This window comes from Centruroides vittatus, unplaced genomic scaffold (assembly GCF_030686945.1).
Source record: "Centruroides vittatus isolate TY-2023 unplaced genomic scaffold, ASM3068694v2 scaffold_861, whole genome shotgun sequence".
Lineage (NCBI taxonomy): Eukaryota > Metazoa > Arthropoda > Arachnida > Scorpiones > Buthidae > Centruroides > Centruroides vittatus.
In genome coordinates, this window is record NW_027122718.1 from 934,598 (window position 1) to 1,062,067 (window position 127,470).

The 127,470-nt window shown below is 35.3% G+C and overlaps 4 protein-coding genes, 1 long non-coding RNA gene and 1 other non-coding gene across 9 annotated transcripts; 5 read left to right on the top strand and 1 right to left on the bottom strand.

Annotated features, from left to right (window-relative positions):
- Positions 1-3,108: 3,108 nt before the first annotated feature.
- Positions 3,109-4,107, bottom strand: LOC136990099 (uncharacterized). Its single transcript, XM_067288453.1, has one exon. It carries the CDS (start codon positions 4,105-4,107, stop codon positions 3,109-3,111), a length of 999 nt encoding a protein of 332 aa, XP_067144554.1.
- A 19-nt stretch (positions 4,108-4,126) lies between these two features.
- On the top strand, positions 4,127-5,179 carry LOC136990100 (uncharacterized). The gene has a single exon (XM_067288455.1). It carries the CDS (start codon positions 4,127-4,129, stop codon positions 5,177-5,179), a length of 1,053 nt encoding a protein of 350 aa, XP_067144556.1.
- A 4,560-nt stretch (positions 5,180-9,739) lies between these two features.
- Hsc70-3 (heat shock protein 70 cognate 3) lies at positions 9,740-19,443 on the top strand. 2 transcript variants are annotated; one of them, XM_067288348.1, is made up of 8 exons: positions 9,740-9,878; positions 11,801-11,941; positions 12,013-12,244; positions 16,386-16,788; positions 17,450-17,685; positions 17,791-18,028; positions 18,370-18,527; positions 18,608-19,443. In XM_067288348.1, exons 2-8 carry the CDS (start codon positions 11,808-11,810, stop codon positions 19,175-19,177), a joined length of 1,971 nt encoding a protein of 656 aa, XP_067144449.1. In that variant the 5' UTR covers positions 9,740-9,878; positions 11,801-11,807; the 3' UTR covers positions 19,178-19,443. The 2 variants fall into 2 exon arrangements, with proteins under 2 accessions (XP_067144449.1, XP_067144450.1); XM_067288349.1 differs by having other exon boundaries at positions 9,745-9,800.
- Positions 19,444-21,491: 2,048 nt separating this feature from the next.
- On the top strand, positions 21,492-40,263 carry LOC136990041 (uncharacterized). The gene is made up of 3 exons (XR_010882997.1): positions 21,492-21,536; positions 39,847-39,926; positions 40,123-40,263. It is a non-coding gene; the product is annotated as an uncharacterized lncRNA (long non-coding RNA).
- LOC136990252 (small nucleolar RNA snR60/Z15/Z230/Z193/J17) lies at positions 39,965-40,051 on the top strand. Its single transcript, XR_010883020.1, has one exon. It is a non-coding gene; the product is annotated as a small nucleolar RNA snR60/Z15/Z230/Z193/J17 (small nucleolar RNA).
- Positions 40,264-50,207: 9,944 nt separating the features above from the next.
- MED22 (Mediator complex subunit 22) lies at positions 50,208-98,855 on the top strand. Of its 3 annotated transcripts, none has more exons than XM_067288373.1 (4): positions 50,208-50,223; positions 50,396-50,413; positions 91,469-91,691; positions 98,441-98,855. In XM_067288373.1, the coding sequence occupies exons 3-4, from the start codon at positions 91,482-91,484 to the stop codon at positions 98,684-98,686; spliced, it is 456 nt and encodes a 151-aa protein (XP_067144474.1). In that variant the 5' UTR covers positions 50,208-50,223; positions 50,396-50,413; positions 91,469-91,481; the 3' UTR covers positions 98,687-98,855. The 3 variants fall into 3 exon arrangements, with proteins under 3 accessions (XP_067144474.1, XP_067144473.1, XP_067144472.1); XM_067288372.1 differs by lacking the exons at positions 50,208-50,223; positions 50,396-50,413 and adding exons at positions 70,013-70,023; positions 89,201-89,260; XM_067288371.1 differs by lacking the exons at positions 50,208-50,223; positions 50,396-50,413 and adding an exon at positions 89,153-89,260.
- Positions 98,856-127,470: the final 28,615 nt, after the last annotated feature.

Genomic DNA, 127,470 nt, shown 5'->3' on the forward strand with positions numbered 1-127,470 from the left:
ACTGTCTTTCAATATTTCACTTTGGTCGTAATAAGTCACTTCGAGTAGCGAGCGAAAACGTACGTGTACGTCAAAGCGCGGCGACACTCGTAAAGGACGACCACCGCTTCTTTGAGGAATCGTGATTCCGTAGACCTTTTCTTTGTTTCTTCTATTTTATCGGCCACCGATTCGCATAATTTCTGTTCCGGTTCGAAGCTCCGCTCGTGATTGCCGTAACGATTGTGATAAAAGAGACATCTCTTCGGCCATTTTGAGATTTCTCTAAAGCGTTCTTTGTCGTTTTTATCGCTTCGTCGTCGTAACGACTGCGTTTGTACCAGGACGAACCGTGCGGTTCCCACGGTTCGAGCCACGTTCGGTTCTACAGTTCTGATTCTTGCATACGACGTGGTTGCATACGCCGACTTTTTCTATAACCGCACCGCATTTGGGGCACTCTTTGGTGTTGCCGGAGATCCAATTGGATGCGTGCCGGTCGTCGTCGCGTTTCTTCTGCCACTTCCGAAGCGGGTCGCGAACGACTGGCTCGTGCCAGGCTTCGGTGCAAGAAATGCAAAATATGTCCGCAGGTACGCGCGACCGGCTGCGAATCGACGTACCGAGCTTTAACGGCATAGGGGCATTCGGGTCTCGGGCACCATTTCGGTAATCGGTTGCACGAAGCGATCGAAGATCGGGTACCGATATCTTACTCGAACCTGGATATCCCTGGAAAGTTTGAGGACCGCGTCGTCGTCTATTAGCGAATTGCATCGGTGAGCGGGTAGAAAGCGGTCAACTAGAATGGAACTTCCGTTTTCGAACGGGAGAGCTGTGGCTGGATTCCAACACCTCGGCGTCTTCGTACAGCTTTTGTTTATCTCCCTCGAAATAGATATTGTACAGTTTATCTTTGTCCCATCGAAGACGATTGAGAAGTATTCGAGCGATTACGGGTCGAACTCGAGTCTCCTCCATTATTCGTTCGGTATTCGGCACTTCGTACTCGAAATGCGTTTCTCGCGAATCTGGAAATCGATTCGCCATCGAACGCGTCGGCTCGGTCGTATTATGTCCGAAATTTGCTCCGAGATTCGTCGTTTATTCGGAAAACAACGAAAAGCGGTTCCGACTTTTTCCAAAAAAGACAAATTTAACTTCTTGGCCGAGTTGTTATACGACGCGAATGGCTTTAGAACAATAGAAATAAGTGTGATTCGTTTCGTTTTACCGAGCGAACAAAAGTCGTTTATTTATGGAGTTGTTAACGTTTTGAGCATTTTCGTTTCGAAATCAAAAACAATTGACGGCAGCGAACGAGAATTTTGACACGGTTAAAGCATCGGCCTACTGCTCTGGGGATCCGGGATCGAATCTGAGAAACCCCGGGAATTTTTGTGGGCGTTATTACTGCCGAGGCTTTTTTTCAAGCGCGCCGTAGGTTAGGCTAGGCCCACAATGGGTAAATCAAATAATCGCATAAATATATTACATTTATTTATTTCTTTTAACCATTAAGTAATGTTATATAGCTTGAGATTACACTCTCCAGCAAATTAATACGCCTTATATAAATTATATATGAAGTTTATTCATGTATAAGTATTTATATTATTACTTTATCATATTTTAGAAGCTTACGAATTGTAAAGGTTGATTATATAAAGTTTTACTTTATATCAATGGTCCGTGTTAAGTCATCTTTCTACTCCACTAAAGTCTCCGAGAATTTTTTAAACTGTTTTCGCCCTGTGGGCACTAAGAGGAGCTTTCATCGCGGGGTCGGCCAGGCCGAAATAGGGACGAGGCTCCACATATTGGAGACTGACCGCCCACGAAAAATTCTGGGAATTTGCTAGCCCGATTTAGTCCCGGATCCCCCGTCGTCTGCCGCAAGATTATTTACTCGAAATATAATGTAGCGAAAACATTAAATTTCAATTATTCCTGTAACAATTAAAATTACACGAATAATTTTGGCGTGAAATTACAAAATAAAGAATCACGCTTCGTTTGTTATAAGTATTCCTGTAGGGGTCCCGGATCGAATCCGGACTGGTCGAAAAACCTTAGAAATTTTTCGGGAGGCGGGCTGTCCGAATACGTCGGACATGGTCCCTGGCTACCGCTACCCCATTGTGAGCCTGGCCAAATCCATAACGGACTTGTTATAAAGGTCTTCTCGACCGATATACTTATCATCAGTTGAATATATATACTTAATAAATGTACATAAAGTATTTATTTGCTATAATTACTCGTACTTTAAAATTGTTGCGTTCAGACACTTTAATAATCAAATTATTTTAACTATTAATTTTAAATATAAAACTTTTCATTATTGTCATTAAAATTGGCTAAACATTTCTATAAGATCAGTAAAAACCTTTATTATTATTCTATATAGGCCTATTAATATTAAGACTCTCTAGAAAACTTCAACAATTTTTTTTATAAAGTCTAGGATACAGTTGCGTGCCGTCATTGGAAGCGATGGAAGCGCCGCTTCCACCTTCCAACGACCTTCCCTTGTATTTTATAAAATATAAATTTTCATATTTTAACGTACTTTGCATTAATTAAAATTAATATTTTATTATAACTGCATTATGTATCTTTTACAAATTTCTATACTACATGCAGCGCCGGAAAAGGGGCGAGCAAGCCGGGCGACTGCCCGGGGCGCCAAATTTCGAGGGGCGCCGATATAAAAATAAAATATTTTTTACATTCATTATTTTTTTAGATTTTATAAATTAAAATTAATCATTTTTCGTGAGACATCGATTTTTTAGCAAGCAATAAATTGTTTTTTCTTTAATAATACCAAATAAAGGTCACAACGCTAATTATTTTATTATTGTTAACAGATATAAATAATATTACAATTATATAAAGGAACAACACCGGAGTGAAAATAAATGAAAACCAACAACTTTAGTGCCTTTGACCGGTGTGCTTCTCTCTTCTTTCTCTGTAAAACGCAAACGTTTTCGAACCTCGTTGGTTCTTCGTCAGGCGTAACGGAATTCTGTTCGACAAAATTTTAGAAAAAATTTGCATTCTGGAACGCTGTCGCGTGTAGCCGATGTCGTCATATTAGACTTGCGCGATGTGAGTATAGCGCTACGTCAGGGATCTGTTGAGAAAGGCTTCCCAAGCCGATGATAAGATGATCTCCTTTTTAAAATTGATGCAGTGCGTGTTACTGCGGGTGTTGAGTAAGATGTATATAGCTTCAAGCCATTTGAGGTGATCTTGTCGAAACGTGGGGTGAATGATTGCGGCACGGGTGAAAAGAGGCTCTATTTCTTGATCGGATGAATAGACTGCTAGGGCGGTGTTTTGTCTATGGTGTAATATGTCCGCTTTGTGCTCTTTGATCCTCGTCTGTATGTTGCGTTTGGTGGATCCGATGTAGATGGCTTCGCTGTTATCTCTGTGGTCGGCGATGGGTATAGAGTATATTCCCGGAAGTCTGTTTTTATCTGGAGCGTCTTTTCCGTTCCTAAGCCACTCGAAAATCGTTGGGCATCTCCTGAAAGCTAAGCGGATATCCTTTTTCTTCGCTATTTGGTAGTATATGGTCTTCAGTGCCGGATTGTAGGTGATCGGTATAAATTTAGGTGGGGAACCATTGGAAGGAGGGGTGTGGGTGGAAAGAAGCCGTAGTGCCTCAAAGTTGTTTTTGCGTGCAATGTTGTGATATCCGTGTTGTTTAGCTATATTCTTGATGTGCCGCATTTCCGAGTTGAAGGCAGCTTGTGAGGAGGAATGCGTGAGTGCCCTTTTGAGTAGCGCCTTAAAGGCTGCCATCTTGTACTGCGGAGGATCACAGGAGAATGCGGGTATATATAGAGGTTCGGTAGATGGTTTGTGATAGACTTGCGTATTGATGGAAGATTCTTCTACAGTGATGTAAATGTCCAAGAAGTGTGCTTGGGTATGGTGGGCTTGATCCAGTTCTAGTGTTAATCCATATGGGTTGTCATTGAAGGTGTCCACTAAGGTTCTGATATTTGGGATGTCCTTCCATAATATAAGGATATCATCAATATACCTTTGGTAAAGGAGGATATGTGAGCGTTGAGAAGAAATGACTTCTGATTCCAGTTTTCTGACCATCAAGCTCACAGAGGTCTCCATGCAACTGGGTGTACCTATGGGTAGCCCAGTCGCAGGAGACCTCTGTGAGCTTGTGGTCAGAAAACTGGAATCAGAAGTCATTTCTTCTCAACGCTCACATATCCTCCTTTACCAAAGGTATATTGATGATATCCTTATATTATGGAAGGACATCCCAAATATCAGAACCTTAGTGGACACCTTCAATGACAACCCATATGGATTAACACTAGAACTGGATCAAGCCCACCATACCCAAGCACACTTCTTGGACATTTACATCACTGTAGAAGAATCTTCCATCAATACGCAAGTCTATCACAAACCATCTACCGAACCTCTATATATACCCGCATTCTCCTGTGATCCTCCGCAGTACAAGATGGCAGCCTTTAAGGCGCTACTCAAAAGGGCACTCACGCATTCCTCCTCACAAGCTGCCTTCAACTCGGAAATGCGGCACATCAAGAATATAGCTAAACAACACGGATATCACAACATTGCACGCAAAAACAACTTTGAGGCACTACGGCTTCTTTCCACCCACACCCCTCCTTCCAATGGTTCCCCACCTAAATTTATACCGATCACCTACAATCCGGCACTGAAGACCATATACTACCAAATAGCGAAGAAAAAGGATATCCGCTTAGCTTTCAGGAGATGCCCAACGATTTTCGAGTGGCTTAGGAACGGAAAAGACGCTCCAGATAAAAACAGACTTCCGGGAATATACTCTATACCCATCGCCGACCACAGAGATAACAGCGAAGCCATCTACATCGGATCCACCAAACGCAACATACAGACGAGGATCAAAGAGCACAAAGCGGACATATTACACCATAGACAAAACACCGCCCTAGCAGTCTATTCATCCGATCAAGAAATAGAGCCTCTTTTCACCCGTGCCGCAATCATTCACCCCACGTTTCGACAAGATCACCTCAAATGGCTTGAAGCTATATACATCTTACTCAACACCCGCAGTAACACGCACTGCATCAATTTTAAAAAGGAGATCATCTTATCATCGGCTTGGGAAGCCTTTCTCAACAGATCCCTGACGTAGCGCTATACTCACATCGCGCAAGTCTAATATGACGACATCGGCTACACGCGACAGCGTTCCAGAATGCAAATTTTTTCTAAAATTTTGTCGAACAGAATTCCGTTACGCCTGACGAAGAACCAACGAGGTTCGAAAACGTTTGCGTTTTACAGAGAAAGAAGAGAGAAGCACACCGGTCAAAGGCACTAAAGTTGTTGGTTTTCATTCAATATTACAATTATTCAAAGAAAACTATTTGTATAGTCAAAATTCATAATAACTAAAAAAAAAATTAATAGACAAAAACAAAAATTTACTAATTAAAATAATGAAACCTAAGAATTTTTATGGCTTATATCACACGACATTGATGCGGACAAATGCTTTTTAATCTCTAAAAAGTTTATTTTTGTTTATTTTGAAAAGATAATTTGTAATCGGTTTCACGTATCACAACAATCTATTCAAAAAATGGACGAGATCAAATTTATAAATTACAAATATCAACAATATTATGAATAGTCAGTGATACTGGCGCCTGTCATACGCCTTAATGGTTAAATAACTTTGTCTTTCTGTAAACTTTGCATTAACAACACTTGCCGTGCTTTAAATAAATAAATTTTTTATACAGTTCTTTATTGTGTAATTTTGATTTTTTGCCTTTTTTACTTTTTTTTAATTTGCAGCAAATTTGTATATTCTTGTATGAAAGTGCGCCAAATTTTGTTTTCCAGGGGCGCTCAAAACCCTAGAACCGGCCCTGACTACACGTGAAAAAAAAACGATAAGATTGCTATTGTATATTCGAATAATTCAGTGGCGGAAGGAATGTCGAAACCGGGTCAGTTTCCAATCAGCCAGATTATATAGGCATTGGCGCATGCGCTTTACAGAGCACCAACCTCACCCGGTTTAGCCGGTAGAAGCGACACACGCGTAAAGCGTCCAATTTTATATCCCGGACCGGTTATGGGCTGTTAGCCGCCCGCCTGCTAGATATTCGGCCGCTCTCGCCCGATTACGCGAATCACGAGTAGACTAGATCGACGGCGGGCAACCCCCGACCCGCGGGCCAGCTACGGCTCTCGAAAAGTTTCTATCGGCCCGCGAGATCTTTAATAGATTATTAAATTGTAAAAATAACTAATTAATAGTTATTTTTCCAATTCTTTGTAATTTTCGAAAACGATAAGAGAAATAAATGTAGTAATTAACTTATTTATTTCGTATTTACAGACTAAAAAAATTACGAGTTACAAGAAGGCGTCGATTAACTACTACGGCCCGCGGAAAAAACGTAAAATTTATTCTGGCCCGTGTTATAAAAAAGGTCGCCCACCCTAGACTAGATTTATAACTTAACCCGACCGATAGGAGTTTACTGGCACGTTTTTACGATAGTTCCGTATTGTTGACAGGAGTTTTTAAAAAAAATCCATTAGAATATTTGATATATTTATTCCGCGTTTATTCCGCTCTCCCATCTTATATTACTTACGGATTTCGATGTTAAACCGGTGATATTACGATTATAGTATGTCCCATCTGTAAGGGAATGCAGAAAAAAACGTGTACAATTCTTGTATAATGTTAAAAAATTAACCGTTACTTTGACAGCATCATTTACAACCAAATTTAATGAATGAGACGTACAAGGTACAAAAAAAGCTCTTGAATTTATTTTCCTTAAATTTACGATTTATTTATCCGTTGTCATAAAAATTTGTCTTTTCAATGTTTTCCCAAGACTACAGATATTCGAGTACAAAGTAACCGGTTTCGACTTATTTCTACTAAGAAGTAATTAAATAATTAAGAGATTAGGGAATGGGAACATAAAACTCTGCCGAAAGAGCCGGAATTTTACTTAAACAAAAGCTTAACCGAACCAATCACTAGCTCGGTACAGTGGGGAACCGATTTCCGTGTACACCCGGTATTAAAACGAATTAGTTAGAAAACAAATGACTATTAAGTTTAACATATTTAGATTTTTACAGCTACGGTGAGAAACGTTTAAAATTTACAACAGCCCCGTGGCGTCTTTTGAGATATACTATTGACGCGACAAAAGAGGCATTTAACATTGACCGGTATCGGCACCCTCGGGATTTGGCAACCCGCGTGCATGCACGCGCCGCACACCTACCAGAACGTCTCTGATTCCATTCATTAGCCACTGGTAGGGAGCTATTTCGCTAAGTGGATTGTTTTAAGATTTAAAAAGTAAAGAATATTTTGTTATTTTTATGTACGTTTCTTCGCAAAGTTATATTTAATTATAAGTTTCTTTAAAAGTATATTCGTACAATTGAAGAATTTTTTGTACTAGGCATGTATATTCGTCACACATTTCGTTTTACCAAGTAAGTTTTTTTTAAATAATTTTAATTTTAGCCCTTATATCGTGGCTAGTGATTAAATAATTTATTTTTAAAAAGTTTTGGCTCGAGACCGTATAACGAAAAAGAAAACGTTATTAAAAGAGAAAGACGGATGCCTAAATTAAATATAAATACGTCGTCAAAAGAATTTCGACATTTTGACGATAAAATTTATGACGAATGACGATTCTTTCGTAAAATTGAAGCAATTTGGAAATCGAAGCGGAATAGAATTTAACATTGGTAGACGATATAAAATAAATATTGAAAATTATAACGAGATAATTACGATTAATAGACATATCTAAATTAATAGATGTTATGTGTTTTTTCTCAAAGCGAGAATTGGCATTTAGAGGGCGTAGGGAATTTATCGAATCTAATAAGAAAGTTCGATATAATTACCTCTGTTATTTATTAAGTACGTCGGATAATCTATTAAAAATACATTTAAAGAAGTATACGGTTTTCACTGGCTTATCGAACGAACGAATACGAACGGGCCCCGACGCGCAATTAATTGATTGCCCCCGTAAGTCGGCTTCTGACAGAAACACGGCTTCCCTATCGTCAAATGTCACGGCACGCCACTGCTAGGATATAATAAATATCAAAAGATTTTTTTCTAGTATTTTTCCTATCGCAAGTTTCATTTTTTCTATTTTCAATAAATTATTAAAAAATATTAGAACATTTTTAACCGAGTGAAAATGCGAATGTTCCATTTTCAACATAACTCAATCATTAATATCCATTTAAGATTTTTCAACCAGGGGAAAAACGTAGACAAATATAGAAATAAAAAGACAAGGAAGATAATTAGCAGCGTGTGAGAATCTTGATAAACGTCTAAGAATTATCCTGGAAGTAAGAAAATTTCATTTCGGTTCTAAGAGGTCGTTCAACTCCGAACTTGTCCAAGTCTGCGTTCTTACTTCGGGCATAAATCATTGATTAAATCGAATGCCACATCGTCCATTAGTTTTATATTCGACGTCTTTGTTGTCTGATTTTTTGTTCTACAAATACAAAAAAAACTTATCTATATAATAATATAATCGGATATTTTAAAAAATGAAGTTCATTTTTGCAATTTTCTTTAATATGCCTGCCCTTTCCACTTTATTATTAATTAAAACTTATAATCATTTGACAATTCTCGTATTAACAGATCGAGTATGTGTGGGCTACTACACTAGAAATATTTCGAACATAGCCGAAGATACTTTTTGTATATTTCAAATCTTTCTGGTTATCGCTATTACTTAATTTTTAGAAAAATGATTTTTTTTTCTGTACGAATTATGCAACTTTAATTATCTTTATATTTGATCCGAAGACTGTATATCGGAATCAAACTTTTGCTATTTTATTCCAAGTTCCAAGGACGTCATCGATTTTGTCTGCACTAAAATAAAAGTGATTTTAAACAAGTTTATTAATAAAATTACTTAAATAATCTTGTCGAAGAACCAAACATTTATAAAATTTCAAATTTCACAAATTCGTTAGCGTTAAGAAGGTCGAGAATCTGCTCTAGTTTCGCTGGGAAATACCCCGTGTTTCCTAGCGAAAAGTACACCCCCTACCGACGTAAACTAAGCATTTTCCAAGTCTCGTATTTCGGTGCGTTCTTAATTCTGAGCATTTAAAAATAGCCATTTCGTTTAATTATAGAATTCTACAATAATAAGGTCAAGTAAATTAGATCTTTGTGTGTTGTTGCTGGGCTGGGTTGAAGGCGTGTCTCGCACCAGAAACTTGTTTGACTCGCAGTCGTAAAAGAAACAAGTTCCGAGCCATCGTTTCCGCTTTTTGAATAAATCGGAACGTAAACTAACAGCAAACGCGATGGCAAAAAATCACGAGCTGGTGTTTCTTGTAAGTCTAATTGATTATAATTTATTGTTGGAGTGAAAAAATAGATCGATTTTAGAAGAATCTATCTTACGAAAGGAGAGTGAAAAAAGGCAAAATGCACGTGTTATTAGTTGATGAAAGGAAACGCTAATATTTGATGCAACTTTAACGTCAAAGGTGATTCAAAGTCCTCATTGATTGAGAATAACACGTGGCACTCGATGGCGTCTAGAACGTTCTGATGCAACAGCCAATGGACTAAATCGTTTCGTCGGTGACGTGTCACTAACACGGCCGGCCGCACGTGATATACGTGTACCAATAGACGGAAGCCAAATATTACATGTTAACCAATAGCGAATCTCCACGACGGTCTTCTAACGTTCTTTTATAAGGTAGGCGAACTCCGTGCATTTCACTAATATATTTCGTTCGAGTGTAAGAATTGTTGTGTATAAAGGCGATTGTTCTCGGTAAGATATTTATTTTAAATAGTTTTAGCCTAAGTAGGATATTGACGCTATTCGTTTAAATTACCTTTGATTGATTAATGTATTTGTCACACGTTACCGAAATTGAGTATTTTTTTGAAAATTCGGTGTTTCGGATTGGCTGACTTTTTTTCAAATATGTCGTGTCACTTTTAATTCCAGCATTTGTGTGAATATTTTAAATTCTATTAATAAGAAATGAACTTTTAAAATGTCCGAGGATTCTTTCTACTAAATTTAAATAAATTTACAACTTGTACGGTAGAAGTTACTTTTAGGTAAATGATGTGTATACGTGTACGAGTGAAAAGTATCTAAAAGTAACTTCTACCTTTTACGTGTACATTTAAGATTTTAATTGAATTTAATGGATATGTGAAGATCGAGAGTCGTTTCTGATGACAGTGAGAATGGAAATTGCATTACAGCTTGAAGTATTGGCAATATTGCTGATTATTAATAAACTTGAGTAAATTGCACTTTTGGTATATGATATACAGTACTAAATTTTAATGAAATTATATAAAATGGAATTAAATTCTCTTTGGCGGTCTATTATTGATTACAATATGCTACGTTGCACGTTTTTAACCGAAACTTCGTCGAAACGTGCCGGAACGTTTGGCGGTTACGTATTTGTGTGTGTTTCGAATGTACGGTAAATCCTTGATTTAAACTACAAAATTTAAGGTATTTTTGTGCTTGCGAATAGAGCGTGCCCGAAGGTCGAATCGGCGAGTTGATGGCTATAAATTTCTCGACGTAGATTTATAGTAGGGTAGATGTACCAGTTTTGGACGGCGTGCCGGTTCTGGCCAGAAAACAAATTTAACTTAAAAATATAATCGCCACATATTCAAATCTGTCCGATGAAACAAACTTTTATTGTTAACTGTTAACACAGTTAACAATAAAAGTTTGTTTCATTTGTGATTATATTTTTAAGTTAAATTTGTTTTCTGGCCAGAACTGGTACACTGGCCAAAACTGGTACGTCTACCCTATTTTATTCCTGCTTTGTTATAATAACATTTTTAACACGTCTCGAATGTGTCGAGTTTGTTATTTATTCGTTTAATTTAAACAAATTCCATTTAACGGACACTTGGCAATAGCCGATCCCTCTTCCTTGATTAGACAGTTAAAGTGAGGGTCTACTGCGGGCCCGGCCGGTCCGCGGGCCGCGTGCGGCCCGTCGCGTTAAATTGTGTGGCCGGCTAAGCGACGTTATATCTATTACGACTTTTGTTTCCAGTTGTGTGTATACCAAAACAATTAAATAAATGAAAATTTGCATGTGTCGTTATGATGTGCAGGTGCGAGTACATACTCTTGGTATAACAATAAAATCTTGAATAAATATAAATCGAACTCACTTGTGCCTATTGACCGGTGTGAAATAAATAACTTCAATTCAACGAACGTTTTCTGGACGCCTTCCGTGTCCTTCTTCAGGTTAACTGCTGGATTCTATTATTTTTAAAAAATAATAGAATCCAGCAGTTAACCTGAAGAAGGACACGGAAGGCGTCCAGAAAACGTTCGTTGAATTGAAGTTATTTATTTCACACCGGTCAATAGGCACAAGTGAGTTCGATTTTATATTTTATACACCCCGGTGTGTAGGATGATGATATGTTAAATCTTGAATATTTGTTTTACCTTTTTTAAAAGCATGTTTGCCTAAATTGTGGCCCACCGTAATGTTACGTGCGATCAAAGTGGCCTGCAAAATAATTTGGGTTGGCCAGGCCTGGTCTACTGTATAAGATACCTATATAAGTGTCTAGAAATTTTAAGGACTAGATTAAATAATACTTCAAAAATATAACAAATTTTGAATTTAAAACATCACATTTAAGAAAATTGATAAAGTTTTTTAAAAGAAAAAATTTTTCTTTCAGAATTAAAATGAGAAAAGCTGCAAAATATTTAGTAGTTGCACTGTTTGTCGGTGCCCTTGCCACGGCCAAAAAGGAGGAGGACTCGAAAAAGGACGGTATCGGCACCGTTATCGGAATCGACTTGGGAACTACCTATTCCTGGTAAGTAGATTTTCTTTTTTTAGGGATTAAGTCTGCCGTAACAGTTTAATGTGGATGTATTCTCTTCTCAGTGTCGGAGTTTTCAAGAACGGCAGAGTCGAAATTATTGCAAACGATCAAGGCAACAGAATTACTCCTTCGTACGTTGCCTTTACTCCGGAAGGCGAGCGTCTCATCGGCGATGCGGCAAAAAACCAACTGACTACGAATCCGGAAAATACGGTTTTCGACGCCAAGAGGTTGATTGGACGAGAATGGTCCGATCCCTCCGTTCAGCACGATATAAAATATTTCCCTTTCAAGGTACGAATTTTGCAATAAAAATACTATTAAAAGGAATACTTAATTTTCCTTTTCTAATCGTACAATTTTGGCAATTGTGAAATGACGGATTAAAATTGCCCATTTGAGAAACTAATTCGATACTTTGTTAGTGAACTAATTTAACCTAACATGAATTCGGAGTAATTCGTATCGAAATAATGAAATACAAATAGATATATAACTTCGGTGCAGTCTTAAATATTTGAATTTCTTATTTGACAATTGCCATTTTTTATGTTTGTGATTTATTTATATTCTGCTTAAGCTTTTTTTTAAGTTAATAATTAAAATATACATCATTCAAATTTTACAATTTTTTGATTTTTGTCAAAAATAAATTAAATTATTTACATTTAATATAAGATAGTTACTTCAAACTGTGGAAAGTGTCTAGTTACTACAGTATATTGAAATGTTAACATTAATGATTTATCACTTTTTTAAACAGGTATATAAATGTTGCAATTATAAAAATTTTAATTCTATTATTCAACTAGAAGAATTTTTAAATCATTTACACTATAAAGTTATATACCTCATTTATTTATTATGTGTAATTATAATCGTTCTGACAATTCGTTTAAAATGTTCCTCCAGTTAATTATGATTTTTAAATTAATTTTGATTTCATTCCAACTTAAGAAATTTAGAAAATATCATCATCTTTTCATCTTAAATTGAAAGGGTCTAACCCAGATGTGGGCAAATGCGGCTCTTTTTGAGTTACGTGCGGCTCTTGCCGAAAGTGTTAATTTGTTTTTTCTTAATATTTTTATAATTTTGTGAAAATATGTTTATTAAAAAATTCAATGTTTGTGTTATATTATATTTATATTATATAATAAAATTGCGTGCCTTACCGTACTATCCACCACGACTGTACGGAACTGCGGCTCCCGTGCATTTTGCAAAACTTACATTTCGGCTCCCACTGAACTCTTGCTTGCCCACCCCTGGTCTAACCCCAGTTTTTTTAATTTGAGATATTATGTTGTAAAGGTGATATACTCTAGTTTTTCTTATTTTGCTGTTATACTTTGATTTCTTTCTGTCAATACTTAATCGGAATGCTAGTAATTGGAGACGGTATACTTAATATATGAAATACAGCGCTGTTAACTCGATTAAGACAAAGGGTTCACACCACTGTTGCACTTGGCCTTTCAATTTACATTAGACAGTGAAAATTCTCTTAAATATTTTATTATTAAAAACATTACAGTTCATGATGCATTCAACTTAAACTTCTAGAAATCTTAGAATGAAACACTTTCATACTGATATTTATAAATATAAAGATAATATGCATTATATCTTAATATTAAGATATAATGCATAAATACTATCTTAATATTAAGATATAATGCATAAATACTACTAAACTCCATCTCAACACCGGAAAATAATAAAACTACCTCTTAACCTTTTACCGGTGTGTAATCCCTCTTCGTCCAAACTCGTAACACAAATAGGTGTATACAAACGTTTTCGAACCACAAACGTCTGTTCTTCCTCGGGTAATACGAATTTTGTTGGAACTGCCGTTCGAATCACTTCAAATTCGTCGAAATTGTGTTCGAATTCACGTTTCCCATCTACGTAATACCGACACATGCGCATTAGTTGACCAACTCGGCTAACATAAACTATCATTCGTAAGGGCCTGCCACGCTAGTGAAAGCGTTATCTCGTCCTTATAATTAATGCACCGATTTTCCTCGAGGCTGGCTAGGTATATGGTGGCCGCCTCCAGCCGTTTGATGTGTTGTGGGTGCCGTGCGGTGCGGATAATTCTGGCTTTATCTAATTCGGGGTGATCGTCGGGATCGGGTGCGTACGTTGCCAGCGCTGTCGTGTTTCTTTGCCTCTGAATATCTGTGGGCGTGCTCTTTAAGTCTAATCTGAAGTGATCGTTTGGTGGAGCCCACACATAGGTTTCTGTCCCATCTGCTATCCATAAGCGGAACGGTGTAGACTCTGACCAGCTTCTCTTTATTGGTTTTTTTTTTTTTTTATATAATGCATAAATTTAAAAAAAAAAACTTTAATACTTCACTATTCATATGCAAATTTGAATTTCAATTTTTGCTCTGAATAAAAATTGAGTTGTTGGTTTCCTTGAATTTCATACAGACTTGACAGTAGCCATCTGTCAATACATCACTGCTACTTTTGAAAGGCAATAATGAATAATGGAAGTAAGCAAAATATTAGTCTAAAGTCAAATACATTTTGGAGATAAACAGCACTAAATATTATACATTAAAAACATAGGAAAGCAGTTTTTAAAATGAAATTACAAAACATGGTAACTGCAATTCTATAATAGCATGAGCATAACAGAACATTGCCCATGTTAAATGTTTATAATGTTTCCTATGTAGAGAGAAATTTTTCAATGAAGTTGAACTTAACTTCTTTTGTTAAATTAATTTATTATTTAAGTTTAGGATTCTTTATTTTGTTACTAAATTGTTTAAATCTACATTTTAATATTGGCAATATTCTTATGAAAATTGAGATTATGTAGAAAATAATTCAATGGTACAAAAAAAATAATGTTAGATCATCATAGAAATTTATTTCAAAATATTTATGCTTTAAATCATAATTTTGTAATTTGAATAAATATAAAGATTGATTATTTTTTAAATGAAAAAATTATAATAAATGATTTTGTATTCTGAAATTATTATGCTATTGCCGTAGCTGACTTGAAAATTAAATTTTTGTCAAGTTAGATTTATGTAATTTTAAGGTTATTGTTGTTGTTTTTTAAAATACTTTTCCACATGACTCTTTAGATTCTCCCAAGTAAAAAGCTTCAGAAACTGTTTTCTAGAACCAAACTTTAATTTTAGGTTAAAAGTTCCTTGAATCTAAAATTTTGTTCTAAAGATCATAATTTTAAATAATCATTTTGTGTTTTAAGGAAATACATACCAATTTAAATATCAGTATTCTAAGACTTTTTACAGCAGATGAGTAAATTTGCTTTTTAATTTAGTTTTTTTTAAAGGCAAAAAGAAACATTGAAATGTTAGCATATTGCTTCACTCCCACTTACTGTATGGTCACTTTGCAAATTACACCACCCAGACCTCCCGAATTATTCTTCTCTTCCAGACACCTTTAATTCTTGATTATGACCATCCAGTTACTTATAGAATTCCAAATGCTGTAAAAATTCACAGTATTTAGTTTACACGTTGTCTTATAAAAAGTCTCGGCCAAGTAGTGAAAATAACAAAGATAAATCTGGATTAGCATAATAGAAATTAACATTTTTTTAATTTTATGATACTCGGAAGTCTTGTTTCTTATCAATGGACAGTTCTAGCTTATGTCCTCTCCGAAATTAGGTTGGTTGTATAGTTTATAGTATACTGGTATCTCATATCAAGTAAATAAAGTTGCAAATTAATGTAATAATAATCAGTATTTGTTGCTTTCCAACAGAAATGCTGTTTTGTTGTTTAATTTGATACAGAAATGCTGTTTTTGGCATTTGAAATAAGAATAAAATACTTTTGCTTCTATTCTAATTTTTCCAGATAGTTTTATGACAGAATTTTATATACAGTGATTCCAGAAACAATTGGGTAATTTACTGTGGCAAGCATGATTTAAACATTTTGGCACTGAGTTACAGGAACAATTTTTCTGTATCTACATTGGATCAGAATTTGTGAAATGTGGACTAAGTTTTCTGTAACTTATCTTCAAGACATGCTTTGAATACTGAGAAATTCTATCCTTTAATTTTTAGTTACAACAATAGTTTAATTGTGTGACCTTCAAACAATCAAAAATTGTTTGTTTGGAATGTACTGTACTTCTGTCTGAAAATATCTGACACATTCAAATCACCAATTACAATATATTTTGAGGAATAATTTTACATTCTCTATCTGCTGTGTATTCCATTTACATTTTTATAAGAAAAACAATATTGCAGTATGAATAGATTTTTATACAAATGATTTTTTGATTGAAATCTAGTGTGATTTTTACTTTATAATATAAAATATAATACTTTTTTGTATGCTCTTAATTATATTTCAGTAATTTATTAAAATAACTTTTAAAAATTTTCTCTAATGTCTTTAAAAACTTTCAGGTCATCGAGAAAAGTAGCAAACCTCACATCAGAGTCGAGACTTCGCAAGGACAAAAATTGTTTGCGCCCGAAGAAATTTCGGCCATGGTTTTAACTAAAATGAAAGAGACGGCAGAAGCATATTTAGGGAAAAAAATTACCAATGCCGTCGTGACCGTACCGGCTTATTTTAACGATGCCCAACGTCAGGCAACAAAAGACGCCGGCGTAATTGCCGGACTGAACGTGATGAGAATCATTAACGAGCCGACCGCTGCCGCTATTGCTTACGGGTTGGATAAGAAAGAAGGCGAAAAGAATATTCTGGTATTTGATTTAGGAGGTGGTACGTTCGACGTTTCTTTGTTGACAATTGATAACGGAGTATTTGAAGTAATTTCAACAAATGGAGATACTCATCTGGGTAAGAATTTTTTTTATTGATTTTTTGCATGTATAAAATGTAATATGTATTCAATTATTTGTACATGTATCTGTTATCAATTTAATTTTGGTAAATCAAATTATTTCATTTATTTCTGTGCAGAATATTTTATGGAATTTTTTCCCATGCACATAAATTTATTTTTATAATCATATCTGAATTTTATTGGTAGCAATCTTATCTTATTTTAAAATTTTTAATAAACTTTGAATTTATGATTAACATAAATATTGAATGAAACTTTGTAGCAAATTATTATTAAAAATATCTGTTTCATTTATTTTCTTATAAATAAGGAAATTTACGAATTGATTTTAGAATAAAAATTAACATTTATTAAATCTTGTTAGCACATTTTATTCTATAAAAAAAAATTTTTTAAATACAGTAATTTTAATAATACAAATTTTTATTTGGGGGTATAATTTTTCTTGTAATATAAACTAAATAAATGGCACTATATTATAATTAATAAATATTTATTGGGTTTATGTATGTATATATGGAACTATATCAACTTAATTCAGTAATGCAGTATTTATAGCTTTAGCACACAAACTAAATTTCAGTAATTGCTATTAATTTCATTATAATATCAGACTATATTAAATTTTAATGTCTGTTTGCAATTTATGTGCAGGAGGTGAAGATTTTGATCAGAGAGTAATGGAACATTTTATTAAGTTGTACAAAAAGAAGACTGGAAAAGATATCAGAAATGATAATCGTGCTGTTCAGAAACTTCGTCGTGAAGTAGAAAAAGCCAAGAGAACTTTGTCGAGTGCTCATCAGGCTCGTATTGAAATCGAATCAATGTACGAGGGTGAAGATTTCAGTGAAACTCTCACGAGAGCTAAATTTGAAGAATTAAATATGGTAAGAAGTTTTTTAAAATTATTTAATAATGAAAAAATTTTTGATTTTTTAAAAAGTTTTTTGGTGTTTTTAACAGTAACCCGAAAAAATTTTTTTTTTATTTAGGACTTGTTCCGTTCAACTTTGAAACCCGTACAGAAAGTTTTAGAAGATGGTGATTTACAGAAAAAGGATATTCACGAAATTGTACTTGTCGGTGGATCTACTCGCATTCCCAAGATCCAGCAACTAGTAAAAGAATTTTTCAACGGAAAAGAACCGACCAGAGGTATAAATCCAGACGAAGCCGTCGCTTACGGTGCAGCCGTTCAAGCCGGTGTCCTTAGTGGAGAAGAAGATACAGGTTAGAATCTGTGTTTTTAAAACTCTTGTAAAACATTTGTCACACACTATCACTAAAAGTTAGAATTAAAAGAATAATACAAATATGCATTGCAAAGATGCATGTTTTCTTTTTATATTTTTAATATGCAAAATGATGAATCTTTTTTACATTGATGTCAAACTGAAATTTTTTGACAATTATTCTATTATCCTATTATCTTAATTTCAATATAAAACTCTATAAATGAAAACAAATTTAAAATTCTATTAAATAAAATGATTTCAACAGTTCTGGTTCATTTGATGTTTTATGAAAAACTCAAAGTTATAGGTAATTAATAAAATACTCTTGCTACTTAGGAGAACTAGTTTTGTTGGATGTCAACCCTTTGACTCTCGGTATTGAAACTGTTGGTGGAGTAATGACAAAACTTATTCCAAGAAATTCTGTTATTCCTACCAAAAAGTCCCAGATTTTCTCTACTGCTTCAGACAATCAGAATACTGTTACCATTCAGGTAATTTAAAAGCCAGTTAACTTTTTAGTTTTTATTTTTAGCCTTTCTTTTCTTTTCTTAAACTTTTTTTTATTGTATAGGTATATGAAGGAGAGCGTCCATTGACAAAAGATAATCATCAATTAGGAAAATTTGACTTGACTGGAATTCCTCCAGCTCCAAGAGGTGTTCCTCAAATTGAAGTTACTTTTGAAATCGACGTAAACGGTATCTTGAAAGTAACGGCAGAAGACAAAGGTACAGGAAACAAAGAGAAGATCACCATCACTAACGATCATAACAGGTTGACTCCGGAAGATATCGAAAGAATGATCAAGGATGCGGAAAAGTTTGCCGACGACGACAAGAAGGTCAAAGAACGCGTAGAAGCTAGAAACGACTTGGAATCCTACGTGTATTCTCTTAAAAACCAAATAGGCGATAAAGATAAATTGGGTGCTAAACTTTCTAACGAAGATAAAGAAAAATTGGAAGAAATCATCGAAGAAAAAATAAAATGGCTGGAAACCAATCAAGAAGCAGACACGGAAGAATTCAAAGCCCAGAAAAAAGAAGTCGAGGACGTCGCCCAGCCCATTATTTCTAAGTTATACGCGGGAGCAGGCGGCGGCGCACCTCCGGAAGAGGAAGACGTAAAAGACGAACTATAAATGTGATATTAGTAAGTTTTTCTTCGTCTAGAATTCGACCGTGTCGACTTCGGACGAATAATTCCATTCGAAGTAGTATTTTAGTTTCTGTCCATTACATTAATGGTCCTCCATTACACATCATCATACTGTCATTTTTTGCCATTTCTGTAAAGAACAGAATGGACTGAATAACTTGCTGGGAACAGTGTCACTGAATATTTATACTGTTTTGTCTTTTGACTTGTAAAATCACATTGAAATGAATAAATTGTAAATACACTTCAGTCTTGTGCTCTCTCTAAACTGATTTAAGAAAAACTTTAATAAAATATTTATTAATGTCAGTGTAAAATATTGTAATAATATAAATTTATACAGTGTAATAAAATTTAAGAGTTACTATCGGAGCATTAATTTTAAGTCCATTTCAAAAAATTTCGACTGCAGGCAATTTAGTGAAATACGAGCATTTTTAACAAAAATTAATGGCTATTTAATCTAACTCGTTTGAATTAGAGGATGTACTCGGATTTCAAAACTGTGCTAACGTTTTCGCGACCGGTCACTCCCGGAAGTTAACATTTATAACACAATACATTAATTTTAATCTATCGATATTATCTGCAGTTATAAATGAACGGGTGCATTTCTTTATTCCTCCTTCCTTAAAAATTAATATTTGGGAGTATTTCAAAATTGAGAACGGCAAACGACTTGCAAAATGAATCTTAGGTAAGAAAAAAAATACAAAACATCAGGAAACATCAAATTTAAGGGATCATATAAAATGTTTACATTCTGTCCTTTTGGCTTAAAAAGCCAAAAGGCCTAAAACTGCAAAAAATAAAAATCCTGTTGAAGTTAGAAGAAAATTTTATTAGCAATAACGACGACTGTTCCAATAGCAAAAGGGTAACTAATATAAAATACTGCATTCCTGTACAGTTATCTCCAGATAGGCAATTGATACCACCAGCTTACCTTAAAATCGCTATCCTAGAATCCTGTAAGAAGGTTCACCGTGCTTGGAATTTTCAGTGTAGCCTACCTATTTGAAAGGCACGCCTTACGTTCGAAAGCTACTTCGACACAGTCAAAGAAATTACGAACCGATGACGGAATTTGAAAAAATGCCGCACGGAGGAAAACGAGACGACTATTTCGCCGAATTGTCCGCCATTCGGACCGTTTTGAAAAGGGTTGTTCCTATAGGTGAGGCAAAGAAGAAACAGCCTGGGGTGACAGAATTTAGAGAGCCGAAACTTTCGATTTTGTGTATTACATGCGATTTTTATATCAATAGTAGAAAATTAACGAATTCGATTTTTAAAATTCTTAACCGTACATTAAAGAAACTAAATAGGATTCTAACCCCCAAAACGGTTCTATCTACTTCCGTTTACGACAGATTTGGAATCTTTTTCAATCTTTAATGCCACATGCTGGAGATGACGTGCATAACCAAAGAGTACTATCAGCCTTAAGGTATTCGTCTACTATTGTGAAGGTCTGAGTTCGAATTCTATCGACATTTATCATAGACGCGACATTATTCTTATCACTAATCTATGATGGTCGGCCATAGTGATGAACGATCCAGTACGATCGTAGACCGTTACTTTTTAATTACGATTTCACCACGCCGTAGCTAATCGGAAACTAAGTTTCATCTATGACGGGTGATCTATATCGAAACATAATTCACTGGCGTTACCAATGATTTCTTAACGGTGATTAACGAGACAGAGGTGGCGTTAAAAAAGAAACGAAGATACCGGGGGTTTCCCCAAAAGTTTTCTCCGAAAAATAATAATTGAAGTCAACGCTGTACGTGGGGCCTCTAATTCAAATTTGTCTGGAGTGCGTGAAGCTATAACGCCCCAATAAAATTCACCTATTTCCATAAACGGGCCATAGAGAGATGGTATGAGACCCGAGGATAATCGGGCCCTGGACTTATGATTAGCAAAATATAGATGACGTATCGTAGGCAAAACTTGGATTCTGATCGGCTACGTGGCAGATAAATCGTAATCACCATCACCGAAAAAAATCGCGGTGATAAAAAATAAGGGTCAGAGATCAGCGGATCGTTGGTCACCAATTTCAACGACTTAACGTCTATTGGCAACCTAGAAAATATCGAAAAAAATTAAAGAAATTTCACACTTAATTTTGTAAACAATTTATATGTACAAGTTTTATTTAGTTTATTTTATGAATAAAATTTCAAACAATAAGTTTTGGTAGCGAGAGTGTAGCTTTCGGATATATGAGGCAAACGCGCGATTGTGCCGACTTTTGAACCCTATGACAAGTCAAGACGAAACGAGTGCCAACTTTTCTTTGTCGTCTTCGGAGCTGCTCGTTTAGGAAGGTAATTTTTATTTTTTATTTAAATTGTCCGTTAACAAACTGATTTTCGTGAGTTTATAAGTGAAGGGTTATGTATTATAATATAAACTTATTAATCGAATAAGTATTTCAGAAATGCGGATGATTTTGGATTTAAAATTTCCGTTTTGAATTCGAAACCACGTGGTAGACGCTCTACACAGATTTTGGTCTAACCTTACATTCTTCGTTTTAAACTTAATTTCACGTGCCTGTTAAAGATTTTGTCTACAAAATTAAGTAGTTTTAGATTAAAATTGTTACTTTTGAAATCCTTCAGGAAGACGTATAAATATACAGGCGAGAGCTGCAACTTATCCCGAAGCTATTTCTGCTTACCTGCATTAAGAGAATTAAATTGTTAATTAATTAATACGTTAAATAACATGGAATGCAGCGAGCGTGGTTTGAAATGTAGTCGTAGACAAAGTTTAAACAGGCGTATTAGAAATATTAAAACTTCTAAATTGCATTCAAATGGTAAGTCCGTTTGTTCCAACAATTCGAAAATACTGTACTTTAAACGTTTTGTAAACTTAGGAGGGGCTCGCAGGTACCGACGGCTACTCTCTTGGGAGTAAACCTTGATTAAAAAGGTCGAGATTTGGGGCCGGCTCCCTCGTTCTCGGGAAAGAGCTAAAAAGCCCGACAAAAATGAGTCTGCCGGATATTTGGGACGACGACGGAGGTTATCCCCCTGTATTGTCGTAGAGGTGTCGGAAGATATCTGTGCTCTTTTGTGGTGTTCCGAGATTCTTTGTGTAAGATTGCGGTACCTGTGCATTTCGGCAATCTTTTCGATGTGGATTAACTCTTCTGTAAGTGCCCGTTGCGTAGATGAATGCGTGTTGGCTCTTCTGACCGACGATCTAAATGCGGCTAGTTTGTATTGAAACGGATCGCGCGAGTTAATCCGTATTTGTGTGGGGTTAGCACGTGGTTTACGATAGACCTTAGTGAGGATGTTAGGTCCCTCGATCTTGATATCCACGTCTAAGAAATGGACGCTGGTGTTGCTGTGTCGTTCGACCTAGAGGGACGGCCCGTAGGGATTATCGTTCGTTGCTTCGATAAATCGTGCCGGATTTTGGTGTTTTTTTTTCAAATAATAGTATCGTTGTCTACGTATCTTTTGTAAAGTATGATGTCTTGCTTGAAGTTCGGAAGGGTCCCGGTCTCGAGCTGTCTCGCCATTAATTCGCGTGAGTCTCCGGATACCAGACTGCCCGTAGGGGCGCCTCTCGATTGTGTGTATATTACCCCGTTGAACTGAAATGCCGAACTATAACATATTAGGTGAGCCAATTCCAACACATTCTGGTGTAGAGTTGTGTCGTTTACTCTCGTAAAGAGGAAGTCTGAGAGTACAGAAACATGGAGGTAGTTTAATGGAGGGGTATAATGATCTAAAATCTAACAGGGATGCAATCGGGGGAGGTGATTAATTTTAACTGCTCGATTAATTCCACTGGACTAGAAATGGTAAACTGATAGCCACTTAAGTGCGGTGTAATGATGATATGGATAGCTTTCTCCAATTTACGAGTTGGTGCTTTGCCTTGTCTACAACTGGGTGTAACTGTTGGCCTTGTTTATGCATTTTTGCTAATGCAAATAATTTAGGAACATCTGGTGTATCCATTACAATGTTCTTCAAGTCTAGTTTTTTGGCCAACGTTGTACTAGAGAAACACTTAACTCGTGAATGTAGCTTATCAATCAGCTCTGATTAACGTAACTGTTCGGGCGTATCCACCTGAGAGTGCGTTTAATGTTCTCTCTAAGCTTGAGAACCTCCCTAGAGTCCCTGGTGCTTTTAATTTTGAGGGTGGCTATCCACCTATAGTACTCCTTCTGTATGTCAGAGAGACCCTGTAACTAAAGTTCCAAGTCTGGTATAGATCTTATAGTCTCCTGAATAGGCAGTGTAGGGGCAAAGGCTGGGCCTAACTTTAAGTAAGTGGAATTTTTGTTATACACACCCTAGTGTGCGTGTAGAAGTTATAGATGACTATATTCAAATAGATATGAAACTTTTTGAAAGTATAATTGAATCTTTAAAAAATAATAAAGCTAGTGGCGTTGGTGAAATAACAGCAGAGCTAATTAAGTGTGGATCTGATAGGTACTCACTTTTTGAACCTTTGTATCCGGTACTTTTTTACCCTCCAGAAAGTATTGGATACAAAAGTTCAAAAAGTGAGTACTTATTTAATAGCGGTATTCAGACTTGAAGATTTGGTGATCTGATAGGTTACTTAGAATTTGCAAAAACTTAATAGAATGTTGTATAAATGAAGATATAAATATTCTCCACTTCTAATACACCGGGATGATATACTCAACGTTTTCCCCAACCTATTAACTGGAGTAATACTTTTCGATATTTGCTAATGCTTTCGATGCCCCTCCTGGGCTCTACCTCAGGCATTCGATAAACATCGTAGTGATTTGGTTGTTGACCTTCACACTTCCCCTTTCGATGGTGTTCGATTACGTAAGACTCCAAAGTGCATGCGTCCCCATGCCCAATAAAACTTTAACTGTGAACCGCTTATCCTCTTTTCTACTATATGCTCGAAATGCAAGAATAAACAAATTAATTTAATTTAAATGCTGTCGTCCATTAGGAATTGCCACGCTGTAGAAAGAGACATTTCTTCCTTAAAATTAATGCTCGTGGCTTTGCACTCCACTCTAAAAATTTCAATAGCTTCCAAAATTTTTAGGTGATTATGATGTGGGATGGTGAGAACGATATGTGCCTTGTCAAATACCGCCGTGGTGTCTGGGTTGTTGCATACATTGCAAGGGCTGTCATGTACTTATTTCGTATAATGTCCGAAATGAGAGACCTACAACAGGAGTCTTGGAGAATACCTAGCATTAATGTAGTGCACGGAGGTGGAACAGAAGTGGGTGGACAAGATGCAGGCAAGGGCTAAGCATTTTGCCAATACAAGACTAGTCAGCAGACTGGGCATGAAAGACTTAATAATGGAAGCCCCTGACGTACCGAAACTGTGCCTTTGCTAAAACCCATAAAGAAGGACCAGATATGCCCCATAGTGGACAAAGCTAGAGCTCCTACTCTCAAATTGGAAAAGTACGTGCATAATTTGCTGACGTCTCACTTGGAGGATTATCAGTACACAATATCTAACCCCGTTCAGCTTTTGGAACAACTTAAACTAACCTCCCACTGTTGTTCGCAACGGTGATGGACTTCAGGTCCCTGTACCCTTCAATAAAACTTCCCCCTTGTTTTTGTGCACTCAGAGACTATCTGTTAGATGAAGTGGAGGATAGTGCAATGCATCAAGATGTTTTGGAGTTAGTGCACTTGGCGTGCTATAATTTGGCGTTCCAGTTCGGGAGGAAGATATACGTTCAAGATTAAGGCGTGCCTATGGGAAGTCCATTATCCGGGACCTCTGCGAATTGATGGTGAGACTGCTTGAAAACAGAACCCTGCCTTGTTTCCTCCAAGATATTACCCTATATAGGAGATACATTGACGACATTATCGTATTTTGGAAAAGGGAACCAGATCTGAAGGGCTTTATAAACGCATTGAACGACAATTCGTATGGTCTTGTGGTAGAGACAGAACAACACAGCTGTAATAGGATCCACTTTTTGGATATTGACATAATGTTTAACTGAACAAGCATACGAATAGCAGTCTATAGGAAACCGACAGCAGTCGCTACATACATCCCGATAGGATCGTGCGATCCTTTTCCTTATAAAGTAGCGGCTTTTCGATCATTAGTCATGAGAGCGTACATGCATTCTTCCACAACACTGGCGTTAATGCAGGAGATTAATTATATAGAGGTGATGGCGAAGGCGTATGGGTACACCAACCTTACACATAAGGCTCATTAAAAAATACAAAGCATCGCTATCAAAATAAAGAGGATGTAGAAGGTAGGCATATTAAGGTAAAGGAAGATGACAAGCTTGTAGTCCCTGTCACGTTTAACCCCATTCTAAAAATATTATATACTGACATTGCCAAGAAACGGGAGATTAGGGTTGCGTACAGATGTCAAACCATTTTTAGCCTACTAAGGAATGGAAAAGATCTTCCGAATCCCAATAGGTTACTGGGCGTCTACAGAGTCCCTATAATAGATGGCAGGCGTAATAAAGAAATGGTTTATGTAGGTGCAACCAAAGGATCGTTAGAGGTGTGTCTGAAAGAGCATAAATCGGACGTTATACGAAATAAGTACATGACAGCCCTTGCAACGTATGCAACAGACCCAGACATCACGGCGGTATTTGACAAGGCACGTATCGTTCTCACCACCTCACATCATGATCACCTAAAAATTTGGAAGCTATTGAAATTTTTAGAGTGGAGTGCGAAGCCACGAGCATTAATTTTAAGGAAGAAATATCTCTTTTTACAGTGTGACAGTTCCTAATGGACGACAGCGTTTAAATTAAATTTATTTGTTTATTCTTGCGTTTCGAGTGTATAGTAGAAAGGAGGATAAGCGGTTTACAGTTAAAGTTTTATTAGGCATGGGGACGCATGCGCTTTGGAGTCTTATGTAATCGAACACCGTCGGAAGGGGAAGTGTGAAGGTCAACAACCAAATCACTACGATGTTTATCGAATGCCTGAGGAAGAGCCCAGGAGGGGCATCGAAAGCGTTAGCAAATATTGAAAAGTATTACTCCGGTTAATAGGTTGAGGAAAACGTTGAGTAAATGAAGATATTCCACAAGACTGGAAAGTTGGATGTCTGTCACCAATATGCAAAAAAGATGAGTGTAAGAATTAGAAGTATTACTGTTACATGCATATTCAGCAGGATATAATTATTAAAATATTACTTAGAAGAGGAATACAAAGATATGGAAAATGAGGAACAAGCAGGTTTCAGGAGTGGAAGATCCACGCTCGATCATATTTTCTGTTAGATAAATAATTGAGAACAAAGTTGCTAGAAATCAAACTCCACATTTATTATTTATTGACTTAGAAAAGGCATATGATAGTATACCAATTAAAAAATTATGGCAAGTATTGGATAACACCACAATAAACAGAAAAATAAATAATAAATTATATCATAACTTTATTGTTAAAATTACAATAGGAACAAGATTATCTGAAGGATTTCTGGTTACTAAAGGTTTATGCCAAGGTTGTTGTATTTCCCCAACATCATTTAAAATTTACATTCAAAAGGCTATGGAAATATGGAAGAGAAAATGTAGTAGTATGGGTCTAATGGTTGGAGACAACACTGTATATACATTATTATTTGCAGATGACCAATTAGTTATAGCTGACAATTATGATTTAACATGTACAGTAGAGCATTGATTATCCGACCCATACTATACTAATAATGTATTTTTTCATACTTTTCAGTTATCCGACCAACCCCAGTCCCCAATTGAGTCGGATAATCGATGCTCTACTGTATTCTCCTTTGAGCTTTTTTGTCATATAATAACTGGGGACTAAATATAAATATGGGAAAAACTAATTATATGGTAATTGGAACTGAAGACATAGATGATTTAGTTTTGGAGGAAAATGGAAGAATTAAAGAATGTGATGAATTTAAATATTTAGGAACAAAAATTACTAATGATGGTCAAATGGAAATTGAAATTAGGGGAAGGAAGATCTATGATAAGAATGCTAAATGGAATCTTATGGGAAAACAAATCTTTTAAACAACAAAAATAAACATATATAAATCATTAGTTCTAAGTGTGATAACATATGAAGCGGAAGTGTGGGTATTAAATTCAGAATATTTAAATCTAAATTAGAATCCACAGAAATGGACTTTTTGAGATTGCTTGATGTTCAAACTAGATAAAGTAAGAAATGAAGAAATTAGGAAAATAATGGATTATCAAAACTCTATAGTCAATTACATTCATAACAAACAATTAACCTGGTATGGCCATGTTTGGAGAATGAAAGAAGGTAGACTACCACAACAGATGTTGAAATGGATTCCGCAGGCAGAAGGAAGAGAAGAAGGTCATGGACTACATGGATAGAGGAAGTAACAAAAGCTATGGAGCACAAAGGACTGACAGAGGATTGTCGAGACAGAACAGAATGGAAAAGTTTGGGCACAGGAAGATGCTTAAATTAATCATGACAACATTGAATGTAACCAATGTGGATTCTGCTCTTGAGAAAATCTTGAATAGAGGATATCACAAGATCTGCAAAGAGAAATTCCATGGTGTGACATTACTGGCAATAAAGTTCTTCTGGGTATATATTTAGCTGCCGACGGAAAGGTCTTTGTCGGTTGCTTGGTAAACATTGGAACGAAAAGTAGAGAAGCTATAATGAGTGAATGAGTATGTGTGGACAGTGACAGAAACACCCTGTACACTCTTGGTAGGCAGATGTAGTTATGAGAAGACTTGCTTGTCTGCAGTAGCAATTTATGACTATTCAGGAAAGAAAAGTGCCAATGTTAAAGGTGATTTTGTAAAAATGTTTTGCCTCCTTTGCATTGTTTTAATGTTTCATGGCCATTGAGAAATAAAATTCTTGTTTTGGAGAAACCAATATTTTTTTAGTTTTTCATATGAATTTTAAAATGTTCTGTTTTGAGAATTGTTTTATTCGATTTTTAAGCTCTGGTTTTTTGAGTGCTCTACAAAAAAATTAAAAATAGCTTTGCATCTTGGCAGCAAATCCGCTAATATTTTCATTACAAAATTTTGCGGTTGATAAGTCAGTTTTTATGCGATTACACTGGAGGTGCTAGACCCCAAGGGTTGTTTTTGAAGTACCTGGGCAAGATTTTGATATATTTTAGGTGATTTTTCTTTGTCTCATATGAACTATGGTTAGTATTGCAGCAGTGAAAAAAATAGTAATTTCACCACCAAAGTAGTTTGAGTGTTTTTAGGTTACAAAACCTTGTATTTTCTGATGATTTTATTTGTTTTTTTTTTTTTTAAGATATGTGCACTATAGAAATTATAATGTTATTTTTATCTAAGGTAGAATAGGGAGATCAATTTTTTCTTTATTTTTCTCATTTTAGCAGTTTCACCACCAGAACGCTTATTGTCATTGAGGTACAAATGCATCGATTTTTGTTATTACCCACAAGACACTGCCTAGAAAATTTAGGAATTTTAAATATTTTGGTTTTTTTTATTGAATTTATAGTTATTTTTGAGGTAAGTCTACCTAGATTTTGATGGTTTTGGGTAAAGTGACCAGATATGTTAGGTTGAAATGTGGGATGCTTCTGTTGTGGGAGCTTAAAATGGTGTGGACCTCCGACATATTAATGAATTAGTTATTATTATTATATATATAAATTATTTAGTAGAAAAATATATAAATGCATAAATAAACTTAAAAATAACTCTATAGGAAAAAAAATTGTTTTTTTTCCACAACTTGATGGTGCTGTTTGTATATCTGTCATCGTATGCCTAGAACAGCCACTAGGGCCACCCCTAGATATTGTTCAAATTAATAATAAATTCAGTATATTATTATTGCAATAGGAATTTCTTATTGATATGAATTTATTATTTATACCATGGAATGACACCGTTGCTGCTAGAACGCCCACTGTGGGGCGTCCCAGGCTACTAGTAGTAAAAGAAAATGACAACTTTGTGCTCTTGACAACTTGCTAACATGTTGAAAATGTTACATGACCAAATGTGGGACACTTTTTGGGACAGTGCTCAATGCACGACTAACAACCCAAATCCGGGATAGTCCCGCACAATCCGGGATGTCTGTTCACCTTAGTTTTGGGAGTTTGTTTTTTTTTTTTTAATTTTCTGACAACGCACTGGCCAATAATGCTAGCGTGTGTTTTAAGGATATAAAACCTAGGCAGTTTGCTCTATTTTTTATCTCCTGATTGGAAGTACGCTAGGATAAAATCTGCCGATTTTGAAAGGTATCGTGTTGTTTTTTAATGTGTTATAGGGGTTAAAACCTCAGTTTTTTAGTAATTTTGCCTTTTTTTACCTCCCTGAATTGCTAGCCTTGGCATAGAAAATTTGGAGATTTTAAATATTTTGGTTTTTTTGTTGAATTTTATATTTTTTGAGGTAAGTCTACCTAGATTTTGATGGTTTTGGATGATATTTTCTTAATCTCCCGACAAGGCACTGGCCAGAAGTAACTATATTGTTGCACTACTGGTAATAACTGGCTGTTGAAACAAAACGGTTCTTATTCTATAAAATTTTGGCAAAAAAGTGACTCAAAACACTGGGTTCACTGGGGGGTGGATGAAGTCACACCTCCTTTTTTCTCGGCTAACAGGTCGGTGAGACCTGCCCGCGGTCAAGATGACGTTTTGGTTTCGTTACACGTCATGCGTTACGCGAGTGAGAATAAGGAAGTGGATGGGTCCGACGATAGAGTGACGGCGATACTCGAATAAATGACATCGATGGAAAATACAACAACAATTTATTAAAAACTAAAATCTACAGCTACAAGTATGGATGATATACAGTCCCTAAGTTTAGGGTACCCGGAGAGAGAGTTTACGCAAATTTGGGAGCTCATACCTCTTTGTCTGAGTAGATAGGTCCTTGTAAAAAGTTTAGATAGTATCCTCGGCTTGGGTTTCCTTCATCGACTGCGTCGGTTTCCCTCGGGACGGACACACACAGCGTTACGGGACTCGTTAGGAGCGGACGGGCACTCGGTAATCGGCCTGGATTCAATCAGATGGACACTGTGTAACCGGTCCCCTTTCCCTCTCTGTTCGCCCTTTTACCTTCTCGGTCACGTTACTCTCCTTCACCAACCAACACTACTCGGATTTTATTCCTCATGTTTCATTTTTGCCTCCGTGGGAAACATACAATAAAACAATTTTATTGCTAGATTTTGGTTCCGGCGGATTTGAATTTTCACAACACCAACTACACCAAAGGCAAGCAGTCAAAGATATTTTCTTTGCAGTTTGCAAGAGATCTGTTCTTATTTGACAGAATTTTCTGATTTGGGTAGTTGGTATATAAATGCACAAAAACTTCTATTATTACTTATCAAAGATATTTTCTCATGGTAAAGAGGAAATTTTATCGGTTATTGAAGAGTAAAAATTTAATGTTTGGCAAATAGTCATGGAGATAGTATCTGTGCTCGAAGTTTGGTGTCTTCGGCCTCAACCTTGCTATTAGCTCGACTTTTTCAACACAGAAATGTGTACGTCGAACATTCGGCGCCACCTTCCTTTAAGCCTAGAAGTTTGACAATGGTGTTTGGAACGTCGGTGGAATCATGCTTGACGTTCCAAATGCCATTGTCAAACATCTAGGCTTACGGGCAAGGTGGCGCCAAATGTTTGTACGTATTTTCGTGTTGAAAATGTCTGCCTCAACCTAGCTATTGACTTTTGGTAGACCCGAGTGTGTGATGATGATCACTACTATGAAACTGCTTTTTGCACAGATCGCTTTTCAAGAGTTCTTGTATTTGGCATTTTTTCATTATTGCTTCCAGTTACCACTGTTAATTTTGTTTTAAACTTCGAGGAGTTGGATGTATATTTGATGATTTTTTGAAATGTCTGAACCCAACACCTGCAAGAATTTTGCTAAAAATTATACACAGTGGTTTATTCTTGCCATTAAATGAAATCCACATTTTTAAAATTGGTTATAATAATAATAATAGAAAATTTGTAAAGTTTGGGTGTTTAGTGGTTTCCCCCCCCCCACACAGATGAGGCTAATTCATAGCACATTGATTACTTTTATTGTGATGTTATTAATATCCAAATATTTATGCTATTAATTTTATTATAATATTCAAAGTTGGTTTGTTGACTAGATGGCATTACTTTGTTCCATTTGAAATTGCCATTTTTGGAAGTGGTATATTGATGTCTAAGAAAATGCCTTAAGAGAAAGCAAACCTTTTTCAATGCTGTAGAATTTTTTTGGTTTGGTTCCATATCTGGGATGCATATGGTGGAAGCATCTATATCATTGTAGCAGTGTTATAGTTGGTTTGACAAATGATAGTGTTTGATGGAAATGTAATATTAGGTTGGGGAAAAAGAAATCCATTATTTTGTTGCTAGATGGCTGTAGTGATATATATCTCGTAAAGTATTGATCAAACAAGTTCAGACTTGTGCTCACTGGAAAAGTGACATTTTATACTAAAAAAAATTCTGTTACAGTTTTTTGATTGGTCGATTTAGTTGTGAGTTATAAGGTGTAAAAGATGGAAGTTACCAAAGAGAAAATTTGGTATGTTTTACAATTTTGCTTTGATAAAGGCGAAAATGCAATCCAGGCGGCTGAAATTGTGAATGATGTTTATGGTCCCGATACTGTCACAGCCAATTATGCACGATTTTAGTTTCGTCGATTCTATTCTGGTAATTTCGATGTTAAAGATGCACCTCGCATAGGTAGGCCCGTCATTAAAAATGTCAATAGAATCATGGAAATGATTGAAATGGGCAAGCATGTTAGCAGTTGTAGCATCACCCAGGAGCTAAAGATTGACCACAAAACAGTTTTAAACTATCTGCTTAAAGCTGGATTCAAAAAGAAGCTTGATGTTTGGGTGCCACACGAATTGACGCAAAAAACATGATGGATCGAATTTTCATCTGCAAAGCCTTGGCCAAATGGAACAAAATCGACCCATTTCTTAAATGGATGGTGACTGGGGATGAGAAATGAGTCACATATGACAATATTGTGTGAAAACGAGCGTGGTCAAAGCGCAGTGAAGCGGCTCAAAATGGTGGCCAAACCAGGAATAATGGCCAGGAAGGATTTGCTGTGCATTTGGTGGGACTGTAAAGGAATCATCTACTATGAGCTGCTTCCATATGGTCAAACATTAAATTCGGACCTCTACTGTCAGCAATTAAACCATTGGAAGCTAGCAATAGGGGAAAAAAGTGAAATCTACTCCGCACGCGGCGCTAGTATCGATGAGGTCGTAAACAGACTAAGCGATACGTTGTCGGTTGTAAAGTACCATTTGTTTTTTCTTTAAACGAAAATCTAATAAATATTTTAAGTTTCAAAAATGCCAAGTACGTGGTGCTGTGTACCACATTGTTCTAATAGTGGTGGTCACAAGTTTCCAAAAAATCCAGCATTGCGAAAGAAATGGATTCACGCCGTTAAAAGAGCAAATTGGAAACCAACTTCATCCAGTCTCGTGTGTAAAAATCACTTCACACCTGATCAGTATAAGGAGATTAATATCTTTGGTAAGCACATTATTTAAAGAATTATAATAACTGTACAATATTTTTTTCAAGCTATTAGCAATTAGGAAGCTTCAAACACCTCGCTTGAAAAATACTTGATGTTTACATCAAAAGTCTCTGTTTAGTTTTAATATCTAGGCGTGATAAGCCCTAACAGTAGAGGCTAGTTTTGAGCACTTACATAGCATTAATGCTAAGTTAACAAAGGATAAAAAATATATATAGTACCATGGATTTAATTGTTAATTCTTTATGCTGAATGAAAAATAAATAGATTTATTTTACTTTATTAGGAAACATCTCAGCAAAGAGACAACTGAAGGCTGATGCTGTACCAAATGTATTTTTTTGGTCTAAAAAAGAGGCACCTTCGGTTGCGAGCAGACGAACAAGAAGAGAAAACCGTGAACGCAAAGTTCAAGATAATCATGATGCATGTTATATAATGGATACTGGTACATTAGAAATAGGAGGAGTAGTAGTAATAGATGAGGAGGAGGAAAAGGCTACTTGTCTTATTGAAAATAATGTGGCAAGCACTATGGTCTGTGTAACTACACAGACCCATACTTTTGAAGTCCCAATGTCAGTTGAAAGATTTGAGTTTGACAACAATGCTATACATTACTATACTGGGTTAGAGAACTACAATTCTTTCAATTCTGTACTACAAAGTTTGGGACCAGCAGCATACAGCTTAAAATATTACAAGTTTTAGGTTGTAACACTTGCAGTGCCAAACCAGTTGTTCTTGACTTTAATAAAATTAAGATTGAATACAGCAAATTTTGAGTTGAGTAGGATGTTTAGTGTATCTGAAGAAACAGTACGAAACGTTTTCGTTACTTGGATCAATTTCATGTATTTACAATGGCGAGAGTTGGATATATGGAGTGAAAGATCTCTTGTTGATATATACATGCCTAGAGATTTTAAAATGAAATTTCCGAATACTAGAGTTATCATTGATTCTCTAGAATGCAAAATAAGCAAACCGAAAAATCCTGTTGCACAGCAGGCTACGTGGTCGTCATATAAAAATGACAACACATTAAAAGCAGTTGTAGGTTGCACACCAGGTGGTCTAGTAAGTTTTGTTTCAGAAGCCTATGGTGGTTCTGCAAGTGATCGACAGATTGCAGAAAGGTCTTCACTGTGTAAAATAACAGAGGCAAAAGACTGTGTAATGGCTGATAGAGGTTTTAACATTCAGGACTTGCTAATTACTAAAGATGTTGTGGTAAATACACCCACTTTTACGAGAGGAAAAGCACAGCCGAGCAGCAGTTTGTTATCTCGAGACAGAAAAATATCTAGTAAAAGAATACATATTGAACGTATTATAGGAATGGCTCGTACATTCAAGATTTTGAGGCAACACATGCATCCGACATTAATCAAACTTGGCAGTGAAATTATATTTATATGTTTTATGTTATGCAATTTTAGACCAAGCATTGTTGGCAGAGATGCTTAATTTGTTTCACTGTTAGTCTAGCTCTCTATTAATTCTGTATATAATGTTTTTTTCATTCTAGACCCTAGCCTAATTTAAGTTTTCCATTTATAGTATTTTTAAATTTTTGTCTGTTTATAAATTCTAAGATTAAGAATGTATACTAGCATACACAGTAAGGTCTTCATTATGGAACTTCAATTCAAAGTAATATAGTGGTTTTAAAATTTGTACTATAGTTGAATAAATGTTTGTAAATTTGTAAGCAAATAAAAAATTTTAATTTTTAAAACAAAATCTTTTTTTATTATTTAAAAAATTCACCATCTAGAAAAATTTTACATAAACTCAAATTGTAAAATAAAAATAACAATTAGCTCAATTATTTTATAAACTTAATGTTTATAGAACATCTTTTTTAAAAAAGCTGGCTTAAAATGCTCATGGAAAAACATAATTAGTGTTTCAGTCATGTCTGCAATAAATTTATCATCTCTTGGAATGATACAAACTTTGAAGTCACTTTTTGTGTAAACAAACAGGTGAGCAACTTGTCTATTTGTCACTGCTAATTGACCTTGGATTTGATAAAAATAATCATGATTCCGTTTTAAAGTAATTTTGTCATCAGTACATTCCAAATATGGTACATTTTGCACATTCACAGGAAGTTTAAAACTGGAGTAAGGACATTTAACTTCTAATATTTTATCATCATCCACTAGCCCATCTGGACTTGCAGCTAAGAATGGGTATTTTGGATGAAGAAACATGCCACATTCTTTCACAGGAGTATTTTCAAAAGAAGAATATGCTTCAATTGCTTCTTTTTCATACCTTAAGCCATGAGAAATTGCCTTACTTTTTATTGGCCTACTTGACAGTAACGAGTCACACAATTTTAGTCTGTCTGCTGATTTTAATTTACAAACTTTTCCAAAGTTTGAAGATGTCAAACGCAACAAATGTTCCTTCTTCCAAACTGCACTTTTTCGTTGTAATCGGGTCTCTTTTTCCAAATGTTCTATGTACTCCCTACTTGCTTCAGTTACATGTAAAGCTTTTAAAAACATTTCGGACATTGTGCTTTTGCAATAATCATGATCTGACTCTAAAGCCCTCGTGTTTGCTGGTTGCCTTAATTGCAATATCGGTATTGCACAACCACTTTGCATGTTCATTGCCAAATTAATAACAAAGTTTGTATAATCAGAGATTGAACTGCCAGATGGTCTGGGGTCAAATTTCATGTCTTCCAATCGTTTCCTTTTCATTCCTCTCTTCTTAAATAAATGAAATGGAAGCTCACTAGCCTTAACTGGGGAACCTTTATGTTGGCGGGTAGGCTGATGGAATGTTTGCAGAACCCGAGTGCATGTTTTGTGACACTTATAATTGCCTGTTCTTCCGTATTCTTCTATTGCCAATAGTGTTACACATACATGTTTGCAATATGCTTTAGGCCCTTTACCTGCTGTACATTCACATATTGCATTTTCTATATCCCCATCATCTGTAATTACTAAATCTGTATAATATGTGTTCCCCTTGGTTAATTCAGATTTTACATTACCTTTAAAATATGAAAATTTTTTTTCTTTTGTTTCTCTTATTGTTAATAAGAATTCATTAAAATACATCTGCACAGCAGACAGTGGCATTCTTTGATCTGACATCTCCATGTAGGCATCAATTGTCTCTATAGTCAAAACTGGTATTTGTAAACTTGGAGAGAGATCCTTATATTCAGATGAATCAGGAAGTTTGAGTTCAGGAGAGCTATCACAGGATATAGAAAAATTATGAGTTTCCTGATTCCTCTCATATGCCAGTAACCTGAAAATTATTGTAAACAAGTTTAATAACTAGTTAACATATGATCACCAATATTTTATTCAGTTTTTTCTGTCACATTGACAGGAAAGGCAAAAATTATTATTATATATTATATTCTTACCTTAATATATTACATATAATATAAAAATAAACAGTATAAGGTAACTGAACAGTATTGACAAGCACCTAAATATGGCATATATATAGTGTATGCCAAATTTAGTAAAAGAAAATGGGAAAAAATTCACTTGTACAAAAAGTTTATTGGTGAAGAAATTAGTCTTATTGCATTAAATTATTGAAACAAGACGACTTGTGACCAATAAAAAAGACATTTTGATTATATTTATTTTAAATACTCCAAATATTGTTTTCTCTTGGTAAAAGATTAAGATATACATCTCTTATATTGTTTTAGAACTTCATAGAACATAGTTTTGTTTGTGTTGATTGTTCTAAATTACAGTGATAACCTATTGGTACAGTTAACATTTCAGATACTGGTATAAATTGGTTATAATATATCAGGCTCGGTACATGACCATATTCCAAAGGAAAAAAAATTTATTTTAATTAAAGTTTTGACCTTATGTATTGGTTAGACAAATGTGAAAGGAATCAATGACAACTTTACTGATCTTTAAATGTTTTTATCGACGAAAAATGTGCATTTTGTGAAATCTTATTCTTAAAACTTTCATCTACTGGTAAGTTACCTTATCATGTAATAGTTATAATGACTTGAAATTATAAATGTAATAATTAACGATAAAAATATAGATGTAGATTATTTTAACTTACCTTTCTATTAAATCGGCTTTTCTACCAGCTAACTTGGCATTGTACTTTTTTAATTCTTCCTTTAATTGTACTGTTGTTAACCTTTCTAAAAAATATTTTCGTTCTTCCACTATTATAAAGTAAGCTATCCTTCGAACGGAACAGCTTGTTTACAACCGCATCGATATGCGCGACACCTATGTCACGTGATCACTTTTTTCTCCTATTGATCAGAAGCGGCCAGAATTGGCCAACAGGAGAAGTGTTGTTTTTCATCAGGACAACGCCACGTCACACACGTCTATAGGGACTTGCCAGAAACTCTGGGAGCTTAGTTGGGAAGTTTTGATGCATCCACCTTATAGTGCGGACCTGACACCAAGCAATTACCATCTTTTTTTATCATTGCAAAACTTCCTTAGTGATAAAAAATTGGCGTCAAGAGAAGATCACGAAAATCGCTTAGTTGAGTTTTTTGCCAATAGGGACCAGGGCTTCTATGAGAGAGGCATTATGAAGTTACCTTTAAAATGTCAACAAATTATAAAACAAAACGGTGAATATTTGACCTAAATCGGACAATCCGAACCACGTTAAATAAAGTCTTAAAATAAACATAAAAATAATGGATTTCTTTTTCCCCAACCTAATATATTAGCTTGGGGAAGGGATGGATAAATACATTTAACTCTTTCCATCTGTTATAGTAATACAGTAGACCCCCCCATAACACGGATTCGTATAACACTGCAAAAAATTGCGATTATGTTCGTATAACATGCTAAAAGAGACTCAACACGGTAAAACATCATTGCCAACTTGTGTTGCGACAGGATTGGTCAAATCTGGACCAATAGCGGGCATTGCACAAACTGTTGAGTTTAAACGAGCAGCGGACCTACTAAAAACACTTATTATTCAATGTAAAAATTAAAATTATAAAAATTATATTTTTATTAATGATGTCTCCAAAGTTCAGCGAGAAAAATAACTTATCGGGAAACACGTGCCCACCATTTGATGAGCCGCTCCGTGACGAAAACAAGCTTAAGCAATGTTGAGTCAAATTAGTCTAGAATCGGTTAATTTTATGAAAGAAAACCTTTCAAATGGCCGTAGCCCCTAAACTGCACACGTGCTGGGCTGTGATTGGCTCATGTATTTAAGTGACTCATACAACATGGAACGTATCTACCGTGTTATGGGGAGGTCTACTGTATATCAACAAGGTTCCGATCGACCTGACGGGGACAAAAGATCAGACTTAAACTAGTTTTCTGTCAAGCATCTAAGTTATGTAATTTTTTTGTGTATTAGAATGGCATTGTTAATGAAATACAAATCCACTAATTCTTTTTTGTTTGTGATTGACAATTGAGTAATGTCTATTTTTATGCAAGGAAATGACCATGAATAAGAATTGGTGTTTCTGCATGGGGGTAGAATCCTATATTTCAGGATTGTTCTACACTATTAGTATAGTGCCATATGACAGTTTTTATGCTTCTACTGTCCCAGCATGCTGCTGCACTAGGAAAACAAGCTTAAGCAGTGATGGCTCAAATGGTGCAGTTGGTAAATAGTCTCATGATTTTGTTTAAAACTTTTGGGATGACCATATAAAAAATTGTTTGGAAATTATCAAATGTGTAAAAAAATCAAATGTCCATGTTGTGTAATGTAAATAATTATCATCACCAAGAGTACAAAATGGATAAAAAGTCTTAAAATATATAATGCATGCCCTTGCAATAAAGAATTTCATAAAAATTTTAAAAGCCTCATTTTTATTATAACCTAGGCTCTGCATTTTGGAGACAAGTTCAGATTGTGGCCATGAAACCAGAGGCTGTATTCTGGTGCTACTTTCCCATCTTTCAGTTACAAATGATTTCAAAATGAGAAGAAACTTGCTTTCTAGAGAAGTTTTTTGCCACTCTTAATGATTTTCTTTGTGATTATACTAAGTTATTTCCTTGTTCAGGCTATCTGCCTGCACAACAGTACAGAATTTTAATCAATGAAATTTTGTACTAATCACTTATACTCTTAATTGTATTTTTTAAAAGGGAAGCTTAAAGTTCTAATAAAGAATGGTTTTACAAATATGGCATGATCAAAAAGTTTCCATTCAGAGATGCTGCTGCAGCAGCATATATGTTAATGAGCAAGTACAGAGAGAATAAAGAAAAGCAGGAATCTAGGTCTGCAATTAATGGTGATTTTATTGACTTTAGAATCCATTGTAGAATATCATGAACACAATGATGACAGTGTTAACAAATGTGTTCACAGGTTCACTGTGTGGTAATTGTTTTGGCTGCAGGAGAAAAATAACAAACATTACACAGTGGTGATTCATACATGTCCAAAACCCATATAACAATTTCCATAGCCTACTTGTCAGCTGTGTTGGATGTGGATGGTCTGCTTGACTGACTTGCATCTTGTGTTTTGTTATCACTACAGAACTTTGAGCACCATTCCACAACAATGGTTTTGGACATGCATGAATCAACTTTCATTCTGTGATGGCTTCGCTGGTCAGTGCTGGTGTCTTGGATAAGGAACTGATTTTTAAAAAATGCATAACTGAAATGTGACTGCTTATTTTAGTTGTCCATAATGAGACTTACAGACTCTTGCATAAAATATTTGAATCTTAAGTTGTGACACTTCTGATTGAAGACTGATGTATTTAGAATACAATTAGCAGATAAAATGAAATACGAGAGAGTGACAAAAGTCAATCTCTCAAATTTATGGAGGTGCAATATATGCAACAGCCAAATCTTCATTTTTTTAACTAAACATTTTCCAACAAAACCTTATAGTTAAATTATTACTATCCTATTTATATTAACTATATACTGAGATCAGCTGCTTTGAATTTAATAAGAATTTTTTTTTTCTGAATGGAAGTATCTGATTTGCTATTCATTACACAATTCCACCATTTAAGCCTTTATTTTTAAATATTTCAGAATGCAAGACCATATCTTTTAGATCTGCAATCCTAATTAGAAATAAATATGAAGCTGAGTCTGCTTTTCATATTTTTAAGGTAATTAATCTTGATAAAAATTATGTAAAATTTAAAATTTGATTTTATTAAAGTGATGATTTCATAGTTCAGCTGATTGTAAAGATTTTAAAATTTGAGTCTTTCGTCCCTATCTGAAAAATAATAAATTTTATATATACACACACTTTTTTTTTTTTTTTTTTTGGAGTTTCTTAAAATAAATGTTTTATTCTAGATAAATACAACTGTTAGCATTTATGCCCAAGCTTGAAGATTGTCAGTAATGAATTTCAAGGCCTATCATTGTTCTCCCAAGCTCCTGGTTACTGCCACATAAGTATGTGTTTCGATTTCAGTTTTTCTGGCCACCTAGCAATCTAGTTCACTTCTAATGCCTAACAGGTGTGCAGATAGCTTTTCGGCTCTGCTCTGCCTCTGTCTGTTCTATTGTGATGTCCTAGTCTATATATATAAATAAATATATATATATATATTAAGATAAATTTTATGTTGTATTATTTGCAGTTTAATCATGGGGTCAAGTGTAGGGGAAGCAAGACAGAAAAATTGTTTGTGTCAACATTATCAATAATGGGTAGGTACTGTACATTTCTTCTGTCTAGTGAAATTTTGTATTAAATGATTAAATAAAAGGGAGTATTTGCTACTAATGAGTGTATGATTTAAAAATCTTTTTATGATAATTAAACCATTCTTAAGTTTAATATTTAATAGTTTTTTTTACTTGTATTTAGTTTTGATTTACTTTCATTTCAGGTTGGTGAAGCAAAGAAGGTATTTATACAGAACCTTTTATCTTGAATGTAAGCATTTTTAAGTTTTCAATAGTGGAAATACTAAACTCTTAATTTCTAGAATGTATTTCCCCTTATGAGACATTATAAATTTTATGAACTAATTGGTCTGTAACTAATGTTGAGTTAAAGTGGACTTTGGTCGTGTATGTAATTTCTGAGCACTTTGTGAACAAGAATCTTTTAAAAAATCAGTGTTCATCAAATATAAAATTAAGTTTTCAAGGAATATGAACAGCAATAAATAATTGGTTTAACTTTAGAAACCATTAGTACCAATAATAACTTCCTGGCTATGGACCTTGCCTTGAACAGAAAAATAAGTGTTTAAGTAAATTTTGGTTATTGTATCTAAATAGAATTTCAAATTTAATTTCCCAATATTTCCTTTCAAATTTTATATGCTTTTTCAGTAAGAAACAAGACTAACAAGGAAACTGTTGGAGTGTCTTCTAATAAATTTTAATAAAATTTAGTTAATAATTACGTTAAAAGTATACAAACTCAGAGTTATTAGCAATCAAATGTCGTACTATTTTATAGTAGTTTAAAACAAATATGAAAATTTTTAGTAGTGAAATGGTTGTGGAGGAAGATACAGTAATACCTGTATTTTCGTTGACTTTGGTTTTCGTCGATTTTTTTGCAAAAAATTTGCCTCGGATTTCGTCGACGTGCCACATGATCTTGTTGCTAATTTTGCAAAAATAGAGCGACCTACGCGTTTTTCTGCTCGCAAGTCATCGTGGTGTTTCTTGCTGTATGAACATTACTCTGTGCATCTAGCCAAACAATTCCATTGCTTCCCTTCCTTTTAGTTCCATCGTGGGACCAAAGAAAGTTTCCAGAGCCAGTAGCCCTTCGAAAAAGGTCGGGAACACGATCGAGTTGAAGGAAATCATTAAAAAATAGGAGAGTGGCATTAAGCAGTGGCGTAGCTAGCATGGGTGACACCCGGTGCAGATATCGTGGTGTCACCCTTTTTAACTCTTTTATAAAACACTGTTGAATTGTAATATCTTTGCACTCGAGCAACTTGAACGCTATATTGAATATGTGATGTCGCAACGTATGAGTTTAGATTTATAGAATAAATCGTAGTAAGATTTTCAGCTGGTGCGAGCTCTCGTGGCGTCTCCTCGTGGCATAGTAGGCTACTGTACGAGAAGTCACCATCCACAATAAGTTTCATTGTGGTGAAAAAGACTAATGTAGCGAAAGGCGTAAATGTGCTAACGAAACAGACTGCAAACAGTTATTAATTTCGATCAATCAAAAACAGTTAGATGGCGATTTGGAGACCATCATATTAGTTTTTTTATACTCATTTTATATTAATTTCTTTTTTTTTTGTTTTTTTTTTGTTTTTTTTTTTAGTATTAAACACTATGAAAACCGAGGTATCACTATATTACATTTACAGAGCAGAATAAGGAATATACTTAAATAAATGTTATAAAAGATTAGGTATATATACTACTTTAACAATGAAATTTAATATAAAAGTAATGATAGAATAAATATAAAGAAAACAATCAAAACGTAATAAATAAATACATTTTAATAGATATATTTAAAAGTTGTTATATTTACAAATTATTAGACAACTATTTACATATTTACATCTACATATTTACAATTTGGCAACTATTTACATGATATTTTTCAACAAAGCAAAATAAACAAAGAACCTGTTGGCATCGTGCACATTTAACAAATCGAAGATTTTGGCAATTACTCTCAAGACAATTTAAACTGTCAGTGTTTAAAAAAGAAAAACAAACTTGTTTTACATTTAAGAATTGACACTTTTCATTTATGAGTCCAGAAGCAAACCATGCATGTTTAATCAAATTATTAAATATTGGCGCAGATAATTGATGAGAAGAATCGAATGTAATTTTATAATGCCATTTCTAGTTGTCCAAAACAATTTCATCAAAGAATCATTACAGAATGATTGTATAGCGTTTAAAACTTTTAGCTAAAGAAATTTTAATTGTCTATGAAATCCAACATCTAAAGGTTGGCATATAGACGTACACTTTGGTGGAATAATTAATATTTTGCATAAATTTTGATTTGTAGATGTTTGAAATACTGTATTATAAATATTAATATTTGTTTGTCCACTCCACGAGTCAATTATTAGTAGAGTTTTCTGTTATATTTGGAGATAATATGTCTTTTACATAGTTTGTAATAATTGCTGTAGATAATTTGCCAGATGAGCTAGCTGTAACAGTTACGTTTGGGGCATTGGACATTGATGTTTGAACTCTACATCCAAAGGTTCCACGAGCCTCTTGTAAGCAAATAAATGCATTACCTACAACTTGTTCGTTAGCGTTAATTAAATATTGAACAGTGCAGGAATGTGTAACTTTATTACTTGGAGAACGTGCAAATCCAATAGTATTTTCTCCTTTATATGAAAGTGTTCTTGGTGAAATCATTTCGTATGAAAAACCACACTGATCCGTATTGAATATGAAGTTATGTAAATAAGATGGCAATAAATTTTTTTACTGTTTGAAATTGTGCAGCTTTTACTAAAATATCCTTTTTGTTCACTATTTCTGTTTTATTTACAAGTTTTGTAATCTTTCGAGATACTAATCTATATTCGTTTTTAAATTTTGCAACCCAAGAATCACTAGCTGTAAACTTAATTGAACTATTCAGTTGAAGAAATTTCTGTAATGCTCATATTTTTAATTGATTTCCTTTAACAATTTTATAGCTGCCTCGAGCTTCGTCAAAAATTTGTTTAGAATGTTCTTTAATGATTTTTCAATTCTATGCTTTCGAGATTTAAATTGTTTTTTCCATTTATATAAATCACTAAAACGTTTTAATTCTTTAGCTCCTTTCCGCTGTAATGTGTGTAATTTCCATTTTGGGTGTTTCTTATGCAAGTTAAGAATTTCTTTTCATTTTGTTGATATTATATTCTTATCACGTTTTTCATCATCTGAATATCCTGATTTGCATTCAGTGTCTGCATTATCAATTTTTTTCTCTTGAAGCAGACGTGTTATTTTATTATCTGAAATAGGCCTATCTATAATCAAATTATTATTTTCCGTCTGACAAAACTCTTCGTCATCTCTACTTAACTATTTAAAATATCGCTAAATGCATTAAAAAGCAGTTTGGCTATCTGTTTATCAACGTCTGAAATATTAGGCCTACAAATCTTTTCTGTAGGCCAAAAATCACATAAACGTTTAAATTCTGCTATAATGTTTTGAATATTACATTTAATTTTCCCACTTTTAAAAATTCTAGTATTTATTCTTAAATGTAATAGCAGAGTCTTCCTCCGCGACCATTTCACTACTAAAAATTTGCATATTTGTGTTAATAGTACATTTGATGGCTTAATCCTGATTAACACTTTTATTAAACATTACATATTTAATATACAGTTGACACCCCAAGGGGAAGTGGAAATATGTCAAGTTATCCGACGTGATGACTAAAGCAAAGTTGGAAAAAGAAAACCACAAAACTACAATTAGGAAAATACAGTAGTATAGGCTTACAATACATTGTGTCCTTCATTTACAATTACTCTGTAGATGAAAAACTGAAAAATTCATTTAGTGTTGTTTGTTTTGAGCACGTAACTGTCTCGACTTTCTTTTTCAACAATCACGAACGCCTTTGAAACATTATCTTTGTAATTATCAATTGTTGGCAAGTAACGTCTAAGGATTCTTTATGCCTCTGGCATGAGAAAATGCAAAATTGGATTCTGGTGTGATGTCGGTGTAGATTGTATATTTTTTTTTTGTTTATCTGTTATTATTTTGTACATAAAAATACATACAATGTTAAGGCATTTTTATTAATATATTTAATAATATATAAATATATTAATAAATCGAGTCCCACTCTTGAAAAAAATGAGTTCGCACCACACGTGCGGAGCGAATTCATTTTTTCGGGAGGGGGCGACGACTTATCGGAGTGTGGGATGGCAAAAGTACGTCGACTTATCCAGTGGTGACGAGTTAAACGGCGTCGAGTAAACCGGAGTTTTTTAACATTAATGCCTACGTAAGTCGGCCGGGACCACAGAAAGCCGACTACTTAACCGACGGTGTCGACTTATGTGGACTCTACTGTAGTTTGTATACTTTTAATGTAATTAAACTAAATTTTATTAATTCTCTCATTTTCGAAAATTCCAGAATTTATTCTAAATGTAATATCACCATCTTCCTCTGTGACCTTTCACTTCTAAAAATTTGCATATTTGTGTTAAACTACTATAAAATAGTACGACATTTGATTGCTAATAACTCTGATTATGGCAAATTTGTAGTATTCACTAAAAGTGTTAGAGTTTGTATACTTTTAATGTAATTATTAACTAAATTTTATTAAAATTTATTAGAAGACACACTGACAGTTCCCTTGTAAGTGCTCAGTCCAGATGAGTCTAAATTAGTGTTCTTAATTGGAACATTTATAATGGAATTTATCAAAATTAGGATATGCAAGCAAATTGTTTCTTGAATTAGAACAGTCATAGAATAATCTGACTTGATGAGTTCTTGATAGTTTTGCATGAGCTTATTCACAATCTGCACTGATTTATTTAAACTTGAAATCTAACTTAACACAAGTGATTAGGAATTGTCAATTTTCAAATTTGAAATAAGTTGCTTGAACAATTCTGTGGAGTCCTTAAATTTTTTAATATAGGACGAGGCCACTTACCTAATTAAGATCTGGCAATTTTAAATTCATGAAGTTTGTGTAATAATTAAATATTTAGTATAATTACAGAAAACTTGCTGAATTATTTCAGATATTTTCTGGTCTTTTTTATATTTGTGTTTCCCTTATAAGCTTTGGATAAATGATGATCATTTTGCTCTCTTTGACAAAAAATGATAATTTTTTTGTATTAGCTCTATCTGATAGATTAACCTTAAGTTTAATGTAAAAGTTTTTTAATTTTTATTCATTCAAATGTTTTTTTTTTCTTTTCAGTATTATTTCCTTTTGCTAAAATTAAGTGGTAAGAATACTTAAACTTTTCTTCATAGTAATAAGAGTGTTCATAGAATTCAAATTTTATATATAAATTAGGTCTTAAGCTCAAAATTTGTAAGTTTCTGTCAGATTTAAATCTGATATCCAAATTGAAATTTTAACAAAAATTGGTATAGATCTATCTATAACTGCAAAATTTCCAAACTAGAAACTTACATGTTTACTGATCTCTTAATTTTGATGAATACTATAGCTGTACAGATAACACTTTGATACTTTTATACAGTAAACCTCTACTTATAAAATTTTATGTATTTAAAGAACTAATGTCATTTTTGCACAGAACTCTTGAATTTAAAAAATTTAATTCCTTAGTGAATTTTCCAAGGTATACAAACAAAAACAAAAAAACATTTTTTTTTTTAATTGTGTTGTGAATCGTCTAATGGTATTTTGTTCGTTATTTTAGAAGTTTTTTTGACTTCAAGTCGCTAGCTGCACAGTGGTTCCTGACCGGAATAAAGGAAGAAATTAGAAAAAAGGACTCGAACTTTTTGTTTGTATACCTTGGAAAATTCACTATTGAATTTAAAAAACTAATGTCATCTTAAAATCTATAAATTGAATTTTTCATGTTTGTTTTAATATATACAAAATATAGTGTGATAATGTCCGAAGTGCCCCCTATGCTTTGGCACCACTGGAACGAAGGATCGACGTCGTGTTTGCGATTACAATTTGTCACGACTGACACCACTGTGTCTTCGAGGTAGACGCAAACTTAGATGGCCGCTAATCTCGTTTTGCGCATGAGTGGTAGCGTTTGTAGGAGCTTGGATCTGATAAAAGGGATGACACAGATTGAGGAAATACACCAAACAGTTCTAACAATAACAATTATCCATTTATTAAGCTAATTATACAAATAAGGTTATTATCTCATATTTAGATCTCACGAAGAAGCCTTAAAGTTTAAGCTGGAGAGAGAGCTTACATCTCGATAAGTTGTATAGATACCTGGTAACAGATCCGAGACGAATCGAAGGGCTGTTGGGAGTTCCAGTTTGAAGGAGTACAATTTGATGGAGGAAGGTCACTAAGGTATCCTATCGTTGAGGCAACTCTGACTGAGGCAGAAACTTTCGTGATCATGGATTTTCGGATGAACAAACTGTCTCTGCTGGTGGATGGACAACTTCTCTTCTGGACACACAAACTCTCTCTGTTGTCATGTGTTATTCCCTTTTATTGGGGATCCTCCCTCTTTTCCTCTTTGCCCTTTTTTTGGGCAATGTTGCAGTGACTATGTCCAATAGTAATTTTTTTCGCTAAGTTCCTGGTGACACATTCAATGTATCATCCTGAAAGGGAAGTGACTCCACAGTGAGATAAATCATATCCTTCACAACTTTAAAAATCGTGGGAAAAATTATAGAAAGTTTGTAACTTTGAAAAATTAAATTTTTTACCCCAAAATTTGTTTTTCTCAAGCCCAGACTCTCACATATAGTTATGAATTTTTTTTAAAAAAGTATTTAAGCATGCTTTTATCAAGCATTAAATTTATAGTCAGATAATTACAAGATGTCATTTTTTTGAATTAACTCAAATTATAGAATGCTAAACTTGATAATAAATGAAGGTTTTGGTCACTTAGAAACTTTCCTTTTTTCTGTTTTAAAGTGGTTAAGAAACAATGCATCTAATGGTTTCTGGACATGTCCTTACAATACCATTGTTCTCCACAGATGTGAGAAAAGTTTTTCTAAGAATATTTCCAAACCTTTCTCACAAGGAAAAAAGCTGATTGAGGAGTACTGGCTTAAAAATTTGGGAATAACTGATCACAACATGCTCGTGTTTTAAACAATTAGTAGCGATTTCCTTATTAGAATGTCACAGTATTAACGGGGATGCACAACCTGCAGCTCTGTGGCCACATATGGCTTCTTTCAATGTTTATGTGGCCCGCAGAAGGTACAGGCCAAATCCCTGTTATCAACTATGTCTATGGATTACTTGTCCATTGCAATGTTGTACGACTTGTCAGCTGAATAAATCCTTAATTTCCATTGGAAGAGATCCAAAAAAGGGCAATTTCCCACCATTTGGTTGGCCAATTTTCCTTGGTGTGAGAATCAAGAGTCACTCTCCAGCACTCCACATCTTCCTCCAGCAGACACTCGCTGCTCTTTTGCTACCTCCGAAGATAAACGACTTTGAATTCAGACCTTCAATCGAGATAGTCTGTTTAAATTGATGTAAACTCTATCTTGCTTCAGATAGGGACTTAGAACTTCCTTGTGTATTTGTATTTTATTTTTGTTTTTATTTTCTTGACATCAAATATCAGCTAACGTCTTATCACAGATCTACGACACTCCTTTGCAGAAAAGTAATAATTTACTAAATAGCATGCCTAATGTTGTGAAAAATCAACAGGAAGATCATAAGAACTTCCTGTTAACAAATAAAATATTACAGAAACTCCATCCAGTGACCCTGCAGGCAGATCTTTCAGATCTGACGCCAAACACAGATGAGTGACAAGCTTTAACCCCGGATTCCCAGACTAACCTGGGGACCTATTCTGAGTAGTATCATTAAGCTAACGAATACGATAAAAACCAGTTTCTATCGGAACCACGTGATTCGCGTTTAATCAACCATGAAAATGCTATTCCGAGCCGTACGTTTAGTTTTCGGTGCCGACGGCCACGTGCGATAACTAAGCTTTTGTTATCGGTCACTCTCGAGCTGCCGTTAGGAACGTAACGAAAGTGAAAACATGGCGTCTTTTCGTGTAAGAATGATTTTACTTCACGAGCAATTGGAGAGAGGGGACAGCAGTAACACCAATTAAATTTAGTACTCTTTCTTCAACTTCAGTTAATTTTTGATTAACTGAAGGCCCACCTCCTGTTTGAAACGTTGATTTTTTTTTTTTTTATTTGTGAGGCTTTACTTTTAATGTTTGCTTTCCAGTCACTCCATGTCTATGCAAATAATATTTACATTTAATAAGATGTATTGCATTTGGCATTTAATCATAATACTAATTCTAATTTGGTTATAAGGTTTATAGAAGTAGAACTTGTGGCAAAATTAAGTTTGTCATTTTATTCTTAATGAATGAATTAAAAAATACATTAATTACATGAAGTTATATAGAAATATACAAAGAAACTTACACATACTTTGTATAATTGTAAAATGTTAGCATTATGTAATAATAGAAATCTTTATTTTGTAGATTTTATCTAAGTTTAATGTCTGCTTTAATTCATTAGTTTTAGTAAAAAAAAAAATACATTCTATATACGTAACTTAACAGTCATTTATGTATAGTGTATAGTTTACTATCTCTCACAAATTATAATTTTTAAAAACAAATATTTGCTTAACAGATGGGCTGACAAAATAGACCCAGACAAAACAAAACAAAACAAAACTATATCGCTAGCGCTAGTACACGACAATGCTAAAAGCACGTGCTTTGCTTAGAAAATGGTGGGTTGCAGTCACATGACAAAATACAGTATTAACTAAACTGTGATTGGTTAAAGCGTAATAGCTATCGATAGCATGGAACCCAGACGCATCTCGACCGACTACCCGTAGCAAAACCCACTTAACGTGGAGCACAGAATAGCGATTTGTCTAAGGTTCGTTAACTGCCTTTCGCTAAGGGGACTTATCGAATGTCCCGTGTATCGCTCTCGTTCAGTTATCGGAAGAGCTCAGAATAGGTCCCCTGGTCCTTCAGAAAAGGTTGTGTATCCCTGGTATTAACTTATAAAAATTTTATCAAGTGCTATAAATTACTTTTGAATTGTGTAAATGCTTGTCTATTACCTTTTTATGTCATGTGAATTACTAAACTTTCTATTAATAGGCTAAACTGTCAACAGATGTGTTTTTGTACCTGCTTCATGGGAAAACTGAACCTGATTTTCTGCTGCTTCATTTAATGTATGCACTTTTCCAATACTATGAAAAAATTTAATTTAGTGATGATTATTGTTTGGGAATCTCTTTGATTATTATGAAAAAATAATTTTCTGATTTAATATTAAAATAACTAATTATTACTAAGTATGATCTATTTTAATTAATGGGTTATTTTATTTTCAGGATTTATCTCATCTGTATGCTTTGTTTTATAGCACAGGTAAATATTTTTACTGCTTTTTTAGTCCTAGTTGTCTTTAAGAGTAGCATTTATAGTAGTAATAATGCTTTTAGAATGTAAGTCTAAATACACTTTTTCATTGTAGGACTAAAGTTAGATTTAAATAAATGCTTAGTTTACAAGTTGCACCATATTGAATATATTAATTCATAATGATGATATATATGTATTTGCTACTCTTGAGTATTTTGTGAAGAAAACATTTTCTGAATATTAAATATTTATTGATTGAAAGTAAAATAAAAAGATTTAAATGCACACTAACACTAATTTTATTTTCTGCAGAAAATCTTAAGCAGATTCATCAATTTAATTGAAGGTAAATATTATTGTCACCAAAATTTTGATTTTTAATTTATGATGATTAACGATAGGGACAAATGAAATTGAAATGATTTTTCTTTTTGAACTCTTTCTTTCTGAATGTTAATTTTCAAATCTGATCTTTAGACATTCATTATTCAAAATTAATTTACTTTATTTGTTTCCAGGTAACTGCTCCATCCCAGGTGAGTAGTATGGGTTAGAGACTGTGAGATACTAGGGAGGTAGGAGGAAGTCGTACCTCCCGTTCCGGTCACAGGTCGTTGACCTTTCACTTGTCAAGATGGCTAAGTTTACAATTGTGGTCCTGAGTGGAGGGGAGGTGAGATGGGGTCGACGATAAGGCGAAAGCAATATTCGAGTCAAAGAGGGCACCATTTAACAAGTAAAACAAGATTTATTAGAAATAACAAAATGGACAAGATACAAACATTGACTTTGGCTAATTCGATTATCATTAATTTTCCTAAGTTTCGTAGGGTTCGAGAGTTTACAGGGTCAGTTCGTACCTCATTTCCTTAACAATTTGGCATATAAATATCCAAGAAGTGTTCTTAGGTATCCGGGAATTGCACACTTTTATAAAATTGCGACTGAGCGTGTTGACGCTGGAACGTAAGGGCCAGATTGGTGGCGACCTGCGATGGCGTTGGTCCGGCTGATGGTAAGAGACTCCCCAGAGGGGAGAAAGAAGCGGCTTTTATAGTTTTAGGCTGGGAAAATTAGTCATGTGATTGATGGTTAATGGCAATTTGGGTCATAGGTGTTCCTGGGACCAAAAATATATGACGAATTCGGACATTAACTATAAACTTAAGTTGCAAGATGATCTGTATACAGAGTGAGAACAATGGATAGTTGACAGTTATATGGTCAGGGATGCAGATTTTCTCGGCTAGGAATTTTTTCTATCAATAATTTTTCCCTAGTATAAACAATTACAATTTTGAGTTTAATGGAATTCCAGATCTCACAATACACTTTGGGTTATAAATTTAATTTGTATAGGAATTTAATGTAAATTAATGATGCATTTTGGGTTATAAACTGTGGTGCAATTTAGATTACAATTTAAAAATCACACCCCTCTTCCATACCATGAACTAACTCGTGTGGACCCAGTAGTGTAATAATACCAATTCTAGCTCAGCAAAATGTGAATGACCCAAGAGATCAGAAAAATTCAAAAAATTGTGAAAAATCAAACAAAATTCCCAACAATCAAGCAAAAGCAACAAAAAATAAAAACCCACAAAAATAGCCCTCATTCATGTGCCCAAAACCTATAATATTTATCAATATGTAAAAATGATACACATCAAAGTAGATTTTGCTATTTTTATCAACAAACTCCATGATATGCAAAGGAGGGGTTCCACTGCACAAAAATGTGAATGACAAATTTTTATTATTTTTGCAATATTGATAAAATTCTAAAAGAAACTTAGATTTGCTGATACCAGATGGCACTACAGGAGAAAACATGTCAATGACTAGTTATCAACAAACTCAACAATATGTGGTTTTTTTTTGTATTCCACAATCTTTCAAACCTCTGTGTGCAAATTTTAAATCTCTTGACTTGTTTAATACTTCAATATTATCCTTATCCTTTTTTTTTCCAGTCAATCTGGCAGATAAAATATTAGTAATTCTCATGGACTCCGAATGTAATGAATTTCAAGTTTATCACCTAGCGAGTGGATACTGATTTAACATTACGAATTGGATATTCGTAATCAGTTTGCTTAACTTTCTTGGAGTATTTTGAAAATTTACGAATAACATTTAGTTTATTCGCAGTCTCTATTTATATAGGAGAAAATTCATATGGTATAATTTATAAACGTTGAAATACCATATCTAATTTTATCAAAAAACTTGACATCTAGTTCCTCATGAGACAGTTACAATTAGATATTTTTCTGTAGTTTTATCTCTTATATTGAATGGAATAGTTTCATTTACAACTAAATAAGTTTCTCCTTTCTGTTTTTTAAAAGAAAATGCTGATTTATCATTGATAAATATACTCATAGATATACTATATTCTGCAAAATTGTTTGCAAAATAAATCTTACTAATGAATCCATCACATTCTAACACATTTTCTATCAAGTATATCTGTATGTGAATAGGAGGATGACCTAAAGTTAAATAAAATCTATACGGTTAGCAGGTGTTTGTCTCAGTTGCCAAAAGAGTTCAACTTTCAAATTATCAACATTATTATAAGAGGGATGATTCGAAACATCAAAATGAATTATAGGATACAGTCTCCCGTAGTTCGTATAACTTGCTAAACAACCAGACTGTGTTATTGGTATTATAATAAAAATTGAAAAAATTTAGATTTGCTTATAGGTCATTGGAATACAAGTTTGCAACACTTTCTGCAACTGCAATGTACAGTGCTTTGTTGTTTCTCCATGTCACATTGGTGGTCTCAACAGATTGTAGGCTTGTAATAAGTGCAGAAACTTTGGAAGAGTCAAACTTGTAAGGTCTCTCCCTAATCATTCCCAAAAGCACCTTCAGCCCAAGTTGATGATTGATCTCACTACTTGGCATTCTTATACTAACGTTCATGTCAGTCCTATTGGTCACAGTAAAGAAACCACATTCAATCAAAAATTGCAAGTACAAATCAACGTTTTGTGGGTCCATAGTTTCAGGTACAGGGTTATTAACTAGCTCATTCAAAGTGCATATGTGCACAGGCTCCACACTCAAGCACCTTAATTGACACTGTTGGTTATTGCCAAGCAGCTAGAAGACTTTTTCATGAAGTACATCTTCAGCAAGATCATCATCTAAGCAACTCAAACCAACTTTATCCTTCCAATATGCATGTAGCTCACCACTTCGTAAGACAAAATGGAGCAGATGCTAAAGATCTTTGTGTTGTCCTGAATGGTTGAATATCCATTATACTACTGATCTATGTTTCTCAGAATGTCATCTCTTGACAAGGAAATAATTTCTCTCAAATAGCTATCAACGAGTGTTTTCATTTCATCCTCCGTAAATCTAAATACTTCAGAGAAATAGTGGGAGTCCAAGAAAAGTCGAAGCTGGGTATTATTCGCACCGAGTGATAAAAAGCTTCCTATGGCAACACAGGTGGTCACCAGTGCCTTTTTCACAAACCGGCACTCCTTAAGAAGCCTGGAAATTTCTATGATGTTTTGATCTATCTTCTGCTTCTCTCCCTTTTGAAAGATTATCTGAGAAATGGGGGCATCGAACTCATCAACAAGTAGAATAACACCTTTTCCAGATTGCTCGATTTTGAAATGCAGACTTAAATATTCTGCTAGCAATGGTAGACCATTCACCAGGTACTGTACCTCTTTCTATCTTCTACAGTTGTGTTTGCACTCTGCCAAAAGTTCCGATGCTCGACATCATAGTATTCCAGAAATGTACTGATATCATGACTGCCCATTTTCTTATTTTCCGTACTCGACCACACAGTTTTTCTTTTAATTTCTTCTATCAAATATGGATGCTGCTTAAATGTGTCTCTGATGACATCATTCAAACTTGCAATAACATCTCCCACAGATGCACTGCTAATAGTCCCAAAATCTATATAGATAACAGGGTATTGTTGACAGTGGTGGTAAAACCACTGCATAGATCGCAGGCACGGTGGAGCAATGGCACACTGTGAAAATCATCTTTGTCTTGAAAGTGCTGAAGATCTCTGACATGCAGTTTGGGTCTCAACAAGTCTTCCATCTTCCTGTTTCACATTCTTGAAGGCAATCCAAGTAATTCTTTGCAATTCAAATGACCAGATCTGGTCATTTGAATTGCAAAGAACTTCTGAAGCATTTTTAGGATTGACATTTTCCAAATTGAGCTGGGGCAGTAGCCAACAGTGGACTGGATCATGCAAAAAGCACCAGGCAACCTAGCTCTTATCAATAAAATCAAAGCAGTTCTGCATTTCTTCATAATCTGAATTACCCAAGTTGACAAGTCACTGTAAAAAAGAGAGAGAGAGAGAGAGATTATGATTACAGCGATACAGCTACTACCGTATTAGTGAAACTTTTCCCATACAAAAGAAAAGATCAGTTGTTATTAATTATAACATACCATTTCACTGCGACAAGATGAAGATGGCAAATCACTGCTGCCAGATATATTCTGAGGCTCAGGGTTCTGAAGTAAGTTATCAGAAATGTTGAGAGATGAATCTGGAGAGTTTTCTTGTGAACTTGTAGATGTATTCTGGCTATCAGATGGGTTTGGAGATGACAAACTTCGACTGGTGTTTGGAGGTAGACCATCCTGATTGATTTGTGCTAATAGTTGAGCATTTTCTTGACACTGAATTATTTCCAGTTACATTCACAATTTGCTTGGGTTGAATACAAATTGGTTCAGGAACAGGTTCCATTGAACTCTGTGAAAGAAAAGTACAATTACACACAAGTCCAATGAATGATCTTGTTAATTAATTTGCATATCATTGTTAAACCTTTGTCTTTTTGGTGGCATTCTTCCAATTAGGAAAAAATTAGGGAGATAGTATTCTTTGGCTGTGAAATAAGGGTCATTTATAATAATAGGTAAGACTGCTTGGAAGTGATTAATTTTGCAGCCTCTGTCGAAACTTTTATGCAGATACCTTAAAGAAGAGTGCATTTCACAGTTTGAAGAAAAACAAAACAAAAAAGAAAAAAAATCAAAGAATCCTTACGGTAGATCCCCTATAACACGGCGAAAAAATTGCGATCATCTTCGTGTAACACGCTAAGAGAGACTCGTATAACACTGTAAAACGACATCGTCGACTCGTATCGCGACAGGATTGGTCGAATCTGGACCAATAGCAGATATTGTTCAAACCGTTTAGTTTAAACGAGCACTGGACCTACTAAAAACATTTTTATGGCCATTGAATAATAACTTAACTTTGGAGACATCATTAATAAAAATATAATTTATTTTTCTGCAAAAAATTTGCCGATCGGGAAACGCGCCCCCACCGTTCAAGGAGCCATTCCGTGACAAAAAACAGCTTAAGCAATGGCGTCGTCAAACGGTGCTCACTCTAAGTAATCCTACAAATTTTTGTCTATAGCATAGTTTATATGGATTATTCCCAAAAAATTATGCATGATTTGGAAATGTCGAGTCAAATTAGTCTAGAATCGATTAATTTTATGGAAGAAAACCTTTCAAACGGCCGAAGCCCCTAAACTGCACACGTGCCGGGCTGCGATTGGCTCATGTATTTAAGTGACTCGTACAACACGGATTCATATAACAAGGAACGTATTACTGTGTTATAGGGGGGTCTATTGTACTGATGTATGTGTAGATGCATGCTGGGATATGGTGTTAGAGCATAAAAGTATTGGCAATGTAAAGTGCGATATCCACTGACGAGGCTAACAGGCGAAATGTATATGGATAATAAAGTAAGACATAATTAGTAATTTCAAGTTATTATTTCCTATATTGTATTTTATTATTTTGTACCTGTACCTGTATCTGTATCTTACAATATGTTAACCCATCTATACTCTTTTTCATACACACTTCTATTGTTATTTTAATTCTGTACCCTCTGTTCATTATTGAAAATGTAAATATGTTCTGGTTTCCACCTGGTTATATGTCTATGGCACCAGGTATGTACTGTACCCCAGTATTTTAGAAATAAATAAAATTAAACTGAACTGAAACTGTGTCCATCTGAGTTTAAGTCAGAATGTCGAAGTCAGATAAAAAAAAAAAAAAGAGTGATTTTAACTCAATTCTAAAAAATTGTAAATTTTAAGAATAAAATATCATTTTAACAGATTTTAAAATTTTTAAAAAGAGTTTTTAATTACTTTTATTGGTTTGTAAATTTTTCGGAATGTTTCTTTTTTTAAAAAATGGTTTGAAAAGCTTTAGAAACTGACTGAGGTGTTTTATTTTTTTATCGGGATGACATAGCAATACATCGATTACAGTTAGTAAATATTCCATAATTAAATCTAGAAAATTGTTTTAATACAATTAAATCAGACTGCCACAAGTTGTTAGGATAAAAGCTTTTAGTTTTTCTTTGCAAATTGTTATACATTTCATAAACATTTGTAAGAATTAAAAAATGGTTGTCTTCTCAATCAACTTAACAACAGATCAATTCTTTAACTAATTTACTCGCCACTGAAAGATGCCAGAGATTTAGGATTATAGTACATCGATTTTCAAAAGTTTCCATTCGAGATTTCTCTTCTTCTTACAAGGGGGAGGGCACGACCTGGAAAATTCACTTTGGGATGAGACTTGGTATATAGGTAGTACTCCTTTAGGATGTTTCATCCTCAAAACAAGAAAGCGCAATGGCCAGCCAATTTTAACAAAAAAGCCTTTAAAAATTCGAGCTCAGCTTACGTACTAACAAGTTTCGCTAGGTCGGCAGCTGCCGAGCAGCTCGGTCGACATCGTTCTTGGCTACCACCGAGTTGTTCGGGGTTCAAATCTCGGTCTAGACTAGTAATTTTTTTTAAAAATAAGTACAGGGTTCCTACGCACCTGGAAAGTCAGGGATTTTCATTGGTTTCGGAAAAAGTCAGGGAATTTGTCTCCTTATCTGCCTCGTTGATTTCGTTTGCTGAATATGGCTGAATAAGCGTAGCCATCTGCAGGCGGCAAGAAGTAATGCTGCAATCTTTAATAAGAAAATATACCAGAATCCGTTTTTAATCCGAAATGGCTCTTTTCACCGTTCCGAAGCCATATAATTTTACAGTTGTGGATTAATAACAGGATAAACTACTATTATGTAATAGTGTTTAATTTTAATAATTCAGCAATTATAAAAAGATGAATTTGTTAATTAGAATAAAAAATAACTAATTAAAAATTAGTTTACAAACTTTTAAAACTCGAAATCGTAATTTATTAGATTCACTTCAAAATAGCTAAATAGATCGGTAAAAATCCGTGATTTAATTGTTTTTCACGTTTAAAACATTACTATACAACATAAAAAATTATAAATAGCTACCCGACATTTACAGTAAAATGCTGGCATCGACTAGTAGTTTTTTATATTTGTTGTTACGACTTTCCTCGAAAAGAACCGTACTGCAAGCGTATTTTCCCCCCTCTCCCGTTAATTTCCGCAACTTCGATACATAGTTTAATAATTAGTTTAACAGAAATGATGTTGGGTAACAAATATCCACTGATTTTGGCAAATTTAGGCATCATACTTGTAATAGATATACTGTAGTTATCGTTTTGAAAATCAACTAGGTAATCCGATAGTTTAACCAATGTTAACTCGCTTATAATTAATTACAAATTTAAAAAGCTGGTAAATTTTAAAAAATCTAATTAAATTACTAAAAAAATTAAAATAAATTTGATTATCTTTTGTGCGAAACAACAACAAAACAATTTTTATAGTTATATTGCAAAAGAAAAAGATTTGTAGTTACGATTCTATGTGCCGAACTTCTATATTTTATTAACATATAATTGTAATTTCGTTTGATGTTTATTTCTGTATACTCAAACCTGTTTTTGTGCGGTATATGAAAATTTCAATCAAATTGGAACATAATTGACTTCTGTAAAATTTTTTAAAACTATTGGATGTTTTCTATGACATCAAGTTTTTTTCATTTTTTATTAAGTAAAATTTTTTTCTCTTACCTTTTTTTCGGTCCCCTCGTATTTTAATAGCATAAAAATCAGAAATATTGTGTTAAATGTAGACTGCAGGTGTGTAATTTCAGCCTTGTTAAATGAAAGAATAACACTTCCTGCAGCTATGTTTATCAAATAAAAGTATTTTTTAACGAGTACTTTTAACTTTTTATATAGTTTTTCTGTAAAACCACTTTTTGGGATGGTGTTTATTTTGCGGGAATTATTTCCCGGCAAATTTTTTTAATGTTAGATTCGTATTTAAGTGGAAATAATTAATATAAAAAATAAACTTCTTAGAGGATTTTTCCCCCATTAGGGATTGCAGAAAAAGGTCCAAGGAGTTAAAAAAGCAATTCCTAGTTATTTCGTACGATTTTGAGTTATTTTCCACGTGAGATTTTTTTTGTGTGGTCCCCATTCATCGCATAAAAAAAAATACTTTTTGTGTTGCGAAAACTATTTTTTATAGCCACTCGTGAAGTTTCCTGCGATTTTTTTTATGCGTTTTCTTTTATGTGGCCCCTATCCACCGCACAAAAACAGGTTTGAGTGTATTTATTTTATTTTATTTAAATTCTATACATTTTAAGAATCCTAATTTTCATAATAATACGACGTCATAGGAATACAAGTCTCACTAAAATAGAAAAACGTAAAAAAAATTAAATTATTAGATGAAAAAAAAGGAATGAGTAAAAATTTTTTTATAGAAACTTGAGAAATAGTCAAGACAGTGCAGCTCTCAAGATCGATCATTTGGATTGGAGTTGAATTTTTCGTTGTTTGAAAAGACAATTTTTAAGTACAGTACAGTACTATTTGTATATCAAAGAATACTGTTTGTTGATTTTATGCTATCTTGTATTTACTAGATTTGCATACAAATAATATTGATAAATGATGATAAAATAAAAAGCTCGTGTTTCATTTGTAAATTGCTTATTTTTTCATTACATTAAAGTTGTGGATTCTATCATACATTTTTCTACAGGATGTATGCATACTGTATTTTTTTAATGTGGCAGTCTTTGAAACGTACAACTAGGCAAAAAGAGGGATAGATATACTCGATGTTCGCAGTAAATAAAATGCCGTTTTATTATGTCGATATTCCACACTGTAAGAAATGTGAGGGTCGGGGAATTTGGACAAAGTTGGTCGGGGAATTTAAAACAAAAATTTGAGTAGGAACCCTGTAAGTATTTTGAATATATAAATATTATTTTGAAATTTTATTATAATAAATAATTTCATTTAAAAAAATGTTTAACACACATTACATGTCATTTTAATTATAATTAATAATAATAGTAATAAATAATTAGTTATGGAACAACAGTTTTCATTTATTATTCTACTGTATCAAATTTTTCGAAGGTTACTACTATTATTAATTCTCACCACTTAAAAATAAAAAGTATAAAACATGTCTTTTATATTCATATGTCACTTCCATTTTAAGAAAAATAAACAACTAAAATGTTCCCAATTCCAACAGTATTATATAAGTGAGATCCAATTTAACACTTCAGTGTAAAAAGTATCACATTAGACCAGTGGTTCCCAACCGGTGTTCCGTAAGCATCTCCCAAGTGTTCCGCAGATTTAGTCGCAAATCGGAAAGTGTGCAATCGTATTCGAGCCGCCGAATATCAAAAAATTAAAATCATAAAATTTTCATAAACTTAAATATATATGTACGACTCGTACTTACGGAGTGTACTACTGTTTCGAATAAGATAAAGGCAATGATAAAAACTGAATGAAATATGTAAAAAACATCAGGCACAAGTTTCCCATTACAGTTATTTAGGTATATTTTTTTCCTGTCTTAGAATTGGCATTAATAATATGAGTAGAGATTTTGAATTATAACTGCTCAATTCTAATAAAATAACTGATGACAAGCTTAAGTATTTCATATTAAGTTAAGTAAGTGTTCCGCTAAAGAAAATTGCTCACAAAAGTGTTCCGCATCCTAGAAAAGGTTTAGACTATGTGCTGGCCAAACCATCACTTCAATTTTTTCACGTGAAAACCACTTTGTAGTACTGGCTGACTTGTGAACCGATGCATTGTCCTGTTGATAGATCCAGTCTTGACCACCAATGAGAGGGCCAAATGGGATTAGATGTTCATATAACATAGCTTGGTCTCAGAATTCATTCGCCCATTAATAAATGCCAAATCTGTTTTCCCTTCATATCCGATTGCTGCCCAGATCATTACTGAACCTCAACCTTGTTGTCTACTGGATTTGACCCTGGGATTCTTTCTTGTATCATCCAATAATATGCTTGGCCATCCAGGTTAAACTTTTTCTCATCTGAGAAAACTATTTTTCTCCATTCAGTTGTCCAGGTAACATGATCTTTTGCCCATTGCAGCCTTGTTGACTGCTCTGTTAGCTTTGGTTTGGACTTTATTTTCATAAAGTTTATTGTTTTATTCTTTCTCAAGCTTTTCCACACAGTTTGGTGGGACACTGGAGTTGGTAAAACTGCAGCTATCTCACGAGTAGACAATGATTCATTTGTTGCAAGACTAGCAATGCGGTGATGTTCACGAGGCTGCAGACTTGGTTTTCGTCCTGTACGTTTAATTTTGCTATAATTATCACCCTTCTTTAGTACATTTTGTACTGCAGTTTAAGATCTTCCAAGTTTTGAAGCAATTTTACGAGTTGGCCACCCTTTTCCCTTAAAGAAATAGATTTTTCGCATTTCACTTTCAGTTAAGGTTACTCCCCTTGGCATTTTTGTCACTTTTTTAGTTTGAATTCTTAGACTCACCCAAAATGTTACACATACTAATTTACATAAATACATGCATAGTGGATTGTTCAATTCAACGGTAATAATCAGTTTTCACCCTTGAGTTTATAAATTGTTTACAACAAAAAATTATAACAATTCAAATTTTTGATTGTTTATTAAAATGATACAATACAAAGACTTCTTTATTTCATTATATATTCTTAAGACTAATTAAAATCATCTCATATAGTAACAATTGACTGTAGATGAAAAGAAATTAAAACACAGAAAATTTTCACTCGAGTTTATAATTTCTTTACGGACTGTATGTGGAGACAGTGTCAGTTTACTTTTGGATTTCAAAGAGATCATAGTGTTCTGTGATATATCACACCATAATACAAATAGTTTCTATATTTTACAGTAAAATGTCTGTGAATGAAAATACTATCAGTTTACCAACAGTTGTTCGTGATTATTAATATACTTAATTATTATAATACAAAATTATTAATAAAATGACATGTAATGTGTGTTAAATAATTTCATTTAAAAAAATGTTTATTATAATAAGTATTTTGAATATATAAATATTAAAATTTTATTTAAAAAAAATTTTAGGAAGAAAAAAAATTACTAGTCTAGACCGAGATTTGAACCCCAAACGACTTGGTGGTAGCCAAGAACGATGTCGACCGAGCTGCTCGGCAGCTGCCGACCTAGCGAAACTTAGTACGTAAGCTGAGCTCGAATTTTTAAAGGCCTTTTTGTTAAAATTGGCTGGCCATTGCACTTTCTTGTTTTGAGGATCGAACATCCTAAAGGAGTACTACCTATATACCAAGTCTCATCCCAAAGTGAATTTCCCAGGTCGTGCCCTCCCTTTGTTAATTTTTTCCACTGATGAAATAGCGACAGGTCGAAACCCCAGAAGATTTCTTCTGGGGTTTCGACCGATGCTGGTTGATAGTGTATTTTTTTGGGTAATGTTGACAAACTTTTGTTTCCAATCCACTCCTTAGTAATGTTTATTTTCCTTAAACCATCCCAAAATTTGTTAAAACCGAGGGGAAGTAATGCGTTTTTTTCTATTTCTCATTACATACGAAACTAAGTCTACTATATGACTTCTGATAATAGGTTTCCCATTTGTGCTAATTCACCTTTAGAATTCCATCAATAATGACTTTGATCCAACTTAGCAATTAAATGCAGTATATATTTTTGATATAATTGAGGTACTGATAAAATTATTTGTTTAATAAATCCGTCGTCGTTGTCATCAGCTTTTTCTTTTGGTTGAGATTCTGTTTCTTTGTTTTGGTTAGATACAACTGATACTCTAACGGATTCTTTAGAAGCACAAATGGTTCTCTGATATCTCGAAATCAATTTACTTAATTAATAACTTGACTTTACCGTCATCGGGTAAATTTGCACTCTCAAGTAATTCTTTGATATTAGAACCAATTCTTATTTCGGGCTTTTGATAACTCATCAGTAATTCGGGAGAAACTAAAGCCATCTGCTTTGCCATTAGATTCTTTTTCCTATTACTTTACCAATTAATCCTCCTGCCATAGACAATAATGGCACCAGTAGAAGAGGAAAGAATCCAGCGGATTGATTAACCAAAATTTTTTTCTTGGTATTTAAAGGAACGTGTTTTTTGCTTAATTTCCCAATGATAATTTTTTTGTTTTCCTAATTACGAACATTGGCTGGTATATTTCCCCTCCACAAATTATCACATATTTCACACAAAACGTTAATCTCATTTGGAGTAGCTTCCTTCAATATTGCTCTTCGTTGAGAAGAAGTTGTCTTCGCTAAAAAGGCCAGCATATGATAATTTTTCTTTACATTCTTCATTTTATAGGTAAGTATATCCAGAAAATACCTCGTTTGTCGAGAAAACACGAATCTCTCAGAAAATTTATCTGTTTTAGGATGAAAATCCAATAACAAATAACCAAATTCCTTCTCTGTTGCTTTTTTATATGCATCCATAAAAAAATTAAATTTTCCCGCAAAAGCCCGAGGACCTAAGCAATTCACCTGACTTTCATCACGATTATTTTTAAATAAAATCAAATAATGAGTATTTAAACTTATATCTCTCATACTCTTATTTTTTGGAAACAAATTTTGCATTATTAAAATCACACTTACATTACAATGATGAGATTCTGTTGTAAACAAAAATGCTGTTTTTGGAGACAACTCGTGCATCAGATCATCAATTATCATCAAATCCCATCCTTCGACAGATTCTGGTAACCCAAACATAAATGTGATATCCTTTTCTTGAAAAAACGGTAGATATACAGAGTAACACCACAAAATCTTCTTCGGAGGATTTTCATAAATTTTGTTGCGAATAATTTTTCTTACTAATGTGGTTTTTCTTGATTGGGAAGGACCCACAATTACACAAGTACTAGGATGTTTGAAATACATATTAATCAACCTTGTGAACCTTAGGAAATTTAGAAAATTTATAATATTTCATTCCTGGAGTTATCTCTTTAAACATTAGTAAAGTTTTCTTATTGTTTCTAAACATATTTCTCTCGTGTCTTCCGCACACCGTTCGAACGAACGAGATAATTCATTACCTACTTCGTTAATTTCTCCATCCTCGTCGACAATTATAAAACCATATTTTCCTCGTCCTTTCCAAATATCTTTGACTTTAAAATAATGAAGGATAAATGGAAAATTATCAGGAACATTGAACGAGAAATTTTTGGCTGCAGAAACACAGGCGTCTAAACTCTTATATAAATGATTAGAGGCCAAATAATTTTTAGACTCGCCGTAAGTAACTACAAAACCATACATCCCCATGATCGTAGCTTAAATATAAAACTAGTTCCCTCTTTTAAAAAAGTAATTTATATAAAAATACCGAGCAATCATATTTTCTTTTAAAAAACCTAACAACCAATCGCACGTTTTTAATTCTTAAAATAATTAACAACGATCGTATATTATCTAGAGATTCTAAACCTTTGAATGGAACAAAGAAACATAGTTCACCCCTCACGTTTTTTTAAAAAATACGGTTAAAATGCACCTAGGTAGTCCAAGATGGCGGCGTTTCCGGTTGCAACTACTGATGCTCCCGACAACGACTGTTGGAAGCAAGATGCAACCACGTAACCCATTTGGAAAGCTTAGCGCTGGCGACTGTAGAGGGTGTTTTTGAAATCTGGCAAATTTTGTATGCAAATCGGTTCGTTCATCGTAGATTTTCCTTGCAGTAAAATTATGCAAATTTTCATTTCCTTTCGCATGGTTGTGGCATATGCAAGACGTTTTTTTGGTTCTTTAGAATTTTCCTACTGCTGTTTTTACGGTACGTGCCTCTTTTTTCCCCTTTTCGTCTCGAGGTTTATTTATGACATTTTGCATTTTGTTTATTTCGTTTTTTCGAATTTTAGAAAGAAAAGAAAAAAAAAAAAAAGAGAATAATAATAATGTCGACCGAAGAGATATTTTACGAAGAATTCTGGACTAGGTGTGATTCGCTAATGTTCTTCGAATTGCTTGGAAGCAAATTTAACGATGTGAGGATGGACGAGAGAATTCCGTCCGACGTGAAATTGGCCGTAAAACTAGGTTTGCAGCATGTTGAGGCCGTTTGTACTGTTTGTTCCCGTGCATCTAAGTTGGTGTACCGTGCTGACAGGAATTCCGTGGCAACAAGATGCGCCTATTGTAAAAAGAACTCCGCTTTTGAAGGCACCTTTTAGGGGTAAGTGCAGATGCATTTCTTGGGGCAAAGTGTTTTCCTTCATATGGCACTTGCTGTGCTTGGAATGCACGCTAAAGAACGTGGCCTTTGCGTGCTCTATCAGTAGTCACACGTCTGTCGATTGGGCAAACTACTTCCGTCTAGTAATGATGATAGCCATGGAGAATGTTTCGTTGTTTAAAATAGGACGACTTGGCAGAACCGTGGAAATCGACGAGACCGTGATAGCCAGATGAAAATACGAAAAGGGTCGCAAACCAAAGGGCACGAGATGGGTAGTCGGCGAAGTGTGTCGCGAGGATAACCTCGCATGCTTTGTTTGCAAGGTCAACGACAGGAGCAAGGAGACGTTGAATTGGATAATTTCGAAATTCGTTAAATCTGGAAGCACTGTTTTTACTGACGAGTGGAGAGGTTATAATCACATAGACGACCTGGAAGGTGTAGAAATAGTTAACAAGACGGCGAATCATTCGAAAAATTTCGTGGACCCTCAAACTGGCGTAGTACATACTCAGAAGATAGAAAGGCTATGGGGAGTCTTAAAAAACAAAGCATTTGCCCAAACATTATACCGAGTGTAATGTGTTGTATTAGAAATATTAAAATGTAAATTATTAGTGAGTCCGCCAGGTGGCGATCGTTGCTGATGCATCATGGGAACGGTACCTGAGCGCTCACTTTGATTGGAACGACAAGGCAATAAACATAACATGGCGCAGTCGACAAACGTTTAGAAAAAAGAAGATTCTCCGGTACTGGATTCGACATGTCCACGTTTCAAAATCTTCCTCCTCCCAAACCGATGTTGGTAGAAGGTGACTTGGGAGCGAATTGGAAGAAATTCAAGAAAAGTTATCTACTTTATTCGACGGCGACCGAACTCACGACGAAGAACAATGAAACTCAAGCCGCCATCTTGCTCCATTGTTTGGGGGAAGAAGCTCTAGAAATTTTTGAAACATTAGAACTTAATGAAGAAGAAGTGAAACAACCGAATGTAATTTTAGAAAAACTCGAGTCGTATTTTATTCCGAAAAGCAACCAAAGTGTTGAGAGTCACAAGTTCAATACTCGTGTGCAAGGACCGAGCGAAGCCTTTGACGATTTTGTAGCAGACCTACGTAAGCTATCGATAAATTGTGAGTTTGGAAATTTACGGGATCGACTATTAAGAGATAGAATTGTGAGTGGTATTCGTGATCAGAAGGTAAAGGAACGTCTACTACGAGAAACGGAGCTATCATTAACAAAGGCAATCGACATATGCAGAGCTGCTGAACAGACAGAGAGCCACATTAAACTCTTGTCGAATCACCCGAAGAATATAGAAGTCAACGTGGTAAAACGAAAATCAAGAGAACGTCTCAGTGAATCACGTGATCAGGAAAATAGGTCTAGTGCAGAAACAAAGAACCATCGGACAGAGAACAATTGGCGTGGATATCGAAGACCGGAAAATAAGTTCCAAGGAAGACAACGGAATTGTGGGAGATGTGGTTATAGACATAATAAACCGAACTGTCCAGCAATGGGCAAACAATGTAATAAATGCAAGGAATACAATCATTTTGCGAAAGTGTGTCGAAATAACATGATAAATGTACTGGAAATGGCGCCAGAGAGTACAAACGACTACGTATTGGCGTCACTGGAAAGCAGAGGTAAGAACCTTGATCTAGACTGGTCAGAGACTTTAAGAATTTTAGACTGTGATAAAAGTGTTAGTTTTAAGATAGATACTGGTGCACACGTCAATGTAATCCCCGCATATATTTTTGAGACTCTTAATCTAAGAAGATTGCTAAAGAAAACGAATATTATGATTTCAAATTACGGCGGAAATAGATTAATGGTGTTAGGAGCGTGTGATTTAACAGTACGAACTAAGGATAAGGTTAAGGAACTTTTGAATTTTATAATAGTCAAGACAGCTGACCAAGCAGCACCTATTTTAGGACTCGAGAGTATTAAAAAACTAAATTTACTGCAGAGAAATCGAAATATTTTAGAAATAAAAACGGAAAGTGATTATTTTACTAAATACAGTAATGTATTTGAAGGCATAGGCAGGATCAAAATAAAACCCTGTGAATTTAAATTAAAGGATGACTACAAGGCTGTGGTAGTTCCTACACGCCGAGTACCATTTAACTTAATGAATCCACTAAAGAAAGAATTAATGAGAATGATAAATGATGGAATTATATGCAGCATAGATGAACCGACAGAGTTTGTAAACCCAATCGTCCTAGTTCGCAAACCTGATGGATCCCTGAGAATATGTTTAGATCCACAGAATTTGAATCACTCGATAATGAGAGAACACTTTGAAATACCGACCTTTGAAGAAATCACAAGGGATATGGCAGGTTCCAAATTTTTCTCTATCCTCGATGCAAACAAGGGATTTTGGCAGATTGAACTGGCAGATAGCTCATCAAAATTAACAACCTTTAGTACACCTTTTGGGAGATATAGGTTTCTGCGACTACCCTTTGGATTGACAAATGCTCCTGAGATCTTTCACAAAACATTTACAGAAATTTTTGCTCATATTGAAGGAGTCAAGATTTACATTGATGATCTTATCATTCATGCAAAGGACACAGAAGAACATGACAGAATCTTAGAATTGGTTCTGAAGACAGCAGAAGAGAAAGGGGTTAGGTTCAATAAGGATAAGTGCAAATTTAAACTAAAGGAAGTCAAATATGTGGGACATATCTTGTCAGAAGACGGTATTAGAATTGATCCAGATAAAGTTGAAGCAATCAAACGCATCCCAAAGCCAACTGGTTTAAAAGAACTTAATCGATTCATGGGCATGATAAATTATGTGGCAAAATTTATACCAAATTTAGCTAGTCATACTGCAAAATTAAGGACTCTACTGAAACAGGATTGTTTGTGGCAGTGGACTGATCAACATGATAAGGAATTTCTGAAGCTAAAGAATCTTTTGAGCAGCACCCCAGTCTTACAATTTTATGATAAAGATAAACCACTAGTACTGTCAGTGGATAGTTCAAAAGATGGAATGGGAGCTGTACTACTTCAGGAAGGTGCTCCGGTGGCTTATGCATCAAAGACTCTCACGGAGACCCAGAAAAATTATGCACAAATTGAAAAAGAGGCACTGGCAATAGTGTTTGGCTGTCAGCGTTTTCACCAGTATGTGTATGGTCGTGAAATTACAGTTGAGAGTGACCATAGACCACTAGAGGCAATTTTTCAAAAGCCACTAAATAAATGCCCACTACGCCTTCAGAGATTAAGGATAACCTTACAAAATTATAATTTTAGAGTAAAATACAGACCAGGATCACAACTTGTGTTGGCTGATGCTCTTTCTCGAGCTAGCTATATGGACAGGAATTTTGATGTGATGGAATCTGATGTTGAAGCTCAAGTTAACCTTATCAATTACTGTAGCATTACTCCAAAGAAATTTGAAAAGCTTCGTCATGAAACAAAAAGAGATAGAGAGTTACAGTCACTGATTAACATAATAAAGGGAGGTTGGCCAGAACAGAAAAACATGATAGATCCACTAGTCAAACCATATTGGAAGTTTCGTGAAGACCTGAGTGAAGTGAGAGGCATAGTATGTAAAGGTGAACAATTAGTTATTCCCAAGAGCATGAGAGCAGAGACAATTGATAGACTACACTATAATCACATGGGAATCAATAAAACATTATGGAGAGCAAAAGAACATGTTTTTTGGCCTTTCATGGAAAAAGAAATAATTGATGTTGTAAGGAACTGTCCAGCATGCCTAAAGTATCAAAATTCAAATCCAAAAGAAACACTTATTAACAGAGAACTTGCCACAAGACCATGGGAAATTGTCACCACTGATATCTGCCATTTATTTGGTAAAGATTATCTATTAGTAGTAGACACATTTTCACGATTCCCAGAAGTTTATTGTATGAACCAAAACACCACTCATTCCAAAATAGTTGAAACCATGAAATCAATATTTTCCAGACATGGCAAGCCAGAAGTTGTATACTCGGGTAATGATACCCAGTTTGTGAACAAACACTTCCAACAATTTCTAGAAGACTGGGAAATTACACACAAGACGAGCTCTCCACGAAACCCTCAGTCCAATGGTTTCATTGAACGGCATGTACAAACTATCAAAAAATTACTTAAAAAAGCAGTGTATGACTCAAAGGACATCTATCTGACCTTGTTGGAATACAGAAATACACCTTTAGGTCGAGGTATTCCATCCCCAGCACAACTTCTGTATGGTCGTAGGTTGCGAGGGCAAGTGCCCATGAGGAATAATCTCTTGAAACCCAGAATACTTGTAGACAAATTTAGAAAACACCATACGCAAAGACAACAAGTACAAAAACACTATTTTGATAGGAATGCTAGAGATCTAATAGCATTAAGTCCACATGACAGAGTGATGGTGCAAATTGATAAAAGAAACTGGGAGCCTGGTGAAATAATAAAAATAGACAGATATCGACCAAGGTCTTATATTGTGCGCCTAGACAAAGATGGCAAACACTTCATTCGTAATCGAAGATTTTTAAGGAAGTTTGACATTAATAGATTTAGAAACATACAGAATCACTCAAATGAAGTGTTAGATCAACCAATTGAGGAGAAACAGGCTAGTGAACAAGAGGAAAACATGGAAAGCTCCAGTGGTAGAGAGGAAATGAACTCAGAAAATGAGGAGTTGGAAGATCGGGAGGTGAACGGCAATGAGGCTAAGGACTTGACAACTCGAGCAGGTCGGGTGGTCCGTAGGCCATCGCGTTTCAAAGACTTTGTATAAAAGGGGGAGATGTAATGTGTTGTATTAGAAATATTAAAATGTAAATTATTAGTGAGTCCGCCAGGTGGCGATCGTTGCTGATGCATCATGGGAACGGTACCTGAGCGCTCACTTTGATTGGAACGACAAGGCAATAAACATAACACCGAGGATTTGTTGGATTCCCATCTGTACATGTTCATGTACAAGAAGTTGTTTAAATGGCACCAACTGAGGCCCGGAAAACGATTCCAACTGTTTGCGAAACATTTAAGTTACATATATCCGGGATAGGGTAAGATCCCTGTATGGAAGGAACCGCAGTCTGTGCCCACTGCCCCAGAACCCCAAAAGAAAAAGGAGTAAACGGAAACAAAGGGAAAAAAAAAATACAAGTGAGAATGTAAAACGGATGAACAAAAGAAAAGAATTGTCCCAAGCCGAATCAAAAACCAGTCACGTCGTCGTTGCCAAAAGAAAGAAACGAAAATGACAGCCTTCGGAAACACGAGTAAAAAAAAACAGTTATTATCGTTATTAATAATAATAATATTATTATTATTATTAATAGTTATATTTGGAAACCTTGGACAGGAGTAATTTTTACATAAAAATATATATATGTATTTCTACGTATATATGTTTTTCTTGTAATTTTTTTCCTCCTTTCGAATACTTAGTATTAGTAGTAGTAGTAGTTTTAATTTCTACATAGTCTGTAATATAGAATAAGTGCGCAATGCAAAAACATATTTTTAGTTAGGCGTCGGCGCTTTTCCGAGGTAGTCACGTGATCGCGTCTTGCTTCAAAGAGTCGCCGTTGGGAGCATCAGTAGTCGCAACCGGAAACGCCGCCATCTTGGAATACCTCGGTGCAAATTAACCAAAAATACTAATCATACGTTTTTAAATTACAGTAGAGCGTCGAAAATTGGAACGTCGGTAATTGAAATGGCCGGAAATTGGAACAATTTTCAGTCGGACTGTGTCGTGCTGAATCGAACGTTTTTGATACTAAATTTACTTCTAAAGTATAATTTTCATGTTTTTTATATTCTTCGATATATTTATTTTGTTTGTACAAAATGCAGAAATAATTTTTAACGATACGATAGCCTCGATTATTATTATAAAAATTTTCGTTAGGCTTAAAATCGACGAAAATTCAACGCGAAGCGACACGCAACGGAGAAAAATTCAACAGGAAGCGATACGCAACGGAGAAAAATTTGAACATTGGACAGGTTAATGTATTTTTTCGTACAAAGTCGGAAATTGGAACAACCCCAGTCCCCAATTGACGCCAATTTTCGACACTCTACTGTATTACAAATACTAATACTAGATCGTATATTATCTACAGATTAAATATATATCACAGTAACTAACGATATTTCCCAACTTTGTGACAAAGAATAATTCTCAGCTTTCAAATCCAGCACCTGTCTACCAACACACAAAGAAAAGCAACAGGTTTACACCAGTTAGTTCAGGGTACAAACTCTATGATAGAGGGTGCTAGTATAATTTTTTTTTTTAAATAATTAGGTTTTATCATTACTTTACATTAAATTCTATACAAATTAAATTTTATTGGTGGAGGGAGACGATTTTTAATCTCTACAATAGTTATTTCACAGTACAAACAAATTATTTTGATACTGATAAGGAACAATTTTTGACTTCACTTCAGAGTAGAGTGTAATCGTCTTTATTTTTATAACTCAGTTTGTATCATTCATTTACATTAAAATCTATATGAATTAAATTTTATACCCCAGTTTGCCTCGAATTCATACTACTGACCATCCACCACTGGCACTAAAATTGGTTTCTACTCCAAATACCCCAGCAATTTTCGTCGCCTTTTGTTTCAGTATCGGTCCCAAAACAGGAAGATTCGACAAACGAATTTGCTTAACCAACATACGAGAGAATCTTCGACATCTTTGTACGGTGACTTTCTCTGGCGTTTGAGACAACCACGACCAAAATCCAAGAAAAAGTTTCTTAATTTCCTCTTATCTCCTTCTTGAGAACTCCCACCAACGTTGTTCTTGGAAGGTTTTCTTGTTTTGGAAATTCGACTTGCAAAGTTTTCTTACATTTAAATTCAGACACAAGTTCGTATTTTCCCTTCAGCATAAGCATTGTTAGTTTTCAGACATTCATTTCTAACAGAAATATGAAATACGTGCTACAAATAATGACTACGCGAGAAAATGCAAAATCGAATTCTGCTGTGACATTGATATAAGTTGTATATTTTCATTTTGTTTATCTGTTATTACTTTATATATAAAAGTACATAAAATTTTAAAGGAATTTTTATTAATATGTGACGGTAAATGTGATTAATCTGGTGATTATATATAATAACCGGTAATTATGCATAATCACCACTAAATTTGGTAAATATGATAAAATTTTGAAAATTTATCAAATTAACCGGTTTGTTTGCATAATTCCCAACTCGTAATGGTAAATGTGATAAAAGTCCCCAACTTTATGAAAATTCGTTCAGTTTGCGCAACTGCTTGGCTTCTATCAACACTTGACAACCACGTGATTTCAGTAGTAGTACTCATTTCGTTGCATCTAGACATTTTCTCGCTACCCTCTCGTATTTTATAAAATATTGAATAATGGCTGGTATGCTTGAGCGTTTTAATTCCAAATTAGTTAATATTATGGATACTAAGAAAGCAAACAGTGGTTTTTTGACGAAAGAAAGATATGATAATTTGTTAAAAAAAGTGAATAATAGTAAAAACAAAAGTAGTGGGAAAAAACCGGAAGATTATCAAAGACTAAAAAGATACGATGTAATGAAAGTAGCCAATGTTGAAAACTTATCTTTCCCGTAAGTAAAGACAGCTCCAATGTTAGATTTTATGTGTACTTTGAAGAACTTTTTACCATAATTCATGAGGTACACTTATCAATAGGCCATGGTGGTAGAAACAGGATATTAAAAGAACTTCAAAAAAAGTACAAAAACATTACTACCGAAGAAGTCACGATTTACTTAAATTTGTGTGAAAGTTGTCAAAAAAAACCAAGGTACCTAAGAAAGGACTTGTTGTTAGGCCAATGGTCTTTCAAGAGATGAACTCAAGATGCCAGGTGGACCTAATTGACATGCAGTCGCAACCAGATAATGACTAAGTTTATATTTGTCTATCAAGACCACTTGACAAAGTTCGTACAGTTGCGTGCCCTAAAAAGCAAACGTGCAGAAGAGGTTGCATATCACCTAATTGATATTTTTACTGTATTTGGAGCCCCCAGTGTACTGCAAAGTGACAACGGTCGTGAGTTTAGTAACAAAATCGTAGAAGAAGCTTGTGCAATGTGGCCGGATCTGAAAATTGTGCACGGAAAACTCAGGCACAGCCAGACTCAAGGTTCGGTTGAACGTGCAAACCAGGATATTGAAAATATGCTAAGTTCTTGGTTGGAAAGCAATCACACCAGTAAATGGTCCGAAGGGTTACGTTTTGTGCAACTTATGAAAAATAGAGCATTTCACGAAGGCATCAAGTATTCTCCTTATGAAGCAATGTTTGGGACGCCTGCAAAATTTGGCTTGAAAACGTCTTCTTTCCCGAATGACTCTATCGAACATTATAGAACTGAAGAAGAGCTTCGGGCATTAATCGAGATAGTTAATAATGCTTCCGAAAACATCAATAGCGAAGTAGAAAATGTTTCTAATATGGACAATAACAATCTACAGTAGAGAGTCGTTAATCGGAACCCCGGTAATCGGAATCGCCGGTAGTCGGAACGATTTTCAGTCAGACTGTGTCATGTCGAATCGAACATTTTTGATACTAGATTTACTTCTAAAGAATAATTTTTGTTTTTATATTCTTCAATATATTTATTTTGTTTGTACAAAATGAAGAAATAATTTTTAACGATACGATAGCCTCGATTATTATTATAAAAATTTTCGTTTGGCTTAAAATCGACGAAAATTCAACACGAAGCGACACGCAACGGAGAAAAATTTGAACATCGGACAGGTTAATATATTTTTTCGTACATAATCGGTAATCGGAACAAATCACTAATCTGAACAACCCCAGTCCCGAATTGATTCCGATTTTCGACTCTCTACTGTATCTCAAAATGACCCTCCATCTGAAGTTAATTTTAAGACTCAGAAAGAGAATGAAGCAGTGGTTGCTCTAATCCAGACAGATATTTTATGCAGGCAAGAGCAAGTAAGAAAACATAGAATGAGTGCTGAAGAAGGTTTAGAATTACAATCAAAGAAAATGTTGAAGATTTCAAATCTTAAATTTCCTGCTGGTAAAGTTGGTGACACAGTGAAACTACGAATATCAGATGTTGACAGAGCAAGAAGTGATCCCCGAAATTTATTAGCAGTGATATTAGAAGTTCAAAATGAAGAGTTTTATCAGTTAGGAACAAAACAAGGAAGACTTTCACAGTTGTATACCAGAAATCAATTCACAATCTGTGAAGAAAAATTTATTTTGCTTGATGATGTTCCAGATCTAGCAATATCACTTCGAGAATACGTTAGAAAGACATCTCTTTCTGGAGGTCAGGGATATCAGCGATGTGCTTGTAAGGGACAATGGGAGTTTGATAAGTGCAAATGTAAAAAATCTGGCAAACTTTGTAATTCTAAATGTCATAACAGTCTAATATGCTTAAATAAGTAAACTTAAATGCTATTACTACTAATTTGTAGTAATAGCATTTAACGTTATTTGAAAAAATGTTTTTTTTTCTCTAGAATATGGGCTTAGTTTGTTTTTTATATGTAACTGCAGTTTGTTTTTTTATGTGCAACTGTTTTGTACAAGTTCATGTAAATTGTATTTTTTCATTTCACAACACCTGTCAGTCCCTTATTCAAATTTCGTTCCGGCTAAATAAATGTATGTGACTTAAAATAACCATTTATTGACTTTTTAATTGTAAAATATAAAATATTGTAATTCGTGGTCTCTTACGCCATAGTGTCCGACGAAAAAATATCTTTCTTAGTAGTAACTACACAAAAAAAACTGCACTCTATTCTACTGGCCCAATCAGTCATGATATTTATCACATTTACCATTACGAGTTGGGAATTATGCAAACAAACCGGTTAATTTGATAAATTTTCAAAAATTTATCATATTTACCAAATTTAGTGGTGATTATGCATAATTACCAGTTATTATATATAATCACCAGTTTATTACTTTTACCATAACATATATATTAATAAGTAAGTCGACTCTCCTGAAAAAAAAATGAGTTCACACCGCACTGTACGGTGTGAACTCATTTTTTTCAAGAGGAGAGTCGACTTATTGGACGTCTAAACGAGTGTGGGACGGCAAAAGTATGTCGACTTATATGGTGGTGACGAGTTAAATGGTGTCAAGTAAACCGGAGTTTTTTAACATTAATGCCTATGTAAATCGGCCGGACCACAGAAAACTGACTACAAAATTAAATTAATTAACCGACGGTGTCGACTTATGCGGACTCGACTGTATAAACAATAAAGAATCACTGCATCCCACAGTGCAGAAAGACTAGAGAAACATTATTGAAAATATCAAGGAAAAGCTAATTTTTAATCACTTCCCGGAGTTAAGACAAAATCCAAACTGACGAACTCAAAATGCATATAGTTTAATAAAGAAATCTCAGTCAATTCAATTGATTTTGTAAGTCCTTTGGAAAAAGTGTTTTGTATTAATTAAGGATTAACGTGTCTAGATTATAGGAATAAGTATTAAACTATCAGGATAAAGGATGTTTTTAAAAAATACTTCTACAATATCATTTTTTACTAAGAAGTATTGGGTTGTTCGGAAAATTCGTAGCAATTTTTAAGAGAAATAAATGAAATTGTTTTAAAGCTAAAAATATACTTTTATTCCATTATGTATGCACCATTGTTTTTAATGACGTGTTGCCATCTATGGGGCAGCTTCATGATACCCTCATTCGTAGAACTGTCCAGTTTTTCCCGCGAAAAACTGATCCACGTGGTTTTTGCAAGCTTCCAGAGTATCAAAGTTTTTATCATGAAGGGAATTTTGTAGAGAACGGAACAAATGGTAGTCCAACGGGGCAAGGTCGGGTGAGTAAGGGGGGTGGAGTAAAACATCCCAGCCTGGTTCCAATAATTTTTGGCGTGTTCGTAAAGACGTGTGAGGTCTGGCATTATCTTGGTGAAACACAATGCCTTTTTTTTCTATTGGCCAGTTCCGGACATTTTTCTTTAATTGCCATGTTCAGCTTATCCAATTGGGAACAATACTTATCAGAATCAATTGTTTGATTCTGTGGAAGCAGCTCATAGTACAGGATTCATTTCCAATCCTACCAGACAGTGAGCACGACCTTCTTTAGATGAAGACCGGCCTTTGGAGTTTTTAACAATGATTCATTTTTCTTACCCCAGGATCGTTTTCAGCTGATGTTGTTATAAATGATCCACTTTTCATCAACTGTCACTAAACGCTTCAGAAAAGGGTCATTTTCATTTCGTCTTTCAAGAGAATCACAAATGGAGATGCGATCCAATAAGTTTTTTTCCGTTAAGTCGTGAGGTATCCAAATGTCTTAATGATTCACGTATCCGAGCTTCTTTAGATGTTGAAATACAGTACTGTTTGATGACTTCACTATGTCTGCAATCTCTTGAGTTATGTAATGAGGGTTTTCATCCAATAATGCTTTGATCTGGTCCTCTTCAATAACAGGAGGTCTTCCCGAGCGAGGAGCATCTTCAAGGCCGAAATTACCCGTTTTAAATTTTGCAAACCACTTTCGAACAGTTGATTCTGATACAGCACTCCCACCATAAACATCACATATCTTTTTTGCTGTTTTTACAGCATTTTTGCCTTTACGAAAAAAGAAAAGAAACAAGTGTCGATAATGCACGTTGTTCGCATCCATTTTTGCAATAAGACAAATTAAACGCTATTTGAATAATCTTAACGGTTTTTTTGTAACGAACGCGTCTCAAGGTCATTTATCATAATATTCATTGGTTTGCACAATTCTAATAATTTTTGCGTCAGTCGGTGTCTCAACTGTTGGCTATCAAAAATCGCTATGAACTTTCCGAACAACCCAATGGATTCATTTATAATAAAGGAGAGAGAGCAAAAATTTGAAAAAAAATTTTATTTGGGTCTATGCTTAATAAAAAAACAGCATTTTAAAGTGCATTTTTATTCGAATATAAATATGTATCCGATGCACGAAATGATATTTTTTACCCCAAACTAACAACTTTAGTTTGGGGTAAAATTAGTGCAAAGTAGCCAAATCTGGCAACATGCTTCTCGTTATAAAACTGCTGCTTGTTGACACGCTTATTTCCCACAATCCTTTTCTCAATAGCCATGATTGGAAACTCCCGTTAGTCTGTCGAGAAGTCCTAAGGTGGATAGATCCTTCTCAGACCATTCAACTAAGGCAGTGGTTGACGAAATTGTTGAGACGTTCGTTAACAGTGGTCGCTGTGGTCCGCTACTACAGGAGTGCGCTATTGTTTGTTGGCATTTAGGAACGATGGTGAAAGAAAGATGGCGGCACCCGTCCTATCGATAGTATCGAAATGGAAGGTTCTATGATTTTAAAATAGGCGTTTTTAAAGACAATAGAAGGATTTCGATTGTAAAATTTAACCGGGAATGGGATCTACTATTATGGAAAATTTCCGCATGAATGCTTATAGCACATTGGATGAGATTAAAAAATATGCATCAAACAACCGAAAAGCTAAATTGCACACTGGTACACACATGCAATATGTTGTTGATCAGTTTGAAAAGGTTATTAGTTTGGCTGAAATTACTTTCAAAAACCTAGAATTGCCTGATATGCTTGAGGCTAGAATTACCTCACTCCCTACTAAAGAGGATCTAACAAAGATTATAGACTTAGAAAGCATACACGATTCGAACAAAACATTGGCTAAAAAATTTGAAAAAATGGAAAAATTGGATACTATTGTCCAAGAAATGAGTCGATTTGTACCTGCACAGACTTTCCTAGATGCTCAAGAAACAGTATTGCAGAAATTAGATAATATTGCTGAGAAAATGTCTTAAAATCCTACTCCTGGTGGCTACATTGAAACTCGGAAAACTGTACTTGAAAAGCTCAACAAAATTGAAGATACAACAAACAAATATATCGCATCTTCACGTTTGTATAGTGATATTGTCAAGACTGGAAAAACCGTTGGGGGTAAAACTACCTCTCCAAGGGAATGGTATATGGTAAGAATAAAGATTATGTTAATAGTAAGGCCATTTGTAAACTCATACAAACAAAACTGCGGCCCTCTAATTTACATATTGGAATTGATCGACTAAGGAAAATAGGACAAGGAGGACTGGCAGTTGATTTGAACAGTTGCAATGATGCTAATATCCTTGAAAAAACAATTGAAGAGTAATTACCAAAGTTGACAACTCGTCGGCCAAAAAAAAAAGATGGCCTCATTTAATTATATATTCTGTACATGCTGACATTACTAAGGAAGAATTGTTCCAACTCATATGCCAGCAAAATACCCTTATTAATCACACTTATACGGAAAAGGAATTTGAGGAGCAATTCTGAGTTAAATTTGTTCTTGGGAAAAGGAACTCTACTTATCAGAACTGGATTGCAGAGGCTTCACCAAGCATGTGAAAAACATTTCTGCAACTGGGCAAACTTAACATCGAGTGGTCACGATGCCGGACAGCTGACTTCTGCCTGATTTTACAATGTTTTAAATGTTGTAAATACAACCATTCTTCTAGGGACTGTCCACAAAATACTTACATCTGCAGCCATTGTTCTGGAGACCATCTTTACAAGGATTGTCCCAATAGAAGTAATATACTTGTATGCTGTAATTGCCAACCAGAATGATTAGAACAGTGTAATCACAATGCACATGATAGCTCCTGTTTTAAACACCAATGAATAAAGAGAAATATACTCCTATGGACCGACTATGGATCGGATTAACAATCTTCGTATACTGCAAATTAACACAGGGAGGAGTATATCTGCTACTTCACTCCTCTGCAAACATATTATCAATTATGATTTAGTACTAATACAGGAGCCATATTGTCGACGAGACTCTCCTGCTTGCCTACCTACCTTTTGTCCCATTTTGAGAGGATCTGATGAATATCCGTGGGCAATCACCTTGGTGCCCAACACAAATTTGTCAGTAATGCAACATCTTAAATTTTGCAATCAATATATAATTACTACTGAGATTTTAATTAATCAAAACAGAATCATTGTGATAAATGTATATTTTCCGGGACGAACACAGAGGATTTTGTGGGAGAATTGCAAAACATTATTACTGCTTTTGGCGGCACACTTATCATATTAGCAGGAGATTTAAACGCACATTCTCCGGCATGGAGTGGGAAATGTCTTGATTGACGTGGAGAAATATTGGAAGAGTTCTTTGCACTTCATGAATTGCTCCTCCTTAATAATCCTTTTTCTCCTCCAAAGTTTACGTCTCATAGAGGTGACTCTTGGATAGACGTTGCTGTTTGTAGTGAGGGTATTTATAATAGAATCGTTAACTGGAGAGTACTTACTAAGGATAGTCTAACAGAACATGCCATGGTTACTTTTGATGTCTTGGGCACTGAAGATGAAGAATCATCAATCTGGGTCCCTTGCTATAAATAGCGCCTTAAAACGTGCTAACTGGAATGATATGAAAGATTATCTTGAAACAAACTTAAACACCTACTCTCTAGAGAACCCTCTTGAAGCTAGAAATCAGATTGATCAGAATATTGAAATAATATGTAAGGCATGCAATCTTTACATACTGAAATTCACTCCAGCTAAACGAAGTGTTCCTTGGTGGACTGCTACTCTCAAAGATCTTCGCCGTACAATGCAAAAGCTCAGGAAGACTTATCAACACTGTAGAGACAATGACACTAGAAACATACATAGAGAGGCTTATCGTCAGAGCCAGCAGACATACAAACAGGCTATTAAAGTAGAGAAAGAAAAAGCTGGAGAGACTTTTGCACTAAGACGTCAACTAACCTTGGGGCTTTGTTACTACAATGTGCAGTAACAAATTACGGAAAACAAAAATACTGACTACCTCTAGTGGTGAATCTGAGCTTGAATCACTTCTGCAAGCATTGACGTCTCAGCTAGAGATATTTTGTCCTGCTGACAATCCTGTAAACGACACTGACTGGCACTGGCAATTACGTATGGAGACTTACACCTTGCCTGTGGGCCTTGCCGAAGATGATCCTTCTTTTACTATTGGGAAGTTGATTGTGCTTTTAAAAGTATGAAAAAGGGTAAAGCCCCTGGCTGTGATGAAATTACAAATGAGATTGCCATAAAACTTTGGGATATCATCAGGGCCGGATTTACCAATCCAGGGGCCCTGGGCCCACGGATTCGGTGGGGCCCCCCTTTAAGAGTAGGCAAATTTGATTATTTAGAAAATTTACACAAAATACTGTACTTTCAACTAGATTTCAACAAGGAAGTAGTGAATTTCATTTAAAAATAAGGTTATTGTAAACATACATATATTTTATTGTGTAAAACTAATTATTTTAATTTAATTGAAAAATACCCGTGTAAAATTTTTCTCTCGAAATTTTCCGATGTTTCATAGGTTTTTTCCCGGGTTTGGTTTTCTTTGCCTGTGGCCCTCATGATTAGGCCACACTAGGCTGTTGCAGTAATAGGAAAAAAAAAATTATGTTTAAGCATAGTTTTGTGGAGGGCCCCTATTTTGTGGGGGCCCTGGGCACCGGCCCCAAATGTCCCTATGTAAATCCCTATGTATGGCCCTGGATATCATTCCACAGCATCTCTTTGTCATCTTTAATTCTTGCCTCAACCATGCAATCTTTCCTCATGCATGGAAAATTGTTAAGGTTGTCCCTGTGCCCAAACCTGGATCTTCTGATGCTGTACAACCAATCCCTCTTTTGCCTGTTTTAGGAAAAGTTCTTGAACAGCTCATTACTGACAGGTTGACGTGGTTTGTAGAACATTACAATAGGTTGAGTGAGATGCAGTTTGGATTTCGGCGACAGAAATCTGCTGAAGACGCCATTGAAACTGTGATTAATATTATCCCGTCACTATTGGAAGAAAGTAAATACGTTCTTGGGGTCAGCCTTGATATATCCAAGGCTTTCGACAGCGCATGGTGGCCCCTTATTTTACATCAACTTAGCAATATCAATTGCCCACAGAACATCTGGAAACTAATACATGACTATTTTTGTAATCGTAAGGCTATCCTACAATACAGTTAGCATCAGGTTATTAAAGAAATTACCAGGGGTTGCCCACAGGGATCCGTCTGTGGACCCTTATTTTGGAATGTCATCTTTGACACCTTTCTAAAGGAACACTCTGGGCAAATGAAAATCCTTGCGTATGCTGACGACGTAATATTATTATTGGGTGGTCGATCACGTGCGGACCTGGAGCATAAGGGCAATACAGTATTACAGAACATCTATGATTGGGGTGTTGCCCATAAGTTATAATTTAATCCCCAAAAAACATGGCATTGTCTTTAACAAACCTAGACAAGCTAACTTCTACCTTCGTCCGCCTCATATTAAGATGAATGGTAACACCATTAAGATTGGACAAACACTAAAATATTTAGGCGTTATGCTCGACTTCCGATTATCATGGGATAGTCACGTAAGCTATATCACAAAACATACTGCGCTTATCTTCCAATCTTTTTCTCAAGTAGCAAGAAAGACTTGGGGACTTTCTTCTGGTGCATTATCCATAATATATGATGCCATTTATATTCTGATCATCACATATGCATGCGGCACATGGGGTTGGGCCACACACAAGGTTCATGTTAATCGTAAGCTGGTGTCTTCCCAGAGATGGGCACTTTTACTCCTCATTAAGGCTTATTGCACTATCCATAATCAAAGCCTTCAGGTGATAGCCAGGAAACTGCCCATTGATCTTGTGATCACTCAAAAGGCAAGATACCAACAACTAAAATGGGGTAAGGACATATAGTGTGGATCACATACTATAACTACTGATGAAGTTGAATGGAGTTTTCCATACTCTAACACGTCATTTCCTGGTTGCTCTTTAAACTGCTATCTCGACAATATACAATCTGGTGACTTAAACATTTTTACTGATGGATATAAAATAAATAATGCCGTTGGATGCAGCTTTGTTGATGATACGGAAATATATAGTCAATCAATATGCCTAAATAACCACTGTACAGTATTCCAAGCAGAACTATTTGCTATAAGCCAAGCAATACAATGGGCAAATAACCATTATCCTGGATCGACTATTCAATTATACACCGACTCTCTTTCTGCATGTACTCTATTGCAAAGCTTGAAACTGCACCCACTTGCCAAACATATACGAAATTTATTACGGACTGCAAGCTGTAATTTTGCAATTACGGCCCACCAGGGAATACATGGCAACGAGAGAGCAGACTGTTTGGCCAAACATCTGCTGGAGACACCACTTTGCCTGTTATTTACAATAAAGTAAGTCTAAGAACCTTGTGGCACATACTATGGGAAGATGCCCTCCATAACTGGCAGACAATTTGGGACACTCACAGTGAACATATCACACATAGATTTATTCCGAATATTAAAAACTTCATTAGTCTCAAGTGGTATATGCCAGACTTCTGCACCACTCAATTATTATCAAATCATGGCAAATATGCGAGTTATCTCGCCAGATTTACCAATAGAACATCCCACCTCTGTCCTTCTTGTATGGTTGAGGACGGCTCCATACACTATATTTATGATTGCATTATATTTGAACAAGAATGACTGGAGCTAAGACTACTGCTTGACAATTATGGAATTATGTGGCCATGTGAACCATCGGATTTTTGGACTAACAGTGACATCTATAATGCATTTGAACAACTTGCCAAGAGAATTAATTTCATCAATCAACAAATAATCATTAGTTAACCTTAAGGTTCTCTGTTTTATTATATTTGTATTAACGTTTTCTGTTAATGCTTAGTCTCAAGATCTTCTGATATCCTTTTGTCAGTCTTAGGCTCCTTAGTAAACAAGAATTGGTTAGATTTATTTGTCAAGAAAGCTTCCTTGCTTTTGGCATTAATTGACGACGACCTGATTTACTTTATGATAATTTCTCACTTTATTCACCACTTGCAACTCGATTGGTTATGGAAGGACTGATCTCATTACATACCAGTTCTACAGGATATTGCATCGCTGTGACACTTATCTGATATATTACTAGCTTATGGCTAATAACTCTTATCATATCACTAAATAACATTCTACGATATAATAAATATGCTATTTAATGTTCTACAATGTTCTCCTTTACAATGTTCTACAAATGCTCTCCTAATAATGAGACCTTCACACATAATTGGTGCCCATTGTACTTGATACCGACCTTGATGTAACTATCTGCATATCAGTGTGCCTCACTGTGCTTCTTCTATGTTTTAATGTACTTCACTACTGTAATGCTTCAGTACGCCCAAGTGCCTCACTGTACGACGTACATATCATCTACACGCTACGCTTCATCGTGCTTCCTATTTTCCGTGCTTCTGTGCGTTATGAAGTGTTCTCAAGTGCTCATCAGTGGTATTCACCTCACACGTGTGCTATGACTCATTAATGTGCTTCATGTTTTCCCATGTGCTTCTTTGTGATGTGCTCATCTTGTCTGAGTGGTGTGCCCCATAGTGTTGCATTTCAATGGTTTCTGTTTTATTGCCTCTGTGCGCCACAAGTGTCCTCAAGTGTTTTATCAGTGCGTGCTTCATCGACGTGTGCTTCATCAGTGTGTATGCTTTTGTGCTCATTGTTTAATGTGCCTTAACTGTTCACAAATGTCTTATCAGTGTATGCTTCAAAATGCTTCTACATTCCGCATCTGTGTGATGTCCACCTCTGCTAAATATTACGTCCCATCGTGCTTCATCTCTATTGTGCGTCAGTGTGATCAAAGTGTTCTCAAGCGTCTCGTATGTGCTGCGCTGCGTTTACCTCGTCGAAGTTAGGCACCGTATAGTGTTGTGCCTCACGTCTAGTGCAGGTGTATCTCTGCATTTCGACGTAATTCATATTAGCTTTAACATGCTCTTTAGCATCTCAACAGGCCTGTTTAGGTCTCTTCAAAACTTAAAGTGCCTCTTCACTACAGTGCCTCAGCTTACTTCCAAATGTAATTCGTGAGGTATGTGTTTAACCTTTTGTTTATTTTGTGTCATATGGTGGTGTGCCTTGATGGCTTGTGGGTGCAGACATGTTATGGCATATTTTCTTCTGGTGGAGCCCATGCTGTCCACTGGCCTTTATCAGCATGTCTTTCTCTGGTGGAATCTGCTCTGCGTGATGCCTACAGTGTTTGGGTTCAGTGTCTGGGTGGAGTAATGATGCTGGAATTGCTACAGTGACTTCTCTCTGAAGATTCTAAAGTGTTCTACACTAAGTAATGCTTCATGGACTCCTCACTATATGCACTACTTAACTTCACATGACATGGACACGTGCCTATGAACATTATAACCTTTGAACAAAGTTGCGCTATTCATGAACGAACTTGTTCTGCAACTTGATGTACATTCTTTATTTTCTTTTGTTTGTTCTGTTTGGTTATCTTTTCTTTCATATATTTACAAATAATTGTAAACATAATAATTCTACTTACTGTTAATTAATGTCATAATTTTAAAGAATGTAATTCCTGGTAATGCCTAAAGCGGGGTCGGGATATGTACTCTGTACATTAAAAATAAAATGAATGAATGTAAAATTTAACCATAAAATGGATTATCTTGCCGACAGAGCATTGAAAGTAGCCACGAAAAAAATTAGAATGACGGCTGTTACAGTGACACCTTGGTTTTCGGACGAATTATCGACGAAAACCGAGGCAATTATTTCCATATGTATCAATGTAAATCCAATTAATTCGTTCTAGACAGTCCAAAATACATACCAATAACACATTTTATAGAGAATTAATATAGCGTTAAATACTAAAAACAATAAGAAACACCTTCTACCCCGTTTTTTTTAAATTTTTTAAATTAATTATGTTTAATTACATTAAAAATAATAAAAACGAAAGAAATGTGTTAATTTTGAAGAAAAAGCTTCAAAGTACAATTTCCTTTGTCTCGCCTTATCGCGAAATCTGACACCGATGAGTCATTGTTTACACAGCTGGATGACCTTGAGAACAGCTGGTGTCGTCTTTCGCGGGACATTCTCATGAAACTCTCAGGAGGAGAAGGGTAAAAAGTAGGGTGAATACTAGATGGCCATATATTTCTAAATATTTTTTTAAAATTACGATTTTAATTGAAATTTCCGACCCCCGACTTAATTAAACGTATATATAATAAAATCTATTAATTAAAAAAATTAAAAAACTATTGGATGCTGTTTTTTACATCAGAAAATAGCTTTAAATAACTTTACCGAAGAAAAATCGGCGCACTAGAACTTTAGAAAGATGAATGAAGTTCCATAAAAAAATCCCATAAAAAACAATTAAGCGTTAATCGCGCGTCATTAAAGGTTAAAATCGCAATAAAATTTTTTCGCGCTGGTAAAAATTTTTCAGAAAATTTGGGGACAGAAAACATCCGAAAATTCAAAAAAAAAAAATTTCCCCCGAGGGCCCAACAGACCGTTTTCTTTGTAACGCTATGTAACGTGCTCGAACTGAGTTCGAGCGCGGGTACGAAAAAACTAATCTAAGGAAAGCGATGGAATTGTTTGGCTAGTCGCGCGGGGTAATGTCTTGTCTCGTAGAAGCTAGTTGGACACGAGCTTCTAGCCTATATCGCCCCGTGGTAAAGTGTAACGTAATTGTCATGTAATAGTACAGTAGCTGTATGCGTTTATGATGGTCGTATCGCGGGGAATGATGCCTTCCGGGAGATCCGTTTAAGGGTAACTGTCCCCTATTCGGGCGTTACAGACGTGGAGAAAACCCGGAAAACTCCACGTGACCAGCCCGTCCTGGCGTAGCGCGAACCCACGACCGAACGCACAGTGTTCGGGGAAGGGAACGTTGGCCAATGGTGGGCCGTCGCGGGGTAATGCTCACACAACGAGAAATAACGCCACACTGAACCGGAAAACGCGTGGATCGCCCTTCGTTTTCGCAAAATTAGCAGCGAGGTAACTTGGGCACGCCGACGAAATCCGAGAAATTTTTCACGAAAAAAATCGACGATGACCGAAGTCAACGAAAACTGAGGTATTAGGCCTACTGTATTTGGAAAAATCGAGAAGACACTTACATTGCCGCGTGCACTAATTTGCACTTTCACAACTTGTAAATTTTCATTCATAAAACCACATAATGGGCCCTTAAACGAATGTATCCGAGCACGGTGGACGCCATGTTGCTTTCCACCGTAAACTACTGCTACAAGCGGCCGTTTTTGCCGTGACGGCGCGCACTCCCACCCGAATTCAGGAACGCGTTTCGCAGGAATTTTCAAAAGAATGTCGCTCGCGCGGAGGAATAAAAGAATGCATTCTAATGCTAGCAGTTTGTAAGCCTGCATTACTATTTCTGGATACTTGTCGCCCGAATGCCGTTATCTGATAACTGCGGTCACCTCATTTCGAAGACCCACAAAATCAAAGAAAAGCTCTGAATTTCTTTCGGAGATAACGGGTATACTGAAAGTTCTGAATACAGTCAGCCCGTGCGAGCCTCTATAGAATACATTTTAAGGCACTGGTGGCATTACAAGGCACGCAATCGTTTACATACATGTCTAAGGCTTAGAATTGTTTAATTACTGCTAAACTCGGCATATAGCTATCTGAGCGCGACTTTATTTTTGTGAATGACTACTGTATATCGAAAATTGCTACGTAAATACTGCACGAGATTATTTTCTAAAGAATTAGTGATTTGAACTAAGGACGTTGGCAGAAAATTTTCCAGGGGAGTGCAAATCTTGGAGACATAATTGCATCAATAAATATTTATTTAATTCTCGCTCGTTCAAGGTTTCGTTTTGAGAGAGCGATATCGCTGTTTTACATATAACCTTTGGCCAATTGGCCGATTAATCTTTCAATATTAGCTATTTAACATCCAATAATTGGTCGAATGGATTGGCGATACTTGTTTATTTTTTGAAAAAATTCCAATGTAGAGATTTACAATTTTTGTACTCGTCTGTGTGATAGTGCCAGAATGAAAACAAATGATAAATTTAAAATATTAAAATTTATCCTAATGTATGTTAGACAGTAATTCGAGATATACAGGTGATATTCTATTTAACTTAGTAATTCGTGTGCTTTGCAAGAAATGTAATACTAATATATTTAAACATTTATTTACTTAAAAGAATCGTTTTTGTATTTAACATTTTTTAATTTTAATATTTCGTTCGGCCCGTGAAAAAGTTTTCTTTCCAATTTGGCCCGTGGGCAAAAACTGCTGGCCACGCCCGGACTAGGCTATGACGATTAGGAATTTCGACATGACGTCAGAGGCAATTTTTATACAGTAGCGAACCGAAAATCGGAATCAATTGGGGACTGGGGTTGTTCAGATTAGGGATTTGTTCCGATTACCCATTATGTACGAATAAATATATTAACCTGTCCGATGTTCAAATTTTTCTCCGTCGCGTGTCGCTTCGTGTTGAATTTTCGTCGATTTTAAGCCTAACGAAAATTTTTATAATAATTGAGGCTATCGTATCGTTAAAAATTATTTCTGCATTTTGTACAAACAAAATAAATATATTGAAGAATATAAAAACATAAAAATTATACTTTAGAAGTAAATTTAGTATCAAAAACGTTCGATTCAGCACGACACAGTTCGACTGAAAATCGTGCAGATTACCGGGGTTCCGATTTACGAGTCTCTACTGTAGTTACGTGATGATTGAAAGTATCATGTCCGTCGATGTCGCCGCTTGAGATATCATTCCCGACGCAGTTCTACAGAATCAATGAACATTTCGTCTACCCCTCAACGAACCGTAGCCGGGTATTTTGTTTTGTAAAATGGCCAAGACCTGTCCGTTTGGCAGAAATTTGATAAATAAACGAAAACGAAATCGGGAACCCGATAGCTTTGTAAATTTCAATGAAGTAATTTATATTCTTACATCTATGAAAGTCTGTCTTTGTTTCGTAATTCCAGCGTAGCCAAGACATGGCCGCGCGCCTTTTTTTAAGGCCTGCAGTTTGGTCTCTTTTCTGGCAAAATTTCAAACGCGCACGTGCGTCTCCTTGGATCCGAGAGGCGTAGAATGGACGGCCGACTTTCCAAATACGACGTAGAGACACGTCCGGTCGATGTTTGACGTCTGCTTTTACAGTTTGCTTGGATATTGCCTAGTTTTTGGCGGGCCTAAAAGTGTGAATAGCGCAATAATTATACACCGATAGAGAAGTAGGCGTGTGGCCAGAAAAAAAATTACCGAGTTCGGGTGACACTATTAGAAAAAGGTTGAAAAACGCAACGTTAAGGGTCAGCCCACCGCTGTGGGAAACCCGAAAACCGATCTGGATGGGTCGAAGATCGGTTTCAAATACAATATGTTGTGACCCTGACTTCCGGTCGCACCACGGAGGATTCGATAAAACGATTCTCTTATTGCACGTGTGCCAATGTGGGCCTAGGTATACAAAATGGCGGCGCTTCCGGTCGCCATCTTGTTTGCACATTTGCGTGTGCAAACAAGATGGCGACCGTCGACAATAACCTAAACGCGCCTATATTTAAACTTTTTTAAAAGGTAAATTTGCTACTTACTTTTTCTCCTGCTTTTGGTTACTTTTCCTACTCTTGGACCAGAAACGAAAAATAAAAAGGTCGTCATACTACCTATAAATTCAATCGATGCATGGACGAAGTGAATTACGAGATTCTATACATCAGTGGTTCGAACAAAATTTGCCTGTATTGTACATAAATTTTACTCCTCTTAAGAACTGCAGTCTTACGATTCACATCTCTCGCCTTTTTATCTACGATAGGCAGCGTCTCCACAGAGGGTGGCACCTGCGATCCACGGCCACTTAGCCATCCATGTGTCGTTCACGTTGTCTTTTGTGTCAGAAATCACTATTACATATACTTACTTAGTTATGACAAATTTAACACGTTTAACACATTTACACACTATAAATGCACATTTAAACCACGTTTAAACACATTTATCTCGCATTTACACACTTTTAAACACATTTACACACTTTAAACGCAAATTTGAACCACATATAAACCCTTTACAAAATTTTTTCCTCACTTACACAATGTTAACACACCTTTAATACACTTTTATGACATTTAACACGCATTAAACACATTAATGACACGTTTATCATGTTAATTACCATTGACAAACTTTCCTCCTCGATAACTTTACACTTCGGGTACATTGTACAAACTTTGAAAAAAAAACACAGACACTTTTAAAAAATTAACAACGTACATGTACCATAATCCGTCTACATCGTAACCAAAATTCGAAATTCACATTATTCCTCATGTTTCCCGAACGGAATTTTCTGATGGATATTTGCATACGAAGACATCATTACTATCAGCGCCATCTACATTTCTTTTTTAAAAACACTTGCCATCGAGGTTACCGGAAGCGCCGCCATTTTGTATACCTAGGCTCACATTAACTGTAAATTTATATTATAAATGATATTGCACTTTTTAAATTAAAAGGCGTCGTATATTTTTATATGTTTTATAACTTATTTCATAAATTTATAAATTTTATTATCATTAGGTACAAATGTTCACGTACGAAGATTTGGCAACACTGATTTTCATCATAAACATTGTCAAGTGAGAGATAAAGGTATGTGTTATGTAATTGTTGTTTAAAATAATTTTGTCATTTGATGGAATAATTTCAGTTTAAATATTTAGACTCGAGTACCTTCGTAAATCGTAGAAATGTAGACATTGTCTGATGCATGGCACATTTTTATATAAAGTAAGCTCATTTATATTTTTGTGCTTAACCCATTACCCGCTGCACTCTTAATGTTTGGGTACTTTACTATAATTAAGAATTACTTTTATCAGATTGTGACATAAAGATAAGTAGTTTGACGTATTAAACAGTGCAAAATTAAATTATAAAAATCAGAAAACACTTTAAAACCATTAAATTTTTTCAATAGTTACAAAATAACAGTAAATGTATCGAGTAGAGGTATGTATGTATACATTTACTGTTATTTTGTAACTATTGAAGAAATTTAATGCAAAATAAACTACACTGACATTTATAGAACACCCAAAGAAGACCCTAGAAAGTGGGTCGAAAACGTTCGTGATACGTTCTAAATTTTCTGCAAAGCTATATAAGGTTAGTGAGACGTATTTATATTAGAGCTTTGTTCTTTGGATGGAGTTAATTTAGATCTGTAAAGAACTTTATAAGTCGTGCACATCTGTTAGTTTGACACTGATTTTTTGCCAGTTTGCATTAGCACTTTTGAAATCCTGGTTAATGTTACTTATGGTAGCAAACGTGGCGGCTTGTCTCTGAAACAGTGGGGACGCACGTTCTAACCTAACCTAACCTAACCTATTCTAATAAATTACTCCTATTCTAATAATTTGGTTGGCAATAATTATGGTAATTTATTAGAATAGGTTAGGTTAGGTTAGACCGTGCGTCCCCACTCTTTCGGAGACGAGCCACCGTGTTTGCTATCGTAGGTAACATTAACCGAAATGCTTAACCAAATAATGATTGGTCGGTTACGGTTGGTTAGTTTATTTGTATTTCTGGTATTTCGTCGTTACGAGCATTCGACGACTCTCGTAATTTGTAACGACGGAACCGATTTTTAATTATTCCGGATTTAGTCCCTACCTTATAAACTTGGTTTCCAGAATCGACTATTTTTCCTGTAATATTATTGGTACGTTAAGAAACATTTTTTTTTGTAATAGCTAATGGGGGAAGTTTCTTAGCGGTGTCGTTAACCGTCTCTGTGGCGAGTTTAGGTCGAGTGATAAATTTTTGTTATTTTCTGTGGTTATTTGTGTTAGTAAAGGTATTTTTGCTAATCGGATTATCGGAACTGCAATGTCTGCCGTGAAACGTCGTGTCGAATATTTTCTGTGTCCTTTACGACTTTTCGATCGTCGTCGGCGGGTTTTCTAGCTCCTCCTCGGTTTCAACGGGTGAAAGAATACCTTCCGGAATATTGGAACTTTGTAAACTAGTTTTAGGCTGGCTACCAAATAAGGCCGATAAAGTGATTTGCCGACGACCGGACGATACGCTCTATTTTTTCGATATTGCACGAAATAGCACCTAATAGATTGTTTTGTCGAATTATTGTCGCGCATCCGAGATCTAAGTGTATTTTCGATATCTTTGTTACTGCGTTCTATACTGCATTCGTGGACGTCGAGGACTGCCGTGCGTAATTTTACGTTCTGGCCGCACGTTTGCAAATTCTTTGAGGATTTTTCTGGACAACTCCCCGTCGTTGTCACTCTAGGATATGTGGAGTTCCAAATTGAGAAAAATTTTAACAATTCTATGGCTACTTCGGACTCCCACTTTGATCGAAGTGGTTTAAGGTAGCGTCAGAGAGGTTGCGGCCGACGATTTCGTCGCCAAAACGTGAACGTCTGACGTTCGGCGGCACCTTCCCGTAAGCCTAGAAGTTCGACAGTGGCGTTTGGAATGTCGCTGGAATCGTGCTTTGACATTCCAAATGGCATTGTAAACTTCTAGGCTTACCAGAAGGCGGCGCCAAATGTTCAACGTTTGCATTTTTGCAATGAAAATGTCGGCTGCAACCTCTCTATTATCTTAATGGTTTAACAATCCTTTATACTCTTCATCTGGTGCTGACTATAAATCAATTTCTTTATTGATACTTATTGAGCAATGTAATTATTGTTTTTTTATATACATTTATGTTATGAAATGTAAGTCATATGTAATCTAGCAATGTCAAGAAGGTTTTTAATCATTAATCTTTATTTTAAAATTTAAGATAATAGAAAACATACTTTATGGGGATTAATTTATCTTGAATAGGAAGTGCAGATATATTCATTCTAGAAATGATTTATTAAGAGAGTAGCTTTTAAAATTTTTATAATATTTAATAAATAATTTATGAAATTATGTTTTAGATTCTTAAACATATATATATTTTTTTAATTACAGATTTTTCTTAATCATGTCACAACAGAAAGCACTTCCACAAAGTAAAGAGGCCCTGTTAAAATCATATAACAAAAGATTGAAAGATGATATTAAATCATTAGTTGACAACTTTGTAGAGATTGTGAAATCAGCACGAATTGGTCAAGATGAAGATAGTCAGTTATTTCGTATGACACAAACTGCTCAAGATCAATATGAAATGCATGTTCGAGCAGCAAATATTGTAAGTTTTAATATTTAATTTTATTATGTAAGATGTATTATTAACTGAAATCATACTTATCTTTACGTTTCATCCCATATAATCTAATAAACCAAATGAAGTGCTGAATTATCAGGTTATTATATGACTAAGTTAATGACTAGAAACTAATTAATTTGTTCAGAGATACAGTAATACCCCAAACTTACATGATAGGTGGAACCGAGCAATAACCGCATAAGTCGAATTCGCACAAGTCGGGGTATAATATCGCATATAAATACATACAAAGTATTTTTAATTGGGACCAGAGACTAAAGACAACAATAATGTAGAAGAAAATGTTTAATAAAATCTTAGATAATACATATATATAACAAATTATATTATTAAAATCGTAAACCGACGTTATTTTGATGTGGAAGGCTTCATAAAATCTAACAAATTCGTCTGACGGCTCAAAGATTTTTTTTCTCCCGCAAAATTTCCTCGTAGCATGCTAATAATTTTTTTATTTCTCCTTTTGTAGAAGAAATGCGCTCTTCGTTGGAGTCTATATTTTCTAAAATTTGTAACCCCTTTTCAATTGAACTGAGGTCTTCTGTCAAATTTTCACAGCTTCGAGAATTTTTTTCTTTACCTTTTATAATCGTTATGACCGTCGATTCCGGTAGATCAAACTTCTTTGCCAATTCACAAATTTTCATTTTTGTATCGAAGTCTTTAATAATGTTAACTTTACATTCCAAAGATAAAGTTTTTCTTGTTTGATGTAGAGGAATCAGTTCTACTTCGTTTGGATGACATAGTAGAGTCTCTCGAGTCTCCATAGATATAACAAACAGAAATAATAACACAAAATAAAAATTGTAGCTATGCGTCGATTCCGCACGACACGTCCGAACACGTAAGCTAAACAATAGTGTGGGGGAGTGAGTAATCAAGAGTTGCGTAGCACTCAAATAAATGACAAATAGACGAGATTTGAAAATTGCATAACTCTGGATTCGCATAAGTCGAGGTATTACTGTACATTGTTATGCTGCCATCTTGTTTTAATTTTAATTTAGAAATTTCTGGAAAACAGAATTGGACCAAAATGAGACTTGAACCAGCAACTCCACTTACTTTGTGGATGTGTTGTCAGTTAAGCCACCTTGACTGTCAACACTGTCTGATCTTTGCTTTTAGAACTATTAATTTAGATATAACCATACTGGTTACTCACAGCACTGACTGGGGACAACTTCAGTGCTCATGGCCTGTACTTCATTCACGGCACTTAGCCAACTATTGCTTTACCCCAACATTTTGTATATATTAATTGTAACCAAATAATAGCTTGATAATTTGGTGCTTTGTTTGGTTTAAATAATAAATTGGGTTTAGAGATATTGTTGAAAATCTAATACAGTAACTGAATAGCTAATTAATATAGGTATAGAATGTTTTAAAAATAGTTTAATAGTAAATGATTTAAAAAAAAAACTGAATTACTACTGTTAAAAAATAAAAGACACTAAGATTATGATTATTAATATTTTATTTAATTTTTCTTGTTTATGCATTTTGCTGTTCTTATTGTCAGCCTGGCCAAACCTATATTGGGTGTGATTAAAAGGCTTTCTTAGTTCATGTGGTATAAAGAGTCAGAAATAAAATTTAAAGAATTAGTTTGTTAAATACTTTATATAATTCATAATTTTGTGATATTACATAGAAATTTATTCATATTTTAAATCAATAATAAACTTAATAAATTACAAAAATATAAACAATAAATATATATTGGCAATAATTCAACAAGTCTCCTGTAGCAATCTGATCTAGAAACTGTTTCTCTCCAAATTTTCTAGTTTGGAGGGAGACTGAGTATATCTGTGTAGTACCTGTAAAAGAGTAAAAGTTTTTCATAAATACAGATTTATTTATTTGGAGATAATTATTTTTACATTTACGCACTGAGACGTCATTGATTACAATCCTGAAATTGAAACCAAAATCATGGTTTGCAAAAAAAAAATGCAGCAAAAACTGATTCCAAAAATTTAAGCTGCCCCATCTCTATTAATTGGTCAGGCAGACCATGAAGATGTGTGACTGAAATGTGAACACGTGAGAAAAATTTTCCAAATTGTATTCTGAAGAATCAATGCGTTCATTTTTATAGAAAGTTAAAATATCTATGGACATTACTAGATTTAGTGTACAATTAAGAATATTTTGCATATTTTCCATTCTCTCAGATCACCAATAGTGTAAATCTGAGACCACATAAGGTGCATTGCAAAAGTTTAGGTCCAGATGGAGATTCAGTTAAGCAAACACAACACAAACACATACATTTATTTGTGTAGGTAGCAGAAACATGTAAAAACAGTATATCATCATTAAACTAGCGTATTATTAGACAACTGTAAATGTATAAACACACAAAGTGAGATAATCCACGTGTTGCAAAAGTTTAGTTCCACCATGTAAAATTACACATTATCATCCCAGAAATTCCCATTTTGAAGCCCAATGTCAAAAACACAACGAGGCATGCTGTCTACAAGTCGCCGGAGCACATCTTGACTTATCCCATACAGAGATAATAGCTGTCTGTAGTTCTGCAACAGTTGAAAACTGACATTTGTTGTCGTACACCTTCCTAGCAAGGATTCCCTATGGGTTTTAAGGTCAGGAGAATTAGCAGTCCACTCCATTACATGCACACCATTGTTTAACCCCTTATATGAAGAGAGAAATTTGCATAAGATTCATTCTCAAGTTAATTGACTGTCACTCCAACCTCACTTAATATAAAACACAAAAAATACTTTGAAAACCTTTAATATGCATAATTATTATGCCTTTGTGTCCTTTTTAACTCAATTTAAAATTTATTTTGTATACTAGTACTTTCTATATATTAACAGGACTTATTATACTGGAAATTATGGATGCAGATATTTAGTCTTACAGATCAAAAATAATGTTTTTTATTTAGTTCACCCGAACACGTACACTTTAAACTTGTGTTTCGGACTCGTTCGTCCCTCCTCGGCAGGTCTTTAAACGACACTTTCTACAATTAACAATAAAAACATTTCTTGGTACAATTATAACTAAAATTAGTTAAAAACACAAACCTTTCCCGACAATACATTTAAAAATTCTTACAATTTCTGTATTTCCAATCTTCTTTACATTTCCACTTAAACTCACGATCCACAGCAACCATACAATTTTACACATTCTTCTTTTTGTTTATTCGTTTCTACTTAATTTCGATTCTAATATGTTCCCATCACATCTTTTATACCTCTTCCTCCCCCTTCTTATAATGCTTAACCATGATTGGTGGATCTCTCTACCATTGTTGTTATTCATTTTATTAGTTTGCCTAATTATATTTAAATGCTCATACAGTTGTCTTTTATAATTGTTTTTTTTTCCTTTTTCCTGATTTTTACCGTATTTAGATCGATTGCACAACCTTCTGTATTACAATGGTCAGCTACTGCTGAATTTGCATAGTTTCCTTTGATTGCTCTGATATGTTCACTTAATCCTATTTTTAATTTTCTTTTAGTTTCTCCTATATATCTTTTCTTTGGATTACAATTACAATCAAATGAATATACTATTCCTTTCTCCTCTGTTATATCATATTTTTCTTCTTTTCTGTAAAATAATTGTTTTTTAGTTGAATTTATTTTTTCCGGTATTAAGTTGATTCTATTTTTAATTACATTTTTAATTCTTTCAAATGTAAAGAAGATCGGAAATACAGAAATTGTAAGAATTTTTAAATTTATTGTCGGGAAATGATTGTGTTTTAATTAATTTTAGTTATAATTGTACCAAGAAATGTTTTTATTGTTAATTGTAGAAAGTGTCGTTTAAAGGCCTGCCGAGGAGGGACGAACAAGTCCGAAACACAAGTCTAAAGTGTACGTGTTCGGGTGAACTAAATAAAGAACATTATTTTTGATCTGTAAGACTAAATATCTGCATCCATAATTTCCAGTATAATAAGTCCTGTTAATATATAGAAAGTACTAGTATACAAAATAAATTTTAAACCTTTAATATGCAGTTAAAATTATCACAAACAATATAATGTTTTCGGTCAACTTTATTGACCTTCTTCAGGATCGAACAAGAACCGTTATTTCAAAAAATTCTATTGCCAAGCATAAAATTTAGAACGTTTTAAAAAACCAAAGCTGCGCAATCTCGGTTCGCTCTTTTATAGATGCATATCGGCCACTTTCCAAGCCGACGGGACCCTATAGAATTCTCTAAAATTAATACTTTGCTCTTTTTCACTGTATTTGCAAATATGCCAAGCCTCCGTATACTTAAGCTGTCTTCTATTTGCCACTTTTTGTATAATTTCTCCACCGTCCCAATTGATCGACACCTCCGACGGATCTGCAATTGCGTAATTCGCTAACGCCGTAACGGGTTGCCCGTATCTTATATTCCTTTTACGCTCTTCTAATCTTATCGCCAGCGATCGTTTTGTGGCCCATACATAATATAGTTCCTTTTTCCGCCTTTTGTCCTGCACCGGTATTCTGTAAACGCCCGGAACCATCATTCTGTCTACGGGTACTTCGTCATTTCTTAGCAACTGAAATATAGTAGGGTTCCTCTCATATGCTATTTTCTTATTTTTCTCTATTCCTATTTTCCTGTATATGTTGCTTGTGATAATTTTAAATGCATATTAAAGGTTTTCAAAGTATTTTTTGTGTTTTAATCTGTTATATTGTTTTGAGACAGAATTTGTTGATACATTTATTAACTTTGAAGATTAGTTATAGGTTGCTCATTCTCAAAACTTTATTCACTGTCAAAAATAAAATTGAATGCAGGTTTAACAAAATATAATAGGTTTGATGATGATAAGTTAATTTTTGATATGAAAGGTCTGGAGCACCAAAGACTAAACTTTAAATTGAGTTAAATCTTTAAGATATAGGAAACGTGTAGATTTTCAAAACCTATTAAATTGCATTTTGATACTTTATCACTAATATTTATATTATATGTAAAGTTAACTATACGATGATAATCTTTTAACATATGTTAAGAGAAATCATTTATTTTAATTGTTTAAAATATTTACAATATCTATCTAATAAATATTGCATTGATATATTATGACAAAATAATTAATCATCATTCGCTTAAGTTGTTTATAAATATTTAAAAATTGATTTTAATAATATAATTTGTCTTTTTTTTTCTCTCTTTACAGCCATTATTATTAATGTTGCAACGAACGGTATATTCGGTCTCGGGCCGAATATACCATTCGTATACCGTAGTTTGGCCGAATATTCGGCCAAACTATTCTTCTAACAAGACCGTCGCGAAGCCGAAGCAGCCTTGTTGGTATTTGCTTATCATCTCTATGCTTTAGATACCTTCACAATTTTTCGATCGGATTAATTCGGGCTGCACGGGTACCCACCGGTTGCCGCGTAGACAAAACCACAGAACACCGGTAGTCGTAGCGGGTTTGCATCTTGCCGACGGGCCGGCCACACGGAGTTTTTCGTGTTTTCGTCACGTTCGTAACACCTAAACGGGGCCAGTTTCCCATAAAAGTCCTCCGGGAAGGCATCCCCCCGGTTACGTTGCCTTAATCAAATAAACCAAATCAAACCAGATTGCACATAGGCAAGGCAAAAAGATTAATCCTTCCGAGCCGTGGTTATTTTTGCCGTATGTGGCATTGTATTGTCTTATTGAAAAGTGAATTTCCACTCACCTTTTCCACCAACAATTTCCTTCAGAACAGTTTAGCTCTGGACCGGGAAAGATTCCGTTCCAATATTTTAATTCAGTCTTTTGTGGAAATGGATTTGATATATAAATGTAGTCGACCAAGCCTCTTTGCAGGAAAGCCAATTCTCAAACAAACGGGCTTTATCACAGTAGGCCCGCCGATAGCATCCACTCGTATTGCACTCCAGAAGCAGTCCAGATAAGTGCTTCGGACCACATCCGTATTACTTTACTTTCAGCCATATCATACGCAGAATTTTTTGACCATAGCACGTTTTACTGTCTACTTGTGTATACTTCTAGTTCACGTCAATCTTTGCACTTGCCGACTGCTGTTTGTTGTTTTTTCTTTTCGTAGTAGCCGTATCCCGAACATCCAACATATCGTTACATCGTAGGTGTCGATACACTTTTGTTTAATGTTTTTTGTCAAATGACCAACTCTAGCTTGTAACACGCTTATTTTTCCAGATACGTTTTATGTCTGCAATTCCTGTCATTTAAGGCTCCTTTTTTGCCACAACTTTGATTCTGCCGAAGTATACTTTGCACTGTAGATTAACTCGGCTGCAGTTCTCGAACAATCTCCGCATAACTTTTCCCACAAGTACAGTACCTATTGAAGTTTGTACTTGTGTATTCCTATTGTTTTCTCTAGTTTTGTTAACTCTTTTGGCATAAACGCACTTATATCTTTTTGGCCGTCGACCGCCTTCACCAGTTGCTTTTATTTCCGTAATTCTGAAATTTCTCGTTACGGTAGCCTACAAAAAAATTTGCATTCTTGTCAAACAGACTATTTTGCATATTTGCTACGTAAACTCGCATATTTAATTGTCCCAAATGCCGCCTAACATCTATTTCCTCCCGAATTTTAGTAGACGCAAATTATTTTGATTTTATCTTTGTAGTTTATAAGTCGATAATTAAACTAACAAAGAAGTAAAAAGTAAATAATAAACGTTCTTATTTAAATATTTCAGGTTCGAGCGGGCGAATCTTTAATGAAACTTATTTCCGACATCAAGCAGTATCTGATTCTAAATGATTTTCCATCAGTTAACGAAGTCATCAATCAGAAAAGTAAATTTTATCAGGCGGTGCAGACGGAATGCGATAAAAAATTAATTGCGTTGAGAGACGACGTTGCGGCCGAACTGTACGAACTCGAAGAAGAATACTATTCGTCGGTTTACAAATCCATGATGCCAAGATTAGGCTCTATATGAAATTGCGATTAATAGCATTCGTCTGTACGGACGAAAACGATTATTCGCGTAAACTTTGTCGTATTTATTATTAATGAGAATACTCATTAATTATAACGGTGTACAGTAAACGTTTTCAGTTTATTCCAATTTGTATATTATTTACAGAATAGATGATCTATTTAGTCGAGTTTGTGTAATATTGCGCATTAATCTTTTGAACATTAAGGAATATTACACACAAACATTTAATACCTTTCAAATTATGTTTTCTAATTGAAAATAATTTAAAACTAATTATAAAATACCGAATTTATGAAATACGTTTAATCGCTTCGCAGTTATTATCGTAATAATATTTTATCGAAGCGATGTTAATTCCCCGATTAATAAAACTTGTTTTTATTATTACTTTATAGTAATCATTTTGACCGTTTGTTTATACGAGTATTAAAATAACTCGATTAATATACTTCCGCTTTTAGATCCTATAATTTTTATGTATTGATATTTTTTTTATTTGTTTCCGATACGTTTCCTTTGGGAAAAATCTGTTTAAGATTGGATACAATAAACAATATTATTGGAACCTCAAATTAAAATACCGGCGATACCGCTTCACGCTAGTACTATACAAACGTAAAGAACATTTAGAAAAATAATTACAGATTTTCTAGTCAAAAGTGGCTAAAATTCATTATAGCGCAGTTACGAATCTCGAGTATAGCTAATTAATGTTTACTTTATGATCTTTTGAATATGCCAAAATATTAAATTAATTTATTACATTTTTCAAAATTTTGATTCGAATTGCTTTTTGTCGTAATGTCGGTATCAAATTTGAACAAAATTTGAATAAAGTCAAAAATTGTATTGTTTTAAAATATAATAATTCGTAATAAAAAAATATTGTTTTATTATTATTATTTTTGAAATGTAATAAACCGTTTCTCGCAATAACCTGGCTGTTATCCGCGTTTAAAACTCGTTTCGAAAGCGAGTTGAGAGATAATTTGCGAGTTTTAACTCGTCGTTACGGGCAAATGTAACAATTTAAACGAGTCTAAATTTACAAATGGCGTTTTTATATAACATAAAAAATCCTTCGCACGCTGCAAATGCGTAGTGCAACTGCCATAGTGATTTTACGAAACCGCCAGATACTTACGTATTTTGGTAATCGTCTGTGCTAGTTAGAGAGATATAATTTGTATTTTTGGCGGAATTAGCTTGTCGCAAAACGTATCGCGTGAATTGGTCGTAATCGAGTTAAGGCCGCGACTCCACTAGCCGTAAAAGGGCCGTAAAAGCTTTTAATCACGTGACCATGATATTTTACGCCCGAGCAGGTGGTAAAAGCTTTTACGGTGAGGGGTTTTACGGCCCTTTTACGGCTAGTGGAGTCGCGGCCTAAGGGTTGTTTCGGAATCGTACCTCCTCGTCCGGAATTCCATTTTATCGATCGTACCGCGGTATAATATTCGCGCCGTTATTAATAAATATTAATTAAACCGTATCCAGTTTCTATAGTTTTCTCGGGAGAAGTTTCGGCCTTATTCCGAAAATGTCAAAAAAACCACGATACGTTTTGTGACTAGGACCAACACGGATGGCTTTTAGCTGTATCACGTTCGATTTTTCCCGCGTCGATCTATGTTTAATTGACGATAATGTAGTCCTACCGTACTTCTTTTAACGAAAAATGAACTTTATGACGGTCGGGCAAAATTTCGGCATCCGACGGGATGCCGAAATTCTGCTTCGTTCGTCTTAGAAAAGGCGACGAGAAGGTTATTTCGCCACAGTGTTTCGACTCGAAAATTATTTAAAAATAATCATTTTATTACGAAGTATAACTCTGCCAGTTTAATTAATGCAAAACGAATTTAGAGCTTTTACGTAACGAATGGAAATAAATGAAAATTGTAACGACCGTCTTTAGTTCGGATTTGATTATTTTCTTTAGCGTGGGAAAACGCCGAAAGATATTTAATGGGTATAAACGGAGATTCGACCGGACACGGCCGGTGATAAATCTCGTCGCGGATATCGAAAATGTAATTCGATTCCTGGTCGCAAGAACGTAGAAGTTCAAAAATGAGCAAAATCATTTGCCAAGATTCCGCGTAAAGCGCTCGTTACTTAAATTCGGAAGGAAATCGAATCGAAACTCGGAATATTTCTTCGTAAATACAACCGACCATTTATCCCAACTCTTACAAAAATCTTATCTTTTTCTATTTGCCGAAGTCGGGTATTTATTAAAATTATATTTAAAATATATAAAATTCGTAGTTGTTCATTTTTACTTTCCCGACTTTTCGTCCCGGGTGAATTTTGAAAGACTTTAAAATCACGACGGTATTCTTTATTTTTCTCATAAATGCATTTCGAACGTCCGATATTACAAAAACTCGATCATAAACTAGAATTAGTGCAAAATATTAAGCTTTATCGTACTAAATGCCGCAATAGTCGCTCGTGTTTTAAATGATTTAATCGAAGAAATTTCTAACGGTCCGCGCTGGTCGATAATCGACGAGAGTACAGATACCGCCTATCGGGAAACAAACGCTTCGTATTACGTTAAAATATTTTTTCTTTCGAGGGGAAAAAAGCAATTACAATCTTTTACGGAGAAATTCGACGCTAAAACAATTTCCGAATATTTTAAACACCGGTTACGGAAAGACGGACTCGATATTGCCAATTTAATTGGCATCGGAGTAGACGATGTCGACGCGACGAACCGAGACAAAAGACATTCCAAATTCGATTACTATTACTCGCTCGGGGAGGTTAATTCGCCTAATTGGCATCGCCTTACTAATTTCTATAAATAAATAAATACTCGCGTACGTTCTGCCTTCGTTCGCGCGTCGAAAAGACTCGCGCTACCTGGCCGAAAATATTAGAATATTTAATTAGAGAAGCGTACGACTGGTTTTCTCGCGGTGCCAAAATAATTTACGATCAGGCAATTTTATACAAATTGTTTAACAACGATACGGAAAGAAAATTCCGAAGCCGAGAGGCGCCGTCGTGACGATTCTCGATCGGCGAAAGGAACTCGGACCGATACTTCGACTAGTAATGGAGCGTACGGAATTATCAATTTCGAACACGTAATTCGATTAACGACGGAGAAAAATACGGCACATCGACTGGCATTTCGAAGAATTATTACCGAGTTTATAACGAGACGTTATAAATAAAATATTTTTATTTCGTTATCGCTGTACGGTTGTCGGGTGCGAAATAAAAAAGCGGTAAGAGCAAATTCGCGAATAGAAATAACTTATTTTTTAGTAAAATTAAATTTTTATTATAGCTAGACAGAATTACTTTTAGACAACGAAGTTACGACCCTACGAAATACCTTTCTTTAAACGGGGAAATTTTGAAATTTACTGGGGATTTTAGGGTATTTGAAGTTCGGAATGGGGAAAGACTCGGAAACTCGGCCACGCTAGATTTGGTACGTTTAGTGCAATGGTTATAGTGCTTATTTTTTACTCTCCGCGCCGCGGGCGCTAAGACGGCCTCTTTTCGGCAAGTTCGTTACGGGTTCGGTCGGATCCGCGATAGGACGACCGAGTGGCGAGGGACGGAGTCCGACGTATCCCGGTGAACCGACCTCGAAAATTCTTGGAGTTTTCGATCCCGGGTCCACCGGAGCGGCAGGCTTCCCGCCTCCTTAGCCGCCGGGCAAAGCGACCGTCGGTTACGATTCGTTAGAAAAAAATGACCGAAAGAAATGCCGTTGCGCGTAAGCCGGGTAACGTCGCGTAGTCGAGGTAGGACTATCGCCGTAAATGTAAACCGTATAAGGGTTTTATTCGAAAAGTCCCTAAAGCTCGAAATGGTAATCCGAATCGTGTCTAGCGTTCGAGGATTTCTGGAAACTCGAGAAACAATATAGAATAGATAAATACGGTAAAATATTGTCGGTAGGTATCGAATTTATTTATTTAACGAACCGACTTTAATAGAAAGCGAAATACGCGCAATATATAGTAGGCGTACAGTACGTTTTATTCTATTCTCTTATTATTGGTATACGGTATAGAATGTAAGAATTATTATAAAAGAAGAGACCGGTCGCAGCGCCGGATTAAGCTTCTAGCGGGCCCTAGACAAAATTTAAATCGAGGCCCCATTTAAATAAGTTGCTTCTAAACAAATCTTATATAATGCGACATTAGCGTAGCTAGCGCGGGTGACACCCGGTGCGGATATCGCGGTGTCACCCCCTTTTTAACTCTTTTATAAAACACTATCGAATTGTAATATCTTCGCACTCGAGCAACACGAACGCTATATCGAATACGCGATGTCGCGACGTATAAGTTTAGATTTAGAAAATAAATCGTAACCATACGTCGGTACTACCACGAGAGGCGGCCCTAGCAAGATTTCTAGATGGTGCGAGATCTCGTGGCGTACATTACTTCCGACGCACGGGTAGCTGTTGACCTTTTTTTTTAGGTAATGGCTAGTCGGGCGGAGCTTAGTAGGAATTGTTAAATACAGCCTTTTCTGTCCTATCTAATTTCTTAAATAATTTTTAACTCGTTTCGAAACAGAGAAATCTTCTACACCGAAGCCGGGCCCCTCCGAATTACGGGCCCTAGACATTCGTCTACTTTGCCTATTCGATAATCCGGCCCCGACCAGTCGCCATTTCGAGTATTTGTTTTTAAAATGAAAATCGACTTTCTCGGTTTTAGTATTTGCGTGTATCATCTAACAACGTTCTTTCGGACATTTCTTTAATTTTTGCCCTTCGACGGCCGTCGAAGACCGATAGTCGGTCGCGGGTCGGCGTACGACCGACGGGCCGGCCAGATAGAGTTCTCGGGGTTTTCTTCACCCGTCTAACACTCGAATAGAATCCGTTTCCCATAAAAATCACCCTCGGAGGAAAAATCCTTTCTCTCGGCAGATTGCCCACGTGCGCGTTGCCTAATTACGTCCGACTCTTCGATTTTCGGACAAGATAAAAATTGTGCGAAAACCGAGTCTGTACGCGCTCGATTCTCTTCCGTTCCGAGAATAGAATTAAGGCGCGTACGGTAACTTTACCGCATTCGCGTCGGAGGATGGCTATAAATGGGGAATTTTCGAAATCGCCGTACTCGTCAGAAGTTAACATTTTCTTTGTCATTTTTTTTTTAACTTGCCTTTACCCCGAAAATTAAGTGCTTTGTCGTCTTATAATAATATAATCTCGTAACAGACGATGCGGACTCTATTTTGGCTTCGCGTGTAAGTTTCGAAATTTCGATCTCTTAAATATTTGCCGTTACGAATGTGGGTTTAATAAAATGATTAAAACGACGTAATCGTGTTAGTGACAGACAATAAAACTCGCGGCATTAACGAGTTTTAATTACGACTTATTAAAACCGGAAAAAGCGCACCTTATATTAGCATAAATACGATATATTTTTTATCCGCCGTCCGCGATAGGCGCGTGATGCGCGAACGTTTATCAATTCGAGTGGACGCGTAGAAATCTGCGTGTCTACGCGACGGGTCGACACGGCCGTGCCGCGCCGGTAGACTTTGCCTTTAGTCGCTCGATGGGCTAATTTATACTAGCGACGGTTAATCTTTTAGCCATACATTTCGAAACTTTCTTCGTTATTTTCGGTTCTTTTTGGATTTTTGAGATTCGATCCTCGCACGGCCTATCGCCACCTGGCAACGCGTGTAATATTTGCGAAGATAATTTTCAATTTATACGCGTTTTTCCTTGTTTTGGCCCGACAGTCGACGTACGATTTAGATTTGTAAGATTTCAAATCGTAATAAACGTGTGAAAATTTCGGCAACGAGTTCCGACGAAAAACACTAACGAGTGAGACATTAGTGCGGAGTTAAAATCGTGTGTAATACCATCTGTCGCGAGATTTCGTTTGAAAAACGGAACGAAGCTTCGTTTTGTGGGTGTAGATGACGTATATAAGCAACGACGTCCCGCGGTACATTAGTCCACCGTCCGCGCAACGCGAAAAACTTTAAAATATTTGAAACTTTCTTTTTACGCGCGACTAGAAACGAATGTAAAAATGCTCGACTTGGATAAATATCGAATCTTTAAACAGTTAACCTAATATGAAATTTAATAAGTTTTATTAAATGTAAAAGTTTATGCGCGACGGTGAAAATTCCGCGTACGGATTTCGTTGTCCAAGCAATTATAAGTCCGCTTTGGACACGCGTCGACTGCGATGCGTCGACGTTTAGTGCATTCCAGTGACCGATATCCGTTATTTTCTAGTAGAACGTCGGTCGAAATGCCGTCTGTATAGACCTATTATAAGTTGCCTCGACCGGTTATAGTCGTTTAAACACGGTTCTTAATTAAACGCGAGAACGCTGCCTAATGTTTCGTTGTCGCTCTTGCCGTGGCAGACGTCACTGTCCGCGTTCTATGCACTTTGACCCGAGTGGAAGAACGAATCTCGAAGGGTGTCCGTAAATTGGGACGGGAAGTCGGGTCCGGTCGAAAGTCGCTTTGCCGTGGGCGGAAGAAAGGTTATGTTTTCCGGCAGCGAAACCACCTTTTCCACCCGGGCCCGTTACGCCGGACGGATTCTTCCGACTTCTTTCTGTCCCGTCCATTCCGAAAATTCGGGGTATCGCCGCTCCAGATTCTGGACGAGAGACGAGGCGCCGTCGCCCGTTCGACGTCCTCCTCCGCAACTTTCGGGAGCACCCGTATTACGCCGGGCGCCATCCTCGGGCTCGGCACGGTCCGAAGCGTGCGCGCTTCTTTAATTGTTTAAAATTGTGAGCCGACGTTGCGAAAACGGAACTTGCATTTAATTGAAAATATTCCTATTCTAATCCGAATCGTAAATTTCTAATGCCATTTCTTTTAGAAAAGAGTATTAACGTATAATAAAATCGCTATTTATTATATGTAATTATTTGAATCCTTTCGACGACTTTTAATGTTCGGTAGAGAAATTAGTTCGTAAAGAATTGTACTACTCTGTCGACTGCCGTGACACAAAACGTGTGAAAATAGAGGAAACGAAACGAATTACTCTAAGTAATTCGTTAAGATTCGGACGGGATATTAATGCATTATGTACGCGAATAAGAGATTTAAACTAGGCTATTTATTAATTTTCGTTTTACTCGAACAATTCCGTTGGAAAATTGACAACGAAAAGATGTGATTCCTCCGAAGGAAACCGTCGATTCTTATCGAAAACCGCTGCCGCCAATTGCAATGTTTTGCTTATCGAAGTTTAAAAGTATTTAAATCTACAAAGATCGTAGTCTAAACTTACATTACTTAAATCAGCGGTCGGCAAACGGGGGTCCGCGAGAAAATTTGGGTGGTCCGTGGAGAAATCTGGACATCGACGAAAGAAATGCAAAATGCTTAGTTGGGGGTTTTTATTCGAATATAAAACCAAATACCGAGTGACTGTTATCAACAAATAATGAGTGCGATCGTCGTTCTTGGCGGAAAGCGCTAGGAATCCACAAACTTATTCCAAACGAGCAGCGACGAACTGTAAGCTCGTATTAATTTGTTATAATTAAACACGCCAGATTCGTATTAATAGAGTAAAATCGAACTTTTACCATCGTTATTCTGCAGATTTTGTATCGTTTGAAGAAATTCGTCGTAGTGGTCCGCGGGACTCGAAGTTACGAGTTTAGTGATCCGTCGGGTCAAAGGTTGCCCACCCCGACTTAATCGCTGCCAACCCGAAAAAGCACTGGCATTAATTAATTAAACAATCGCGCGAGTCGACAATAGATCCTCTCTCGACAACCAGAAAATTTTATTGTTACGCAGCGACTCGATTTAATGTTAAAAATTTGGATTTTGCGGCGAATTTCTAGAGTGATTTTGACGGATTATTGCACGAGTTTGTCCCCGGCCTTTGGCTCGTCCTCGCCGACACCAGCCGTAATCAATTAATGCTTTGCTAAAAAGATTCTTAAGCCTCTAGGCACGCGAGAAGAAAGTTTAAAAAACGTTTGTTTCCTCATCGAAAACTTTTGTTGGATGCTTTACTTGGACAAGACCTTTTGTCTGATGCACCGATGAAAGTGCTTGCGTAAGAGAAAAACGGCGCCTCGGTCCGATAAATATTCAGTCGTTTTATGAACAAACACTTTGGCTATTTTGGTTTTCGAAACACTTCATTAAGAATTATTTCTGTGAATTGTTATAGACCTAAGCCATACGCGTAATGTTATTCGACTGCCAGCTTTGACCCTTAACGTGTCAAAGAGCGATGAGCCGATTTGGATGAAATTTAGAATATTCGGTGTACTATGGACCTCTTCGATTTTGAATAAATTCGTCGGATCGTTTTGGACTTACCCAATCGGCATTTTGTCTCCTAGATTTGTCGCCAAACAATGTAGAAGTCCGTATACGTTTAATAACTTTTTTAGGCCCGACCGCCCGCTAATGGCCCTTTTGGTGGGTTTCTTTAAAAATGTCCAGTAATTATCAAATAATGTCCCGTTTTTAAAATTTTAACATATTATTGGTCAATCGGGTATGACGTGCACGACCTAATGCAGACTATCACCAGACTACATTTTACTTACTTTTAATCTATTAACTATTATGTCGTATCTCCAGAGGGATCGGACTTAACCAGTAAAATCTTCATTAATCAATCTGCTTGTAAACTCGATACTGGAAAGTCGTGATCCTAACGAAGTAGGCTTCTATTGTTTTCTGTGGCACCTCATCCACGTGTAAATAATAAAACTACTGTATTATAAATGTTACATCATTCTCGACGACAATACTTTATAATATTCGATATAGGACTAAGTTTCTTAAACTACAATTTTGAATATAATATAAATGTGATAAATTTTAGTTAATGATAAAAAAAACTACTGTAGTAATGTGCCAGCTGTACGGTACATAAGCTAGCACACAGCTACAGTATTGTAGCTATGTATTGCTACGGTACAGTTAAGCTAGTGTACTGTAACTACTGTACTATATATCTGTTCGGATAATGCACACTCTTTCAATTTTTAACGTAACTTTTGTATATTATAAATTTTCGATTAATTTACACAAATTATTGATATTTTAGAAATGATTTTCTACATAAATTATTTGAACGAAAGTAATATTACAATCATTCATCGCGCAGGAGAAAATTCTTCAATTAGAGACGATAAAGAAATTTATAATACAACGAACCGTGACGATGAATGTCGTCGGCAGAGAAATAAATTACGGAATTCGTAATAGAGGATACTTGTTTTCTGTACCAAATCGATAGTTTAATTATTTTCTCTAAAATGTAACTCGTGCGCGGAATTACACGAAAACTAGAAATGCAAAGTGACACGTACTGTACAACACACGGCCGATGACAATGCTTTAGTATGGTGACAGCTGCTGTAATTTTATCCTCAGAGAGTTATGAGAAAAACGAATATTTATTGATCTAATTAAGATGTTACCAACAAAGTAAAATTCAAAATATGTAAACATTGGGAAAGTCTTAAAGTTTTTTTCCTCCAGTTCGTTATTAATCCTTTAATATTCGGATCTAATTTGCGTAGAAAGTAAACAATTACCAGTAGTATGACAAAGTCGATCAGTTAGCAGCATTTGTTTCAATGTGTTTCCAAGGCGGTAGTTGTGTTTTTAATCATATAAAGTTAATATAAAAATATAAAAAATATTTATGATATTTTGTTTTATATAACGAATAAAATATTTTATTAATATTACTAAACGCTTTTATTCCGCCGTCTTTGTTTCATTGCCACAAATCTTGCAACTCAAATTTCGTCACTTGTAATTGAGAAAGAAGGCTTCGGCCTTCTAACTTAAATTAGAACTAACTTCGAGGTGCCACGACAATGCGTTTTAATTGTGTTTTGGGGTGGTTCCACTCTCTCCGTCTTCCCCAACCCGATAACATAACCAAATGTAAAATTTAATCACGGTGTGTGTGTGTTTAAATGCGCTGTAGTGATGTATATGGTGGGAATGATGAGGGAATGGCCCACCCCCTCTACCCCGATCTCAAAAAGTATAACCAATAAAAACATTTAAAAAAAATTATTTATCGCTAATCTTTGATGAGAATTTTCTGTTGTCCAATTAATTTAAAGCTGATTTTGACGAAACTTTGTATATACGTTGTATAGGCCATTTTTTCAATAAAAAATTACCGCCAGATGGCGCATTTTACGAAATCCTTACGCGAAGTAGGAGGAGTTACTTTCGTTACTCAGATCGTCGTCTTTATCTCCCTCTTCCAACTGCGCCTCGTCAATCCCCATCCCCGAAAAGCCCGAACAATGCCGGACACACGCAGCTTGTAATATACAATATAATTATATAAAAGTAAACAGTTTAATTAAGTGTCTCGTTTTTCTTTTATTTAATAATAAATCTTTATTGTGACTTATTAACAAAGGTTTTTTATTTACACATACATGATATTATGTATGTATACAATCTCAGATGTTATGTATTAATTTTAATGGTAATAAATCAATCTTAAATTATCAGAAATTTATTTTTGAACTTCTATATTCGTAACATTTTATAAGTTGAAATAATAAATTGAACTTATGTATTTCTTTTATAGTCCGTGCAGCGAAAGAATAGGCACGAGTCGGCCTGAGTTGCGAGGGTCTTTGTTAGATGAAAGGGGTGGAAGGAGACGTGTGGGAATTGACACATTACTCTTACCTCTTTCAGCTGTTTGTTTTGTACATTTTAACTATGTTTTTGTATTGTTTTTTGTACAGGTCGGGTGCTATTCTTCATAACTTTCTCGCCATGGCCGGCCGATCTTCTTACAAATTAAATAAAACTGGTAATGAGCATAACTGTTACCTTGTAGTCTTAATTATTAAACACAATAAAATGGTTTTGCAATCTGCACAAGTTCTCATTTTCTTTTAATAAATTAGGTTTAATGGAGACTTCGTTTCATATAAATTTCATATTACTTACGATAACGTGTACGACATTCTGCATTTGTAATATTTCAATGAACAACACTTCTCAATACCGAAAAAACAATGAAATTTGCGATACGTGTCGTAGATGGTAAAATTTCTTTGTATTTCAAAGTTACGTCAGTTTTTCTAATGACTCTTTGCGGTGTCTATGCCAAGGGCTAGAGGGCCCACAAAAATTGAATTCTTTTTTTTAATAATATTTCTTCATTTTTTAATACAAGATATAAAGTTTGTAATTCAACACCATTTCATAAATAAATATATTTCGACTCTGATTTTGATGTTATTAAAAATGAATTTTAAATCTAGATTCGAGCAGAAATTTCGTTCGGCTCAATTAGCGGACATCGAAAACAAGGAATGCTATCCTAGTTCAAGCACAATGGAAATTGCAAATAGAAATAATATATTATTTAATGAATATTTTAAAGTACTGTTTCCTTCTCTTTTTCGGCAAATATTTCAATTCCCAACATTTAATTTTGCTTCATAGAAGCTGGAAAATAAAATTATTTTCTAGACACCAACTAAGCGCAACTCAATTTTCAAAATTTAATTAATGAAACGATCTCGAAATAAACTTAATACGTCAAGTAGAAATAAGTCGTTAGCTGACTTACGTGGAAACTTGTAACTGGGCCATCATTAATTTATATCGATAAAATACATGACATTTATTTTAGTGTTTTTATGGTTTACAATCACATTGTATAACGATTTCAGTTTTGTTCGTTTTAACTCGGCTGTTTAATTATTTAAAATATAATTTATATTGGGTAACAGACAAAAGTTACGTTTCTTTAGCTCCGATTATCATCTAATGCTTTTCAGAATTGATCGAAAGTGTATTGGATTGACGAAAATGAGCCATCGCGACACACGGCCCTCCCGGAGCATTTTGGCGAGAAAAGCGTCTAAGTGTCTCTTTCTATAAAAAATCCTCTTGGGTTTGCTGCTAGACTCGTAAAGATATCTCGGAAACCTCCACATAGCCATTCTGTTGGTTAAAAAATCATTAATGAATAAGCTGCAAATCGTTCGGCCTACACTGGTCACAGCGCCAAATGGGGCCGGATGGATGTGGCGGCATACCGCTCTGGCGATCTAGGGTCGAATCTGGATGGGTCGAAAAATCCCCAGAAATATTTTTGGGGGTGATCCGATCGGATATATCGGTCCGCTTTCCTCACCACCCGGCGCCCCATTGTGGGCCTGGCCAAACTCATAATGGGCTTGCCGAAAAGAGGCCCTTTTAGCGCCCACAGGGCGGAAAGAGTTTAAACAACAGCATCAAATCATCAAGTTTTTGAGTTATCGAACTTGGGAATATTGTTACTGCAAGATCTTTCAAATTTTCTTCATTAATTTCGGAGAAAAATTATTAGTTTTAGGAATTTAGTGCTAGTACCAATAGTAGAATTCGTTAAACTAATAAGTAATCTCTTCCATGTAAATCATAATATGCCATAACGCTATTAAAAAATTTAAAACTTAAATTAAATTTATGTAGGCTATATAAAATTTTTATTTTGAAAATATAATAATAAATTTACTGTATTCTTTTACCTTTGTATTAAATTGGATATAATTATTTTATTTAATATTATATACTAAGTAATATAAAATAATTATATTATTTTATTTCGCTAACTGCCAGATTATTCAACGGGCTATAATAAGGCTAATTTAATGATAAGTTGTAAAGTAATTTGTCTATAATTGCGGTTAGGTTGCCATCTGACGATCAATTTAATAATTAGAAATAAATTTAATTTATAAACCGAATCGAGTTGTATATTATTGTACACCGAATAGAATGTTAAAAATGCAAAAATATTCAATTATCAAATATAGAAGTAGGCGTAGATTTTCTTTTATTTCGAGAATAAAGGGCAAAACAATCCAGTTTCGCGCTTTAATAATTTTTGTCTTTCTTATTACAATATTTTCTAGAAAAGATGTTTATATTTCCAGACAATCGCGATCGCCTTCCATTTTGAAAAATATTGTTTCACAAAATGATTTATTTTTATACTAAAATATGTTTACATTAGCCACGTTTTCGAAAGAAGCGCTGGTAAAACGTTACACAAATTCGCAGTAAATATTCGATGAAATACGCCGGAAAACATCGAAATATTTTGCGCGTGTTTACGAAAACTCCTTGCCAAATATTTGTAAAAGTTCATTCGGGTTTTACAAAATATTTCACTTTATTTCCAATGTCCTCCGAAGAAATTGCGCTTTATTTCTCCATCCATACAGAATTTTCGCCGTAAAATATCAGACTTTAGGAATTTCGTCAATTTTCCTTACAAGTATTGGGTTGTTCGGAAGGTAGTTTCGTTTTTTCCATAGAAAAATAAACGCAATATTCTTATAATAAATAAATATTTTATCGAATTATATATCGACCATTTCGGTCAAATTCCCGTCGTCATTGTTTCTGGTAGTAGCACGATTTCACATTCGTAAAAATTTTGATCGTCGTTTACAAAAAAACGATCCGGGTGATTTTTGACATGGTCATTTCGAGTAAATGTCTTACGGTTAAAAAAAATTTGTATAGACCGGAACGAGTAATACGGTCGGTGCCATAACGCGTCCCGTCTAAGCTACAACAGTTTCCGACCGGTTACCAAACTCGTGCGAAATTTGGCATTATCGTGGCAAAACGCTACACTTTGTTTGTCGATCAATTCTGGCCTTTTCTGTTTCGCGATATTACTCGATTTGTTTACTCCGTGGCGGTACACTTTCGAATCGATTGTTAAATTGTCTGGTAAAAGCTCAAAAAAAAAATTTGTTTAAAATCCAACCATAGAGAGCATCTTTGGTTAATAACGCGTGGAACCCATATATCGGGCTTCGAAACGAAACCGATTCGTTTTAAGTAATAATAAACGGTTCGATTTAACAGATTTAATCTCTCGGCGATTTCGCGCGTCGTTATACGGCGGATCGCTTCGATCGGTACTTTTTTGTTTTCGTCGGCTTCGAATGGCCGTCCGGAACGCGGTGTATCTTCGATATCAAAATTGCCAAAACGCAATTTTGTAAACCAGTTTTGGCAGCGTCTTTCTCTCGACGCGTCTTCTCTAAACGCGTACCGCAATTTTTTTCTCGCTTCAACACCATTTCGATTTTTTAGTTATAAAAAAGCAAAATATGCCGAAAACGAGGCTTTCGATTTTCCGTATTTGATGGGTCGCCGAAAAAACAATTGTACGGAGTCGAACAAAATTTTTTACAAATAAGCCTTAAAATGTCGGCTGTCGAAGTATATAATGAAATTGTGGTTTAAAATAAAATTGGCCGGTAAAAATACGTCTAATTCCTCTAGTAATAAAAAACGAAATTACTTTCCGAACAACCCAATATATAAATATTCTAATATTTTCCACGAGATTTTCGGGGTAACGTTCATCATTCGAGAAACTCTGATTTAAAATAACTGCGCCCACCCCGGATTTTGCTTATTAAGTCGCTTGTAGCGGGTTGTTGGCTAGTTCGATGGGATGTGATAACGCGACGTACGAGCCATATGCCGAGGAGCTCGTTCGGTGGGAACTGGTCCCTATTTAGGAGTTAGACGCGTCGAGAAACCTCGGAAAAATTCACCCGTGGACTCGTATAATTATTCGTGCCGTATAATAATAACAGCGGGATAGTAGACATCGGACACCATTAACCCATCTCCGAACGTGCCTTACTACTAGGTCTCGTTCGTACTTCTCGACCAGAAGCGGGGGCGCCCGTATATTGGGGCACTTTTCCTAATCCCCGAGGGGGTCCGAAACGACAGAAAATTTATGACTTCTAGCCTATTCTGCAAATATAAAAGAAACTAATGAACGATATTTGTCCATTGATCCGCGCAGTTTCGTCGTATGTCGAACAAAACCCCATTCCTCGTTTTCAACCGGCGCAACTAGCGCTACGTCGTGGGAGCGCCGATTCGACGTTGAATCGGAGTTCGAAGCTCCTTGCGCGACGTACGATGCCCTTTTTTATAGCTCGCGACCTCCTTTTTATAGCCCGGAAGAAACGAGGGATTGAATGGCATACCGTAAGAACTGGCGAAAAATTATAAGATCCGGATCGGATTCGAAACCGAATTTCTCACTCAAAAATTCGAGACGTTTTTATCGCGAAACTCGACTTTCGCAATACATCATTCGACGATACGGGTTCGATTGTTAGATGTAATGTAACCGGTATCTGTAACGAAACTGTTATCGATACCCCGAAGCACGCGGATCCATAAATTCGAAGTTTTAAAAATAACTTTAATTAACTAATTAAAATGCGTATCGTAGACGCGCGACTGCTCGTCCATTCGCGCCTAAGTGTAAGTTAGAACCGATGTTTAATACAATGAATTTAGTTGTGTTAAAACAATTTATGTATTTAATGAATTAAAACTTAAATTTTACGTACTGTACAGTACACGTAACTCGTACAATATTATGTAACTTACATCATATATTTAATGCGGAGATGTAGCTAAAAATTTCCGAGGTTACCCGCGTAACTGATAGCTCGCGTAGCATACGTAGGTAGGTATACCGATTATCGTGAAAACTCAATAGCTTACGATTAACGGCAGCGCATCGTCGTTCGAGGAACCGTTTTATCGGCATGGCAGCCGCTCGCTTGTCGTGCACAGTACAGTACAAGCCATAGGCTACCAGTAATATCAATACTTACGACAACGCTCGATAAAGAAGACCGAACGACAACAAGTATTTAAGTCCGATGCTCCTGTTCTGTTTCGTCCAGAGTTTTTTATTCTATTTTCTTTAAACCCAGAGTGGGATGTAGTGGGAGAGTCTCGCTGTGGGAAACGCCTTTCCTTTTGGCTACATCCACGATAATGTAAGTTTCACGAAACGTAGATTGAAAAGACTGTAAAATTTAATTAATTTTTAAATGTAAATTATAGACTTTTCGCCCTACGAATTGTTTTCTAATTCGTATTTCACGTCGAACGGCTTCTATCGATACGCGTCTTATTTTTCGATCTCGACAATCGTTACGCGTAATCGATTGTGAAACAAGATCGCATCGTTTCACAAAGATCAAACAAGACCGTCGTTACAGAAATGACAATTACAATTTTCCGAAAGATTTTTTCTCGAGAAACAAACAATACAGATTCGTTGTCTTTCCCTCGTTTCCTTTTCTGCGCTGCGATCACGCAATACGAGCCGAATATAAAAAAGCGGGTAACGTCGTAGCGGGACTTTTCCGCCATTCTTTATTTGTTTTTATTTCCTATAATTGTTGACATTACCATTATAATTCTTAAGATTGGTTCGGAAGAGGTTAAGGAAGTGGGGCCATATCTCCCGAAGCAACGGTCCGATTTTACCGAAAATTTCTAGAAACATTTTCCCCTAATACACGAGCCTCCCTGCAAAATTTCTGAAATTTTCGACAAAAGACACGGGAGTTATTAAGCTTCAAATTAGGCGAGAAACTCGCGTCACCCCAAATACTCCCCGAACGTCCGTACGTTGCGGACGTTTCGAGCGCCCCGAAGTCCAAAAGTGTAAAAATCTGGAGGAAGCATTTTTTAACCGGTCGCCATATTTTTCCCGTTATATAACGGACGAGAAAGTAAAATAAAAAACGAATTATATTTAAAATTTCATTTTCTCACTTCCCTATTCAATTTTGTATATTATAAACGGAGCCATCAGAAAATTCGTACGTAGCTTAACCGTTTTTTCCTTCAATATTTCATTTTCAGTTCCTTTACTCTTATATATATCCAGCAATATTTATCGAGGAGATTTCGGCATGCAAATGCGCTTATTTACTTTTAAGAGTGTCAAAATCGTTTTCAAAAAATGATATGGTAATTTTAAAGTAAAATATACTCGGAATATTTTGCTGGAGATTCTTCGATAAATAAATAATAATAAAGAGAAACAATAACGCAACTAGTGTTAAAGAATAGAAATATATAAATTTTAAATGTCACTTAGTTTTTAATTACGCGCGTAATTCGGCAGGGTCTTCGAGAGCTTATTTAGAGCCGACTAAAGGACCCCTTTAACATTTTTTAGGGAGAAATGAAATAAATGGAACGTCTCTTTATTAATAAAAAGCGGGTTTTAAAGATTTTATTTTATTTTTTTGGAAAAATAACATTACATTAGAGGTAGAGGAATCGGTACGGGGAAAAATCCCTAGTTCCCCCCTTTTGTGTGGTAAACAACGTCGAACGATAAACAGAGTTTTTACATTTTATAACAAGGAAAGTTCTATTTAAATGCAATCGTTTAATCTCCCGTTTTTTTTCTGTGGGATTATCTGAGAGATAGAAGGAAGCGACCGCAGTTTTTCTTTCCATTTTTAGAGCGCCGCGAGACTGTATTCGAGACGTTTTTAAATTCTTACTTTCTACTCACACGCGCGACGGAATAATTACGTTTTCATATAATAAAAATTATAATTAAGAAAAAGTTACACGCCGATGTCTCGAGTTTTTATTCGTTAATTTTTGAACGTGTCCGTAACGAAACGAGTACACGATCGGTTTCATTTTGCTTATTTAAAATAGAAATTCATATATTCATTTATTTATACGAATATATTTATTCTGTTATTTATATAATAATAATAATGCTAATACAGTATTTCGCTATTATAACCGGCAATTATTTATTGTATCGTCACGCCGCCAGGCTGCAATTTCTAATCATATTTTAATTTATTTCATTTAAAAGGTACGCTCTCCGCCTCAAATTAGTAGCGTCTTTCCCCGCGCGTCATACCTTTCCTTTAACAATAGAGTCGCGAGGGTCGTCTAACGCCTTTCGGAGGAAAATTTTCGAATGGAAATAACGTAACTTTCGGTTGGCATCGGAAGTTCTTATATAGTTAATCGGGTATACCCGTGGCTAAGATTTCCGTATCCGGACTCGACCTTTATCTATCTAGCTCTATTCTCGAGATTAAAGAAGGACGGACAAACGGAAGACAATGGGAATTTATAGATCTATAAATTTTTTTGTCGCGGCCGAACAATTAATAAATTCGGTGTGAAAACACGCGCCAATGTTTCCTAGCAAAGTGTCCTTTACCGGGGGTAGTCTATCGAAGGATTTCACTCGGTAAAATTCTCGTTTTGCCGTCTCCGACGGTTTTAACTCTACCGAGCGAAAGTAATCTTTGCGCCAGTGGTTTCGCGACAGAGTCGGACTCGACGACGTATTTTCGGTGGTTTAACAATTACAAAGAAAAAATAAGATTATCGACATATTTTGAAGGAGAAGAGTTTTAAACCGCTTTATAAAGAAACGAATTACAGCGCAGGCAAACTAAAATTCGATCTATTCTTATTTTGTTTAAAAATACCTTCAATTTAATTATATTTGTAAGGCCTAAGCTCGGTTATCCGTTCATTTTAATTATTCGCAACGGGCATTGAGAATTTTCTAATTGATATTTCCAAGTAATTTTTTTCCTCGGTTAATTACACTTATTTTCTTTTCTCTAAAGGAATTCGTTTTAAAAAATATATAATCTTTAACGGCGTTTTTAATGTTTTTTATCCAAGCCGTATACTTTTTACGCTTAATTCATCGGTCGTAATTAGTGTCTATAGAGGAAAGATAATAGGCCTATAAATTTTTCTTTTCTCCGGGATTCCTGTACCCGAAAGTAATAAAAATAAGGTAATATTATACAAAATAATATAATTATTTAGTGAATAAGACAATTTTCAAATTCCTTACGTTTTACTCTCGCGCTTAATGCTTTAAAAACGCGTATTTGTAAAGTGTTTGACCCGGTTAGAAGTTCCGTAGACCAAGGTAGAGAAGAGAACATTAAACGTTCCGCTACTCGCTCGTGCCGAAGAAAAAAATTACGTGTTAACATTTCTTCCTTGCGCGTGAAGTAAATGCTCGTTTTATTGCCGATCCGAAGCGAGTTGCGGCAAAAAACTCCCGTTACGAGAAAACGCGTTAAAAACTCTCTGAAATATAAAATTTTTATCGGCTTTTTATTATTAAGTGTCTCGTTAACATCGCACGAATTAACGATGACAGTGCTTCGACGGGTGCGCTCGTAAGCGACGAGCGGACGAGAAAGCGAACCCGCGACGTAGCTCTACACGAAACGAACAATTGACTTAAGAGTACTTCCTACGGGCACTCGTCACTTAATAATTTTCGACTAAACGAAATAAATAATAAAAATTCGAACCGAGTTCCGCAATAATGACCGAGTGTTTTTACACCTCGCGAATAAATTTGATAATAATTTATGCTTTATTTCCTTAATTTTAAGTCAAATTCTGTAGGAAAAATGAGAAAATGCTGGCAGTTTCTTAAATTATGCATCCGTTTAAAAAATTAAGCTAATTTAACTATTAAATTGTCAATTCGTAAGAATCGTTTGAAAAACAAACATTAAACAAATAAAAATACAAACGTCTTTTTGTTCGAATTTAATTAAGAGTTGTTTTAGATCGGCCGATAATTAAAATAAGTAAGTTCCGACGTGTTTTGCCCCCTCTTTGCGTTGTTCCGTGGTTTTATATTTAACAAACATTAACGAATCCGAATGTAATGTTGTCGACCTCGTTAGACTATTTATTGATTAGCCGAGTGAAGAAAATCGGCCGACACCGGTGGCGGTTTCGCACCTCGCCCGGCAAACGTGGAATTTTCCGTCTTTCTCGCCGGAATCCACCGACTACCCGTGTGCTCGGACACCTAAATAAAAGCCAGTTTCTTATCCTGGCGCGCGAGTATTAACGATAGATTTTTAACCTATAGATATGTAAAATAAAATATAAAACTATCTTACGCTATATAAATTTGACTCGGCTTACTGCCTACTCTCGGAGCCCGCGATAAACTGTTCGCGACCCTGGCTACTACCCTCTAGACCTTTGTCGCCTCCGACACAATTTCCCGGGAGGTGGGAGAGGTATTTTGGGATTAAACGGGGTGCGGATCACTAAAAAGGTCGAGAAACGTCGCCGAAGAAGGTCCTCGAGAGGCACTACCCGGTGGCGGATTGCCCGCGTGTTGCGTCGCGTTATCCTATTGTTGATTAATTTAATGTTTATTTAGTAAAAAGTTTTAAATCCTTTCGGTAAAAATAATAAAAATTAAATTCTCTTTTTCCTTCTCGAAAATGAATTATTCAAATGTAACAAAGGGATTATCGTCTTAAGGAAAATGAAGATAACGACGGTTCTTTGTGAATTTTATATTATATATGTATATTTTCCCGAGTTTTATCTGGAAATTGCTAAGTTAAAAATAAATATTATAATTACGAGTTTCTCTTTATCCGACTGCACGGCTTAGCAGCAACCTTTCAAAAGATTCGACGGAGTCCGGAATACGTAAATAAGCATTAACTCGTTTTAGAGACGTCCCGCGAGAGAAAACAATAAATTAAAAAAATGATGCGCAGCAAAACTTGCGTAAACCGGAATGGCATAAGTTTTTCCGTTTTAGACAGGTTTTACTGTGTGTTTTTTTCGATTCGGTGATAAACACCGATAGGAGAGGGAAACTTTTGTGTGTGTGCGTGTGTGTGGAATGTACTTTCCGTTTCCGGCTTGATTTATGGATGCGTTACCTCAATGTGACAGAATGGACGCGTGTGGCGACCGATAGATAATGTCTTTAAGTAGTGTGCAAAAGGAGGAGTGCTAAAGTTGTTTAACGTAAAAACAATTGATTGAAAAACCCGTCGACGGTCGAGTGTACGGTCGAGTGCACGAAATTCTTATTCCGCAGTTAGAATCGGTCTGTAATTAAGTTTCTGGTGATTTTTAGGGAAATTAAAAGGAAATTTCCACTGTTTTAATCATTTAACACGATAGAATATTATCGGCAAGCATCAAAACGGCGATGAGTGATGAAAATGAATTACAAAATGTTAATGAAATTGATTTCGAATGAATTCGCGCGTGTAATATATTGTTTCCTGGATGGAATTCGTGGATCCTCTCGTCGTATTTTCTCCGAATTCGAATTATTGAATGGAAACCGAATGCCGAATGTAATAAAATTAGAATAACTAAGATAATTTCACTCCCGACTCTAAAATTTCACGTTTCATATTTGTGTGTTTGTGTTTTATCACGCTACTTTCCCCGCTAGAAAATTGGATGGAAAAGTTTTTTCTGAAAGCTGTTATGTCTCGATACAGGAATTACTTTTATTCACTGTCTCTTCCATTCTTTCAACAGTTTTAGGTGTGGCACTGATAAATTCCTTCCGACGGGCGTAGTCGAGACATTAGAAAAGGTCGCTTCATCATCATTTCAACTCGGGCATCGATTTCCTCTTTTCTCTCCGGGCAGCTCTTTAATCCTTTCATTTTGTTATTTCACAAATCCGGCTGTAGGGCGATCTGCCAGCAGGAAGTAAATCCTAGCAGGACTTTCCAGGAAAACTGACCCCTATGTAAGAGTTAGGCGCGTGAATAAAACAGGAAAACGCTCTGCCAGCTCGTTTCTGAGGAGCGAACCCACGATTACCAGTGTTTAGAGGCTTTATTCACTAAGCAACTGCTAGGCCAATCGCGGTTTCTGCTTATTTCTTCGATGCGAGATCAGTTTAAGTGTAAATTATATCTTTAAAACGTGATTTATACTGTACAGGATTTTATTTTTATCATTTTCAAGGTGTTTGTTATAAAGTCCTGTGTATACGGTGGCGCGTGTCCTACGGACAAAGAGAACAATTGCCTGGGGTCCCCACCAACACAGGCCCCAAATCAATTCTTTATAAGAAAATATCTTCGTAAAGAAATTCCCAAAAGAAAAATTTCTGAAGTCGACACTACACGGTCCTTCTAATTCAAATTTGCCTGGGTCTCGTGAAATTATAACTCGCCACTGTGTGTATACGTCATTAGGGAGTGTGGAGGGTGCGATATTGATTGAAATATCGCACTCTCCACACCCCCTAATTACACCACTGATATATAGATATATATTAAAGAATAAAATGTATTTTCGTATCAATAATCTCATCACTGAAAGTGAAAGGAATTTTTTTACTATTTTCTCGAGTAATAAATTTAAAGAAGATGATCCAATATGCGTAAGTAATCCAAATAAATTGATTATAAAACACGCACTTAACGAAGATAATGGGAAAATATTGTATACGTCAAGAAAAATTTGATAAAATACTCTCAGTTCTGGTACCTAAAGCGTCTGTGGAATATTTTTAAATTGCTAATCGATTCTTTTGTACGATAAAATAATCAAAACAGTACAATAAAGTTTTGTTTCTAAGAATTCATGATTTTTATTAATCTTCTAATCGACGAACAAAGGAAATTTATGGTATTGCCTGTACCACGCCAACATGTTTCTTATAAATATACGTTTAACGATATAAAATTTGTCTTATAATAAGCTTCATCGAGGGGTGCATAGCCCGGAGCAGCTTCAGTACAGTTGTATAAGAAAAGCAACGACGTGGTCCATTTTAAACGAAAACGGGTTACGCCACGCTTGTCTCTCGAACTCATTCCAGGCAATGCATCATAAATGAATATTTTCCTATTATAATAACTTTTTCATACCTTAATTGAGATTAATACGTTGTAAGTGGAAGTTATTTCAAGAAGAGAAAAATATAGACTCTTCGTCCTCGCATTTAGTGATAGAATTTACATTATTCCAGTATTTTTAAGAAGAGAGAAATAGTAAAAATTTTTATTATCTCTATAAATTCGAGTCACTTTTTTCCCGTTCTACAGCGATTCAATAGGGTGTCGAAGAAAGTTTTTATTATTACTGAAAAGCAATAACTTTGAAAGGATAAGTGTTAGTCACTTGCGGTTTGCTCTGACGTCAATCCAAATAGTGTATTTTGAAATGTTTTCATTTTGTTACGTCGTACATCTGTGCGAGAGTGTCTCTTCTCGGAAAACATCGAGCCAATTCGATCTCGCTCCTCGTCTCGACGTATCAATCGAAGCGCACCGACGGAGATTCGGATATTCACTGATGACAAGCTGGCATGGATGTGCGATAAACCGTGTTTTTGACATACCCCCGAAAGAAAAGTCGAGTGAATGCCGTAAAAGCCCGTGAATGGGGGATAAAATATCGACTTCTCGCCACCAATAGTAAAAACGAAAAAAATTGTATCGAGCAATTCACATACTGTACGTCTGCCCTCGATAAAGTACGCCATCTTACAATATGCCAATGAATCTTCGCGTTGTTAAGTGTTTTTAGCAAATAAAATATAAATAATTGTTTAACATTAATTACCCCCGCTCTCGTATGTTATTAGAGTATAATACGGTGCATATTTTAATGGATCAAATTATTTTTAATGTCCGTCAATGTCTATGCTACGGAACAAATATACTGTATCTCTACGTTCAATTGCGTATTGTTTCTAACGGAAAAGCCATCCCGCTAATGACCGAATTGATAAGATAACCGAACACTAGTCGTGGGTTCGCGTTTCGCCAACGGGCTGGACACGTGGAGTTTTCGGGATTTTATTCCCATTTGTAACACGTAAAATAGGGCCAGTTTCTCGTACGAAGTCCTCCCTTCGGCAGTAACAATTAAATAGGGACCAATTTCCCGTAGAAAGTCCTATAGGGAGATGGCCCACGTGACGCTTTGTCGTATACTAACAATCCAACAATCCAGTGTACTTCACTTATTTAACGCCAGATATTGTGATCGAAAAATCAAACATTCGCTTCATTACTCGATTTACTTTTTATGGTTTCGCTTTTATATTATTAATTAATATCAAATTTTACTGGACATTTCGGATTCGTGTAATAATTTAAAAGATAACGAAGTTGATTATTCTTTACAAAAAAGATTTGACACTGGCTAAAATCTATTGTTATCGTTGTCAAAATCATTTTAAAAATTGATAATTATATTATTATAATTATTAAATCGAAAAATAAGAAAAGATTAACTTTTAAAGGAATGAATTACATTTCTGACACTCTGTTAATCCTGAAAAAAGGAAGAGGATTATAGGATTAATGGGATGAGGCAATGACACACGCGGGCGATCTGTCGAGGGGTGCGCATCCCAGGAGGACTTATATAGGAAACTGGCTCCTATTTGTACGTTAGACACGCGAAGAAAAACCGGAAAACTGGACGTGCCAGCCCGTTGACGAGGTACGAACCCGCGACTTACTACCAGTGTTTAGTGGTTTTATGCACTCGAGCATAAAAACGAAGAGAAAGAAAATTTGGTCTTAAGTTTCCGTAATTAATTCATTATATAAAAAGTCGATATTTTATGACAGTTGTAAAACGAATTTCATTAAGTTGCGTAGTAACACCTTCGAGTTGGCGACATTTAATGAATAATCTGGTAAACACCCGACCTAGAAAACGTGTAGGCCTAAGTTCACGAAAGATTGGATTGGAAATTTGAATACAGATTTTTCGGTGTCAAAAAGAATAAAAATAAATTTTTTTTCTCAATCTTTTCGTATCCCGTATGCAATATTTCTAGTTTTCTTCGAGTTTTTCTGCATACTTTTTCGTTTGATTTTCCTAAGCTACTGTTAAGCGCGCCGTCGAGGCGGCAACCTACCTCTCCGGGGGATCCGGAATCGAATCCAGACGGGTGGCGAGATGGTAGGAATTATTCGGGCCCGATCCCTCACCACCCCTCCGCCCCATCGTGGGCCTGGCCTAATCCATACGAAAGGTCCTTCTAGCCTTCACGGGGCAGAATTACGAAAAAGCACGAAAGCTATTATTAGCATTTATTTTCGAAACCGCCCGCTTTTATATATAATTCTTACTAATACATAATATATTCGTGTACTAAATATTCATTTTCGATTTTGTTATGAATAAATTGATAAAATATTGCTATAAACTCGAAATTGTTCTATTTTCCGGCTTACTGCCGACATTTTATTCATTTATCTTAAGTGCTTTCGAGTTCCGAATTTTACAACTGGAAGGCTCCCAAACAATTACTTTTGTTAAAACGATTGCCAACTTGTGTTTTTGCCAAGATTTCCGAATTCATCTACGGCAAAATTATTCAAATCGATTTGCAATACGTCAATTAAGCAGATTTTTTTCTCGTCCGATCAATATAAAAGTAACGGGTTTAAATGTTTAACAATTAAAACTTTATGAAAGATTTTAGGTTTTTGATTTAAATTTAACAGCAAAATAGGATTAACGCGAAAAAACCACAAATCTGCGCCGGGGTAGCCCGTTGGTCGGGCCCCAACCCACGACTGGTGTTCGGTGTTTTTATCCATTCGGCCACTAGCGGGCCGAAAATATAAGTATGGTAACCGGTCAAATTTTGACTCTTTCCTTTTTGATATCTCTCTACGTTTTGACACTCCACGTGCCCAAAAGTATATAAAACTCTTACAGAATTGTGCGCGTAGGCATCTACTTAGCATTATATCTCGGGACAGGATGAACCGACACTTTTGAAACTTAGCGGGTATATTTCTACATATGGGGCGTTGATTCCATTAAATTTTAGTACTTAAAGACGGAGTGGATCGAGAGATAGAGTGGTCACGTGTCGTGTCTCGAGTGGGGTCAAATTTAGTTTTACTCGTTATTAGCGTTTACAATTTCTTTAAAAATCGCTTCTACCTCCAAACTAAGCCTTTGTATTTTTATAAAAATTATTTTAAAATAAAATTTTGTGACAAATGGCGCTACGGGTAAATTACGAGCGCCGAGAAAGTGGTGTAAGAGCCCTTTGCAGCTTTTAATTACTTTTAATGGCATACTTTGGGCCCCGTGCGAACGCTATAAACGATATTAGCGCGTGTTACACTCTTAAATCGCGAAATATAGTTTAAAGGACATTTCCAATAAGGAAAATATATTTTTTTGCTTTGAGAAATGATTATGTTAATCCGATCTTTACAAGTTTTGATGGGGACATTGGCACGAAGAATTCATAAATCTGGATAATTTTATTGTTATATCTTCTATCTTTCGAAGAAATGGAATATTTATGGTTATTTCTCAGGAAATGGCAATTTGAAAGAAAAGCTATTGTTTCACAAATGATAGAAGATACGTCAAAACACTCGACCAGATATCTCCTTTCTAAACATCTCGATATTCATTGCCACGTCTCTAATATCCGGATTTTTATCAATTAATTATATAAAATTATAATTATTTAGGTAAATATCTATAATCTATTCAGTTTTTTACAGTTAAATCATTAAATGTAATAAATAAATTCGTAATCCTTACTTAAGCCGTGTTTATCGAACAATTTTCTTTTTATCTGCTCAACAACACCGTTAATCGTTTCCATATCTAATTAATTATTTTATTAATGATATGTAATTACTTATTATTATCAATAATATTCAATTCTATAAAAATTTAAACTGTAATTTCTTATTTGAAATTACTCTTCACTCGATAATTATCCTCAGTCTTTCCTTACAGATTACCGTATATGCTTATATAATATTAACAAACGAGTAAATTACCAAGTTTGAAAACATTAATTACCTCTCACAATTACTTATTTATGGTAACAATATCTTTGAAATTTAATTTAAATTTAACCCGTTAACATCCAATTAACATTTTTTTTTATTAAATTTTTTATAAATTACTTTTATGCCTTAATTTAAATGAACAAATGATTAATACATTTTTTAGCGGAAAAATAAATTTTTAATTGGACAAAAGGGGAAAAAATATATAATTTCTGCAGAAATAAATCGAATTTCGTGCTTCACTAGAGCATTATCAGAATTTTATTCCGCTTAGGAAATACAGCGGACTCTCGCTAATCCGGCTCTCGATTATGTGGCATTTTTTATGTTATTAGTTTTTAAATACATGTAGTAAACGCGTAACACTAATTTTAATCCGACCTGCGATTTTTAAATCATATTTTTAACTTATTTAAGTTCAAATATATGCTTTCCATCCGAAATTTGTAGTGTTTTGCCCCTGTACGTCACACTTTTCCCCGTCATCCGTGTAACTCCGTTCTGGAGAAAATATTCGAATCGAAATCACGCGACTTCCGGTGTAGTCCGGAAGGTCATATATAAATAATCGAGTCCTCCCGCTCCCGAGCATTCCATATCCGGTCTCGACTTTCATCTAATACCGTTCTCGAGATTAAGGAAAGACGGACAACGGACGGAGAATAGTCTACATTTTTTTTCAAATAGCAGCTCAGTCACTGTATCCCCCGTGTGTAATTTCACAACAAAATACGGCTCAAAACGCGACAAAAAGAATCGGTACGGAAGGGTGACGGACCATATTGTTCGTTGCCTGTAGTCGTACCGACCCTCTCGCTAATCCGGCATCCTTCCGCGCAAGGATTGGCCGGATTGGCGAGAGTCTACTATAACAATTTATATAACGTGGAATATTGCCTATCGTTGCAGCTTTATTATTTATCGATTGATTTATTTAATGTATTAAGAGCCAAACCTTTTCTCTTAATAACTTTGGTGAGAGCGTTTTGATGCCATTTATGTTCCTCTAATGGGATTCCTACGACCTAAAAGAATTATCGGGAGCAATTTTATTAATTATGGATACATCTAATAAAGAATTATTTTAATTTAGCCCCTGCTAATCCGAAGAAAGTTTTTATCTTTTCCCTTCGCTAATATGGGTCCAAAAAATGACTCTCCCTCGGGATTTTTGCATTTCGGGACCTCGAAACGTCGAGAAATTTTAAAGAATTCGGGTTTTTTTCCTGTATGTATGGCTGTGGGGGGCGCACGAGTTTGTTCACCCAATTTGACGCTCGATTTTGTTCCGTGTATTAGAGAGATTGATGCTGTTAAATTTTGGTAGGTCGAGTAGGTGGGGCGATAGACGGGGTCGTGTGTCGTATCTCGTGACAGGCGAAACTTAATGAAAATTTCACTCGTTATTAGCGTTAAATTCTTTTTAAAATTCATCTCTACCGTCAAAATTAAGCTTTTTACCATTTTATAATAATTAATAATATAAAAAAGTTTGTTTAGTAAAATCTCGAGAGATGGCGGCACACATAATTTTACCTCTTGCTGGGAAAGCTACGCAACTCGTTGCTGGATATGTTCGTTTTATTAATTAAAATAACTAAGATTTCGATGTAATTTTTAAATATGTGAGAAATTTAACGGAAAAGGATCTTTAACGCCATTTATATATAATTAATAATAAATGTAGAAAGAAAAATGCCAGCTTTGAAAACGATTGATACATATTATACAATAGAAAAGAAAGCGAAAAAAAGTCGATCAAACGGCATAAAAAAAGCGGATAAAATCGAAATCTTTGGAAATTGTCTTCCTTATTCAAACAATGTCCAATTCATTCCCTTCATACATTTACATTCCTTATTCATTTGGAGGCAGAAAATCAAATTTGCAATATATAGAAAAAGAATAGAATTTTATTTGTTTCGGGGGTGCGAAAAGAACGAGAGACGGTTTCTGCCCGTGTGTTAGAGTCAACGTAGGACACACAAACATCGCGTGACAACGACGTGTCAATGTGACATTGGCCGCCAAGCATTTCCATCTTCAAAGATCTACTTTGGATAGTTCAATCTCCTATTCGCTGCAGCCAACAAAGGAGCCATTGCCAGGTTATCTTTTTACGTGCGAATGCAATCCCGACGTAAATCATTATATAGGTGACTTCTTCCATTCCAATGCAAATTCTTTTTTATAGTCTTCGACGGTTCTCGCTTTCCGCTAATCTTTAAACAGAAACGTTTACGGGCAGGAAAATTCGCCATATTTTCTCTCGGTAACTCTAAACATTTATCCCCGAAAATAGGTAAAAT

What these genes read in the sequence shown, in the direction of transcription:
- LOC136990099 (XM_067288453.1), bottom strand. Translation starts at nt 4,107, where the DNA reads ATGGTCAGAAAACTGGAATCAGAAGTCATTTCTTCTCAACGCTCACAT.
- LOC136990100 (XM_067288455.1), top strand. Translation starts at nt 4,127, where the DNA reads ATGCAACTGGGTGTACCTATGGGTAGCCCAGTCGCAGGAGACCTCTGT.
- Hsc70-3 (XM_067288348.1), top strand. Translation starts at nt 11,808, where the DNA reads ATGAGAAAAGCTGCAAAATATTTAGTAGTTGCACTGTTTGTCGGTGCC. An exon ending in AAATGGAGATACTCATCTGG is followed by an intron (nt 16,789 to 17,449) that starts GTAAGAATTTTT and finishes ATTTATGTGCAG; the next exon opens with GAGGTGAAGATTTTGATCAG. An exon ending in AATTTGAAGAATTAAATATG is followed by an intron (nt 17,686 to 17,790) that starts GTAAGAAGTTTT and finishes TTTTTTATTTAG; the next exon opens with GACTTGTTCCGTTCAACTTT.
- MED22 (XM_067288372.1), top strand. Translation starts at nt 89,241, where the DNA reads ATGGCACATTTTTATATAAA. An exon ending in ATGGCACATTTTTATATAAA is followed by an intron (nt 89,261 to 91,468) that starts GTAAGCTCATTT and finishes TTTTAATTACAG; the next exon opens with ATTTTTCTTAATCATGTCAC. An exon ending in ATGTTCGAGCAGCAAATATT is followed by an intron (nt 91,692 to 98,440) that starts GTAAGTTTTAAT and finishes TAAATATTTCAG; the next exon opens with GTTCGAGCGGGCGAATCTTT.